Raw genomic sequence first — 121,896 nt, forward strand, 5'->3', positions numbered from 1 at the left:
CCCTAATACTGGTGCATTATTAACCACAGGAAAAGGAGCAGCCCAGTCAAGTCCTTTCAGCTACCAGGAAAGCAAAAGCTTAGAGGTAGCTTTACGTAAACCTTGGGAGTAGGAAGTAAGTGCCTCCCATAGATTTCTATCAATTCTGGAAGAAAAGGATATGAGAAAGAGTCTAATTAAAGTTTTTGAAGTTTTCTGCGATATGTTAATATATATATGTGCAAATATATGTAATAACCCTTCAAGCAATTTGTTATATTTTCAAATCATTTTGACAGGTACATCGGTGCATTGTCCTTTCTCCTCATGTTGAAAGTTAAAGGTCTGTTAAGTGCAACTACAAAGCAAATTTAACTTCTTCAACTCTTTCTCTTTTTTATTTTCTGTCACTTTGTAGCCAAAGTTTTAAGAAGGTAAGAGAGTAAAAGTTACTGTCCCAGTAGCATGACCCACTTTTGTAAAGTGTGTTTGTAGTGTGATTAAGTAACTTCAAAGTTAGTTTAAGACCCCCCCCCCCCCCCCCCCCCCGAATGATCTCAGCGTGCCGTGGGGCTGTACACAATCTGTGCTGGTTCAGCAGCGAGTGCGGGATAAGTCTTTCAATGCGATCGCCTTGCATGAACTCTCTTTTACAGATTCGTGTTAGCCCGGGTCCCATTGCTCCTATCTATATTCATATATCCATTCAGAATACAATAGGGGAAATTTGGCAGGAGAGGGAATGTGCCGAGACATGAACGTTAGCGTGAGCATTTGTTGGATTACATCAGTGGGGACAAGTTAAATCTCCGCACACTGCCACGGTCCGCGTGCTCCCTTCTCTCCGGCGCTCTCTGTGGACGGCAAGCGGGACGCTAAACTCTGAGTGACCCTTCTGTGCATGTCATTCCTCAAAAGCAGTTACAGTGGGGAATATTTCCCTTTGACCAAGCAGGCAGGTTACACACTTAAATATTACCAGCCACACATTACCACGCACATGCAAAGCACAGAGCTCTTCGGCTGCTCATCCTACTATCGACCCCCCTCCACACACACACACACACACACACACACACACACACACACACACACACACACACACACGCACACACACACACACACACACACACCTTCACTCAAGAGATGACCCCTCCCTGAGCGTGGTGAGAATGTGCCTTTCACACGGGCGGCCAGCCAAAGCAAATAAACCAGCGACAAACCAGCTAACGAGGGCATGAACGGGGTCACTGGGGGGGCTTGCTGGGAGGTGCCAGGAGTGACAGAGGGAGGGACATGGTCACGCAAAGAAAACAAGCCCAGCAAGAGCGAGCCAGCCTTCTCACGCAGGGGCCCAGACATGTGTCTTGTCATGCAACAGCCACCCCATCAACCCAAATTAGGGCTGACGGAGGTAATAAAGCGAGGGAGCAAAGAAGGAGAAAGAGAGGAGCAAAGGAGGCTTCTCCTCGGAGAGCGAAAGAGTGAGAGGGAGAATATATTGTTCACCTTTTAGAAGAGTCTTACAAAACAACTCCGGTGACCTGAGTGTACCTCGGAGTGGCAGGCTGCCTGCGTGGTAAAGCCTCGGCAGGCAGATCTGTTTTACTCACACACACTATGTCCTCAGTTAACACCAGGCTTTATGTCAACAGTTTTCCCAAATGTGAATAGGTGTAAGTGCCGTATAACCGCAGCAAAGCCCATTAGCTTGACCATACGCCAGCAGCCGTGACTTCATATCCAATGACTTTACATCTTTGATTTCTAAAGGAAACAAGCTCAGACTCCTCTGGATTCTTTTCCCAGTCTATAGGGACTTTTAAGAAATTCAAATCTACCCATGTGTTTTCTATACCCACGGGTGAGTGGGGCAATGAAACAAGGAATAACATTGTGGACAGGATGCGAGTACACAGCCCAGAATCCCTGGGAATTGTGGATGAGTCGGCACATTTACGTCCAATGCCAACATTAGGCGCCAGCGCAGGAAGTGCTGTGCCCTTTATGTAGAGAGGCGGAAAGTAAGGGTGTGGAGGTCGGGGATGGACGTGAAGCACATTTGACTTTAATGCAGGAGATCAGTTTGCATCCTGTCACAGAGCTCCAGTTCCCTTTCACCCTTATATTACTGGATCCAAAACGGTTCTCTAACACTAATCGAGAGTTTGAGTTCTATCCTTAACTATACATTAACTATACATGACTTGCCATAATCATCATGATTCCAACGTTAATCATACAGTAGTTAAAATGCCCAGACGTTATGGAAAGAAAGACTTTCACAAACTTTAACAGAAATGCACAATATCAACGTCCTTATTTGGCAATGAAGTTGCATTGCAAAAGTATCATTATATTATAACAATGTAGTTTGTATGACATGTTGTCAAACTACGTTGAGGAAAGACGGAGGAATTTGTTCCCATGTAGCCACATTAGAAGGTTGAGGACAATCATGCCCATGGTGTGAAATGCACCCACAAAAGGAAAGTTTGAGAGAGGAGTTCAAACCCTGCTCAGGTCTTAACTTTGGTATCGGAAAGTTTCAGGAAAACGTCGGCTGCAGTTTCAGACACTGTTTGACAATCCAAGAAGCCCTTCATGTCATCACACTATACACAACATGAGGAGACTCATTCACACAACCCAAGATATATGGATTTAAAACAACGTTTGGATGCAATGGAAAAAGAATTCCAAATCCTGTGTGATAATAGAAAATAAACTATGCTGGAAGCCACATCTAAATTATATTAAGGCTGAAATGTCAAAGTCAATTGTAAGAGTATATAAAGTTGAAGATGTTTTGCGATACACCTTATGCTTCTCCTTTAAATTTCCATATATAAGTAACTATTCAGAATGTGTGGAGAAATACATATAAAAGAAAGTGGTCCATTTTTTAAAGTTTTAAAGAGAATTTCTTTGTTGTTTGAGGAATTTAAAAATTTAATCAAAAAACAATCGGTCAAAATAGTGAACTTATGGAAACGCTATGGTGAGGAACAAAAGTTTAAAAATGATATACAAATGTGATAATGAATGATCAGAAACACAAGCATAAGGACAGGGTTGCAGGGTTGACTATTTACTTTTTTGTTGGTGCTACTTATAGACTGTAAATAGACGACACATCTCCACTTATTCGCACTACCCAGAAATGAAGCCAAAATATCTCGAAAATCATCTTTAACCGGTGACGTCATTTGGAGTCTGTGGAGTAGCTATCGCAGTATCAAAGTCTCGCTGATACAGGGACTCGACCAATCGCAAGTCAGTCTCGGCTGAGAAAACATTGTCAGATTTTTTTGTTTGATCCAGTGTGTTTGGTTCATAAACAAACACCAACATAAAAAAACAGATCAGTGATGAGTCTCCAGGCTCCGCCCACTGAGAGGCCGCTGCTGTGATGGTCTGAGGATGTCAGCTAGCATAGGTGGTCCGGGCCAGATGTGAGGTATAGGGTGCCTCTCGGCCTCTGAGGGAGCATATGGAATACATTGCGCATGAGGGACTCCTCCGAGACTGTTCTCTCTTAAGCTATTTAGGTTGTGAGGAAGCCTGTCAGCCTGCACCCCCACCCCTCACCCTCACCCTCACCCCTGCCGCTTCTCCCTGCAGAAAAACGGTGGGATTCAGAAATGTATCACCTTCAGTGGTGGGTGCATCAAGGAAGAGGGGGCAGCAGGCCACGCAGGGGGACACGGGTAAGAAGGTCAATCTTCACTCTTGTTTGTGTCTGAGTCTGCCTCCATGGGAAGCCTGCGGCCTGGAGAGCTCGTGTCTCGAATTAGAGCATCACACAGTTGTATGTATATGCTCGACGACATGTATGATGTGTTTGTATCTAATTTAGAATTAAAAGAGTTTTATTACACAAGAATAACGCGACTTCTTTCTCTGGCCATGCATCTCTGTTGTGTGGGTTTTATTAGTCCTCACATCTGCCTCGAGTGCAGCTCCCCCCTGAGGCTCCTATAATAATGTCAATGAATTACCGAAGCATATCGAATGGGCAGGAAAAAGGCATATCATCCCACATGAAGTACAGGGCCAACATTGGTCTTCATTGCACATGTCTGTGAAATTGTTCCCAAACAATGACAGAGCGCCGCTCCCGCTCCAGCTATGCCTGTGGGGCTCGTTTAAAAAAAAAAATATGATCAAAACAGACTTCTGTGTTTCCCACTGGTCTGTTCTGCAAATTAGGAGTCTGACAAACTCTTCAGACTGCTTCACGCTGTATATTGATCATTTCCCACTTCCTCCTGTAACTGGTGGGATTTGACGAAAAGGGCCGGACCATGAATATCTTTGGAGGCGATCTCTGTATATTCTGACAAAAAAGAGCCAAATAACAAAATACTCTGGTCAATTGTGTATGTAAGTTGAGCCCCTGCACAAATTGACCAACGGGAATACGTTAGCATGCTATATAATAACTTTGAACAAGCAGGTAAACTTTCAAACATAATAACACAGAGCTAAAATATGGACCTTTTTACGAATAAAATGTCCCGTACCTCTAACATGGAGAATAACAGCAAAGGGATGATTAAACAGAAACCTTCTCAAACATTCCATTTATTGACTAAGTAAATTTATCATTAATTTTCTCCATTGACGTTTCAGAAAATCCTTAAAAAAGAGTTCCTGGAACCATGAGCGAGCGAACCGGTCGAAACTGACATGTTTTTTGCGGTTGTGATAAACATTTCCATGGTAACATCGAGCTCCACCAATCACAGAAGTTGCTACTACACCTGAGGGATTGTGGGTAGTTTAGAACTTCTCCTTCACATCGCAAATAAAACACGTTTTCTTAAAAAGCAGTTGACATCATACAGACTTGTGGAATACTATGGCTGATAATTAAAATCTCTATTCAGAAAATCGGATCTTTACTTCCAGAACCACAATGTTGAGCTCTACAGAGGCAGAGACAGGTCAGGTAACCACTATTTACACAGATTTTGTCTAATTATAACATTGAATATTACAAACGTATATATTTTACATATTGCTGCTGTATAATTTGCATTGTTACACTTCCAAACTGTTCATTCCACTCAAGAGGTAGAACAAGTAAAATATGATCAATGTGTAAAATACAGATGAGGATGAGAAAAGTGTAAAAAAATGTTCTGGTATGACTTCATCACTCTGAATGATCGACTTCAGAGCATCTTTGCCCGTGTCAGTTTAGACTTTCTCTCCTCGATTAATAGGACCGCTAATGGCTATTAGTGTGCTAACAGTGTTTACATTCCCCCATAAATGACTGTAGCTCCGACAAGAACAGGCCTTATATAGACAAAATCCACTGAGTGTAGCATTTGAACTTGTCCCGTACGTAAACAGAGGAGATGGCTGAGATACAATCACTATAAATGTATTTTTTCTTTCCTCAAGCATAAGATTCCTGAGCCTGAGCCGACTGAACATTAGAGAAGGTACGATGATATAAGTGCTTCAAACACGCTGACAGGCCTTGCTGCTCACACACCATGTGTCTGGCATGTATATGGATGACGTGAAAGCATCCTCATGTCTGCTTGCACTGCATCTATACGGAGAGGTTTGCACGCCTGTAGAGCCAAACAGCTCAACAGGTCAGTGGCTGCGGGTGATTTCCACATGGGCTGCGGCTGCAGGGTGCGCTGCAGTCTGACAGACAGGATGAGGTGGACTCCGGTGCAGCTGCGGCTGGGTGAACACGTCAGAGTCAAATAAAACCCAGAAACTGAGCGGAGATCTGAATGAAACGATGCTACAGGATGCACGTGCTGCAGAAACTGGATTTGGAGTTCTTGGCGTTGTGTTTTCTATCTCAGACCTAAGTTTGACTCACTCCAAAACGTGAGTAGTCAAATGTCAGTCCTCATCTCTCTTCAAGAGCCAGACTGAATGGCTTAAAGCACGTCTGCACAGAGTCAATTCATCCATGCAGGGTTGTAGCTATGATGTCAACTCAAGCTTGAGTTTTCTTCTTGGTTGCATTTCTAATTTATACAAGGGTGTAGTATGACTGTGTTGCTCACGCAAACATACTAGAAACCCAAAAAACAAATAAATATCTGAGATCTTTTTTGTTTTAAAGATATATTTCTTCATCAAAATGTATAAAAAGTGTTCTATATATTTTGTTTACTTACGTTATCCAAAATATTGTTCAAACAGAGAGAAATCCCTAACTTTATTCAAGCTAACAGGACGTTTCATTTGAACTCATATCCTCTTTAGGGGCGCACACAGCCATCCGTCACCTAAAGCCAGGCTCTCACTTTTGAAGAGCATCAGAGGTCGAGACGCTGCTGCAGTTGTGTCTTCTCCAAAGGGTCACACTGTTATTTCATGTCAGCCGGCTGTAAGAAGTGCAATCAGTCTTTCTGCACTCATGAACTCAAGTATAAACACTTCTGGAGCGTGTTCAGTAGATCTCTGCTCCTCAAGCAGCAGCCAGGAGAGAACTGAGTGTCCTGTTCATAGGAGAGATTCAAGAGAGAGTTAGGTTGAGGACTCAAAGTGAACTGTGATAAAAGACAGGAGAGTTTCCCTCAATGAATCCAAACTAAACAAGACGGAGGAGACGGACGGAAGCAGGTGGGTCACAGAAGGTTTTTCGAGAAAATTGAAACATGACGAAAGTTAATTAAATTGACGTCACAGAAGTCATGAAGTGAAGTAACTTAAACTGACTTCTCTGGTCTCTGTTCAGCAGTAATTGCCTCAGACTTTATAATCCCAGATACACAGTGTTGTGGTGTGCAAATGAGGCTTGTGGTACATGATGCACACACACAAGACCAATATGAGGTCACACACACACACACACACACACACACACACACACACACACACACACACACACACACACACACACACACACACACACAAACAATTCTTTCACATTTTCCTCCACAACAGATCTATGTGGTAAAATTGAGCAGAAATAAATAAATTGATTTAAAGGGAGTTTTTTCCCTTCTTCTTTCTAATCACAAAAATATGAATATCTTCAGTTTTAACATGTTTTTTCTTTCCAGTTTGCACATATTCTTTTTAAATATGGATGAATTGAAATCACAAAAAAAGCAAAGTTTTCCACCTTTATATTGCAGAGAGACTAGAGCGAGGTGTCAGAGGGCCCAGGACAGCGAATGACCTCTGACCTCACAGGCCCCCGTCCCACTGCTGTGGCGATTCCATTGGCTCATCGGCAGATTTGCAGCAGGGAAGGGGGGGGTACCCGACCGTTCGCTGACCCGGCTTCATTTTCAGGATACTAAAACGCACCGAGCTGCTCAAGCAGAACATATGGACGTGCAAAAGAGAGGGAATCACGGAACATTATCCGCCCAATTACACAATGAGAAGAGCAACCCGCTGCTTGTATCCATACTGCACGTAATGCTCAGTATGCCTGTAGCCGAGCCACTGGCCCCCTCAGCACCGATCAGACCAGCTCAGCCTCCCCCACCTGCAGGCATCCCAGCCTGGGAGAGTCTGTCTCAAAGAGAGACGGAGACAAAACAGCTCATAAATATATGTGAGTCAGTAAAAAGTAATGAGAAGAAACAGGAACATCCTGTGTCACATCCAGAGGAGGAAAAACCTAATTCATGTAATATCACAGCAAACGGAGCAGATGCACTACAGATGATGTGAATCGTGTGGTATCAGGAGACGAGAGGCTTTCATTGTCACCGGTTTCCAAGTTTAATGGAGAAGGAGACGGGTCGTCAAAGTCAACATCTTGCACGACAAACTGGCATCTTTCTTAGTTGTCATGAGAGCAGAGAGTAATGCTCGTTCTCACTCAGCAGGACTCACGAGTTCCACGAGTTGAGTAAAGGTGACACAGTCTCTACCCTCAGTAACCTGAGGACACAGCTGGAGGCTGAGAAAGACTTGACTGCATTTCAGCATTAAATGACCTCTTTGTTCACTTTCTTATGGATATTTTAGATACGTATTGAGGTAAAGTATGTATGCATTAATATTAAGACATAATAAAATAAAAAGATCAAAATTCCCAGTGTTTGGTTTGGTTCTAATGACATTTTGCCTACAAATTTGAACTTAATGTGGGTTACATGAACAAACTATAGGACAGACTATACGTTCTATATTTAAACTTTTTGAACCAGGAAAAGTAAAATGTATTCTACATTATTGTAACTTTCAAGGGCAATTCTTGTGTCACAGAACAATCAATAAAACAACTTTACTCAGTTGTAATAGATATAATTAATGAAATCTCAAAAGAATCCCTTTATTCTTAAATTACAAGATAATCCTAAAAGCTATAAAGCTTTTTTGTTCGCCTGTGATGTCTGCTGGAATACAAAACAAGCCGGAGGTGCCATATGCCAGAAACTGAATCTGTGTCTCTGCAACTTCTTCCCCTGTGACATCGTGTGCATCTAATGTTCATATCCTGTATTTAATGTGTCTGTTCACACTATGGAGCATGAATATATTAGTGAAGTGACATATGGCAACACTGCATGAACATGAATCAATGCAAAGGCAAACAGGTCCAGCTCTGGAAAACCAGTTTGAGAAAAAAGATAAGGGACAATAAAATCAGTAGCTTCCAAATATGTATGTATGAAAATCTGGACACCTAGAAACTCTAACTTAAAATAGTTCCGATCTTAGAAGTGCTGTCCTTTTCTGTCTCTTTTAACATTATCTTCCGTATTTGAAGTGTGTGGTCCCGGTTTTGGGGACCTAAATCTGTTTAGTGACATCATGGGGACTTGTCTTCCTTATGGGGACAAAAAGCAAGTCTCCATAATGTAAATCGTTCTATTTTAAGGTGAAGACATGTTATAAAGTTATGTTAGGTAGGGTTAGGTTAAGGTTAAGGTCAAGGTTAAGGTTAAGGTTAGGTAAGGCAAGTAGTAACTATGGTCAGAGGAAATCTTCGGGAAATCAATGTAAGCCAACGTAATGTCATCTGAAATCATGGAGACACAACTGTGTGTGTGTGTGTGTGTGTGTGTGTGTGTGTGTGTGTGTGTGTGTGTGTTGCACTGACACGACACTGTCTCAGTCAAATCAATCTTACCAATCTTATCAAAATAAAAGCGGAGAGAACCCTCCTCACAGTCACTGGATCAGCTTCAGAAAACCTTGCAGACAAACTGTTGTCTCTCCAGCTTTCAACTGCGTAAGAAAGTTCCTCCATGTGCAAGTGATTTCTTTTTCAAGGTGAATTTCCTCTTTAATTTTCTTCTGAGTGGCCCGAAAGATGATTTCTGTATCACAGAGTCTGCGAGGAATTTAGAGAAAAGTCGAACTCTGACAGTTAATGATTCGCAGATTACAGTGACATAATTCAAGTGAAGCAGGTAAAAGATAAGTAACAGATGTTGCTGTAAAGTTTGTGTGAAAGGTTAATTGCCAGAAATTAGTTTATGAAATGCAGTAGTCTGCTGTGTCTCATAGGAAGATGGGAGTGATTATCCCAGCATTTAAACTGCTATGGATGTGGTTTGGTGCATATTAAAAACTGCAGTGACTCATCAGTAAAATACTAAGAAACTAAGTATATAAGTACTAAGAAAGTTAAAACTTCCACCACAAGGTTTTAGGCGTAACGCTGTGCATCATGGAGACCTAGGAGTTAGATTTACTAAACTCTTATTGGAAATGCCATCATCGTATATTTCTTCTATGTAAAGATTATAAGGGATACTGTATGTCATGGTTGATGGATGACAGGGCAATGGGCTTATAATCTTTTTACCAACTTTAACAGCATGTAGGCTGCGAAGTTACCTAAAAATCTAAACCCAAACTTTTGCACCAAAAAGGACAAGAATCGTCTTCTTATATTAAAATGTGACACAAAACCAGTTGCAGATCCAAGGGGGGGGGGGGGCCGGGGGGGCACCGGCCCCAGCTGAAATCTGATTAGCCCCTGAAGTGCCCCTGTCCTCTCAGTCACTCATGAACAACACTAATCATTTTAACAATAAATATGACAATTTGTTAAGGATTTTTCTTTTTTGAGCTTTTCTCTAGTACACAATGTACTCGAATGAGTAACCATTTTCAAAATACATCCAATGATGTGTGACTTTGCTCAAAGGGCTAACAGCAAACAAGGAATGACTTAAATGTGCATCTTACTGAATCAGGAATTGTGCATGGATATAAGACATATAATTGGTCCCTCAGTTTAAATTGTGGCACCTTTACGGCCCCTGATTTAGAAAAATCCTAGATCCGCCACTGTTCAAAACTGTATTTGATGAGGTCACCACAAACACACACAACACATGGAAACAGTGTTTCCATTTCTTGGTGGGAAAGCGAGAGTCCAACACTGAAGCTGCCACATTTTCAAAGGTATAATATTCTTTTCAACTTTTTTTTACTTGGATAAAAGCGACATTAAATCGAGAAAGTCATGATACAAAACCCCCAGAAAAAAGTGTTGCGTCAGCTTTAGTTGTGCTGCACTGTCGTGTTTAACATCGTCTCCTTTCATAAGGTTGCTGCAATTATTACATCTCTCTCTGGACTTAAGTTTGATGGCAACTTGTATCCAAATCCCCCCTTTTTTCCCGCTCTTTTCTCTCAGCCCAAATGTAACAGTGTCATCCAGTTTTTTTTCTTCTTCAGTATTAAATAATCTGCTCTTTCATCAGGCAGAAGGTGGGAAACACTTAGCAAACCGTTTCCTAGCGATGCCTCAGCCTTGTCTCTGGTGGGCTCGGGGAGCCGGGGTCATCTGGAAGCCATTTCTTCTTGTGCTTTCTCCCTCGTCTCATTTTAATCTCTCAGCACAGCCCCACACCTCCTCCCCGCCGCCCCCGCTCCCAGGGGAAGCCGAAGTTCAGTGACCGAGCTCCGCGCACGCCAGGCCGGCATGGCACGCAAGCTCATCCCCGCTCCGCTCCCCCCTTGCACGCAAAAAACTCTACGGGATTAGAAACAAATATCCCTATACTGTACATAATAGATGGCTCCTGTCCTGGGTGCCACATTAAGTGAAGATCTATCACGCAGCCTGCACACAGCGAGGAGGGAAAGTGTCCGGAGGGAAAAAAGAAATATGCTATTATCCTAATAGGTTACTTGATTAATAATAGGCTAGAATAATTTTGGGTTTGTCTGCAGTGGTTTGTTGAGCTGCATCTGCATTTTCTCAGTCACTTTATCTCTTACACTTTTGTTTTTACATCGATGCAGAAGTTTGGAAGTACATTTTTCAAGATGACCTCGGAAAGTGCACGCAAGGGCAAGTTTCGTGCCGTCCGGAAATCAGATGAAATTACTGTGTGGCACTTTGAAATAACATTTCGTAGTGAAATTGAATGTCTGGACGCCGGGTTATGTTTTTCCATTAAAACATCCCTTTTGATGAATTCTTAAGTACCCTGCGGTACTACAAGTGTAGTGTGGGTGGTCACTGGGTGGAATCAAAGCCCTAATCTGGACTGTGTTGCTGCTGCGTTGAACTACAGAACCACATGAGAGTGCAGTATGTGTAAGAAAATATTATGCTACTTCTAGAAATCATACGTTTGAAAAGGGCCTGAATGCATGTTTTTCATGGTTTGAGCGAGGACCTTAAATCATTCCAGGGGAGCCTCCTCCTGATGTGCTGCTCTCCCCTCTCATGTGGGCTGTTTGATATTGCCTGCAGCGACACAGCAGGTCTAACACAACAAAGGTTTGGACGATAAGCAGATTCCTTAGCGCGCTGTTTTCTTACTTTTTTATTCTGAATCAAAATGAACACGTGGGCATCGGAGCTGCTGTGATACCACAATTCACCCCGTCTTACATAAGACAGTCTGTGACTCTTTCGATGCGACAGCTTTTAAACAAGTGAAACCAGAGGGGGAGGTTTTGAGGAGTACACAAGCAGGGAATCGAATATACTCGATAGTTCAGTGCTGGTTTGTGCACCAGGAGTTCAATGTGCTGCGTGTGATGAAATGTATGTAACACAATACACACATAATGTTTGAATCCTTTTTTTTTAAGGACTTGTTTTTCCTTGTGATATTAAACAAGGATTTAGAACTTAATTCAGTCTGAGCGCGGATTTAGACATTTTCCAAAAGTATCGCTTGTACCCTCTGCACAATATTTTCCAAAACACATTGCACATAATGCTGGATAAAACAAAAAAGTGGATTTAAACATCTGGATTATCATCATATGAAGACATTTGTTATATTCCACAAGAGTGAGTTTAAAGGAAAATGAATAGTAAAGCTGCATTAATATATATTATTGACCACTTGGGGGCAGTGTAACAAGCTGTAAACATACAGAACTTTGATATTTGCGTTTTACAAAGTTGATAAGAGGAAAATGTGACTCTGAAAAAAGAAAATTGTTAACTAACTTAATACTTTTATTAGTAACACACAAATTAATTCAAATTTTTCAAAATAGATTTAACAAGTTACATGAACAAATTGGATATTTGTTTGAATTTCTTTTTTTTAATATAATTTGTGTGTTACCAATTTACTAGATTTGACAAAGGATTATATTTTGTAGTGTAGCTAGCAGAACATCGTATTTCGTTAAAGTTGTTGTGTCTATTATGACCTGAGGGAAATATCTGTCTCTTTAGCCGAATGCTCCAGCAGCCAGTTACATGCCCTCCTCTTGGTGCTTTTCAGCGTACATGAAGCTTCTGAGAGCGTTTCTGTTGAAAGCAGCTCTCAGCTGTGGCTAGAAATGAGTTTAGCGAGAGCAATGAAACTCAACCAGCTGAGTAACGTTTGAGGCTGACAAAACCAAAACAATGAGCTGAAAGACAATAAAATTCTCCATGGAGCTGAGGATAGTTGGGTGAAAATAAATTGTTGTGGGTTCATTAATGTGAGTGAAACCTTTCAATTAAAATAGTCATTTGGCCCAGTGTTAATATATACAGTATCGATTAGTGCAACTTTAAAAGTGATATCATTACTTTTTTACATTTTCAGTCTCAGCATTAAGACAAAAGAGTTCCACACAGTAAATGTGTTTCCTTCTCATATTGTAAGACGACGTCGAACATTTAAGGGCTGAACTCAATAATACGGGTTGAAATCGATCTCTCTGCTTATACAGCTTCAGCCACAAGTCCATTTAGTATCACCCCACAAAAGTGAGTTGTGTCTTTTCTCAGGCTCTTTAGAAACAAACAACAATCAGGTCAGACACTGAGGTTTTTTTTCCTTTCTTTACAAGTATCTCTCTTTCCCCATTATGCGGTCTGGCGAGCGAAAACGCTGTCATTTCAAACATCACCATCTCTAACTAGCAATGTCCGGTGGTGGTTACCTCCTGGCTGCCTGAGATGGCGCAGACCCAGAGGCCGTTTTTTTTTTTTGTTTTGTTGTTGGTTTGCTTACTGGTTTTGTCTGGGATGTTTTTGGCTTCAGCTTTTTTCGTTCTTGGCACACCTTTGTTCTCACGAGAAAAAAAAACGAAGCTAAAGCTTCACTCAAATTCCTTTATTCTCTGCACTTTCCATTCCTAAGTTCCATCAGCTCCCCAACTGCCTGTAGGACCCCTGGCTCCCACCCCCCCCTTCAAACACACACACACACACACACACACACATACACACACACACACACGCACACACAAACCCCCCTAACCCCCCGTCCCTCTTCCTTCCTCCCTGTCGGTGCTGTGCGTGACAGTAGCTCACTGAGAAGTGGAAATGAGACTAGTAAACAATGATTAGCTCCAGAGCCGGGGCAAGCCTGGCCTGCCATTGGTCCTGTCTCCCCACAGCAAGCGCCCACCCGCTTGCACATGACATGCACCAGCATATAGACCCCATCCCTGCCTGTGCCCTCCCACCACCACCAACCCTCACCCACCCGACTCCCCCCCTCTGACTACTTCCCCCTTTCGCCCCAGAGTCACCGCAGGGTCAGGGCCAACCTTTCACAGCCAGGTTACAAAGGGGTAATCACAGGCAAACACAGCAGCCACACGCAAGATGCACACACGCAAGACGCACACACGCAAGACGCACACACGACACCCCCTCCTCACCCATAACCCTGCACTCCCCCCTCCCTCCCTCAGCCACAAACCTGGCTCTAATTAGCGTGATGGGGATGCGAGTGGCCACATGTGTACGAAGGGGTAGACGCGAACCATGGAGGAGGAGGAGGAGGAGGAGGAGGAGGAGGAGGAGGAGGAGGAGGAGGAGGATGGTGTCAGTAGAGGTGGAGGTGGAGAGGGGGGAGATTCCCCCCTATAGGACTGGAGGAGGAACAGTCTTCCCCCAGTGCAGCCAGTGTACTGGAAGACATTGCTATGGTCCTGGTTAACCGAGGAATCGTTCTGGAGCCACACCACATTGCTCAAGACAAACAGCTCTCAGGCGCAGCTCCGCACCAGCAACACTCTCCCATATCTGTACGAGGCTGTTTAAGGACCGTTGTTGTGAAAGAACAAGAACACATAGCAGCAGTAATTACAACCGAAGCTGCCCGTGCTGTTGCCGTTTCTGTTTGTTGACGCAATGTTAGCATGCTGTGCCAATAGGACCTGTTACTTATGGCTTTATTCAATAAGAGCTCATTACAAGTTATTATTTTATGAGCATGTTTGCGACAGTCGTATAACTTAATAAAAAGAAGCCGGTTGTATCTTTAGAAGCAGTGAAATGCTTTGCAGATCCACTCACTTTATTTGAGGGTCGTAAAACATCCACCGAATGCTCATGGATTTCACCATGAGCATTCGGTGGATGTTCATTTTTTTTATTGACATATGTGTTCTGCATGTGATTTCGCCTCCACTGTGTATAAAGATAAATTCTCCTTCCTCCTCATGGTCGTCATTTGTTTGTAATCGGTCGAACATAAACCCGGAGAATAGCAGTTACTCTCTTGTCATGAAAACTGATGTGCACATCTAATATACGTTGTAAAACACATGTTTAAACAGTCATGTATCACTCTCAACGTCAGCCATCATCCTCCATTACTCACCCTCCTCCTCCTCCTCCTCCTCCTCCTCCTCTAACTCTGTTAATAATGACTGCCTGTGCTTGTGTGTGGCGTTTCTGTCCCTCTGACTTAGTGCCTTACTTCGGAAACGTTTTAGTGCCTTCAATTAGGGTCATTAACTCTGTGCAAAAATAAACTTCACAGTCGGCGGGAACACAAGAAACTAATTTTTGTCCTCTGCGCGGAGGAGGGAAATGTTTCACCCCCGGGAAATCATATTGCTTTAAACGGAAACTTCCTTAGAATCAAGAAATAGAAGATTTAGTTGATTAAAGTTGATAATGAATGCCAAGGATATCTATCTATCTATCTATCTATCTATCTATCTATCTATCAATCTATATCTTACTATTTTTATTTGTCCATCTGTCGTCAATTCATCTATCTATATCTACAAGAGTTTTGAGCACGCACTCTTGACTCATACCTATAAAATAATTGTGCAACTATATCAAAAACAGAGCGCATGATTTATTACATAACAAAAAGGACAATATAACTTCAATATAACTAAAACGAAGTTTGTTTTGCTTTGTGTGGCTTTTTCTTTCTTCTGCATTGCCCCATATTTGTGAGGACTGCTGCCTGAAAGGGGGCCACTTGAAGTTTTCTGTGCGATGACATAACCTGGAGTCTCATGCAAAAGAGTGCAGTTTATGTGTTGGCAAAAACAAGATGTTGCAAATTCAAGTATCAATATTTCATGGGGCGTCCACACTGAGTTACTGCATGTGTTAGTTTGTTGTGCGAGTTCACTCGCTGTATTTTGAAAGATAGACAGAAAGAAAGAAAGAGAGAGAGAAAGATGATTATAATATATTTACATTATGATCATGAGTTATGGTAATCATGAAGAGTGATATTTTCAAAAATACTATTATATCATAGACTGTATGGATTATATTCAGTGTCATGGTGTGATTAACTAATTAATTAATTAATTAATGTATCGATTTATTGATTTATTGATTTGTTGAATGAGATGAAAGATGTTCAGATATGATATTTTGTGTCATATCTAAGCACCAACTATAGCTTTATTTTAAGAGTTGTCTTTAAACATGTCTTTACTTTTTCGCTGCTGTAGTTCTTCATCCCTCTTCTGTGCTCCAACAAGTTTCAATGAGATGACTCTTTTTTTCCCCCTGATCAATTTATTTGCTGAAATTCAAACGATCATGTACAGATCAAATATCCACAAAGGCGGCTGCAGGGTCCTTCGAACACCTTTGGCACAAACTAACGACAAACTAACGAAGCGAAACTTTGTCAACCTGCGGGGTTTAAATGATGGATTTACAGTTGCTTCACACAGACGAGAACATGTGATTAAACGAGTCCCACCAGACTCGTCGCTGCGCACTGAGGAATCAAACTTTCCTAACAGATGATCCATGTAACCAGATGTGCGCAAACAAACTTTTACGCACATCGCTATACCGTCCAATTTACACATAAATAAAAACACGATGAACTGACAACAAAGACACGCTTATATACACCCCGTACAATTCGAACAAGCAGGTATAAACTCAGTCTGAAGTTGGACAAACCGTATCCAAACACTTCCACTGTGCCAAAGTGCGCACGCGGAGTCTCCTGCAGCCAGAGAATCAATCAGGTTAGAAGAGGACGCACAGTGAACCGTGCAGCCTCCGCCAGCTTCTCCAATTAGACGAACAAATTGGCTCGACACGTTTTCCCTACTGAAGCGGTCACCAGTTGCTGAGGACGGCGGCTGTCCACGCTGCACGCTCCCGGTGTCCCCGCTCGCAAGTGCGCGCCTCCAAGAGCGCACCGACAGCAGGGAGAGATAATGGGGTCTGCGGGGCTACCACAATGGGAGGAGTATGAAAGTTATCCCGAGCCCTGCCCACCAACTGCAAAACATATAAGACGCTGGAGTGAAGCAAAGAGCAGGCACTTAATCCTTAAATCTTCATGAAAAGGCTCACTAAAGACAACAAAACTTCTCCCTGACGCACTTCATTTATCAGACATTTGAGTTTTGTTGTTGTTATGACCTCACCTGCATTTGACTTGCACTCCTGAAATATCTTTTTCTCACCTCATATGGATGTACAAGAACTTTATTCGTTTTTTTTCCCAAGCATACAACCACTGAGCAGACTTTGTTGAGAAGTTTTTTTTTTTTTTTTTGGAGGAACAAGTGTGTGTGTCAGAATGGCTCTGGACTCTGAGTTTGGTGTGAAGGGCAGCAGCATCATTAGGGAATGGAGTGGACAGGTCCAGCCGGCTCTGGTCGCCTCCTTAGTTTTCCTCTTCTGTCTGGAAGCCTGTCTGTGGGTCAGGAACCTCAGGCACAAGAGACGACTGCCGGGACCCTTCGCCTGGCCCGTGGTGGGCAACGCCATGCAGCTGGGCCAGATGCCGCATATCACCTTCGCCAGGCTGGCCAAAAAATACGGCAACGTGTATCAGATACGACTCGGCTGCAGCGACATTGTGGTTCTAAATGGAGACAGGGCGATCCGTCAGGCTCTGATAGAGCACAGCACAGAGTTCGCAGGCAGACCCAACTTTGTCTCTTTCCAGATGGTCTCTGGAGGCAGGAGTGTAACATTCACTACTTACAGCAAACAGTGGAAAGCACACAGGAAAATTGCCGAGTCGAGCCTCAGAGCCTTTTCCTCTGCAAATAGTCAGACCAAGAAAGCTTTTGAACAGCATATTACATTTGAGGCCATGGAGCTGGTGCAGGTATTTTTGCGGCACAGCACTGACGCACAGTATTTTGACCCTGCTCATGAATTTACAGTATCTGCTGCCAATATCATGTGCGCGCTCTGCTTTGGGAAGCGATACGGACATGATGACTTAGAGTTCAGGACCCTGTTGAAAAAAGTTAACAAGTTTGGAGAGACAGTCGGGGCAGGAAGCCTGGTCGATGTCATGCCCTGGCTCCAGTCCTTCCCTAACCCGGTCCGCAGCGTCTATGAAAACTTCAAAAACCTCAACGAGGAGTTTTTCGCCTTTGTGAAAGATAAAGTGGTGCAGCACAGAGAGTCCTTCAGCCCTGATGTGACCCGGGACATGAGTGACGCCATCATCAACGTGATCGAGCATGGAAAAGACAGTGGACTGTCTAAAGAGTTCGTCGAAGCGACAGTAACAGATATCATTGGAGCAGGTCAAGACACAACATCAACTGTCATGCAGTGGATCGTGCTGCTCCTCGTCAAATACCCAGATATGCAAACCAAGCTCCACGAGCTCATAGACAAAGCGGTGGGCCCAGACAGACTGCCAACAATTGAGGACAGGAGCAGCCTGGCATACCTGGATGCCTTCATCTATGAGACCATGCGCTTCACCAGCTTCGTCCCCGTCACCATCCCACACTCCACAACCTCAGACGTCACGATTGAAGGTCTCCACATCCCGAAAGACACGGTTGTATTCATCAATCAGTGGTCCGTCAACCACGACCCCCTGAAGTGGAAGGACCCGCACATCTTTGACCCCATGCGTTTCCTTAACGAAAACGGGGCCCTCGACAAAGACATCACAAACGGCGTGATGATCTTTTCAACGGGTAAAAGACGCTGCATCGGCAACCAGATCGCCAAGGTGGAGGCGTTTCTATTAACAGCAGTGCTGCTGCACCAGTGCAGCCTTGAGAGCGACCCCTCTCAGCCCCTCTCTCTTGACTGCTCCTACGGGCTCACGCTGAAGCCCCTCCGATTCTGTGTCAGCGCCAAGCTCAGGGGGAAGCTGCTCGGCTTAGTTTCCCCAGCATGAACAGCGTGTCCCTGTATTGTGACTCAAGGCCAGCAAACACTTTTCCACCAATGACTTTTACAGTAACAGTGAGTATCAGTATACCTGCACTAAATCCTGTTGTAAGATTCACATATTTAATAATATTTAATGGATATTTTAACACAGTGTGCTTTTGTTTTGTTGTTGGTGCCGGACTGAGAGTAGGATTTCAAAGATGTGTCATTAGCTGCAGGGTGAAACCTTGTGGACAGTTGGAATCAGTGCAAATATTACACCTCTGCTCCACAAAAATATTCTATACTTGATCAGATCTTGTGCATAATTGTTTCATTCTGAGTTGTGTACTTGTTTTACATCCACTATTGTATATGTAAATGCACGGTGTGTGCTGGAATTAGCTCTCTGTCCTATAAATGTCAGTTTAAACTAATATAACTACATGAAAATGCTTGTGAATGTTACCAAGTCACCTGATGACTTATTGTTCTCTATTGTAATATGTAAGAAGATATTTAACCTATGCCATGTAACTCAGTTACAACATGTTTTTTCATAATTTCATATTTCAGGTATGATAATAAATGTAATGAAATGTAATGTATTTCACCATCTACTGTACTCAAAGCATATGAACACATTAAACTAAGAGTGATCAAAGTGGCGTTGGAGGGTGGGGGGTGGCATTTTTGTGAAGGAGGAAGACGTTCATTACTAAGGAAGCAAGCAACCACACTGTCGTGAGGATGAAGAGCAGACACTGCCGTGGACTGCAGACACTTCACACACTTGTCATGTATGTATTCAGGGTTTCAGTTTTACTGTACAAGCACTGCAGCCCCCCCCCCCCCCCCCCCCCCCCTCCTCCTGTGCCAAACCCAAGTCTCACCCGTTCAAACGAAACACATGTGCAGCAGCAAAAAAATAAATAAAAAATCACTCACGAGGCATTCTCAAAAACATGTTTGTTTACAGAACAACTATTTCAAAGCAACACGGACGTTCACCGCACCCTCTTTAAGCTTCTGCATTCAGGAACTATGGTGTTATAATGAAAGAGTGGGAGTGTTCCTTCTGTCCGTGTCAAGGCAACAAGTCGAACTCAGTGGGGCCTCGAATGTTAAAGCGTTCATCACAGAGGATATTTTGTTATCAGTGTGTCGGCTTCATATGATGGCAAAAATAAGCTATATCTGAATAAATGAATAAAGTGAATTGTCAACAATCAGTGTGATTATTTGACTGTCCTTTTACCCTCAAGAAAGAAGCTGAACAAAAAATATCACAATATTCCCGTAGGCCTGCTCAGCTATGTGCACATCACGTCTCTGGCTGTGATATGAAAGTAGTTTTCTCCGCCCCTGTTGGCACCGTCCAGATACTAGATGTGCCAGCTTTGTGACATTAGGAACCAACCATTGTTTAAATGTCTGTCATTACTCATTGTTCCAAAAATAGAAACTTCTAGAAGACTCTACTTGGCCAAATATCACTAAAACCAAATCGGATGCTTTTTAAAGTTCTTCCTTTAGTTGCACAATCACCAGCAAATAAGCAGATTTACAGCAAGGGCAAATGTATTTTTATGGAGCAGAATAAGTCGTGCTGTTTGTATCTGTTCAGTGTTTGACTCTTAAAACGCACAGCTTTCATGATGATATCCCAGAGCCCTGTTTCCTCTGTGTGGTTATAATTAACAGCTTGGCTGTAAATAACAGAAACCAAATCATGTTTTAAATGGTCACGGAAAGTCCATAGGAAACAGCAAAAAGCAAAAACATGTAAACCCAGAGGAAAAAACAATCAACTCCAGCTCATTGTCCATTATTAACACTTTATGCTCCCACTTTAAAATTCCATCCATTCCAACACAAGTTCCCCTTTACACATGTATTATTATTATTATTATTATTATTATTATTATTATTATTATTATTATTATTATTATTATTATTATTATGTGACAAAAACATGTAGGCCCCACATGACATGTAGGGTTGTTAGTCTTTAAAACTGTCTCTGTCATGTTCTTTGGCAACACAACTATAAATCCTTATTTTTTCTGGCAACAGGTTTCATTAAGTAGCTGCTCCCCTCCTCGTCCTAGATGGGACAGTGCTGGAGGGAGGCCTGGGAAGGAGTAGGACTAAGGTCTGCAGGCTGTGGTCAAAATGGGAGGGGAGAGATAATAAAAAACCTGAGTCGCTGACCCCTCCCACTATAGAGATACATATAAGCGAAGTGTTAAGGCTTGAATCTGCATTCTTCTGAGGTGGTCATCTGAAGACGTGCTGCACCACTGCTAACCAGCCGAGCTGATCGAGCCCTTCTCAACCCAGCTTCTGTGGAGGAGGGGGAGTGAGACAGCATGTGAGCGCTGCTTGGAGCCCCTTTCATTCGGTAGGGCTATTTTATCCATCTGAAAAAGTAAAGATTTGTATTTTAATCAATTTTGAACTGTTTCTTTGAATTGTTTCGCATTTGAAGTGACATTTTCCCTTTATTTGAAGCAGTGGATGACAAACTACAGCACAGCACAATGGCTCAAGTGGACTCTGAGTTTGGTGTGAAGGGCAGCAGCCTCATCAGGGAATGGAGTGGACAGGTCCAGCCGGCTCTGGTCGCCTCCTTCGTTTTCCTCTTCTGTCTGGAAGCCTGTCTGTGGGTCAGGAACCTCAGGCTCAAGAGACGACTGCCGGGACCTTTCGCCTGGCCCGTGGTGGGCAACGCCATGCAGCTGGGCCAGATGCCGCACATCACCTTCGCCAGGCTGGCCAAAAAGTACGGCAACGTGTACCAGATACGACTCGGCTGCAGCGACATTGTGGTTCTAAATGGAGACAGGGCGATCCGTCAGGCTCTGATAGAGCACAGCACAGAGTTCGCAGGCAGACCCAACTTTGTCTCATTTCAGTCTGTCTCAGGGGGGAAAAGTATAACTTTCACCAATTACAGCAAACAGTGGAAGATGCATAGGAAAATTGCTCAATCAACAATTAGAGCGTTCTCATCCGCCAACAGCCAGACCAAGAAAGCCTTTGAGCAGCAAATTGTGGCAGAGGCCACAGAGCTAGTTGAGATTTTCCTTAAACTCAGTGCTCAGGGCCAGTATTTCAACCCTGCTCATGAGCTGACAGTAGCTTCAGCTAATGTGATTTGTGCTTTGTGCTTTGGAAAACGATACGGACACGATGACGTTGAGTTTAGAGCCTTGTTAGAGCAGGTAGATCAGTTCGGACGGACGGTTGGGGCCGGCAGCCTTGTAGATGTGATGCCATGGCTTCAGTCTTTCCCTAATCCAGTCCGCAGTGTCTTTAAAAACTTCAAAATCCTGAACAAAGAGTTCTTCACGTTTATCCAGAGCAAAGTGAAGGAGCACAGAGAGACATTTGATCCAGAGGTGACGAGGGACATGAGCGATGCGTTTATCGGCATCATTGACAAATCTGACAGTGATAATGGGCTCACCAAAGGTCACGCTGAGGCGGCGGTGTCCGATCTGATCGGAGCAGGCCTGGACACTGTCTCCACGGCTCTTCACTGGATCGTCCTTCTTCTGGCTAAACACCCTGAAATCCAAACCAAACTCCATGAGCTCATAGACAAAGTGGTGGGCCCGGACAGACTGCCATCGATCGAGGACAGGAGCAGCCTCACGTACGTGGACGCCTTCATCTATGAGACTATGCGCTACACCAGCTTTGTCCCAGTCACCATCCCCCACTCCACGACCTCAGACGTTACCGTTGAGGGCCTTCACATCCCCAAGGACACGGTGGTCTTCGTCAATCAGTGGTCCGTCAATCACGACCCCCTAAATTGGAAGGACCCACAAGACTTTGACCCCTCGCGCTTCCTGGATGAAAGTGGCTCCCTGGACAAGGACCTCACAAACAATGTTATGATCTTCTCAGCAGGGAAGAGAAGGTGCATCGGGGACCAGATTGCCAAAGTCGAGATTTTTTTGTTCTTCGCGATTCTGCTCCACCAGTGCAGCTTTGAGAAATGCCCCGACGAGGACCTGTCTTTAAATTGCTCGTATGGTTTAACACTGAAGCCTTTAGATTACAAGATCGCTGCCAAACTCAGGGGAAGAACCACTTAAAGGCCAATAAAAAGCTGTGTGACTGTGGTTTCTGCGATTTAAGAAAAGCAGTGTGAGGTAAGTCTTCTGGAATAAATATGTATGCCTTGTATGACAGAGGATTTTTTTTATAGCTTTTGATTAACCCCCCCAAAAAATGCAAACGATAAGCTTGTTACTTCTGCTGACATTTGTGAAAGTTATTTCATTGGGAAACAAAGCATTGGTTAATGTATTAAAACTATGCATCCTTAGTAAGAATAAAAGTTATTTCTCAGCTCAAAGAAGATTTCACTCCTCAAAAACTGGGAGTCTAAGCAAATGAGAAAACCTGAAAATATACTGTGTCATGTAAGTGACAGAAAAAAATGACGTGAAAGCTTCGATGTGGTCGACCATAACCACAATTCATAATAAACTCTAACAATGTATTGTTATTTATATGAGGCTATTTAGTGGAATGTCTCCCGAAATGCAATATAAACTGGCTGGTGATGACTAAATGTCTTTTTCGGTGCTGATGGGGAGAAATGATGGAGCAGCTGTGTGGTCTATCCACCTAAACACTCATATGTACTGGAGTTTATTATATCTTTCAGCTCAATACATATTCAATGTGCATGTCATTACATTCATGTGCTCTGAAATCCTGCATAATACTGCTATATCCAACAACGTGTGTAAAAGCCACTAATCAAACTGCCTTAGCTCACATAACACTGTGCAATACGCTGTATGGTTACAGAAGCTAAACAATGTTTCATAATGACCCTGGGTGATACAGTCTGTACTCTGTCGTGACTAAAAGCTTGTACAATGAACGTTCCAATAAACAATTTTGTACTGATTCCTACCTGAATCTGTGGGATGTGTGTATCAGCCGAAGAGAATCACAAAGGCGAGAGAGGTCAAAGAGATAATAATAGATCATGATGTCTGGTCTCGGTGTTGTCGTTAAACTTTAATGTGGGTTACAGGCCCGGCATGCCCCTGTTCCCCCCCGCCTTACAAGCAGCCTGTGACTCGGTGCATCAGCACAGGCAGCGTTAAGCAGCCGCGAGCTGCACTCATCAATATTTAACACGGGCCGCGCTGTACTCTTGACTGCTGTGTCATTTTTTTTGTCCTGAACACAGACATCGTTCAGATTCACACACTCAGTGAGCAGCCCTGCATCTCCTAAACTGATGTCATGTCTAATAAAAGGTGTGAATTTCAAAAGGCTAAGAGTGAATGGCACTTCTTTAATACTTAGCACTTTAACTTTGGGCAGGGGGGGGGGTTACCCTATCAGACACTATTTACAGGGGAGGGAGGTGGGCTGGGGTGAGTCAAGTCAGGCTACATTTGAATAATCTACGCTTGTCAGCCCACTTTGCACTTTACGTGAGTATCACATCCCTTGAGTGGTTTCATTTGGTTTCTTCTGCCACTGTTTTTGTTGCAGATTGGGTTTGGCACATGTTGTTTGGCCCTGTAGGAGAAGTGGAATGTAAATAAGAGCATTTACTTGAGTGCTGTACCTAAGTGGATTTTTGTACAAGTTACATTTCAGGTTAAGGTTCTATAAAGATACATGAGAACTTTGTTACCTCTGCCAAGTAGCTTATGCTTTCATCCCTTCCCATTGGTTTGTTTGTTTGTTTGTAAGAACAATTATGCAAAAACTACTGGACAGATTTCAACAGAACCTGGTGGAAGGACGTCGGGTCGGGGAAGAACCCATTAAATGTTTGTTTTGTTTTTTTTCACTTCCTTTAACATTGTGAGATGCGTTTTTTAAACATTTTCCTTGATTTCTCAGAGAATAAGAAGAGAATGGATCTCGATGAAAAATCGATCAGGCATTTTTAGGGGACTGATATTTATGAGTGTGTGCAATTTGATGCAAATCCATTAAAAATGCAGATCTAGTACATTTAAAAGTGGTTTCATAAGGGGCACTCTACTGAGCCATTTTTGCCATTCTTGTTAAAGATCAAATAATTTGTCTCGAAACTATTTGGCCTGTGTCTCAATACAAAAAGGCAGCGTCTGGCTGAGTCCTTCAACGCATTTCAGATGTCGCCATCTTGTTTCATTTATTACAGTTTGAGGAGGACAAATTGTGCAGTATTTTACAAAAAAAAGTTGTTAAAAAGAGTGGAATTTAACGTGTGAAGTTTCTTCTTTTCTACACCAATATTCATCATGTGACCCCGACATTGGGAACCACTGGACTCAGCAGCCTAATGATATATAAAACAGTTAAATCGACAACAGCCAATATGCACTGATGCATCAGTATAGCATCTATAAAAATTAAGAAGTAGTAGTGTCAGATAAAATAGTCCTTGTGACTACTATATTACTGCATTTTACATTTTTTATATTTACCTATATACTTACTTAATTTGAGTCTTTGAGCGATGATTATTATTCATCTTTTCAAATGCTGCGTCGTTTCAACCTGACGTGACCCTCCTGTGTTTGCACTAATGTCTCTTTAATAATGACTCTCCCTTATTTTCTATCCCTTGTACAAAATATTTGCTGTCACGTCATGTGATTGGCATCTATTCCAACAAGTGCAGGCAACAAACCTCCTGAAATTCTTCCTGCCAAATAACTTTTTTCTATTTTGGGAAAACCAAAACCACTAGTTGCTCAACATTTATCCTGCTATAAGTATGCTCCATAAATGTTAGTTTAACTGAGGGTTAGCAGCTCATCATTTTCATCCCCCCGTCTTATTTTTATGTCCACTCTCTTCTCCCATGAGTTGCCTCAGTGAGTGGACGTGAGTCTCCCTGCAGGAGCAGGAGTGTGGATGGAAACTGAAGTTTTCCCTGGAGTTAATACAGAGGCGGCTGGAGACATTCTGTCCTGTTCACATACTCTCTCTCTCCCAAACTCTCTCTCTTTGCTCTGACACCACAGGCGGGGGAGGAACAGGCCACCTGAACTCCCCCGTTTGCATCGCTGCTTCCCGAAACATCCACGAAATGTGTCCAGCTGAAAGACTTCCTTTCACCCTGAGTCACCGGCTCCGCATCCCCTCTGCAGACCTGCTGAACTGTGGAGGCTGACGGTTTCTCTGAGGTCGTTCACATTCTGCACATGGTCAGAGTGACCTCCCACAATGTTCTCACCACCAGATACCAAACTGCCCCGCTGGAGCTTTGACATGCGAACTGCACTCACTGTTATAGGCGATGCACAGTGAGGTAGAATCACTTAAAAGTAGACAAACGCAGGCAAATTGTCCACAAAACCTCTTCCCCGTGTCCGCTGCCGTCATCTGCTGAAAACACAGCGTCACATTGTGTCTGGGAACAGCCGTGTGTGCTCAGTCAGCCAATCTTTCCGACAACGCCCCCCCCCCCATAGACCAACACACTGACCACAGCTACACTCCAAATCCTAAATGTTGCAGACAAACAATGTGATTGTAATTTTGCACGCTCTTCAATCTTAAACAAGAAAAGCACCAGACACCACAGTGAATCATTAATCATTGTATTACAGGGGAAAAAATGAAACAGGGAGAAAAGCATTTTTCTTTGATTATCAAGAACAAATTCAGGGGGAAAAAAAGAGGCTCATGCAAAATAAGTATGAATCAACTTTTTCCCACAGAACAAAGGTGACATTTAAAACAAGTCAAACAGCTATGAGCACACAGAGGTACACACACACTCACCTCTTTTTATTCACATGGTAAATGGACTGTATTTATATAGTGCTTTTCCAGTCTTATCAACCACATTTATCCATTCCTACAGAACTTCTATACGCTGTGTATTTTCTAGTACACACCTGTATGGCTGTCAGGGGCAGTTTGGGGTTCAGTATCTTGCTCAAGGACACTTCAGAATGTAGACAGGAGAAGAATTCCGTGGCCTTTTCTGTGTTCTCCCGCTTCCTCCCACAGTCCAAAGACATGAAGATTGAGGTTAGGTTGAATGGAGACTAGAGTGAATGGTTGTTTGTCTCTGTATGTTGGCCCCGTGATATGCTGGCGTGATATGTCCAGGGTGTAGCCCACCTGTCACCCAATGTCAGCTGGGATTGGCTCCAGCTCCTCTTGGACCCTATAAAGGATAAGCTGTATAGATGATGGATGAACACTGGATAATAAGAGGGAAAGGAAATGAGAGTTGACACTTCAATAATCCTGATCACTTTTTCAACATGATGCTCTGAGTATTAAAAGACCGCTGTCCTGCATCAGGCCTAAATGTGTCCAAACAAACTGGAAAGAGCTGTGATGCGCGTTGTGAATCGTCGTAATATATTCCAGAGTTTGTTTGATGTTCCACTTGTGAGTTCGAAAAATGTTTCCTCTCTCTTCAACGCCCCTGTGGAATTATGTCATGGACGTACACTGAACAGGACTTACAATAATGTTCCACTTAACATTATAATCAAAGTCGTGCCACCTTGAAGCTCAGCGTCCTGCATCAGACTCTGTCTTTTGACGCATTACTAACATACGGTCAAGACCTGCAATTAGTGACCTTCACTTCATGTTCTGGAAATACAACCTCGTCCCAAGGACACGTGAAGTGGCCCTTTTCAATAAACAATGACCCAACTCATTATTTCAGGGTGGGACGGCCAGCGCTTGTTGCTGTGTCCGAGCTGGGTTTGTGTTTTGGAGCGATGGCAGAAGAGGGACCTTTGCTATAAAATTACACCATTCATTTCCATTCGCCACATTTTCTTTCCATATAACAAACAGTTATTTTCATGAGGTGCAGGAGGAGGCGATCCGTGTTGGTCAGTGTGAGAACACAGCGAGCGTGTGGTTCCTGTGCATGGACGGGAGTTCACATCACGGCCGGTCACAGTCGAGTTCAAGCGGCTGATTTTGTTTGATATGGAAACTGTGCAGCAGTGTTTCCTGTGATTTATGTTAAATGACGTGATGCCGGTGGCGTTTAGTGAAACGAGAGGAAGGTGGAGGAGCATGCACCGTCTCTCCCCATGTGACCATCTGCCATCACTGAGACAGGCTGAGGCTGAGACTGTGCCGGGTTTTCCACCTTCTCCTAGTGATGGAGGAAGTACTCCAACATCTACGTAAAAGTACAAATAAATAGGCAAAAACTGACTCAAGTCTGTGGCTCAGAGGTGGCCTTTTCAGATATTTCTCCACCAGTGAGTGCTGCTGCTGCTGTGGATGAGGAGGCAGATTCCAAGGATGCATCTATACAGATACGCTAAATGGAGAAGTTTGGAATCGCTGCTGGCCGTGTTTTAGTTAGAAAACTGCAGGGTGTTTTAGTCCGGGACGGGCAGAATCGAAAATGTTTGGAATCGATGACGCAGACACCCACAGCCACTTTTCGCTCACAATGTGCTGATAATGAAAATGTAGTGGTATGGCTGAACCCTAATATTACCTGCTCTGATTGGATCAGTGGAACAAATCCCCCTCTCTCTATTGAAAGTAGTGATATTTGCTGGCATATGTAATAGAGGAAATGTGAAAAGTACGCTAAAGAAAATCCATTGAGTACTGTAATGGAGTAAATGTACTTTGTTCCATTCAACCACTGCTCCTGAGGTGACGTTCACATTCTTCAGTGTGTAAACATCTGTACTTCCTCACTATCTGTCAAGAACAGCAGACACATAACTCCCTCTTTGCTTGCCAAACCTAGAGAGCAAATTAGATTACCGCAGCGTGTCTCCTACATATAACCCATGATCTCATTCATCTCATGATAAATCAGCTCTGGTGGAGCTTCAGAGAAAGTATCTGGGACTTCCCCGTAGGTCCAGCACCTTCACAAGGCCATCAATCTTGTGCAGTGTCCAAGATAGTGCTGTCCGCTCAGATGATAATGAAACACTGGCACCACTGTTGTTGGTGCCAGTGCAACTCAGACTGGGACCTCTCACGGAGGAGCGTAGAGAAGGAATGAGAAGAGGATGGATTCGATTTGTATTTTAAAGGAGAGGAAATAAATCAGCTTATTGCATTATCCTGTATTTGTTCACGTAACATGAGAATGTTGGAAGAGCTCAACGTTGTGATATCCCACATATCACATGGAGGGACAGGGGAAGATTTGCAAGATATGTATTTGTACAGAACATGGAGAGAAAAATAATAACAATCATTAAATTAATAAACACATTCACTGTACTTAAGCCTGGTACACACGAGAGGATTTTTAACTCTAAACCGATTTTACGATTTCACAGAGGTGATTGCTGACACGTGATTCTTCTTCAGTTTTTTTTTTATGGTGGGTGTTAAAGAACATTTAGGGGCATTACCCCCACCTTTTGAATTGGTGTGGAAAACCTGTGTGGTTAAACGTGACTTCAGAAGAAAATCGAACATGGACGTTGTGTATTCTAAATTAAACCTGACAAATAGTGTACCGCTAAAATCAACAAATAAACCAGGAGAGATTAAATTACAATTAAATCATTTCTAAAATTACAGTGTGGAAATTTCCCTCTTAGAATGCCTGGGGGTTTTAGCCTGGACATGTCTCCAGTGTATCCCAGGACCAACATAATGAGACAAACAAGCATTCACACTAACATTCACACAGTTTAGAGTCTCCATTATATCTAACCCCACGGAGAGACCCACACAGACACGAGGAGAACATGCAAACTGTAAGTTGGAATTCGAACCATCAATGCCCTTGTTGTTGGTGCTAACCACATTTTTTTTTCAAGAAAGTTTAGAAATCCACTTAAATGGATATGTTACACTATATTTTATGAGCAAAAGCTTATGGACTCATACGTGATGGCACATCTCATCCCAAAGCCTCCTCTCTTTCTACAAGATTCTGGAACACGTCTGTGGAAACTTTCTCCAAGAGCATTTGGGACTGACCTTTAGTTGGTGTTCCACTATATTCCAAAGGGGTTAAGTTCACGTTCACAGGACCTCTGTCACACTGAAACAGGGAAAAGGTCTTTACCAAACTCAAGTTGGAGGCTTTTTTCCCCTCTAAACCAACATTATATGCTCCATAGCATTCATATTTCCCTTAATTTAAACTATGGGGCAGAAATAAAAAAATAGCACAAACATAGAGGAATAAAATTCAGTTAGAATATGTGTAAAAGTATATTTTGGGCTATATGTTATATAATGGACAATGACCAGTTACTCTCAGTCTGAACAGTCTGTGTCTATGGTCTAAAACAGTGGCAGATGTGCAGCCAGAGTAATCATCTGAATCCACAGTGAATATATAATATTGTCTAATCTTGAGAATGAGAGAGCAACATATTATCACCAGAGACACCAAGGTCAATCGAGATGTGGTCTCTGATATCCACTGTCTCAGATATATAACAGAGAAATTAGGTCATGACCCTGTATCCTGTAATAGCTTGCTGCAATTCTATAGAGTCTATATATGAAATTCCAGTCGATAAACTGAGGTATGTAATATCTTGTAACCATCTCCAAGAAACGAAAAACAATAGTCACAAGCTCCCGTGTCAAAAAAGCTACCCATAATTCAGCTCTCCGCTGTAGCAGAACCCTTCTCCTCCTTCCATCCCTCGCTTTCACGCCATTCCACTTCAAGCCCTCTTCTTGGCAACACTTTACCCCAGACCAAAACAATTTAGCAATAAGCTATTTGCGTTCGCGGGGATTCGTTTTCAGTTGTTTTTGCATTCCCCTTTTGTAGTGGGCCCTGATTGCCTGTCAGAATTTCCCCACTCACTGGGAGAAGAAGGGTTTAGACTCTCTCTACTGAAAATACCTCACTCTAACACTTGGAACTGTCCGCACTTGGAGCTCGTGTTTGTTGACAGTGGGAGATGTTATATTACGGTAGTGCAAGAACTGCACGTACAGTCTACGTGTTGGGCTTGTTTTGAAGTCATTCATGTTCACCATAAAAATAGAAAATGTATTTAGATTTTATAGGGATGTTCATTTGTGGTGAATATTCTCAGAACTCTGGTACTTTTTGGTTCACATCATCATCACAAATAGATGATGCAGCTGACGCTAGTTTAATTGCTCTCACATGGACACACATACTGTATATACATAGACAGGCGAAGACACTGTGCACCCTATGCTTTATTCAGCACTCATTAGCTTCATGGCAGCACACAGGGCACGGGGACACGAGCAGCTCACATGCACCTACAGAGGTCAATGTCTCGCTGACTGTTTCTCTGTTTCTCGGAGCTGTGGGTGGCAGCGTTGCCCTGCAGGAAGAAGGTTCCTGGTTCAAAACCTGGTTCTTTCTGTGTAGGGTGTTCATGTTCTCCCATGTTCTTCGTGTCATGCATCTTATACTCGACTCTAAATTGACCATAGTAAGCATGACTGGTTGTTTGTCTCATTATGTTAGTCCTGCAATACGTTAGTGACCTGCCAGCTCTCGCCAAATGTCACGTGAGACATCGGTGTCGATGTGCCAGAGATTACACAAACGTTTGACCCTGCAATAACTAACACTGGAAACGAAGCATGACATTTTGATCAGGGCCCAACAGAGTCCAATAATTTAATCGGACATCCGCAGCCTGTTTCTCCGAGACACGCACTAATATTAATTTAGATAGAAATACCATCTTTCCTAGAAATCAGATGTGTGCAGGATGTCCAACGTGTGGGCGTTTGTGTCTTGAGTTTTCATCACAGTGTCAGCTGGACTCTTTGTGAGGACGAATCCATGCAGTAAAGAGGCATCTGAGAGTGGGGGGCAGGGGGGCCGCTGAGGACAGAACCAGAGGTCCCGGAAGACGGCTTGAGCCGGAGCGGAGGTGCAGATCATAAAGAATAATACAGCGGGGATGAAGGGTGCTTATGGAAATGCTGGGGCTAAAACAAGGTTCCGGAGACACCGTTTACTCAGCCTGCCAGCATTAGAGCAGTTGGCCGCTGGTTCCTCTCTTCCTCCTCCTTCCTCCTCCTCCTCCTCCTCCTCCTCCCAGCGCGAGGTGCCGAGCTGCGTCCCACTGAGGGAAAAAGTGAGAGGACACAGAAGCCGGGCATGTTCTGACTGTTTATGCAGCGGCACCAAATCAACTTTAGTATTCCAGAGAGAAATTAATCTGAGGTGTCAAAGTCATGGGTAAGCAGTATTTTAGATTTGTTAAAACGGGGGTTTTCTGCATACCAGTGCATCACCTCTGACTCGCTTGACTTGATACTGGGAGAAAACTGTCAAGTTTACTGGAGTGTGAGGCCATGCAATGTGACTGGTGATAACTAATACGTGTTACAGCATTAAATCTTTGGTGTGGGATCATGGCATTATGTAAGACAGCAGGGCTTGTGCCAGACCCTAACAGAGTGCAGAGGAGATATTCAGGTGCATTCAGCTATGAGCACGCAGCTCTCCCCTCTGCCTGCCATACTTGGAAGTAGTTTGAGCCTGTTTACTCCAATAACAATCCTAAGCCAGGCTATTAAAAGATGGTGGGCAGTAAAATGTTTTTGGAATACTTTCATGTTTACAATAAAACATAATTATGAGCTCAAAAAGCTTGAATCACTGAACTATCCTGCGTGAGTACACTGGCACTAGGCGATTTCATAATTCAGTTTAGGCAAAGAAGGAGTTAACACATCTACAGTGAGCTACCTCAGTCTGAACCACCGTGCCGGCTGTGGGACGTTTCACATGGCGGCCGCAGCTCAGCTTTCAAATACAATTACACATTCGTGCAAATTATACGCATTGTGTCCAAACCCATACCCAGTAAGATCACTTAGAAAAATATTTGATCCTGACGTCCTTAAATGAAGATAAATGACTTGATTGGGAATCACAATAAGGTTTCGCTTTCCTCTCATTACTCTTGTGCATGGATGCAGAGTATGAAGTAGAGAAGGAACCGTTTTTGCTTAAATAAAGTTAAGTATCTGGAGACAGTGAGAAACGTCAGTACGTTTAGACAGGAGTCAGAGAGTGGAAATAATTGATCAGAAATATATGGTCGAAACTATTTTGTCAAGGGCTTGCTTCTAAATGTTCAATCAACATCGTGGTTGTGAACTTGGACACTTCCTCCCACTATCCAGAAATGAAGCCCAAATATCCCAGATACAAATGCCGCCATCTTGTGCATTTGGAGCCAGAGGCTGTATCCTAAATTACTCAATAATCACTAAATAGTCCACTATATATGAGTGAGCAATATCTACCATCATGCATTGCGCACGCGGTGGAGCTACGAGAGGAGAGAGGGCACAGAGAGAACTGCCCGACGTGTCGAACAAATGTAAAGACGAGCAGAGCATCACAGCACAAACTGAGACAAACAAGTTTGTTTCTACATTTAAAGATTGTCATTCAACATGTTATTACATAAAGGTATTGATACTAAATGTAAAATAAACATGTTAAATATATTTTGGTTGTAATCCTGCGACAATTATATCATTACCTGCGCGGAGAAAATGCGCTGAGTAGTGTCCGAAATCCTTTTTCTCTTTTCCCGATGAGCTATACAGTAAGGTAGGGGTTAGTGAATGCGACTGAGTTTTTGCAGCAGTGATCGGAGATGGAGCCGCAGTAGTGAAGTCACATGGATACGTGCCCGACCAATCACAAGTCAGTCTCAGCCATCAAGTCATCAAATAACTAATTAAAACCAAACTTATCAGAAACCGACACTCAGACACAGTGGGATATGAACTATGTAAAATGACAGCAACTATCTGTGGGGAAAATGTCTTTGATGTGTACTTTCATGTCCCATCCAGTAATATTGAGGATTCTGAATTTATGGTCTATACTATAGCGAGCCACCAGGGGGAAATTGAGAGGCTTTGGATTCACTTTTGGGGAGCCGTCATGTTGGCCATCTTGAGATACAGTCTATAATTGTATATCCCTTCCCAAGAAAACAGGGTGTGCTTTAGTAAATGTCTATCTGCACTTGAAGAGGAAATATGCTCTCATCAAGTTGCAAGTGCAGTTTCCATTTGGGAGGTGCATCGCTGAAATCAGTCAAGTGCCATTTGATGACTCAGAGGAAGAGGGAGCTCTGGTATGACTCAGATTGCTGCGCACGCACACAGGTGGCTTTGGTTTTGTCAGCCGGTGCCTTTCCTGGGATGAGGAGACACCAGCAATGAGAGGAGCATCCACAACCTCCTCGTCCCGCCCCACTAAACCCACCATCATGCACAAGCCAAGCTCCAGTAGGCAGTAGGCAGATCAGGGGAGTCAGGAGTCGGGGTGTCTGCTCCAATTCTCCAAAACTAGGATCACATAGCAGAGGAGAACCCATTAAGCAAGTCCTGGACTTTGGCTGACTCCCCAGCAGCATTGGCCCCCTCATCATACCCCCCTCCCCTCCGACAGCCACCATTCTCTCTTCCTTTTACTCCTCCCACGAGCACTCCCCCCCCCCCCCCCCCCCCCCCCCCCCCCCCCCCCCCCCAACGGCTTGGCTGCCAGGAACTAAGATGTATGGGCCTCTGCAGAGAACCGCCTCCAAGGTAGCACTTCTTTCCTCTGCCAGCAAAAATAAGACATTCTGCTCTCTCTCTCTTTCTCTCTCCCACCCCCCCCACATCCTTGTCTCAACAATACAACACGTCTCCCCACATCACAGTGGTCAGAGAGCTGCCATAAACAGCAGCCAACAGCTACACTCGACTTTGCCCCCTTTTTCCCCTCTGGTTCTGAGAAAAATATACTTTGCCCAAAGAAAATCCATGTAGATCCAGGTTGAGTGGCAACGTGTGTTCTTTGAAATAGGTTGCTATGTACACACTGGAGCAGACCACTTGTTACGTTTGTTGTTGTTATATGTCGGAGATTGGGAATTACATGGGCTACAGAGCATCGGGACTTGGCCACGTTTAAAAAAACAGACAGAAACAGTTCAAGATTGCACATTAAAAAGTCCGGCCAAGTATCTTTAGCACCGTGCAAAAATATGGGAAGAACAAAAACGAATATTGGCATGAGGATGAAGAGATGGACACACACACACAGACACACAGGTTTAAGCAGCTATCCTTATTAGGACTTTGCATTGACTTCTTTGAACAGCCTAAACAAAAGCTAACTCCTAACCTTACCCAGGACCTCAGAAATGCCTCATTACGCTTTGGTCCCCATGAGGTCTACTGGTCCTGACAAGGTCAGTGTTTATACTGTGATAGGTCTGAAACAGGTAACAAAAATGAGAACACACACACACACACACACACACACACACACACACACACACACACACACACACACACACACACACACACACACACACAAACAGACGTACATTTTTTCAACTTTGCTAACTACTGATATGGCAATTTTGGTTATAGTTATTGATTAGATTATTAATCAGAGTTCCACATTTGGAGTTAGTAATTTCATCTGACTGAATGGTGGGTTAGGGTTAGGTGAATTTCCTTGGTGTGTGGACAGTTTTATCTTATCTTATCTCTTACAGAAGTGTGATTGAATCTTGTGCTTATTTTCTTTTTTCTTTGATCATCACACAAATTTAAAAAGAAGAAAAACAACACAACGTCATTTTAGCCTACAGCAAGTGGAGAAATCCGGATGTCATGCGACTGAATCTTTTTGCCTTTAAATGATCTTAACGACCAGCTCTGACCTATAATTAGAATGGCATCAAGTCGTTTAATGTCTGCAAATGTTACAGACTTTTACATCCAGCGAGTACGTTTCTAATAAAAGATCAAAAGGCACTTATATATTTGACAACATCCATGCAGCACGGACAATCTATAAACCAAATTGGCGTATTGCGGTGTCTGACATCTGTCTTTGTACTTAAAGGTCAGCAATTGTGGGGCAGACCAACTTGAACGTATTGAAGTGTGAACGTCCGCTGACGTAATGGATACATCTGTATTTTCAGGGCCAGTGTGAACATGTGGACACTGGAGTGCAAAAAGCACAGCCGCCTGCGTCCTCCTGACTGGACCAGCTGAGAAAACACTCCTGGCAGCTCCACTCCACAACATAAAAACTGGATTCCTTCAGTCACATCCCATGGTACTCATTTGCTTTGGCCTGGATCTGACATCACACCTACTCCTCATTTCATAACATACAGCGAGGGAAGAGTTTAACGTGCAGTACGTCACGGGCTGATTTATGTTGAGTCGTAAAAGGTAGTACTGATCCTGATGTAGCATATAGGCTTTTGAGTGAGAAATACAAGGTCGTCAAGAGATTTTTGCAGGAGAAAAGTGTACTTTATTACTGCAGTTCAGTCATATCCAATTCCATCAAGTGAAATGATTGACTTGGGTAAATGCACTGCGGTGTGTTAGGGTACAGCCAAGACGGGTTTTATCAAAACTCAGCAACACATGACAGGAGAAAGTCAGGGATCTATTTCCCCCAAATAACTTAGTCTTCTTTTCTCAACCTGAGGATGGGGTTGCCTGGCAAACAAATTATTAAAGCTGTACAACTGAATAGTTTTACATCAACAAAGGGTCCAAGGATTGTAATCCGTAAGGGATCACTCACACAGATAATTGTCACCCATCTCTACGCTTCCCCTTAGCTTTAATGTATCGTTTTTGTTCCTTTAGACTTATTGATTTGGTTTTCACTCTCACTATTCTTCCAGTAGGAAGCTCAGATAAACTCAATGTAGGCTAACTGCCCCCGCACCAAATAACAGGCGCACATTTAGCAACCAGTCATTGTACATAGTAGAGCATTTAGCTGCTAACAACCCAGATATTTCCCTGAGGTGTTGGTGGAACAAAAAGACAACTGAGCTAAAAGGGCAGTAATTGTGTTGAGTCATGGGTAGTCCAGAATGAATGGAGGCCTATGGAGCTCTAGCTCTAAAACATAATGTTTATGGTGTAAAAAAGAAACAATGTTTTGTTTCTACCAGTTATATCGAAAACATTTAAATAGTGAAGTAGTGGCATTAGATTAGATTTGCACCTTTTTACTCTACTTTTCTTTTCTGTAAGAATTTAGTACGTCATTTACCACAAGATACTATACAACATCCGCCAACATCCGAGTGTGGACTATAGTTAATAACAGCACCGTGACAAGTGAGCAGCTGTTATAATAACCAGACTAACATTTGGCTATCACGCAAAGGATTCTCCTGGTGCTCGCTCAGAGGGTCGTGCAACTTCATTCACTTTCCTTAAACTTCTAGTGCCAACGAGGAAGAGTGTCCCTTCACAATCAGCCATAAATCCTCAACTGACCCATCAGCATGCTATGGGCAGATTGCCCTCCTTGTAAGAAGAACAAACGGACATTAGTGCTTTTTTTTTATATCAATCCTAATTTTGTATTTACCTCGTGACTGTGCTCTACGTGCATTGACGCCAATTTCAGTAAAATGGCATTAACAGCAGGCTCTGTTTGAAGAAAGTACAGCTGAGGCTCATGGGAATGTCATTATCATATATGAGTTTTCCAGATATTGGTCATAAACCGAAGTCTCTGACAAAAGGATATTTTAGATGAAAAGTTAAAGGATCACGACAAATTGTAAAATTTATTAGCTATGGGCCTTGAATATCACGGCAACCTATCATAAAAAGAATATAAAAACAAAAACGATTGGGAATGTGTGGAATATTCACTGGCGAAAACAACATCTTTTAGCAAAAGTGTAAATAAAATGTACATTAAAACTTTAAGTGCATTGGACGTGCAGTTGGACACAATTTATCACAAAGCTGCGGTCAAAGATGTTTTCAGAATTGCCACATATAAATTATTTCACCGCACATCAAGAGAGGACAAATGTCTGTAGCTGGAGAAAAGACTCGATAGAGCTGAAAAGAAGAGTTTGAATGAGCCCTGATGAAATTTGCTGTAGCTTCAGTAATTCTTTAACTATATCTACCTCTTGTCAAGGTTATACATTACGTAGGAATGGGATCACACTATTGAAACTGACATTATTCTTAGTAGCCATGAGTACTTGAGATCCATTACTATACAAAGGGGGAAGATACAGATTAATTTAACGCAGAAGCTAGGACACAAATCACTGAACTGAAACAACATATTGTAAGAGAACCACATATGTTAATCACTACTAATCTTGGTCCTTAGCTTTTATCCTCCATGCATCTGTTTTCTAACAGCTCTGGGAACTTGTTGATGGCCATGTCCCTGCTCATAGAGCTCGTGTGGTCACACAGTGGTTTAAATAGCATGACAAAAATGTTAACCATTATCCGGTGGCCTTATTAAAAAACATATGATATGATGATTTTTGAGCTTTTATGAAACACTCATCAAATCCTAGTCTGCCAATGAGAACAGGCTAATTAGCAACAAAGTTTGATCACTTTCTTTAAGGTCTCTCCAGACATTGTAAAAACATTGAACAAAAGTACTACAGACAATATAGCAAATGCAATTATTTAAAAAAAATAGCGGCACTATTGCCAAGGGACATATTTTCACAGATTGTTTATTCTTCTCACATTGCAATAATTAGGCTTGTGTCATTTCGGCCTATTCAGACCGGATTGGTGGATAGATGGGATTGATACAGCACAGAAGAGCTGGAGAAAGAGCAAAAGCACGAGTCGGGACTCACTGAATCCTCACGCTCTGTTCTGACAGAGGAGGTAACCAGGGCATGGAGCTTTTGTGCTCGGCCAACAAAAATGGCGATCAATAAGTCTAACAGATACATTTGAGGTTATGCTACTTTAAATGGTTTGAAGGTTTTTACGGTGCAATTACAAGGTGCTGAGCAGTCTGGCTTTCTTAATGTGGGACTCCTGAATTTGACATCTGACGTCTTCCACAGCTTGATCCAGCGGGTTTGGATGATGCAGTGCTTTGTGAGGTTGTTTCCATCTGGTGAATACACCTGAAAGGGATGATTTAATACAAATTTTAAAAAGCCAAATATAAGTATATTTCTTTTTAAATAATGAATAAAAAAAAAAGCAAACCTGGAAAAGAGAGGAGAAGGATACAGAAAGCCAACACGACTCTTGGTTCACCACATTTCCTGGAATCCCGCTTGTGCCAGAATTGGACAAGAAGGAAGACATTTGTTTAGCACAAGGAGCGCTAATTTGTTAGAGTGAAAATTAGACGTAAGTAGACCTTGTTGCTCGGCATGCCAACCACAACACACATGGGTAACGATGCACTCACAGTGAGGAAACGGCCCGAGCTGGACCGATGGAATTCCACAAAGGCCAAGGACATTTATCACTGGATGTAGAAACGGCTAAACATGAGAACGGTCTGATGCCAGAGCGAAGAGTGCGTGCATCCAAAAGTGTTGATTGAACGGGCGGGGATTTGAGGAACAGGACAAGGAAGTAACTCACTTGAAAAGGAAATAGAAAAAAATCTTGAGGCACATTTCACTTTGGCAGGTCCTCACCTTGGTAATACAAGAACGGAGAAGCAGCAGGGGAGGTTTTCAAGAATCTGGCAACGAGGCCAACGAGGCATTTGCTGACATTTTATTTGCATTTGGACTGAAATTCAAAATCCCTTGGATCGCACTCGTAGCCGCTACATGTCATCTAATGTGGTCAAACAACGCGTGATGAAAATATTGTGTGTGATTATCTGGCAGTCGCTCGTGTCTCGTAGGGTATTTAGAGGCGCAAGAAAACGGAGACATATCTTCACGTAGGTACTGCGTTTAGGTCTGATGTGGGAGAAGCAACTCCTGCCCAATTTTCCGGATAAACTTGGGACATCTCTTTCAGATAAGTGTTGGGAGAAAACAGATAAAAGCCTTCCATGTGGCATGTTCTTTTCTGGCTCATGCCTCTGCCTGGCTGCCAGAGACCTCTGCTTAATGGAGTGGTACAGAGCAGACAAGGGGGAGTAAATGGAGAAACTTTTTTTGGGGGGGGGGAAACGCTGAACATGCATGAAGGAAAACAGTCCTCCCAAATGACTGTGATGACTGGGGGACAGAATGTGTACTAATCTGGGTGAGCGGCCAAGCCAAACAGCCCGAGGGGGTAAAGGGGAAGCCGTAGCCAGGAAGAGGGGAGTTCAAATAACATATATATGGAGGGTGGACGGGACAAGGCGAGACAAATGCCATTACAGCGCAGAAACAAAATTGAGAAGCCTATAGAGAGTTGTATGAGTGTTTCCTCTGAGGAGGGGATCAGGGTCTATTTGCACAGCGATATGGAGCCACCTGTTTAATGGTGCTTAACGTGCACAAACTCAAACATGCTGCACACGCGAACTAGCCTGCCCTCATGTGAGTTGCGGTATCTCTACCTCTGCCTTTCCTCTTTTTCTCTCACACACACACACACATACACACTTGATGACCTCCTGGGTGCTGTGTTTTCTGCACAACGGTATGTGCTGCCAAGTCACACAGCTTGAGCTGCAGGGAGGTCCAGAAGCCCAGCGGGAGATGGTACGTGACAGAGAGCAGGCTCTGTCCGATTCTGTGTGTCGAGTTGGAGGAGCCGGAGTGGATATTCTCAAAAAAACGTCTGTGAGCTTGCATGAAGGTATACATTCTGATAAGTGGCAGCGTGGTTGGGCAATTACATACGTGCCCATGTTTGTTTCTGTGGAAGGAAAAAGGACGCGACATCTGATATCCACATGGCTAAAACCATTTTGACCACGTTTGCGGCTTCATGGGGCCTAAGTAGCGGGCCGGTAAAACAAAGAATACAACAAGAGACACACAACGTCAGCGGCGCTCTCTATGTTGGTTTGTGTGCGTGTGTGACCGGTTGCATGCACATGTGTATACAAACTGTGCCTGGCTCCACCACAGAGCAAGGGGGGAGGTGGGGGAGAAGAGAGAGGCGAGGGCATATGCGCGTCACGCTGCATCGATTGCCCGCTCCAAACTCTGAAAGTGATTTTCTCACCGTATCTTGGAGGAAATGATTCATTAGGCCGTGGCCCAGTTAGGATCGGGCTGACATGGAATAAGAAGCAGCCACTCACCCCGGGCTGGTGCATTTGGATCGAGCACCAAGACGAAGGGGAAGATGGGAAGCAGCCCATGAAGGCTGTGATGGGGGGGGGGGGGGGGGGGGGGGGGGGGGGGGGGGGGGTGTGGATGGATGCAGGGAGGCAGAGGAATGGGAGGCAGAGCGGGAGGAGATGGTTGGACGGAGAAGGGGGAAAGGGGAGCCTCTGTGGCTTTGATTCAACAGTACAACAGCTCCCAGACAAGATTGTCTTTCCTGGAACACCACAGGGCCACTCAGCACGAAAGAGAATAATGCAACATACTTATCTTTCAAAGGTCATCTTGAACACATCTTTGTCAATTGTTGCAGTATCCTGTCCCAGTGCTGCAGCCTTTGGGAAACTTTTGCCAACCCAACGCTGTTCAGACGACGAGTACATTGTGGTTGGATTCGTATTTAAATCAGAAAACTCAAACCAGAAATGCAGCCACTGACTGACACATCACTTTAGTAGCTTTTCTTCTCAGTTTTCTCCCTCGTTTGATCGCTTTAACACTAATCTATCAGGCTGATCAGCTGGTTTTACTTTAGACTCTGTGTGATGTGTGCGAGCTGGATTTTTGGTGCATTCACGATATCTAGGAATTCATATTTAAACATAAGAAAAATCCATGGCTCGGACTGTCAACATGACATTAGTAATTAGACTCCCTGTCATCATATTGCATTCCATTTAGCGTCGAACATCGGACGTTCCCTGTTGAGTTTTCTGACCTTGGACCTCTGTCATCCCCAGTGTGCGGGTGTAGGAGAAACACCCATGTGATGTTGAACAGCTGCAGTTTCTAACTAAGTTCACATCTAAATTTGATGAATAACCAACTTATGAGCGCACATACTTTTCATTATTAAACCACAAATGTAACCGGACAATGTGTTTCAAAAGCTTAAAACCACTGGTGTACAAAGAAATATCAGGATTAATGTGCTCGTGGAGGATTAAAATGTCTTTTGTTTTTTTAAATCAAACCAGAATATTTATTTTCCCCAGCGTTTTGCATCATTCAGTCTTGCAATGTAATTCCATGTATTATTATGTGTATGTGACAACCTGTCAATGACACTGTGGTTATTGATCAGACTCAGAATGATGTTTCAATGTCGTTTTCTATGGAGGGGGATGTCTGTCCCAGTTCTCTGAAGCACGGGGTCATTTTACAGCCAAATCAAGAAACCGGCCATAACTCCAGATGTCCCAACAGTGAACTCAGTTAAGATAAGATAAAATAAGGTAATCCTTTATTTGTCCCACAGTGGGGAAATGTGCTTATCAGTAAGTTATAGTAAATAAACATGCAATACTTCATAATTGTAGAGGAATGTAAAGGCCAGTAGCCCAGACTGGACAAACTAAACACCTTTTGAGTTTTTATGACAACTGAAGGTTACCACAGGTTCTCTTACATCTTTTGAAGGGGAGGGGGAGGTGAGGGGTATTCAGCTCCAACATGAAACTTCACCACTAGATGTCACTAAATTCTACGCACTGAACCTTTAAGATTTTTTTCTTTTAGCCCTAATACTAATAATGACTAGTTATTATTTGGCAAAAGCATCAAGCTTACAACTCCAAATTCTCATCAGGTGTGGATGAGGTCACGAGGGACGCGGCTTAAGGCCGACTTCCATCTGGGACGTGTCGACATCCTGGAGTGCCCCACAAACATTAGTGCTGATAGGAGATAGGAGGGTCTGATTAATGTGGAATGCAATGTGCTCTAAACTGAGGAGTGTTGAAGATAACCAAGGCTCCTCCAGAAGTGGTTAGAGCTGCAGGGGAAAGAGAAAAAGGATGTGGGTGAAAAACGAAGAGGAGAAGCAGCACAGATAAAAAAGGGAGGCCTGGATTACACGTTAAGCCTCATTACTCAAACTCCCACTCAGTTTAATAAAGTACGAGACAGGAGAAATGGAGTGAAAATGCAAACGTCAAAAGCACAGAGCGTGTAGTTGTGCATGTGTGTGTGTAGCAGTGTGGGTGTCCATGTTTCCCACACGACCTCCTGCTTCAGCTGAAGCTTGTAATAAAGCAGCAAATTATGAATTAGATAAGTGTCAGTGAGGCATTGGTCTGGGAACAGAGAAACCATCACGACCACACTACATCTAAGAATGTGACTTTCTGCCCCCAGATTCATCTATCATCTTGTAAAACCATAACGGCCCGTGTGTGAGCACATGTGTGTTTGTGTGTGCTCCCAAGAGTTTCCACTGAGTTACTGACGTTAGTTGGAGCAGTCTTCATGTACCTCAAAACCCCCAAAACGTGTTAAATGGTCAGATTCCGGATGCGTGATGGTAATTTACTAGTTATGTGTCGCAACAAGACAGTAAAATCACACGTAATTTATCGTCCTTCTGCGCTGAAGTGAAGCTTCGCAGTGTTTCTGGTGATGTATAACTTGTTTACTGATATGTCTGAGGTTTGTAGCGCTGCGTGCATGCGTGCGTCACCTACACTTCCAATCACTCGCCGTCAGGAAATCCATTCTGAAGCCTTGCGAGGGAACCCCGTCAGACATATGGCCCCGATCAGAGCGAGCTGTGCCATGACATCATTGTCACATAATCGACTCTCATCGTCCACTACTCTCTTCTCTGCTTTGTTGTCAGGACAAGTGAAGGCCACGGTTATTGAAGTCGCCCCCCTTTCACGTGATTATAGTGTTGAGTATTCTGTTCTTTTTAAAGCAGATGCGTGTCAGACAGTCGGACTCTTCATTTCAATTTATTAACGGAAAATGATGGGATGTAATGTCTGCTCCTGTAGCTGACAGTCCAACAGTCCTCATAAATCCAAAGCACTTCTGCCGTTCATGCGGTGAAACTTAGCATCCAATATTAAGTAACCATGGCAACAAATTATCAAATTAAGTCATCAGGAGAAGATGTTATTTTATTCTATTCATCATCACACACATCATGCTACAACAACCAGTGAAACTTGTGTGCTATCAGTGTGGCTGTTGCACTGCTGCTGCTGCTGCTGCTGCTGCTGTTGTTGTTGTTGTTGTTGTTGTTGTTGTTGTTGTTGTTGTTGTTATGCATTAAATAAAGTCAAGCTGTCCCTCCGCTGCTGCCAAACTCATTGTCATCTCATGGCTGTTTTTCTAGCAGCAACCATTCCTCGTGTAGTGAGGCTGCGGCGATACTCTGAGCGGATTACCTCTCCAGGACTCATTCACAAACAGCAACCACATGCGGCAACATACAGTATAATAAGAAACATGATAATAACCACAGGCCTGATGGGAACTGTGATGTGACTCAGTCCTGGCGGCGCACTTCCATGTTGTCATTGTTCTGTTCAGTTAACCATTCCATCTTAATGTGCTATTTCCTGTAGAGATGTGATAACGGTAAATTGAGTGAAGAGTGAATCATTATTTTTCATTGGATGCTACTTCATTCTTCTATTCTTCTACATTTCAGGGGCAGATGTACGTTTGTAATCGTGATGTAATTAATTTGACATTTATAGTCACTTTCCAGGATAAGATTTTATATAAGTTTACTGAGAATTGTTATTTGTCATTAGTGAGTCATCCTCAAACAGTTCTACAATATATTGTTATTTCTTTTGTTTGTGTGCTGGACATTGTGTGCAGAGCATTTTATAAACAGTCTATGGTTTATAAAGATAAAATAGTGAAGATAAAAAATGATGTGTTCATCCTACCTGGTTTATCTGCAGTGAAGATTTTATTATGTTTTTCATAAAATGAAACTAGATTTGCTTCATCACTGTTTGTGTGTGTCGCTAATACAGGAGTTTGGATGATTTACTGACCTGGAGTTGTTTTTCCATACATTGCATATATGAAATTATCTGTCAAACGTCTAATGTCAGGAACATACAGGTGTTTGGTTAGAAACCCAACCAATCTATCCATTAGCAGTCTGACTCACCAGATGTAGACTGCAGGTTTCAGCCCGGCCTTTGGATGCGCCTCTCACATGAACTTCTCCCCCTCTCTACGGAAAACATCAACAAACTGGTGACCTTCACATGGAGAATGGAGAGTTTTAACAAAGGTTGGAATCGTTCAAACACACAGTCCACATACGCCTTTTGATATTTTTTTGTTTCCTTCTCGGGGAATGAGACATTTTATTGAGAATAATGCTGCAAAACGTGGGAATAAACACTTTTATGATGTAGCAGAGAAAAGAAATATAGCTTAATGAATAAGCTGACAAGCGATGGTCAGGCTGGAGTCTGAAGAGAGATGGTTCAGATTTTTGAGAAGCCCGCCTAATTTCTCAAGAACTGAGAGTCCTTTCAGTTCTTCGAAAAACTTTAAATCACGAGGGGGAAAAAGCGGAAGTTGGGCTGAATAATTAATGTGTGAACAAAAACGTTTACACCGAGATGTGATCAATCATTCGGTGAGAAAGTGAATGCCGAGCGGGGCAGCAGATTTTTGTGTTGTAAGTTCATAGCGGCTGATTTGGTCATAAATAAACAGCTGTTCCTGGAACTTCTTCTGATGACTCCCAGATGAATATAACTTGAACAAAGAGGATAAATGGTCTGTCTCTCAAGCATCCGAGTCGGCTGCAGTATACCTTAGTAGTGATAATTAGTCCAAGCAAATGCACATTACTGTGGTCAGACTCACTGGGACACAACACAGGCAAACATCAACAACATCCCAGGATTTATAGCTGGATACGTTCAAGCTCTGTTCCTCTGTGTTCATTACGCATCGTGTTGTTTCCTGTTACTTACAGACTAATAAATCCCCAGAAATCAAGCTCTGATTCAAGGTGACGAGAGAGAAGACGCAGTGTGGGAGGACACATAGATCCATATTTCAGATGACATTATTCTTAATCACAGGAAGAGAGCGTCCACCAAAAAAACAAATCCCTCCAGTACATGCCCACAAACCACCGAAACCGCATCCTGGTGTTTCTCAACAAATGGTTAACCTGGTGACAGCGATGTGCACCGCCGCCATGATACGTTGTAAAATTCCGGCGGTATCATCTATCAGGGAGTGCGGCATGACAAAGTAGGAGGCGAGGGGTGAGGTGAGGTGAGGTGAGGAGAAGAGGCAAACACAGGAGGTGGTGGAAGAAGAGGAGGAGGAGGAGGAGGAGGAGGAGGAGAACTGAACCTTGCCGAAGCTGCTGGGTAATATCAGTGCAGCTCGGAGACACATTATGTAAGATGCTGGGTGTAATCTGGAAAACAGCAGAGGAAAGGAGGGCAGTGCTGTATCTTCTTGCTGGAGGGACTGAGTGAAGCTTGTCGTACCGCACAGGCAGACAGTCACACACACACACACACACACACACTGGGATAAATTCACAAGTTTGAAAGTCTCAACTATACCCTGATTCATCGCAATTAAGCAGATGTATATATATGAGGTGTAACCCTAACACCCAATCTATCCACGAGCTGCTTCTGGTCCCTGCTCTCCCACAGTTTAAATCCCCTGCAGAATATTGGAATATCACTCCGACATACACCTACAGTAAATCTTCATATAAACACACACACACACACTGACTGATGTATAAATCATTCCCCATTCAATCTCCACTCAGGGATCTAAGGTGATTGCTTTAGCAGTGCAGCTATCCCACCACAGGCCTTCACCCACACATATTCACAGCAGGTAAATCAGCCAGACGTATTTATCACAGGGAGCTCCATGTTGCGTGTGGGACGTCTGAGGCATCGGGAGCAGGACATGACTGGACACAGAGTTTATATTCTAGGAATTACTGTTTTTATGCAGAACACCACATGTTAAAGAGGTTGCCCTACATTCAATACAAGCAAATAATCGACTGTTTTTAATTTTTATTAGCAGAAATATAGATTTTTAAAGGATTGTGGGGGGGTTTTTTCACTGCTGAACTTGATGCCAAATAAATCCTGCAATTAAGTCCCTTTTACTAGCTCTGCAGAGAAGGTTATGTTTTCACCCATGTCTATTTGTTTGTTGATTTGTAAGCAAGATTACGTAAAAAGCTTCTGCACGGATCACCAATGCACACGAGTCTTTTATGATACTGCTTGATCATTTGACAAAAGCGCAGCAGCAACAGGGCGTCACACTTTGGCTGAGGATGCCAAGGCGAAGGCATCATCAAAAGATCCAACTGCTTCCTGCACAAGCGCCAGGGACGTGCTCCACTGTCACCACCAGGTCACAGAGGAGGTGACCCTGGACTCCAATAACCAGCAGCAGATGAGCCGACACAGGAAGACACTGCAGGAGCACAGAAACAGACCACAGAGGGAACTATGTTTGGAGAGAAATGTTTTTTCTGCGGCGAGGTGGGTGGGTGGGTGAGGGGTCGCTCTATGGTTTGTTTTGAGGGCCTCCGCAACAGCCCCGCTGCTTTTCCTGTTTTCTTTCCTGAAGGAGGTCTCAGGTTAACGGGGACAGATAAAACATGAGAGAAGAGACGCTTCTCTGGAAATCCCTTTCATTTGTCAAACCTCAAATGCTCTTTATGTCTCAGGATGCCAAAATATTAGTTTGTCAGTCAACGAGTGGCAGTTTTCCAAAGTCAACGCAGCAAGACAGATCTTATCGATTTAAATGTAAAATATTTCGAATCTGTGTTGGAGATGTGGTGCACAGATCAAAGAAATGCCACACAAGCTGGGGATGACATTGATCTTGGGAGCCAGTAGGTGGCAATCTTCTCAGCAATCCTCAGCAGGCACCTGCAGTGTCCCTCTGGATGTAGCGGAGGGGGCACATATTGCAGAATCACGGCCGACCCATCTGCCAGTAAACAAACAGTATCTATGTCATCTCATACTGCAGAGCTGTATCAAATGTAGCAGCATAACATCTACAGAAAAAACACAACCATTTTATTAGGGGAAAAATAGTTAGGATTGCGGTGAAGGGCATTTCTGAATGAGATCTGCTTTGCTCATACTCACGGCTGCCTACTATCATAACACGAAGCTGCCATCAGGCTTTTGAATTACCCTCCCCACCGAGCATGCCATGCAAAGACTCTAACTGAAGGGCCGCCGGGCTCCTTCTGGCATCGGTGCATGGGACATTATTTTCATATTGCTGATTTTTATCAGGGTCGCCGCCATTGTTGTTGGCCTTTGGTCTGTGCCTTTCATTTCCCGCCGTCATAAGGCTGATCCAAAAATGATTATTACTGCGGCAAGGAGGAAATTAATAAATGTCTGGGGAGGAAATTGGAGTTCCAGACAGTGTAGGTACAATGTGATACACCTACGTGCATGTATTGACTTTTATTTTAGCAATACATTTAATAAACAATTAATGAGTGTGAATTTGTGAAAACACGAGAAACTGAATGTGGTATTTTATTTATTTGTTTGTTATGTATTGTGTGTTTTATATTCATGAAGCACTTTGTAACTTTGTTTTGAGAAGTGCTATATCATTAAAGATACATATATATATATATATATATATATATATATATATATATATATATATATATATATATATATATATATATATATATATATATATTTATCATTACGATTATGATTATCTATTTCATTACTATTATTTTTACTATTATAATAATTATTAGTAGTAGTAGCAGTAGTAGTAGTATTGTTATTTTTAGTGTAATTGTTATTATTATCTTTATTATTATTATTGTTATTATTATTAACTTTCCTAGCCACAGAGTAATGTGGATTTACAAAGGACTTGTCCACTGAGGATTTATTATTCTGAAAAAAATTTAAATAAGAAAGACTTGGCTTATAAATGACACAGACTGAACTTCCAACATTTCCCATGTCAACAAACCACTGATCCCAGTTGTGCAACACGGTGCAGCGCAGCCTGTTGACAGATGCTGGGGAGGGGAGCGTGTGATTGGTCCGTCGCGGTGGGTGTTTCCGCATTCCGCGCAGAGCTGTCAGCAGAAGCTGCGAGTTCGAAGACGCGGGGGGAAGCGGACTATTCGCGTCTGTGGAGAAAGCTCCTCCGTCAGTCTCTCCCGGGGGATCCACGCTGCAGACACCAGAGGAGACGCGATGCCGCACATGCTGATCAGCACGCAGATCCGACTGGTGCGTAAACCCCGCGTCCGTGCCACGCTCTCCGGAGGAGGAGGACGCGCGCTCGGGGCCGGAGACTCTGGGATTTATTTATTGCTCCTACTAATAATCAGAGTGGATCACTGCAGATTGTAGATGTGCAATGTTCTGCAAAGTAGAAACAACAAACAGTTAAGGCTACACGCGGTGCAAGCTGCGTGCATATGGTTGTGCGAGTGTGTGTGTGTTTTTGCTATGGTGCCCTAAATCAAAAACACATGTTGCCCAGTTGTCGGCCTCTTGTTGCTGCATGCTCATTCTGCTGCCTGCACACCGAGCAGCCTAATTCTATAGCCTCTGAGTATTGGATCATCTATTTATAGTCCGTCCAGATAGTAGAGATTATGGTCTGCCACAGAGCTGCAGGTGTATACTCAGATAGATGCTGCACCAGTAACAGGAGACAAATTGTTTTAACACTGAGCTGTGTGGTTAATGCGTTTAATATCTGTCTTTCAGGAGACTGGCCCGACATGTGTGGGGGATGAGTTCTCCGATCCAGCTGTCATGAATTACCTGGGAGCCAGGAAAACAACCGTGCTGGGAAACAATTTGTGAGTATTGCCAGTCAGTAGTTGTAGTGGGTGTACATCAAGTAATTGGGCAGGTAGCTGCTCAAATGAGGGCAAATAGATATTAATATCTGTATATAAAGATGGACGACGCGTCTCCACTTCCCCCCCACTATCCAGAAATGAGGCCAAAACATCCTGAATGTGAACGCTGCCATCCAAACGTCATCTGGAAAGGTCACGATACACTTCCTCGGACATTTGTGAGTCAGTCACAGCAGTCGGTTAGAATGTGGCTATCAGAACCAATGGGACGGGCTGGGTTTGAGTAAAAAGTTTGAAATTATATCCTGGTTTGAATTGGTTTTGGTCATGTTGGCTTGGGTTAGGGTTAGATTTTTTTACGCTCCACATGCTTTTAATCTTGGAAACATTGAGCTCTGGTCAGGTTCTGATACAAAACACAGAATGCCTGAGAGGTTTGGTTAGTTTTGTCTCGGCCTTGGTCGGGTTCAGACAGATTATTGTGGCTCCAACTGCCCTTTACTGTCAATCATGACATTTCACCCAGTTTTTATAGCATCAAATAACTAATTAAAACTAAATTTACTGAACAAATTTCAGCTTGAACAAACATCAATGTGATAAGAAGTACCTAAAATGACAGAAACCATCTTTGATCAGAATTTATTCGACGTGTATTTTGACTTTTTGGGATGCAAAATGCTAGATTTATGAGCTATACTGCAGTCAGCCACCAGGGGGGTGATTGAGAGGCTTTGGCTTCACTTTTGGGGAGCTGTGATGTCGTCCATCTTTATATACAGTCTAATGATTTATATCCATCCTTCAGCTCAGAGTTTCATCCGCAAAATCATTTTAACTTAAATGTCTTTCAAACGATGAAAAGTTTCTGTCTTTCTATCTGATTAATTTTTGCAATAGTAAACCATAACGGCACTTTTCCAAAATGGACCTCCACACACAGAGAATCGACTCCCAGGTGCACTGTAAATGTGCTCTCACCGAGCCCCATTTCCATATTTAGGCACTTAATGCTGGTGATTCTCTCGTTTTTGGCAGAAAACGTGTACATATTGACGACAGCTGAGATCAAGTCACATGGCGCGAAGGGGGAAAAAAAACCTGGTTTGCAGGTTTAGCACAAACCACTCAAGCTGATAGAACACAGATCAGGGAAGTGTTGTCATTGGCAATCTGATTCAACTGTTGCTGGGAAATGAACCAAGGTGTGGGAGGAAGGGAACAAGCAGTAGAACAACTTACAGCATTCTACTCTCCGAGCAATGTTTACTGACAGACCCGAGAAATCCCACATCTGTGGAAAGAGGAGTTACTTTGTGTTTATGCTCATTTAGCTCCGAGTACCATGTGGACGACCCGCCACGTCTCGTGTTGGACAAGCTGGAGAAGATCGGCTTCCGCGTGCTGTCGATGACCGGGGTGGGACAGACGCTGGTGTGGTGCCTGCACAAGGAGGCCGAGTCCATTTGAATGGATGGATGACTTGTGTGGAAACAGCTTCTTTTTTTTTTTTTGTGTGTTAACTTTGGGTCTCTGCTCCATGTGTGCCCCACTGACAGGAACATACTGAGCCAAGTCAGACAAAAGATCTTAAATTTGAGGTTATCCCAGACGCAAGGTTTCAGATCACGTTGGATAGTTGACACGCCAGGGGAACACCCAACTACATTCCACAGATTGTATGAGACTATTTGTCCATGTTGTTTACTCATGATGACTGAGTTTAAGTTTACGGACTGAGGGGGCAGTATTAGAACTTTATTAAAAGGGTCATGAAAAGGCCTCACCCAGTTCTTTCTTTCTTATAAGTACATAAAAGACTAAAAGATAGGTTTGTACTTACACAACTGTGCAAGGGTGATTTTGTAAGTTTGTCATTTGCTTATGATTTAATGATATAATGATAGAGATTGCTTGTGTAATTATGAATTAAATCAAAAATAAATCAAAATTATGAATTAAATAATGAATCCTTCTAATATTCACAGATAACACTGTATATATTTATTCATCTTTGTTATTGTGAGCCCTTGCACCTGACAGGGATGTTGCATGGTCAGACATGAGGCCCTGCAGGCACACAGAGCGCAGGAGTCGGCCTCTGAGAGCCAACAATCGCTGGGTGGTTTGGTTACAGCCGCAGCTCTGCCAGCACATGTCTGGGGCCAACCCCGGATCACCAATCCACAAACCAGAAACCTTGCCAGCGAGCTAACTTGAGATCTGCAGCCTCACACATGACTTAGCTTCCACCTCCGCACTTAAGATCAAAAAGGCAGTGGTGCTTCCCAGCTCCGTGTCCACAGGGATTCCATGTATTCTTTGACTACACTGATATGGCTGCTTTGATAGGGACAATCTACGGAAATCGCGGAGGAGGAGGAGGATAATATGAAGTTTCTAGGAAACTCTGCTGCAGTTGTTGATAGGGCAGAGCATCCTGGTTCGCATGAAGCACAAGCCACTGTGGGCTCAGAGCAGGGTTGGTGGTAAATGTGTTTCCTGTAATTGTATTTCCTCTGTTGTCATTTGGACAGAGTTTGTGTGTTTCTGGGCTTTTCTTTTCACATTGCTGGGATATGAAAAAGGGCCACGCATAAACCAGTCCATGTGATGAGGGGATTTTGCAAGAGGAGAGGAGCAGATGTCTCCCACCACACCACTCCACAGCTGGACATTGTGTAACAGAGCCACGGCGAGGCAGAGGAAGGGGTGGTAGGGAGATGGATGGCTGGCTTGGATGTTGCAAAGCTGCCATGCATCTCCTAAATAACACAATGACAAGAGAGAGCGCTGCTACGCAAGCCCAAAAGACACAGACACACCATTACGCCATAGTCCCCCAAGGAAAAGGAAAATTAGACTTTGGATGAATAGATGTTCCACAGGCAGAGGACCTTGTTACAAAGCCCAGGGCAACCACAGCAGTCTGGCACTGTAACGTCTGACCTAATGTGGGTCACAGAGCGGTAGCTTGTCACTTCGGAGAGCATAAACAGGAATAAGGCAAATCTTCTAGGTATCGGTTACATAAGCTTATTGTGAAAGAGCTTGAAACAGTAACTAAGAGGTAATTTGTTGAGGTCAGTATCCTAGGACATAGGACAGATGGTTTTGAAGCAGGTGGCACGTTCTTCAGTTAAAGTAGAAACAATGAAATGTCTCAAAACAAGTTGAATCATTGGTGAAGAATCTAAACTTTATCAATACGTGCAATTAATGCAGGAGGGGAAATATTCTTGAGATAAATGTTATCACGAGGTATAAGCCATTCATTAATTATTAAAGGTCCCCTTCCAACAAGGTTTTTCCGGTAGTGATTGAAGCAGTAGTTCTTGATTTTGCATAGAAAAATGTCAATATTCTTTCTCAATGAGAGAAAAGATCGATAAGACTTGAAATGTCTGTCCATTCAATCTTAAGATGGAGCCACATGCAATTGTGAGGAGGAGGACGGTTGTGCCAGACTACTTCTTGGCTGAGAGCAGTGATTTTCCCCAGAGTCTCCGCCGGTTGCCTGGCAAACTCACGGTGACAACGAAACTCCAGAAAGTCATCTCGTCCCTGCCAATAAACAGTTCAGCGCCCAAACTGCTGTCAAATCTCAACTTTTTATAGGTTGGTTGTTAATCAGATTCAACAAACTAGATCAAATGTGCTAATTAATGGGCTTTAAAGATACTGGTGGGTGGATTTTATATCTTTGGGTTTCCAGTTTTAAAAAGTTACAAGCAACAAAACCTTGTTACCAATAAGGCCTTTTTCTCTGTCTAGATACAGCGCAGATGGTGTTCCTCAGGGGCTGTTTTGATCCTTTGTGGATTGTTTAAGTTGAAAGGTTTTTAGGGTCACAAAAGAAGTATCTCACAGAAAAAAAGCTAAGAAAATAAAAAATAACCTTGTGACCCCCCTGGGACCCCATTGGAAGGTCTTGATCCCCAGATGGGGAACCCCTGATGTTGCAGCCATGAAACTGTCCAGTCCAAAGGACTCTTCAGTCTGGAGCAGAGCTTCAGATGCACCGTGTACAAAGACCAGGGAACAATCCCCTAAACCACCAGATCTATAATGAGGGGGCCTCGTCTCCAGAGTATGTTCACGTTTCATCACATGGGACCACAAGAATTCCCATTAAAGTCGACCTGGTGCTCCAATTGAGGCCTGATTAACAGGTTAACATGGGGGGGGGGGGGGGGGGGTTGATTTCTGCAGCTTAGATTACTACAACCCCTCTAAATTTAAGTTGAAATAAAAATCCAGACAACGGAAAATAACTATTTTTACATTGCACTTGGTTGGCTGCAGTGATGAGGTAATGAGTTGTCACAGTTAACCAGGCGATGGCTGACAGATGCAGATTACATCATTATACCGCTTTGATGATGCGTAGGGTTGCAGGGCCAATCTCCTCTGGCTCTTTTACAACACAGTGAACAAAGAATAAACACTCACTGATGCCTTAAATCTCTGAAGGTCTTATTATCACATACTCACAAACTCATTACTAATCAGCAATACTGCAGTGGATGTAACCATGTTATATGTTGTATGATGCTGCATGGGCCATAAGGTATTACTTTACAGCTTCCTACTGAATTGTAATAAACGGAGTGAAGACACCACAGTGCATACTCTGAACTTTGAATTTGGCATGCATACAGAATATTGGTACAATATATGTCACAAAGTGTGTCGCAAAATACTGTGCAGTCCTGATTCAACCCTGCAAGCTGAGTGATGGAACCTGTAACTCTGGGACCAAACAGCTGAGCACTCATTCCTGACAGTGCTTTTCACCCAAACACAGACAGCATGGCCTCAGCAGAACAGTAGTTATCTTCAGTCTAACCCAATTATTAATGTCGTGCATTAACCAACGACTTCATTATACTAATGATTTACAAATGAAGCTTATAAACCTTGTCTTGTGTAACGTTGTATTTCATTTCAATGTGAATTACTTCCTGTGAACACTGACATCACCTTGACTTCATAACTGGAGCCTGAAAGCAAAGTGGTGATGTGCTGAGCGTCCTCGGCAGCGCAGCCATCTGTCAAGCTTTTGCAGAACCGATGAATTGGTCGATAAAAACCACAAAGTGGAAAATGTTTCTTTTTAGTAATTAAAAAATATTTATTTTGCCACAGTGTATACATACAAAAACTAATAACAGAACACATGGAGCAGCGTTATGAAACAGGTCTTTTCATTCAGGCTGGTACCAGGCTGGGTCGTGCTGTGCTACGACCTGACACCCTGGTCATCCTCGTCCTCTCTTTGCATTTGTTCTATGAGTTTCTGTCGCTCCGCGGCCTGCCTCATCCTCATCATCACCACACTCTCGTAGTCGCGCTCATTTGTCAGGGCGGCCTGCAGAGGAGACAAGGTAACACAGAGAGGCCATTAAAACATGTTAAAACCAATGCATGTGATTGAAAGCACATACATTCTTTGTGATATTTCTGAGAGAAAATTACGATATAACATAAATAATTGTGCTCAAGATTCCTAAGATTATAAAAAAACATCTTCAAAGTTTGATATGGATCATTTCAAGCTAAAATATTGAATGACTTTGAGTTTTGGACTGTTGGTCAGACACAACACCCAATTTTTGCATTTTTCCATTACATGTCCGTGTCTTTTAGACCGCACACCTTCACTTTGTAACGCAGACGGGCTTTCCATTAGTCTCCAAACCCAAGATGAGATAACCCTGAAGGCAGTGGAGTGGCCCTACATCAAACTTCAAGGAAAATGTCTAACGAGCTCTTGCACAAGCAGCGGGTCACAGAAAAGTTAAATGTCTGTGTTCATTATCATCACAGCGGTGACATGGAGCAAATGACACCACTGTCACCGTCCACCGTGTGTTTGTTTTCACGACGGAGCCTGTGACGCAGAGCGGAGGAGAGGGAGGCGAACTCGGACGGACGATCTCGTCTCGTTTACCATGGACGCGGCGGCAGGGGTGAACGTGCATGAGACAGCGGCCTGCAGAGCAACTGTGACAGGGTAATTCCACTGCCTGAGGTCATTAAACCCCAAAATGGGGGCTGGGATTAGGCCTGGCAGTCTCCCGGCTTCTAACTGTGTGTGTTTATATGTGTGCGTGTGTGATTTCTACGAGGGGCTTGAGCTTGCATGAGGATGGCGAGATATTTTCTTACAGTGTGTGTGTGTGTGGTGGTGGGGGGGGGGGGATTCGCAGAGGGAAGCCACTGGCTAATGGCTAATCAAGCAGGGTGGAACACAGGCCAGACGTCTCACACACACACACACATAAAAACCTCGATCTGTGCGGTCACGAATGCAACACACAGGCCAGGATTCACAACCACGCACAAGCAGAGGGATTCTCAAGAAGTGAGGAGACAATTTTTAAAACATGCAAGCAAACGAATGCTTACGTCTGAATACTGACACATATTAAAAACACACTAGCAGACACCATTGGGCCAATTTGAAGGGGGGGGCGGGGGGGGGGGGGGGGTTGTGTCCACAGAGTACGCCACTGTTTTATAGGATTATATCCAGGAAGTCTGCCGGGCCAAGGAAGTGTCTCTTTAATAAGACAGTGAGCTGCAGGAGAGACCGAGTGAGTGTGTGCATGACGGACTGAGAGGGAGGGAGAGAGGGCGATTTGAAGAGGAGAGGTGGGTTTTTGTCAGCGCACTCGCTGAGCTAAGGCATCTGGAAAACATCACGGGGACTCCAGCGTCCATGTGCTGAGAGAGAGAGGGTAAGCATGGAGGAAGAAGAGTGGAGAGGAGAGGGTCGGTGAAGGGGAAGTTACCCCCCAACTCACTCCCTCCCTCCCTCCCTCCCTCCCTCGACCCTGGATTGAGGAAAGCTGCTATTATCATTCCAGTAATGTGAGCTCAAGCCCTCGGCTAACGCATAACTATGGAATATCACGCGAGCGTCATTAGGTAAATAAATGATTCTCGCATCTTCGAATTAAACAAAACACAAGCAAGTACACAACTAAGCTGGTGAAAATGCCCCCGTCTCCTCAGAAAGTACCACATCTCCACGCTGCCCTGCCCTCTATTGGTCACTGCAGTGAAATGCACCTGAACACTCACTAATTGGTCTGACCTATTCTCCACCCGGTGTGGTCACGGGTGGACTGGCCAGTGATGTGGGGGAGCTCTGAGCATTAGCAGGTGCTTTATGGGCAGCGTGACGCTTTTTTTTTTCTCAGGATGAGGGATGTTTCCTTGCCCGGGGTGTTAACTTACAATGTACATGTTTAGCCAATGCATCACTCTGTAACTAAACACTCGCTGTGTGTATGCATGCGTGCGTGCGTGTTGCAGTAACACTGGGGCCCAGACTAAGTAGGAAACCGCAAAACACAAACAATTACAAAGTACAAAGCCAAGAGCGGAGGGTACAAGGCCACCGCAGAGGTGGGATAGTAGTAAAACACACACAGGCACGCACACACACACACAAACAAACTCAGGATTAGCTATGTGACATCAGCACATGGCTAGGCCTCTAAACAGCACATCCCAGTCTGACCCCAGGCCAGTAATGACATCATGAATACCAGCAGTGCTCTGAGTCAGTCAGTCAACAACGTACGTGTACACACACACACACACACACACACACACACACACACACACACACACACACACACACACACACACACACACACACACACACACACACACACACACACACACACACACACACACACACACACACACACACACACACACACACACACACACACACACACCTTCCTGGTATGAATTTTATAGATATCTGGTGCTCAGCCTGGGGGATGAACACCTTTCTTTCTGTTTATGATCATTTACACAATCATCAAACCTTCCAGTCTTCATCCCTGCATCTCCATTCATTACATTTGTAGATTGATCGCTGAACCTTCACTGGAAACAACCATTAATAAATGAAATAAAGCTAAAGTCCCATCTGCCTTTGCTCATTCAAAGCTCTTAGTTAACTGGGATCATACAAAGGTCACGATTACTCTGACTATCCCCAAAGGTCTGCTGGACTATTACACTGTTTTTGTTAGTGAAGAACAAAAACTACACTGAGATTAAGGCCCAAATCTACTTCCTGTATTTAACCCTTTACAAGCACGTGTCCTGCCAACATCTGGTTTCTGAATGGAGACTGGACGAGACCTCCTTTTTATTTGACAGCAAAATCCTTGAACAGGAAAAACTCTGCAGAAATAGTCTTGGTGAATACATTCACAGATCACTGATTGTGACGACCACAATTACACGGGTCGATGATTTTATATGGAAGCGGCAGAATTTAAAGTTATCCTTGAAACTACACCAGACAGGATGTTTAGTGCATTTAAAAATAAATCTATCATAAAAATATAAATCACAAATCCAGCTGCAAGAGAAAAAAGAGACACTGCATATTTCCCTATTTTCACAAACTGAATATCAATATTTCTGTGAAACAGTGACAACAACCTTGAGCTAAAACCCATGTCAACAAAACAAAACCCTGAAAGAAGACAATAGAATGTGTGTGGACTGCAGATTTAGCAAAGTAACCTATAAAGGTGAAGTGTAGGAGAAGAAAAGGGCAGCGAGTGAGTAGATGTGAGTCTATGTATGGAAGTGTATGCATGTGGTTGTACGTGGTCATGGTATTGGACGGAGAGGAAGCCTATTGGACAGGGATGGAGTGCCTTTGGAAACTTTTTAAGTAAAGGAAACAAACAGTGAAAAGAGAAATGGCAGCAAGGACCTGAACTCCTGGTGCCCTGGCATTTCTCGTTTTGACGGATGAGCTCTGGGATCCTGGAATAGGGGAGGTGTGGGAGTTCGGCCTCTTTAATATCCAATAATACGCCGTTGTAAAAGCAAAATTATGTCTTTCACGTCCGAGCCTTCCGGGAAAAGCCCTCTGATTGCAAAAGATTTCCCATTAGAACAAAAAGGGGCCACGGGACTGGTAAGAATGCAGCCTGAACCTTGGAGATGTCGAAAATAACTCAGGCATTATGAGGGGAAAGAAAAAAGAAAAAATGAAAATGAAATCAAGGTTCCAAACACAAAAAGGTCTGTTCTCTTTGAGTATATACATATGTGTTCCCATATTAACAGGCATCCGTATCGACAGCGTTTAATGTGCAGAACAAACAGCGAGTGAGACTGCTGCATATTGAGTACTTCAAACTAATTTGCATACATCACAGCCATGATCTAATAATAACTAATGATTCAGACAACATAGAAGTACATTCAGTTTTTACTGAGCGCTCAATTCTGCAGCATAGAGAGCAATAGTTCTAGTAAATTATATGTAATGTGTTTGACAAAGATATCAAAACAAGTTCAAGACTTCTCTGTACAACAGCACAAAACTGCTATTTTATCTGTCCCCATAAATTCTAAACAAGCAGAAATAGTTTCTTTCACAACCTTGCTGGCACGTCGCAGAATTCTTCTTCAAGAGAAGTCTGCACGGCCTCCCTCCATCTCTACCTGGCTTACAGATGTGCTTTCTCACGCTCGAGAAGAAGTACTTTCTAACGGGGTTTCGAATGATAAATTAGTTACAAAATGGCAGCCGTCTACATTGTTCAATTCCCTGCAGAGGCTCCCTTCGGATGACGAGCTGTAACCTGGGAGTGTTCCCTTCCCCCGACGATGTTGTTCAATCACTCACGTATTTACGTTACTTTATTTCTTCATCGCTACCTCATACCATCTGATTTGGGTTGTGCATTTGTGAATCATTACATGAGTGACGGTGTTGTAATATGTTTAACTGCGTGCTTATGGTTACAATGAGCGCTCACTTTATCACTACCTTTAGCATGGAATGGTCCTCATAATACTTGGGTCTTTTATCACTTTCGTATCATTTTCTTTATTATTATTTTTGTCACTATTTTCTTCATTCCCTTTCTTGTTACAGGTTGTGGGGGGGTATGGGGTGGGGTTGTTGTTGTTTGTAATGCCCTGTAATTATTGTAAAATCCCAATAAATAAATAAAAAAGCCATTATATAAGATTTATTTACCTTTATTGGACATATGGATGAAAATGACGAGAGGGGAAGAAAGTATAACTTCTTAGGTTTTACACCCGTAGCCCACCACAAACACTATGTGACATATTACATTATATTATACTTTAAGTACTAATTGTTAACAATAAAAAATGTGCTTGAAGGAAAAAAAGCAAGACATTTCAGTTACATCTCTCCATGAATTATCCTCCATACTGTGTTGGGCTTAATGTGACCTTTTCATTTTGATTAGAGGCTGCTGTGTCTTTCGTCATGTGTGGATGAGTCCGCACTTGGTTCCCGATAACATCACACCTGGACTTGGTGTCAGATCCCTGTCATGTGCCAGTCATGCAGCTGAGTGTCTACTCTTCCTCTTTACAGCCAGGCTGCCAAGTTTCGGTTGGAGCTTGTTCAAAAAGCCCAACACTGAGTCATAAGTTTGGAGACAACGGCTACGATGATGACAAACTACTAACTTGGATGTTCTCAGCAGAATTGATGGGAAGACATTACAAAGAGAAGCTACTGGAAGACAGATACAGATAAGAACAGTGGACTGAACACAATTAAATTGTCTGGTCTCATGCTTTTCATTCTCTTTCGAGGCAGAATCTGCTGAGTACAGTATGTCCTGTGTTTGTCGTCACTGAACAATGTTTTTCATATAAAAGAATGAGACAGTGTAAATCTAGTCTAAATGCTGGCTGTCTAAGGGCCTCGATAGAGCGGAAGCTGGAGAACACACAACAAAGAGACAGAAGAATATCCACCAAAGCCTCAGTTTGGGCTTCTAGCGCCAGTCAAAGCAATATCTGGAAACACTTTTTATCCTGCAATAACAAAAACATGCAGCATCCCAGATTTCAGGCCCAGCATAGCTGCATCAAACCACACTGCCCGCTATGGTCAGACCTTAGAAAAGAGGCTTACACAGAAATCCATCGAGGGCTAAATGCATCAGCTCGGAGGCTACATAGCATGACAACACAACTAACAGAGTAAGCCCAGCCTTGGTGAGACGGCAGGTCCTGTGAGGTCATTCCCAAATACCGCAGATAACATGAGCTCTTCACCCTAATTGTCTTCTAGCATGAAAGCCGTTTTGTGGTCGTAGGTGGGGGGGGGGTTTCTCCGAAGAGCGATGTTCAAAATGATCTGTTGCAGGATTGAGTAAATGTTATGATAATTTCATTTGCGTGAGTAATTGTGTCTGGTCCTGCAGACTGTTTTGGCACTAGAGTGCAGAGTGAGAGAACAGGAAAGGATCAGACGGCATATTCTGTTGTTTATTGGATCAATTTGAAAGGACTGGAGGAGCAGTGAAAGACATGATTTGTCCATTTCCTTCACACCCTCTATTTTCTAAGCCGAGCAAACAAGGGGAAGCATTGGGACTGTAGACAAAGGGAACCCCAGCCGTGTCCTCCTTTCTCCTGGAACACAGTGTTTATTGTGAGATATCCCAGTGCGACGGCATGTTGGTGATTTTAATATACTGTCTTTACATATACAGCGTTGTCGAAGATTGCATAAGCTGTGTGTCACTTCAGGGGCTGCATCCTTCAGAGGCTCCTTCAAATGCGCCCTTCCATCCCCGTGAAACGAAGGCTCCGACGGGTGGGTGCTTCTCAGGCCAACCAATCACAGGATCCCATTTTTCAAAGGGCTAATGGCGCCAACAAGCGATGAGACGTCCGATGCTTGAGTTTTTCGCTTCAACTCAACTGAACAGCTAACGGTACACATGGTGACACCGATCAAGGAAACCCTCACATGTGGAGCAGGCCGTCTCATTTAGGTTTGACCTTCACAGCTCCTGCAGTCCACAAAAACGGCCTCCTTCATGGGCTGTGTAGACCGCGTCCTCTGAAGGAGACAGACCCCCAATTGGAACACAGCTGCTTTTTAAAAAAGCATCTTTCTACATAATATCAATAAGGGCATTTTCAATGTAAGTGGCACTCACTTCCAGGGAAAGCACAACAAACTGCTCCAAACCTCTTATTTTAAACACAAACAAATTCCATAGACATGAAAAAACGTTTGCTGTTGTGAAACAATTTCCATTCCTGTATTACTATAGAATTCCAAAGGCAGAGACAGCACGCTGGAGGCATGCGAATTGGAAAATGCAACAAGTTATTTTTCTTGTGCAACCAGCGTTCCTGTCCATACATGTCTGTGTGGGATCGTGTGCTTTGGTTACATAGAGCAGCTATAGGCCTCCAGTCAGGCAGAAGGGCCTATGGAGTGGGGCGGACTCAGCGGCTTTAGACAAGCAGACAGTCGGCAGGAAACCAGGAAAGCAGCAGAGCAGAGGGACAATGACATGGAGATTAGAGATCAGTTAACCTCCTCCCCCTGGACGACCGTCCTGTTTGCTCGCTGACTATCACTTCCCTTTTTTTGTACACATCTACACCACACAGGCACGAACACAACCTGTTGTAAGTGCACTGACGCACCAGTCAGCTCTTGAGAAAAGCTGTGCACATTTCTGGTATCTCTTTCAAAGGAGTCCAATCAGCAGCTCATGTGCTTCCCACAGGTAATGGGTGCAGCCAGCAGGGATTGCATTATCCTTTGTGACTAAACGGCCAGCTCACACCGCAACTTTGATGATGTCATCTGACGGCAGGCAACCAGTCTGAAGTGGAGATGACAGCGAATTTAGACTGAGGAAATCTTGAGGAGAAAGAACTGAAGAAAAGCTTCCACCCGGGTGCCGTAATGCTCTTGTACTCTGACCCCACCTGCCTTATCTCTTAGGCAAAGAAGACTTTCGCCAAGCGACACACCTGGAGGGTTCTGCAATGCAAGCGGTAGTTTGACAAGAGGAAGGATTAGCAAAAAAGGATCAAGTGTCCAATGACACCCACCCAGGCAGCAGTAAGAACACAGGTAAGAAACAGCCTCTTTGCAGTTACAATGGAGTAAATCAAGTGTGGCAAGTTAATGTGAAAGACGACTCTGCCGTGTCCCTGAGGGAAAGGTCATTTTCAATAATGTTGTTTCTCTGTTTCAAGGCTGCACAACGAACGCTTCCATGTAACAGCTCAACAAGTCCCATCATGTCAAGGACGAGTTTGTCAGGGTGTACAGGTAGATGCAACCTAGTTTCCTGACAGAGACGTGTGTGAGTGAGTGGGATTCAAATATCCTGTATTTGCTCAGCAGGACAGGTAAGAATCAGCTCATCGTTCTTTATATATTCTCATCTTACTTGTCCTACTAGACAACTGCATTAACAGAAAACTGCTTCATCTCGTGACTAAAGTCTCCATCAGACAGATTCCTCATCTGTGTCAAAGATGGAACATTTATGGCAGCTTTGGGAAAGATAATTTAAAAGGTGTTTCTTGGCCAATTTATTTTAATGGACTTCTTTAATTTGTTACTTGGCCACGGAGCGTTTCCTGAGCGTGATACTCACGGCTCAAACCCAGAGACCCCTCCTTGGCCAAACTGACATGTTTGAAAAGGAATGCTGTTGTGTCCACGCTCTCCAATCACCCGCTGCTACTAAAGTGCCGATAAAACCTTTACAAGCTAACAAAGCCTGTTTGCTGTAGTGACTTACAAATTTACAGAGTGCATGTTTCAAGTCATGAACGCAGACCTAATGTGGGCCAAGCTGTTTGAGACCATAAAATCACAGACACTGAGCAGATTATCTAATCGGCATGCCAGCACTGATGAACTGAGTTCTGTTTTACTCAATAAAATGATTACAGGTCACGAAATGCAAAACGTTTTTTTTCCCCCCTTGTAATGAAGTTTGACTTGAATTTCGAATGTTATTGTATTGTTTCATTTTTACCACAGTCTTTTTGGCAGAAGTGAAATTCAATCCCCAAATTACGTTACAAACATGAGATTTTTTTTTAAACATAGTGGCTGTAGCGTGATAATATTCATGGATCAGGAATATTTCATTTTTCCTGACTTCCACATCCAGAGTCACTGCATAACTCTCACACCACAGCAAAGTAAACTCACTGCATCCCAGCTATTTGTACTTCTCAGAAAATCACAAACATGTGTTCATAAGTAAAGTTATCATCGTGATTTCTGACAGAAATAACAGTAAAGCCTCAACCTCCCAGAACTAAACACGAAGAGACACAATTACCATTTGCGAATCTGCAACTTTTGTTACTGGAAGTCTTAGGCAAGCTAATGGACTTCCTTTGCAGGATATGCGGCAGACCACACCTGCATTTATGGGAAAACTGTGAAAAGTAAATATTTAGAAAGGAAAGCTTCAAAGCATTGTTGGGACATCCATCCGCTGCCAAATAATGCTGAACTTCCATTAAACCAAAATCAAGTGGAGCAAGTGCAATCTCTAAACAATGGCTGCCGATTCACATCATAATGATACAGGCCAATGCTTACATCTGGTGCAGCATAACGTGACAAGCACAGACCTGCTGCAGATTCTAGCATGATATGAGGGGAAACCTGGATTATCAAAGCCTTATTTATACTCTAGCGTTATATTAATTACCCTCACAGAAAATTCATTTTCAGACTCACATATGTTCAATTATAATTTCTCCTCTTTGTGTTTTGTTCCAGATGGCAGTATGCTCTTAAGCTTCACAACTTCCTAAGGATTTATTGTTGATCAAAGGAGGAGATACAAAAGGATACAAAGACTTTTCGGGACATATAAAAACGGATAAATTCAATTATTTAAGTCTCTCTTAACCAGATCTCCCACAATGCCGCTGAGAACATCATTATACAGAAAGCAATCCTCTGCTCGTTGGCCCGGCAGGAACACCAAGCGCCGTGAGGTGCTGTCCGTCAACATGATTAGCCTACCGCTGGGGGATTTCCGCCATATCACACATATTGGCAACGATGCCCACACAGACAGCTTTGGGGACCTGTCCTTCCTAAAGATGGGCCACAACCTGCTTCTAAAAAGCTCCCAGAGCGAACAGAACCTCTTCATGGCCTGCTCTCCTCCGCCAAAACCCCCTCGTCTCAACCTGGACGGGACAGACGGTTCGGAGAGCCCTAACTGGTCTGCTGGTCACCACCTCAGCTCCTCCCAGAAGAGGAAGAAATGCAGCTCTATGCCGCTGCTGGACAGTGATGACCTGGAAGAAGACATAAAAGAGATGGATGGGTACCAAAGAGGGACTAATGTCGCTTACGGACCAGGTCGGGGTAGTGTTAGTTCCGACAAGGATGTAGACGCCACAGATATCTGTGAGAAAACTGCTGGAAAACAAAAGGACGAGGACAGTGGCTTTTCTTTCAGCCTCGACTTGGGCCCGTCAATCCTGGATGACGTTTTACAGGTGATGGACAAGCAGCACAATTAGACAACACTGTCACCAAGCATCAAAGGAGGGTTCAACTACATGAATGGAATATAAAGAGGAGATCCAACTCAACTTGTTCTGGGGTACACACCTCTGAATTTATGGACAATGCAATATCCTAAAGAGATGTTATTGTTCACATTCACTTGGAGATGTATCTCTGATTTCATTATACTGAGGAACGAAAAATAAGCTGTGGAGAGAACTGACAACATCAATGTTTCGATGGACGTAAACTAACACACTGGAAACACTGATGGACAGGATAAAGAATTCTGCATTCTTTCAGCATTTTATTAAAACATGTTAACTGTGGATAAGATCATCACAGCAAACTTAATATGAACACCTTTCTGTCAAAGGAACCAGATATGTGTGCATCCCCTGCGGTCCACGGGGTTTGTTCAAAAGTAAGCATCATTCGGAACAAAAGGTTAAACTAAAGAAAAGAATAAGTTAACGACACTAAGTTAATGTTCTCCTTAGTTTAACCTCTTGCAGAGTTAGACACAACAGTTAAGTTAATAATTGACCCCTGTCAGATGAAAATGTCCAACTCCAAGTTGGACATTTTGACTTTCTTTTACTTCACTCCTTCCTTTGACTTCGTGTAATCCCCTAAACCACACAGCACTGTGCTGAAAACGGCTGTTAAGACTTAAAGAGTGTTGTGTTTAAGAAAAGAAAAGCTGCGGCTACAATCCAAGGTCCTCGAGCTGTGATGTCTTGGCTCTTGGCGTGCTTGCCAATCTATTGTGTGCGGAGCGCAATTTCTCCTCCGCACGCATCCCAGAGGCCCCACTCAAAGGTAGACCAAGGTACCCCCCATCTCTCATTCCCAACAATGCAGTGAAAACAAACACTTAGCTCTGCTTACAATAAAAAGCCAGGCAGTGGTGGCAGGTTGGGCTGCAGACCAAGCCAGGCCACAGGTCCAAGACCTCAGAATAAAAAAAGCTGGGGCAAACTGTTTTCTTAGCTGCAAATCAGAGTCCTGTGCTCTGGTGAGTGGCACACGAGAAGGAAAGTGGTAAAGGGTTATGTGATACTTCCACATATGCAGGGGGTGTCGAGGGAGGAGGACCAGAGACATCCATTACTGCAGCACAAGTCCTGATGAGGGTTTAAACACTACCTTCTGACCAAACACACCCCTCACACGTGAAAAAGACATGCTTGCTTCTCACATAGACTGACACACGAGTAAAGAGCAGCGTGTAAGCGTTAAACATGTAAACGTGTACGAACGTGTGGTCAAGCTGGGATTTGTGCAGACAATCTCTGTCCATTTTCCTCCCGTCTGGACAGAAGAGAGTCTGTGTCTTGGTAGGAGGTTGCCAGGGAAAGCTGTGGGGCAAACCCAGAACCAGTCAAATTCCTAGGTGCCCAATGGATCGCGCCGCAAAATATATACGAACCACAGTTGTCCCGGTTCTAGCAATAGATTCAGAAATCTATCTCTGTCCCAACAGAGACAGCAATGTTTGTGGGTACATCTGCGCTGTATATCTGTTTTGGCATCTTCTATTTTGAAGTGGATATCATTGCCCCTGTTCCTTGTATATGTTGTGACAATAACACATTGTGAAATCTCCTTTTTTTTTTTGCGTAGAATTTTTTTTTACTGTTTTGTATTTTGGGAAAGTAAAGAAAAATATCTTTTAAATTGCAAGATTGGTGGTTTTGTGGATTGAAGTGCCCTGCGTTAACATTTTAAGAGCTCGTATGAGATTGTTTACACACCCTGGTGGACTGAATGTTTGGGGCTTTTTAACCGTCACAAGCCACTGTGGAAGAAATAAGCCTTGTCTGTCAATAATAACTAACAGTTTCTGGAGAAATTATAGCCTCCGACTACAAGCAACATAATATTATTTCAAAGTGAAGAAACACATAGGCCTAAATAAGACGGGCATGTTAAGCGGGATTTCATAGAGTCGCATTGGTACAGTAAACCAGACTTTGACACAACTGCAGGCATTTAGTGCACTGAAGCTCAAAGAAGTGACTCAATGGCTAACCAGGGTGTGTCTGCAATTTGTTAGGACCTTTCTGTACAGATAAGCATAAAGAGGTGTTCACAGACGTTATATAGCTCAGTTCCCCGCCAGCTACAATGGCCCTTAATGAACAAAGCCCCATTCATGCACAAGAAAAAAGGAACTAGAACGGCTCTCAGATAGCAAATACATCCGCTAAGGCTCAAGAGTCCCCTTATAAAAGCACATTATAATTCACAATTCATTTGGATCGGCGCCAAATTGCACACACTCATAAATATTAGTCCCTTAAATGTGCCAGATATAATTCATTAAGATTAATGAATTATTCTCTGAGCAATCAAGGAAATAATTGAAAAACACCTTCACAATGTTAAAAAGAGAAAAAAAATCCTGAATCTGCCCCCTGATCTGGAGCTGCATCAGAACTTTAATGGGTTCTTTCTTTGGTAATGTCCAACCCCTCCACAAGTTTTCCTGGAAAGTTGTGCAATCCTGCTAACAATCCAACAAACACAGATTAAAACATAACCTTACATAAGGGTAAAAAAAAGCCTTAAACTTTTAAAAACATATACGTTTGTGTTTTAAAGGTTTTGGTATTTTATCTACTTCAGACAGAATACATTAAGAAAACCTTTTATATAATACCCTCCACAATTGTACATTTAGTGCTTTTGCCTTTCTTCAGAGAAAGAGTCCTTGGCTGCCGTGAGATTGTCGTCGACACACGAGCCCTTGGTGTGAAGAATCTCATAGACTAAAGCTCAACAAGACTTCAGCTGCATGACTGATGTGAGAAGAAAGAGCCTGTAATTGAGAACAAATTATCTTGTCTCCACTACACAAACTGGTCGAGCTGTGAAGTATCCCAATCCCATCTGTTACCGCTTCGCTGTCTTCAAAAAGTCTAAACTTGCTGTCATAAAGAATACCAAGAAGCCCTGTCATCTCACTGAAGAGAAGCAAGTTATTTATTTTGTCAGGTACTGACTTAAAAACTCAAAATATTGTTTTGGTAAATAAGAGATGTGTCTTCGGCTGTAATTCAAATGGGTTCTCAAAAAAGGAGGTTTTTGATAAAACAATGTTTTTGCTCCCTGTATCATGTCAGAACAATTCATCACGCTGTAGATGGTGAGGGCAGAGCCGGTCCACAGCATCGACCACCCACACCAGACGCATGATGAACTGGGTTTATTTATGTCAAACAATTATTGTGGAATTTCAACCACACACTCATCACAGCAGGCATTTCATTCTGCATCTAATGAGAACGTGCAAAACACAAATCTGTATATGTCAAGCTATCTTCTACCAAGGAGTATGAGGGCCACTTAAAGAGAAACAAATATTGGAGATTACAGTTGTAATATTATGAAAAAAAAGTTGTGCATTTATAATAATGAAGTTGTAATTCTACAAAAATAAAGTTTGAATTCACATGACCACAATATTATTGTTATCATTATCATCAGGACTCTGAAAAGATTGTGTAAGCCACATTTTATTCTAAAATAAAAAAAACACACACACAGACTTGAAGGAAATTGATCTTTTGTGGAGGAGGAAATGTTTGGTAGTAATGGACTGTATATAATTGGTTACATCAACATGATATTCAATGGGGTTTCGTAGTTTAAGGTTTTGGATCCAGTGGGTGAGAAACTCCGGCGAACAAGGATTCTCCTAGCTGCTTATTTTTCTTGTATTCATTATCATAACGTTACGACTCTATTCTTGTAATATTAAAATTTTACTCTCGAAATCCTATTTTTCTGTTTTATAAATCCCATTATACAAGGACAATATATCACCAACAGCTCCAACCTCATATATTTTCCGTGCATCTCTCCCAATACACTATTCAATCCAACCTATCACACAATATTAATATTAGGTACATAACAATAACAATGAGGAAAATATTTCCTCCCTTTGCTTCTGGTCATAGTTAAATACCGAAGCTGGCTGGTCTCCTGTCTGGGGGTCAGGCCAGGGTTGAATATGGCAACAGCATGGCCACATACAGTGCATCTCTTCCAGAATCAGGGGCTATTTTAGGTGAGAGTGCACTTTTTCGAGCACCAGCAAACTGCCGGGCTGGAAAAACAATCCCAGAATAGCTGATCTGCAGCATCTGGTCTGTGTCGTGACAAGCTCACGATGACTCTTTGGCTCTGGATGGAGGAAGCAGACATAGAAAGCTCAAATTTTAATCCTTTATGATAGATTCACTTTAAATAATATAGGCTATGCTAAACTACGCAATAACCCATGAATCAAGACGCAGTGATTAATGATCAGATCTCCGGGTGGACGCAAACATAATGTCTGGCAAGAGAAAGCAGATGGTTTGATGGTTCCACGTCTGAGACAGTCTTGGAAGTGAGATATGAATTATTAGTCAGACTCTGTGGAATCCATACAGTTGGCCACATGTGAAATCCTATTTTGATGCAGCAACTTTTTAGAGTGCTAAGCAAAAACAGGGCACTAACATGTAGTATCAGAGCTACTGTTATAGCACAAGCCACAATAATCTTAAAAAAAAAAAATACGTGCACCGTGACTCATTCAGATTCACTGAGATTTGACAACGATTAAGAACTGTTTGCACTTCTTTAAAAAAGCCGGTCCATTTCCTGATCATCAGCCTGCAGATGAAACTCGATCATTTCCCAAAAAAGAGCAAGGGGAGCAATTCTGCACAGTGTGGAAGATGTGCACCCTAACCTATTTTGAAATGTTCAATATCCATGGTGAGACAAAACTAAGTGCACAACTAGACAAGCAGAATAAGAAGACAGCCAGCAGTGTTCCTCGGTGTCTCTGTGAGAGCAGTCGAAACCCATCATAGTGTAGTTAGTAACGCTCAAGGTCTATGGCCCCCGACATCTGGCCCTCGCTCCATTAGGCACCTCACATTGGCCCCAGATTCATTTATTAAGCTGGAACTGAAGCTGAGGCTGAAGTCACTCGTGTGCTTCTCTGAGCTCCCTCTAGTGAGACCCTGGCTCTCTGTTTGGATTGACAGGGTTAAAGAAGCAAGTTCTCGGCCAAGCTGTTCCTGTGTGAGTGCAGCTGGCTGATGTGGGGGAGTGATGGAGGGGTAGACAACAGGAGAGGGATTTGATTTTTATGTCCAGATAGACAGCGAGCACATGGACCTCCAAGGCTCTGGCTTCTCATTACCCCTATCTCGCTCTTTCTCTAAGGCTAATGTCTACACTGGTTCAGCCAATATGTCACGTGGGGCCAGTTTAGCGAGAAGTATTCTTGCTGAGGGCTAATGTGAAAATTACACAGTCGTAGTAATGTTTTCATTCTCAGGTGCAAGATGAAGCAATCAACTTTGGATATCTGCGAGGCAACCCGGGTTACCATAATAACATTTAAAGAGATTAGTGTGACAAGTCCCAGTGCGCGGGCCGACTCTCACATACTAACCCGGACAAGGGGATCTGAGGGGTGAAACCCAGTTCAGCAGCAGCTCTGGAGACACAGATAAGTAGTGGGAGGGATTCTGCTGATCGACAATCCCCCACACAGACAGATCACAATATTGGAGAAGTTCAAATGGACACGGTGGAAACAAAACATTCCCTCATACTAATCTAATGACAAGAAGAACTCTGCATATTTTCAGTGCACGTAGCTGAAATCAGACTAAATTGTGAGGATTGGAGTGATGGTTCTTTTTGTTGTTGCGTGTGTATATTGGGCACACAGAAAGTCAAGACTGCAATATGGACTATTGTGATTTCTAAATCACATGAGGCAACACATCAAAGGGGACGTTTTTAAAGTAGTTGTTCCTCAGCATTTCAAAGCTTTGTAGTTAAGTGCAGCAAACATTTGGTCTGCAGAAAGTAAATCCTTCAGATTTAAAAGGAGCAATCACATGTTCCACACTAGAGGGGCACTCAGAGAGAACATACCTCTGCCAAGATGGAAACAAATCTTTGATCCATCACTATGTTTGGATCTTCTTCATAATTCATCTTGATATACTGTATCTCTTTGGCCTTTAGAGATTATCAAAGCTGCTAGTACCTTAATTTGAAATCGCAAAGGTAAATAAATTGTTGCCAGTTCCTTACAGTGTTTGTTACAGTACAGTAACTACACAGAAATAACCCCCTTAAAAATACTTATTTTAATTTACAAAATCAAGATCCATTATACTGATCTGCACCACGTTCACATGTTAACAGATACAAGCACTGTACTTATGCCGGATTTCTTTCATAAAGATCTCTGCATTATTATATTATATAAAGGGCAATTTAATCCAATATCACAATGTGATTTTTTAAATCCTAAATCCACCCCCCTTAATTTAATCTGCTCCAAAAGTTATTGTATTCTTCCTTAGCCCGTAAACCACACTTCCACTAAGTTTAAATAAAATTGCTTCTGTAGTTTTTTTGTAAGATTGTTCACAGACAAATTGCACTGGAAACATAACCTACTCTGAGAGATGATAAATGATCAAAATGAAAAAAACTAATTTCTTCATTTTTCTATCATCATTGGCAGAATAACCACGCGGGCTAACTTGCCCCAGTGCAGAGATTTGAAGTATTCAGTCTCGTGCCAGGCTACCATTACTGCATTCTGTTTCTCCTGCGTTGCTATGTGAAGTGCAGCATTCCTGGCTTCCCCCAGGTCAGGCCCCGTTAATGAGCGGCCGACCAGAGGCTGTGGGCCAGTGCCGGGCCAGCGCCTCACCACTCCAAAGTAAATAAATTGAGGTCTATTCCACCAAACACATTGTTCTAGGATAGATGATGGGAGTGCAAGCGCCGGGGAAATATTTGCGCCAATGATGTGAAAATAAAACCTCAGAGAGTTTACATACCTCTCTTTGTGGGAGAGCGTTTTAGGCAATAGTATTTGTGTTGGAAATGGTGGACATTGTAAGATTTTATAACTTAGTGTCAACATGCTTTATGAGACAAGAATTACTCCAATGCATTTTCAGTGTAAACTGGTACCTGTGTTGACATGAAGTGTCCAGGTTGAGATACTGGAGCAATAACTTCAGGCTGTCCTTCAAGCCACGAAATCTTCAAGGGGTTTCCACTCAGGCCACTTTCATTTTTAACAGCCAGCTCCTAAGAAACACATAATAATCTGTCAGTTAAATTTGAAATGATTTATCTCATAATATTAGGCCAGAAAAAGTCATTCTCTTTCTCCTGATATGTGTGAAGGCTGCATTGTGCCCATCTTACATGTGGGTATTTGTACAGGGACAGTTGGTAAAGCATACATATGAAAAACACATGCAGACAGAGTTGAATTATAATTGGACCAACTCCCAGAGCAAAGCTAGAGCTTGGAGATGGGCAGGAGGAGACCGCAGACCCTGTACCCAGGTCTTGGTAGACTGGCAGACATGGTCCCTGGAGGGAAACCACATACTGTGGTGAGGAAACCACAACAAAAAAGTACACCATCAGGACAAAGGCCCTGAGGATCTAGACAGGGGTGAACAAGAGACAGCTCAAGTCCTTTCGTGCGATGGTTTCAATCAGCACGAAGTTCTCGAAACTACAGAACGACTTAAACATCGGTTAAAGTCTCAGAGTTTCTCCTGAGGCTGGGAAATCTCTGACAGGTGTCATTCTAAGGACGAATCAAACTCAGCAGGTGACCAGAGACTTCGAGGAAAGCGATCAGTCAGCAAATGTGTTTTTATGCAAAAATCTGGTTTGGATAAGATTTTCATTGTGGAGAAACAGAATAAAGACAGAGACTGAGGAAAAGTTTGGTACTTACGGCTGCTCTTATTGTTGCAAACTCAACCACAGCGCTTCCCGTCTTCTTACTCGAAAGAATCACGTTCAAAACATCTCCATACTGGAGGTAAGAAATTGGAGGATAAAAGAAACGTCAAATGGAGGAAGAGGAGACATGCAGAACATTCAAATTAGTATTTCCTTTCACAGCACAACCCATAACCATGAAAACACAAGGCATATGCAGACAAGAAAACTCAAAACACTGGTGAACACAAAAAAAACATTAGGATTCAATATGGGTTTGGTTATTACACCTAATCTCTAATTGGAGGGTTTGTATGTTTGGGACTGAGACAGTAAAGCTTCAAATAATACTCAAGTAACATCAGGCACAAAGCTGAGACCTCTTGAACTTTTTGAAAAGAGGCTATAGAGGCAACACTTTATCATCATTTTAACTACTCCTTGCACTTTTGAGGTTGGAAGTGGATGTGCCTCTCATCCAGCTCCCGGCCACAAATCAAAACAGGGAGGAAAGGTTGGCCAACAGGCCAATCAGAGCGCAAAGCATCTCAGCCATTCCCTGACCTCTGTTAAACTCCTAATGGATTCTGCCTCTGGCCCAAAGAGATGAGGATGAAGGCTAGAAACACGACTAAGCAGGAGAGGCAAAGAAATTGATCACTGTTGAGCACAGTCATTAGCAGAAAAAAGGGAGTTTTTTTTTATTTCCTTTGGTTGGGTTTCACCTTAACCACTGTCTTTTATCATTAACCTCTCTCCTCCCAAAGCAGAGGCTTGGGAAGAAAAAGTAGGATGTACGAGACCTTTGACAGTCTTGTTCTGTGAAACTGGAGCTTTCTGGGAAGTGGAAAGTCCAGGAAAGCTCATGCTTACTAAGGACACTCTGGAGCAAGCCAACAGTGACAAAGGAGACTCTCAAAAGGCCTGTGTTTCTTAAAATATAAATATCTTAACATATTTTTTTTCCCCCTGAAGCGAAGATGTATTATTTTGGACGGCCAAAATACACAAGTCTGCACACGTACGCATGCACAAGTGTACACATGCCATATTTGCTTTCCCACTCCCACACAGCACTGGCTTTTTAAACCATTAACTGTCACTCAGTGGAGCTTGACATCTTAAACTTCATTTTTTCCTAAAATTTGTTCCCTTTGCTTCGAGGAACAACAGTTTTCCAGTCTTCACTCCTGCCTGCACTGCATTGATTGAGTGCGTGCAGAGGAGAAATTAAAACGCCTATTTCTGGACAGCTTGACGTCAGTGACACTTGCCCTTATCCTCATGGCAGGCAAACCTATGCCCCACCAAAAGCCCTTTGTGCGGGGTTGTAGCATAAACTGGTCTTGGGTTGCATGAGAAGAGCACATTTCCTAATGCCTCCCTTGGCACCGCTTAATCACCTGGTTAAGAGGGGCACAAACACTGGCGTGCATGGCTTTAAAAGGGCACTACAACATTGCCCTCAGCACTTTCACTGCAACAAAACTTAATGGGCCTTGTTTAAAGGAACGAATAAAAAAATCTGCAGCGCTGACGTCATGCAGACCTCGAACGTGGCCGGACTCTGCAGGCAAGGTTTGTTACTGTGGAGCTCTGCTTTGGGACAGTGAGGATATAGAGGTATAGAATTCTAACATTACATTTTATATTAATCCTTTCCTGATGTAGTGGATTGAAAAGTGAAAGTTTAATTGAGATAGAATTCATAGATATAACCCAGAGGGTTATAGATTTTTTAGTTAATCCAGTAAATTAAAGGTAGGATTGATAAATTGTTTCTAAAGCACTTTTTATCTTATTAGTTGAAATCCTCTTCACATCCTGATATCCTTCAATAAATAATGTTCATTGAAATTTGATATTGTTACACATATAATATTTTCAATGCAAAATTACAGTAAATCCAAAATTCCTGTGAAGTGGTCCTGTTCATTAAACGACACAAAGTCCTGCAATGTCCTACTAATTCAGAGATATTAAAGGGATAGCTACCTCTACTAGTCTCAAGGTATATATATTAATAATGAAGCCTGAACCTAAATGATACCTTGATGAAAGTCTCTTGTGTGGAAAAAACAGAGTCCTGAAAGTAAAGGGTTTTGCCGTATAAAGATCAGTAAGACTTAAAGTAGTCTTCTTATTTGTACCTTCTGTAGAAGTCTCATAAGAATGTCTTGAGAATAGCCTCCATTTGTCTCGTCGTCTTTTTTACACTTCCACTTCAACTGGAAAGAGAGAGAAAAGGAGAGGGAGAGGAGAAGTTATTAGTCGTGACCACTCTCAATAGCTGAAGACACGCATGATGATACATTATTAGTGCACAACTGATCAAACTCAGCGGATGAGTCTGGAAAAACATGCCCAATAACACAAATTACACAAATTACCAAAACCATCAGGGCCGACTGGAGCTACAGGAGAGAGACGTTGTTAAGCTGTTGGAACATCACCCCGGCACCACCTGCGAGACCTGCAGTCAATTTCCATTCATACCGAGGAGGAGCTGCACAGCTAGAGAGGTTGAAACTTGACACATGGACTCCTGGACCGCGGTGACTCACCTGCTTAACCGTAGCACAACACCAGACACAATAATGGCCGAGTAATCCAAAGCAGGTCGGTGCCCAAGGTGCTCGGTGGTGGGCAAAAGAAGAGGCAGTCCTCCTGGGGAACGGGTTTAAATCTGAACTGTGTTTAACCTGTTTGCTTGTGTAACAGTGTCTCTGTGATTGTTGCCATATTGCACTATGTAAACGCTGTTGTAAAAAAATACAGTGCAACCTGTTTTTTTTTTTCTGCGTGCTTGGAGTCCTGTCACGAGTTCCCGTACTACTAAAAAAAAGGGAGGTTGTGCAAGTTCTCAAATCCATTTAAAAAGCCCAGCAGAGTCTCGCCAACATCACACTAACTGCTCAAAGTAAAATGATAAATGACAAGCAGTAAATGTGGATTCAGCTCCAGCATTCTGCTCACTGTCAGAGAAACTGGATTTCTGGGAATTTCCGTGTGTATGCAGCCCCCTTTACCAACAATTACACTTGAAAATGTACGTTCGTCTTCCAGCAGCAGTCTCCTCTACCCAGTGATAAAGATCCTACCCATTAATCTTTGAGGAAGATGTTATTTGCATGATGTGATGTCTATGGTTTGAGCCTGCAACACTGGCACATCGCTGTGTTCTCCTGCTACTTTAAATAAACATACAGGCAAAAAAGTCATTAGTGGACATAACCCAAACTGCTCTCTCTGCATTTGATAGTCACCTACGTAATAAAAATAAAATGTCAATGAGCCGTCTTGTGAAAAATTGACTGAAACTTGATTCAAGGAATGTTGGATTTCATGTTTTGAAGTTAATAATTTTGCTGAGGATTGTGTATCTAAAATTCCCAGAATTCTTAAGGAAATTTTTTAATTAAATTACTGGGATCACTTTTTAAACAAAAGCTAGAATTTGAAGCAGAGACCCAGCAGGGAAAACAAAAAGAAAAACGGTTTCATGAGGCTAGATAAACTAAAAGCAGTAACACGTTATCTCTCAAGAAAAATTGGATGTTGTTATTTGATGGAGGAATTTAGTTTCATATAGTTTGACATAGACATGACTTGTGATACTGTCAGTCTCACGGCTGCTGTTTGTTTTTATAAGTGAACACACAAACGTCACTGCTGCACTAGATGGCTATCAAATTTTAAAACCAGATTTGTCGAGAATGTCTAAACACATTAGCTAACATCCCCCAGTGTACGTTAATATGCGCAGGCTCTGCTATTTCCAGGAGTTAATGTAATAAGCCCTCCCCTGACATGGTTACAGGTCTCCTGACGACGTTGGGGCTACTCTGGAGGAATGGGCGTAAGATCACTCTGGTGAGAAAGCAGCGTATGTGGTCTCCAAATAATGAATTACAAATGTCTACGGTTCTATCAAAATCCCAGCAGAGGCTTTGCCTGCACTTTCACTCAGATGGAGCAGTTCCTGCTGAATAACCCCCACCACCGCCACCGCCAATCTTCCAGCATTAAACTGCAAGAACTGCAACCCTCATCCCAACCTCATCCACTGATTGACAACATCATAGCTGAAAGCCTTACCTTCAATTTGGGGGTTACACTGCTCGTGGAACATCTCTGCACTCCTGGGTCTGAGACGTTGAAGTGAAAAGACAAAGAATCAATTGTTTTGCATAAGAAAAGATATATGGCACTCATGGCAGCAGTCAGAGAGTCTCAGGCAGATGTACAGTAATATAAAACTAGCTGTCACGTGGTAAATGTATGGCTCCTGCTACAGTCTGATGATCCGCTGAGTGCCTCTCAGACAGAGCGCTGGCCCAGGGGAGGGCTGGGGAGGCCTGACTGCGTGCAAGTGGAAGAGACTCAAAAAAATGTGCTGACTATGCATGAGTAATTGTCAAGCCACAAAAAGGGATCAATCAAGGGCTAAGACTCAGTATTTCCCTTAAATACCCACACTCCCATAGCCCTATTTCATTTCAAGGATTTAATGCGAAAGTATTATCGAGAGGTTAAACGTTTGATGGACAGTACGTGTACGTGTACGTGTGCGTGTGCGTGTGCGCGTGGTGCTTGGCATTCCTATGTTACCTTGCCAAGTTTCTTTGGTGCCAAGACACTAAAATAGACCTCCTCAAAGTGTTTTAGAGAAAAACATAAATTCAAATATACAATCAGTCACTGTTATTGTTTTTTTTATGTGAATGATATTGGGTCAACCACAGGGTGCCTGGTGCCTGGTGACTGCTGCGGTCGTACGGTCACTGTAATGGTTGGGAAACATGGGGGTTCATGACGTTTCAGGGTCGTAAACTAGAAATACCTCACTGCGGTTGTATGCCTCCACCAACCAGTGCAGTTTCCATATTTCGTTTCCTGATTCATATCCATTCATCACCTTTGACCACTGACATCTAATCAGTTCATCTTTGAGTCCAAGTGACAACTGATCAAAAGTTGAAGAAATTCCCTCAAGGCAGTCTTATCACATTCAAGAGGCCAAAAACATGTATTGTGAGGCCACCGTGACCTTGTCCTTAGACCCTTGACCATTGAAATATTATCAGTGAATCTGTGACTCTCAGTGAACATGTGTGCCAAATTTGAAAGATTTCCATTGAGGCGTTTCTGAGATATTATATCCACAAGGCAAAAAATGTGTTTTGTGAGGTAACAGTGACCTTGACCTTTGACTATCAAAATCGAAGTCATCCTTGAGTTCATTGGAATATTTGTACCAAAGTTTAAGAAATTCCCTCACGGAGTTCTTGAGATATTGCGTTCACGTGAATGGGACGGATGGACAACTCGCGGGGCTGTGCTGAACTAGAACAGAATGAACAGGGCTAAATCTTGGAGGTGGGCATACTTCTCTGAGTGTATTCTCCCGTTTGCTGTGCTTCCTTTTCCCTCTGGATCTGCTCTCTGACGAGCCTCTGCTCCTCCTCAAGCTGTCTGGATCCCTCCTCCCTCAAACGGGCGATCTTGTGGAAAAAGAAAAACACCAAATAGTAATGTGCACCAACAGATATACAGGTTTTAAGTGACAAAAAAAATCTGCATCTTAATCTTCATCAGTGTCATTCGTCACATGCATGGTCAATGACACCCATCTGCTCTACCAGGAGAGTATGTGCAGACAACCTTATTTTATCAGGGAAGTCAATAACACCTGGAGATGAGACAGAAAATGGAATAGTGCCACCTACTGGTTACCCCCTCCTCCCAAGGCCCCATGCCACATTATTTACATGAATTTAGAACATTAAGCACATGCCATGACTCTCCAAGGAGGCACGCACACCATTTTTATTTATCATTGGCTTCCTGAACAAAGCACATCAAGTCATGCAATATCATCTAATGGGTTTACTGATAATTATGATATGGCAGTGAAAAAAAATGCCTTGCACGGACAGGGCCTTTGATCTCGACCCAAGTCTTTAGTAGATTTCTGCTCAAATCAGAAGAAAGTATTTGATGAAGAGCAGAATAAAAGCACCTGGGTGTGCTTCAGAATTTCCTGGATGCACTGGAATACCTTTCTCCCAGTGCACAGATAAGGCCGGTAGTAAAGTAAAACAATGATTTTGAATCTTCTCACTGGGAAAAGTGTGGCACAATATCATCTCTCATATGGTTTCTATAAATTCTCTTACCTCTTCTTCTAGTGTTCTCGTGATCTGCACCGTCTCGTAGGTCTGAGCTTCTGCTTTTCGCTCTCTGGCCTCCAAGTCTGTCATAACAGACACAAACACGCATGCACACACACACTGAATATCTTTTCCACTATCAGAAACAGACAAAAACAGCCTAAATAATTTGATTATTTTCTAACAGCTGCTTGTATTTTATTCCATTCTGGACGATCCCTGTCTGTCCCTATCATTACAAAAACCTCAGCCTTTGTTTTGTTAATCCTGGAATGCGTCTGACAAAAAAAAATCTAATTTAAATATAACCCATTACACTACAAATACAAAACCCACTTGCAATAAAATCAGTAAACCAAAAGCCAAGAGATGAGCTAAGATTTGGAAAGGGACTCACCAAGCTTTATTTTCTTTCTCTTATCATCTAGTTTGTTGTTTCTTTCTTCTGCTTGTTTCTTGGCAGCGCAGATCTTGTCATAGGCAGCCTGAAAACCGCATTAGACACCAGGATGAATTGTGGCCATGTGTGCACGTGTGTGTGTGAGTGTGTGCGTGTGTGAGTGTGTGAGTGCGTGAGTAAGAGTCTGAGTGTGTGTGTGTGTGTTAGCACTTTTATGAAAGATTGAGAGGTATCTGCGGTCTTACCTTGGCGGGAGCATCAGTTAGCACCTCGAGGGCCTGAGACAACTGGTGGAAGAGATCAGCTGGAACAAAGTTAGACGAGAAGAGTCATACGATTACAAAATAAACAATTCATCACAAATTAAAACAGAGGATTGTAGGTTTCTGTATACCGTAGACTTCTGGAGAGTATTAAATGTATAATATGAGCTTTAAAACAAGCTTTTAAAAAATATGGTTAAGAATTCAGAAATAAATGTATTATTCATTGTATTCAATATATATTTGTATAAGGATAAGTACATAGTATAAAAAAATGATGACATAGCACACCATTTATAGCTAATTGAGTCCAACAATTTAATGGCCGATGCCAATGTTGAAATTTCCAAGCAATATTTATGTATAAAAAAATTTGGCAATGATTCCTAAGATGTCGTTATATGTCTTTAGACTATATAAATAAAAGAGAAAAGACAAATATAAACAAATACATAGAACTTTAAATCCTTTTTAACACAAAATGTAAACATGAATGTGCATCTGTTCTATAAAAATTGGTTTGCTTCCAAGAGCTGCAATGAAATCATACTGTATGATTTGTAAATATGACACCCAAACAAAGTGAAAGGGAGGGTGATGTTAATGTGACGAGAGGAAAGAGTCAAAATAGTCAGCATGATGTCTTCATGGGACACAGGTCTGAGATGAACGTGGACATTTTACTCTTAGAAAGGTTCCACAAGTCTCACGAAACCGTTTTCCTCCAGTGACACAGCCACACATACACACACAAACCCCTCCACCTCTCCGTCTATCCCCCACATCAGAGCACCTCAAGGGGCCATCACCGCAATCACAACTATCACGCAAAGCTCCAACTCCCCAGTTGTCATCCAACACACACACACAAATGTACACATACGGGGCGACCACAATCCCACTCCCCATCATACAACCGCCTCACTACTGCATTATACTAGCCAGGCATAATCATTCACTTATGGGAGGCCTAACAAACCGATAGTGTTACTCCCTGGGGGGAGCGGAGGTGCACACTAACAGGAGGCTCTGGAGATCATGCTACCAGCAGAGGTGGTCACGTTACCTACATGCATATAATGGGCTGGAATGAAATCCAACTGGGGGAGACCTGCCATGCCCAATAGGCAGCTCAGAGTGTCACAATATAGAGGGTTGAGGAGAATGAGGGATATTGAGGGGGGTGTCTTCAGTCACTGAGGAATCATGACCCCCAAGTCACCTCTTACATGCATGCAACCTTCCCCTGAGGGGCATCAAGTCCCAAGTCTTGCACCGCTCTCGTGCGATGCAGACCGGGTCTGTACATGCGCGGGTTCAAGTGTTGAGGCCCTCCAAACCACTTCTTTTCCATTTCTGGGAAACCGCCGACCCCCTGCTTTTGTATTATCCCTCTCAACCCCTCAGCCCCACCAATTTCCCTGTTTTTTTTCCTGATATAATCAGGAATTGTCTGAACCATCCAGTAACCACATAAACCTCACTTGAAAACATGCCTCATGACCAGCCTTTTGTCCAAGGTGCCTTTTTTCCCTCTCCCAACAAAAAAGCTACATTGAGATTTCCTGGCCCAATTGTTGACATGCCGGCTGGCAACAGGCCATGGAAGGACTCCCAAAGCCAAGCAGATGGAAACCATGGTGGTGACGGTGGTGTTTGGCTGTTCCTGTCTTGCTAGAAAGCGACATGAGACTTGGTTAGACTCAAAGTGCTGTGTCTTTGCTCTCTGCAGGGTTGCTGAGAATGCTACGCTAGAGGATTCATTTAAGTTAGATAATTAACCCTAATTCTCCAGAAAATAACGCAGATTGCAAAAAACAAATCATAAATCTTCTTCCAGCTCTTCGGTGACTTCCAGACGTCTGTGGCTCGTAATGGAGAGACGGTGAAGAGACACGGGCATCAACTGTCTCACTCACCTGCTTTTGGGTTGTCTGGGTTCTTGTCTGGATGGCATGTCAGGGCTTTCTGTCGATAAGCTTTCTTGATCTAGGAGAGAGAAACAGAAGAGACCCTAAGGTTTTGTGGTGTGGAAAATGTTGATGAGAACAAATCATCCACTTTACATCCACACATATTTTGCTCATGTGAAAGTTAAATTCTTATTCTCAGTACCAATTATTTTTATCCCGTCTCCCTCGCCCAGAAAACCAAAATCTGAATAAAGTAATTGATGGTCACATTGAAATAATAGCTTGAGTCTGACATGAGGGAACTGGGGGCGAAATGTGGTCTGCATTTTTAGAGATTGTGTTGTTTGGATCGAATCAACACCTGAGCTGATCCTCTGCTTCGCGTCCGTTTGACGTGTTGTTAATGGAGCCTTAACCACAATGGCACACAATGTACTGTGAATTAAACCACACAAGAATCCAAAACCATTCTCAGGCCCATTGCCAGTTTGCAAGATAAATGTGGCCTGAGTTGCAGCTTCATGTTAGTCCATCTTTATTGTAACTTTAAAAAGAGTGCTACAGTAACATACACAAACAAACAGAGTGCCATTGTTTACAACAAACTGAGAAGGACACAATCAATATCTTAGGCTGGAGGCCAAAACATTTGGGGACAGTTCAAAGAACCAAAATGGAAAAACTAAACAATACTTTGGAGTATTGTAATGACATATGAGGTTGTAGTTATAGAGGTTGTTTTTTTTTTTACTCCAGGTCACTGCTTGGAATGTTAAACATTCATTTGTCCTTCTAGAGACCAGTTAATGACAAGATGGTTTTCATTAGATCTTCGCTCCTCAGGAGAAAGAGGGGAAGCAGGAAAACTTTCTTTGGAGACCAGAGGGGGGAGCAGAGTGCAGCGATGAAGCTTTCTGCACACAACCTCAAAAACACACACTTATGCATTGCATGCAAAGGATTTGGCACACACATCCCCCTATACATCCAAGGCTCAGACACAAACACACGCAGACACACTGACATATACACTTTCTCACCAGTCTTAATCAGACATGCCAACGTTCTGCATGTCTTTAAATACAACCCCCTTAGAGCAAATCAATCTCCTGCCAGCATGCAACAGGCGATAGACTTTGCGAGCTCCCTTCTTCAAGCCTGGAAAACATTTGCATTGGACGCCTTGTCCATGAGCGTTGTTTTGCACAATTTTATCCCACGACTGCACGCCAAAACAAACAGAGCTGACTTCACAGCGGAGACCTGCATGATGGTGTAATCCATCAGTGTCCAGGCCTTTTTGACAGCAACTCCAACAAGTCTCCATGACAGTCGAGACTTAGACCCATTAGGCTGGATGCCCATAGTCCAAGGTAAAGGAACTGAGCCTCCACATGATTATGTAAAAGCTGCAGTGAACCCCCTGGAGATTATCATGGCTCAGACAGCTCTTAAATGTCACAAGTCCTATTCTTCTATCTCTTCACCATCAGATCTTTCTGTCTCTTTATAGTTCCCACTGTAAAGAGAGAGGGCTTTGAGAGAATAGACATCATGAAAGGATATTTGGTCTTGCTGCTTGGCACACGAGAGTGGACACGCAGGGCTGAGGGCTGCCACTGAACACAAGCTTATACCTTTATTCTATTGCCCCTTATTTTAACCTTGCCCTCTACGTTTCGCTCATTATTCTGTGTGCTTGGCTCGCAATTATAGCTTTCTCCACAAAGACTTCTGCTATGGTCCAAAGAAATTAAAACTGAAGTTCAAGTTTACTGTCATTCATCCATAGACAGAACAGTGAAAAAAAGGCGAGCCAACTTAACTGGCAGGTGGTGGTAACAGCTGGAAAACTCCTGTCTTATACAACCCAGTCAGTGCTTTGACAGCACATCGAAAAAAGATGGTTTTAAGGACAGTGTGTTTGCAAAGTTAAGTTCTTAAACTAAAATCTTAGGTGCATTTTAACCATTGACATTAATGAAAATGGACGGAGACTTTTGGTTCGGAAAAGTGAAGCCAATGCAACAGTGCCTGAAAATGTTATTCTCTCTAATAACCAACAGAGGGCGACTCCACTGGTTGCAAAAAAGAAGTCTGTTTCTACAGAAGTCTACGAGAGTCTCAACCTCCGATTTCAAGTCTGCTTCAAAACTGATTTTACCGACTATTTCGGAATTGCATGTTACAGAGATTTAGATTTTTCCTTCCACTGCAAGCAGGTATTGGTTTTCATTTATTTCCATATGTTATGAATATCAATATGAATAAATCCATAAAACTTGAGTGCTGTAATCCGCCTTTGCATGGTAATGCAGTTTAAGTGCAGACTGGCTTTTTATTTTATTTTTTAAGTGTGCAGGCATTACCTCACAACAATAATGTAATTTGACAAAACCGTATGCACCTCAATGCTTACACGAGCACGATTCAGAAGTGTGTCAAATGTTTATACCATGCAGAAATGAATTTAAAGAAGTGGACTGGCTGAAGAGCAAAGCAGAGTATCGTGGTACACAGCTGTGAAGATAATCAGGTATAATTGGAAATAAAACCACTGCTATGGTCTTTTAGGAGGACGCACTGTCCTGAACTCACACTCACTTCACTTCTCACGTTCTTCATCACCTGCAGCCAGCTGACGAGATAAACATGTCATCACATCTGCTGTAAACACTGCAGATGTTTAACCTTGCCAGGACAAACGTCTGGCCAGCTGAGATGTTTGACAAGTGGGACCTGTCATCGTCGGAGCTGTAGCCATGTTGCACTTCATCATATTTGTCTCATTGGGTTCAGTCAAAGCTGAAGTTTGCACACATGCGGTCTTTATATTTCACTGAATTATCTTTCCTCCCTTTCTCTCTATCTGCTCCTCTTTGCCTTTTCACTCCCTCCAGCATCCTCCACGATATCTTGTCCCAACTGTGCTTCCAGTGCTGTTTTGTTAAATAATACATGATTACTCCCATCAATGCCGTAACACGCAAGCCTTAATTGATGCTGGAAGACCCTGAAGCCCTTTGGTCGTACAGACAAGACGCCAGAGCGGGCCAACTGTTGAAGAGGTTAGCACATGTGCGGATAAGAGTTCTAAGATCGAGTGGCATCTTTCTACAGGGCTCATCCAGGGAGGCAATTTGTGCAGTTCACCATGACCTTTCAGAATTGGCTCTCGATGAAGAGAGATGGAGAAAAACCATATGAAACTTGTGCTAAAAGAAGAGCCTACAATTCTGCTCTGTCTTATTTCTCTTGCACATCAAACCATTCTACATTGTCACGGGCCAATTTTTCTTTTCTCATATGCAAAGCAAACTGAATTGGAGAAATCTCAGTTATTTCCCACACTTTAGTTTGCAGGAGGAACCCAAAAATTAAGGAAAGACTATCATATTGCAGCAGCAGGCCAACAGTAGACTAATGATAAGTAACATGGCCAAAAACAGACTCTCTGTGTCGCCCTGATCACTGCCTGCCACAGTCTTAACTCCGCGCCTACATCTTGTCCTCATTAAACTACTCTTTGGTGCCAATTACAGTTGACAAACTGGTCCTGGTGCAGCCGCAGCACAGCCCAAATAGGGCCCCTAGTCTGTGTGGCTGATTAACTGCCTGATCTGCTATCGGCCCATCCTTCTTAATTACAACACTCTGCTATTTGCGGGACATTATCAGCTGGAGATAAAATAATAATAGGCACAACAGGGAGATGGTAGGAGATGAGCAAGGACAGAGGTAAAGAGGTAAAGAACATTTTGAGGGGGGGTGAACTAAAAGCAATAAAGAGAAGCAGAGAGACGCTGTGATTGACTTGAGCTTGGGAACCTGGGGAAACCAACAATATGAGCCTGTCAGACATATTGGTCCTGGCGTATATGTGTGCAGATATGAGTCAATATGAAAACATTGATTTTACAGAGCAAGCCATGCAGAAAAGATGTGCATTTATGTTTAGATCTTAGGTAAAAAAGTATGTTTATTTTCTAAATTCAAGCTCTATATATTTGTATTTGTGCTTTCTTTGAATATATAGTTACTACTATTACATTTTAAGTAGACATTTCTCTAATTAATTCAGTATTATCCTATATTTACTTTAAAACAATAATGTCAGGATGATGTGATCAAATTCATTGGACTACATTAAGGATCCAAAGTATCTTAAATTTAAGCGTCACACAATTTGTCTTTATAAGGTTTTTTTACATCATGGATCATATTTGCCTGATATAACTGTGGAGCACAGATCGGGGTATTCAACATAAACCACATGTGTCACGCCATCTGATGATTACAGACCTAAAACATCTGATGACCCCAGGTTGCATCACTGATGCTTTGCCCCAGTGCACCATGGGATGCAATGACAATCGTAGTCTAGAGGCCGTGGCACAGCCGACACTCACTGAAATAACTCATCAGTGAGAGACATGAGTTCACAATCCACTGTTAGAGTAGGAAGTAAATCATCCAGACATCGAGCTGCTGCGTAGACAGTAACACACCAGGTACACTACAATTTAAGGGGCTGAAGGAACCACAAGGAATGTTGTGTGGTCTTGGCTGTTGACAGTGTTTTACCAAGAATCTGTGGTAGGTAAAACACACTAGGCAATTATTACCCAAACCCTGCTGACATGCATGGGCACTTCTCTCTACATGGTGGCTAGCCTTCAATGAAAGTCTTCCTCAGCACTACAAAGACAAAGCAAATCCAGGTATTAAATCATAGGCCCAGACAAGCCAGTATTTCCCATTTATCAGACAAGAGGAAGGTCACCAGCAGTGATAATAAGAAGGAGATGATAAACAGAACCAGGAGGAGATTCAGAACGCAAATCATCTACGTCAAGGCAATGTTTTACAAGCTGCGGTATACAATCTCAGAGATGTTCTTCCCCTTGCTCGGAGATAAACAAGATGCTTGATAGCGGTGGTGGAGCAGCGGGCCAAACAACTGGGATAAGTAGCCCATCTGATGACAACCGTCTTCTCACACTTGATTGATTTTTTGAGCCCCAACCGCAGAGCTCAATCACTACAAACACACTCACACAAATAAAACCCTGCTATCTCTGTCGACCATCAACAGACCTCACAGAACCAGCCTCCTACATTTTGGTGCCTCGGTTCTGCCCAAGCCACAACCGCTAACTTCCTCCAGGATAATCCTCTGGGGAGGACAGGACTTTGAAATCCAATTAAGAAATTAACTTCCTCCCTCGTTTTTGGCAGCAAGTTTAATTTCCCTTCAGGGCTTTGGATTCTGCATGTTGGAAACTGTGAGTGGTGGTTGTAGGGAAAAAGATGGATTTTCAGGACATCATGAGGATCCGCTCTGGAGCTGGGAAGTGAAATGTAGAGGAAGATTCTCAGGAAGACTCCTGGACTCTCCTCTACATACATTTAAAATCTATGTAGGCACAAAATGTAATTCAGGCACTTGTGTCTCCAATTCTGTCAAAAATGCTCCGTCGGCCAGTACACAAATCTACCGATACACTGACACTTCTTTATATTAGATTAGATTCACCCAGATAACACTATAATTTTCTTTGCCACTCCAAAACTGCAAGAGTTCTGTCACTGGCAAGTACTGTTTTTGAGGGCAGCAAAGAAGAAAAGCTAGCTAAATATATCATCAAATTGACAATATTTCATGCCAAAAAGTCTTAAGTAAAACAGTGAAACGTATGCAAGACTTCAGCTTCGAGGGCTGGCAATATTTAAAAAGGTCTTTTATTATTATTATTAACTGTTTCTGCACTTTAACAGCTATCTAAAGGAAGTAATTGTCGTGTATTCCTAGATTTTGTTTTGTTATTATTCAGTTATGACAGTTAAACTAGATAGAAACTAGAAGTTCTTTGGCATTCATTCTTTGTATGTATTTGTTTTTCAAATGATTTAACCTTATTATAAACTATACAGTGAGGTGGTAGGCTCAATATTAATTTCATATAAATAATATTTGGAATTTATATTCATTACAAATTGCTGTGGGCATTAGAAATGATGCGAAGACATGTGCAGCATCAGTGCTGAAAATTGTATGCACAGACAAATATGTTGGCATGCACATTTCCTATGTAAACAGCTGATGTTAAAATATTACTTCTTAGAGCTCCACATTACATAGCAGACATGTGGTACAGCTATAGTAATGCAAACAGCTTCAGGTGGCATACTGTATATGATGCATTGAGAATTTTACTAAGTTCAAGCTGCATGTTTGTGGCCAGCAATGTAAACTGTATTGAGGAATTTTAAGTATAAATGTATGTGGTGATTAACTGACTGAAAAAAAGTTGATCACAAGGGCCTTAACTACTCATCTTGTTTTTGGAAACACTGGAACAAATCTCTGTTTAATCCCTGTACACTTAAGATAAGATATCAGTCAAAAACATAGACATCAGTAAAAGCAAAAAATAAGTTAAAATGCAATATAAACGCAAGTAAATATAAATATACAGAGAGACTATAAATAAAATATACAGTAAAAACAGAATATATACAGTGATTTCTATATTATTGTTCAGTATTTTGTCATATATTCTAGTTGTATCTTTATGCTGATATGGACCTTTGAGTTTGAAATAAAGCTAAAGTTAACATCCTTTTGTCAGAGACATTTCAGATCAGTGTTGATGCCAAGGACTTAACTGATGCAGTGACGCCGCTTAGTGGTGACTTGAGTGTATTACACTGTTTTAGCCGGTAGCCAGTTAGCCTGACTTATCCTGCGCTACCTGGATTCTCAGTACAACTCAACATTTCAGTTCCTGGTTTTTCTCACATTGCATTTCTGATAACTTAACAAAAAAGACGCATGCATCACGTCATTGTAGAACACACCATTCAAACACACACTCCTGGAGGCTCCGTGGTAGCAAGCTAGCATAGCCTCCTACCTGCAGAGACGAGATGTCCTCACACACAACTTCATTCAAACCTTTGACTCAGTGAACAACCTCGTGCAGGCTGCAGGGTCCACACTGACATCTGCGGCTAACTCCACACTAACTGTGCTTTCTTATCTGACTAGCTTCACGGCTAACCGGCTAACTTAGGTACCTCTTTCGTAGTAGCGGTGATGTCAATTCCGAGTAAACCATACAGGTCCATCTTCAGGAGGTCTTTGGCCTTCCCCGACATGACTGAAGCCAAACGCGTACAGTACTGACACGGGCAGGAGAATAACAGGTGTGAACGTGGTGTCAGCGTGTGGCTAATTCAACTGTTGTTGTGGTTTGCAGGACGCACGAGTTTGACGTCTTGAGCTGGCGCGTGCACTGCATCATGGGAAAGGTAGTCTTTGTTCGGCTGCTTCTCCTCAGGTTTGTTTTTCGAAATATACTAAAAACACAACATTTACATTTAAAACAGTGTTTTTATATAAGCCTGAACTATTTTTTGAACAATTTCAAACTCTAAATTCATCTCGTCATCCCTCGTTAGAGATTTTTCTACTAAATCATATGCCTTTGATTGTACAGTGTGTTTCCTGCCTGCCAGTTAGCATTTTTTCATTCAAATTATTATTTCATTTCAATAATTATTTTTCATTTGCATATCTCATAATCACAAATCACATTTTGCCTCATATGGCTTCAAGAGCAACTTGCAGGCTACAGATACCAGTTCATTATTGTGTGGGAACATGATGATGAAACTTGATTTTTAAAACCTTATATTTTTATTTGCATGACTTGCAGTGACTTCTGGAGTCGTTTTGCTGAGAGAATGTTTGCTTCTGCGTCTGAAACCGAGTGACCGGAAGTGATGTAGCATGAGGGAGTGTGGACAGATTAGAGAGCATTTAACATTGATAAATATAGATCTCAATCCCAGCTTGGAGAGCGAAGAGGTTGAAAACGGACAGGTGCGACATCATCTGTTCTTCACCCTCAACAAGAGGAACTACCGCACAGTGATGTCATGGTATTGTTTTCTTGTTTTTGTCTTGTTTTTTTTGTTGTTGTTGTTTGTACATATTGTTTTAGGAATATCTCAGCATTCCCCAAGAGTGGCCACTGGCCTTTATTATGTTTCCACAAAAACCATGCATACATACTGTACATTCGGAAGCTGTCAGAAGGTTGACTACACTCGCATGAGGCTTTACATTTTTCTGCATATCATGATAATGTGGTTAAGGCTCAAAATAGCTTATATAACATGTGGTTGATATACTTCAGAAAATAAATGTTCCAATACAAGGGATAATTTGGTTAATATATTTAAATCATCTTATTCATTTAACAGAAAACCATCTCTGACCCGAGGCACCAGTTACCTGTTAGTATATAACTTTTTTATTGTGTTAAATTGGTCACTTGATCTGAGGATCTGCAGAGCTGAATTTCTCAGTCATGTACTCAGTTTATCCCACCAGTGGCAAGTCAAGGATTAAATCAGGGGCCATAAAGGGGCCACAGTTCACAGAGAGGGGCCAATTATATGTCCAACATCCATGCATGGTTCCTGATTCACTCCTTCCTTGTTTACTGTTAGCTCTATAGCTTTGAGAAAAGCCACACATCATTGAATATACAGTATTTAGAAAAGTTTTCCTTGTTCAAGCACATTGTGTACTTCAAATAATGACAATTTGTTAACTTTTTACATTCTGTTAGTATTGTTAGTAAGTAATTCAAGACTTTGGAAGACTATATATATTGTATTATGAATATCTCAGTATTCCCAAGAGTGGCCACTTGCCTTCATTGTGTTTCCACAAAACCCATGCACATTATCAAATATGTTTACCAAGGCTCCCTCAAATCCACACATTAAAGTTTTGTGTCAGTTTGTATTTAAATAATGATCCAACAGCACAGTACAGAGAGTCCTCTTTTTTAAATGATTGTAACAGACACATTTCCTCTAAAATAATGATTCAAAATTGTATCTAATTCGTGCATTTCTGCCAGCATGAACACCTACACTCATACATGTGTGATTAGCCAACATCAGCAGTGGACATCCTGTGGTTTCATATTGCGCCGCAGGGCTCCATCTTTGTTTAAGCCTGACTCATGGTGCAGCTTTGTTGAGGACGTTGGTTCTACCTCATTAAACCGGCTAAACTTGTGCCAATGATGAAATTTAAACAGAGAGCTGTGTCCTAATCAGATCATCTTTTCCCTGTCACGGTTGTCACTATCACATTCAATAAAAAGAAATCAATCAAATGCTGCAGCACATCCTGAAGAAACCCAGTTACGCTGAACCAAGAACATGCCCTGACGTGTCTGCTGTCCTTTTCTAAAATCTAGTCACACTATTAAAGCTAACGACAACAGGTCCACGATATCTGCAAACTCTTTTGAAATGATACCTAAAGTTGTTGAAAAAGATTTGTCTCCCATCAGGGTCATCATCCCTGGGACCTGTGTGCACATAATGACAGATGTAATAATCTCTGTTTTCTATCAGGACTCCCATGACAAACACAGTAGGGCTAAATCCCGTGAACACTACACAACCCACACCCTACACACGCCTTGCAGCAGGTTTGGTGGATTAAGGGTCAATTTATGGCTAAAATCATGGCGGATAATCCCATGTTGCACGTGCATGTATGAACAGCAGAGCAATAAATGGAAATAGGAGAATGGTGTTTACTCTGACATTTAAGACTGGGGGTTTGATCCTAGTGAACGTGTTTGAAGATCCTGTTTGACACACCCAGCTAGAGCCTGGACTACTCATGATGAGTTCATAGTATTTGCTCAGTCTACGCTGCTCAGTTTAAACAATACAGTCTCATGTGTGGCCACTATTTTGAATGTGAAGCTCTGCTTATCTCTGCTGCCCCGCACATTCTTTGGAGCTGCAACATGAGGAGGCCAGGCTGCCGATTCTCACTGTTCTTCATTAGAAGCCCAGTTTTTCTTTAACTTGAGGAACAAAACCTTCTATGGGGATGCCCCAGGGGACCTAAAGCGGTTAAACAATACAAGGACCATGTAGTATACCTTTGTCTGAGGCACTGAAACTCTATAGCAAGCTAAACAGCCTCAAGTCACACGGTACCGCAGGTTCTTAACAAAATTTACATATTCAAACAAAAGTTTTCATATAAGTAAATTGACAATTTTAGCTCACATCAAACTTAGAATAAATCTACAGAGCAGGTTAAAGAAAAGGCAAACACAGTGGAGAGCCACAAGAACCACACTTTTCCTGTTGTTTTATAACAACTTGTTTATCTCCACAGCCCTTGAGGACAAATGCAAACAAACCGAATGAAGATAAGAAATTCTTGAACTTTGAATTTTTTAAGCATTGCTGGAATGTCTGCTTCACAAGGAAACATTTTGTCTCAAGTCCAAGATAATCGAGAAAAAACAAATGACTGTGTGCTCTGTTGGTGTGGTGTAGGAGAGAGGATTTCACATTCCCAGATCCTTGAAGCTATGAAAAACAGAACATTTGGTCTGTATCCCAGTGTCTCTAGGTTTTGTCTGGATTCTGAATTCTGAATTTGAATCATTCAAAGGACATTTATGGATTTAAAGTTCAAAGTTAATGTGTGGAAGTCCACTGAGAGGAGAAAGGAACACTGTTTTTTTTGTTCTCGGTTTGTACCCTGGTTGAATGCACTTATTGCAAGTCGCTTTGGATAAAAGCGTCAGCTAAATGAAATGTAATGTAATGTAATGGTTTAGTTAAGATTTGTTGTTAGAGAACTAAAATATAACATGATGCCTTAAAACGTATGTTAAAAGGCCCTAAAAGGCTACTCAGGGCAGTTTAGACTGTATGCTCACCCTTCAGTTATTGAACCTAATGAAGCCACGTTCACTTAAGAGTATAACAGGAATATATACTCTGTAACCGTGGGACATCTTGTAAATTCAGGAGTTGTCTACTGACTTCAGTCAGGAAACTTATTTCCCTCCAGCAGAGACGTTCATCCTGAGTTCAGATTCAGCTGATGGGATGGGGATGAGTGAGGAGGGCCCAACCTTTTTCTATACAGTCTGTGGGCCCAACCACTGGCTGCTTACGTTCAGCATCACAAACAGATTCAAGCTGCTCAACAGCAAGTACACCACGACCGGAAACCAGCCCTTCCTGCCTAAAAAATAAAAGACAATTTGAAACCCCTTTTTTAAAAATATTTTGTGTGATTTCATATGTTTAATAATCCCTTCTGTAATCGGCTCAGTGCTAATTTAGCCACACAGAGGCTAATGTGTTTGCCAGCTTCTATTTTCAGCTTTGTAGCTTAGCTGTTTTATTTATTGTGGACTGTTTTTTATGTTTACATTATAAAGTGCAGTGTGGTTATTGCTGTGGGAATTTGTGACAATATCATTTTTCTTTAGCTACTTAGCTGAATTCAGTTTTCTTCATATGACTTTGATCTAACTTGTAATGTTTTGGTACTGTGGAACAGTCAAATGCCATACTAGGGCTGGTCAATAAAGCTATACCAGTAATTATCTAACTATATTTTTTTATCAATAGAAATATAAGATTCAATATATGTCTATGTATTGCTTATGCATTGTGCAAATACAGGAGTATAACACATAATTGATCTACTGCAGATTTGTATAATGTTTTGCTGTTTCATTAAGTGTTTGTCATTCTCTCCATGAAGAAGAGTTTAAAACCACAACCTACACTAAGGAATAAAAATCCATCTTTAAACTTGAAGAAACGACAATGTGATATTTATGTTGATGTCATTTTTGGCCATATCTCCCAACCCAATGCTAATCCATTGAGAAAAACATTTAGCTTCCTTACTTTGTAAATGTATTTTTTTTTGTGTTTCCTTGTGTCTATATTGTATCTTTACTTATTTTGACTTATTCTGTTACATGTCTATTTCCACTCTGCCCTTTTGCTACTGAGGACGGAAAAAGAATAATCATAATTTTGCATCAAACGTGTTACGCAGAGGGTTTTATTCTGAAAAGCCCTGATCGGATGTCTGAGCTTGGTGACGCTGCCCTGTCAGTGTCGGTCTCTCCAAATGAGTGAAAAGCCCAGGGGCCGTGACAAATTTTTAAAGCGGAGCCATCCTCCCTGCAGCTCAGCCAGAGGTTCGACCCCCCGCACGGTCCATCCTCCGGAGGGTGAGGGGTTTGTGTGGATGACCGCGGAGCGCATCTCCCCCCGAAGCGCGGCAGAGGACGCGTGTGGATACATGGGATAAACTCAGGTAAGGGGTCGCACTCATCCTATGTGTGATCGATATCCGTGGGACAGTGTGTTGAGACGTGACATGTGTAGTGTAGCTGATCATCCGCGGTGTTGATTTCTTTATTTCTGCTGGTTTTTTTACGCGCCACTGCGATGTGACTGGTCCGGTTACGTCCTCCGGTGTGTGCAACCAAACAGTAATCGCAGCGCAAAATTGCGATGTTGCCCCGTTTATGTCGCCGTTGTGTTAGTGTTGTGTTGTTGCTGTCACATAATGCAGCCTGGCAAAGTGACAGCAGTGTTCCTGTGGCTCAGTCTGGTCCAACCTGGAGGTGGTAATCGACTGTCCCCTCACTGGAGACAGGATGAAGGGGAGACTGGGATGGAAATAAACTGTGCAGCAAAACATCACTTCTACTGATGATGGCAGTTTTTAATGCCATGTTTGGATCACATGCACCTATGTCACCTATGTTTTTGTCAGCGCGCGGACGTGCTGCGAACAGCTGGAGAAACCTCCATGGATTTAAGGAAATAACGGGAACTAACAGCACTCCATTAGATTCCTCCCCAAAATAAAATTTGCTTGTGGACTTTGGTCACTCCCTTACATAGCAGAGCGGGGAGGACGGGAGGTTTGGAGTCAAATGAGAACCAGATGTTTTAATTCCGCAAATACTGCATGGAGATTTATGGTGTGGACAAAGCTTGGGTAGCTGTCTATAATTACCCAGTCAAGAAAACAACACATGATCCAGATGTTCACACGTGTTTAAGGTGATAATTCTAGTGCTGAGAGGTTTATGGCTAATGTCACAGTAATAAATATCACCATCTCATCAAAATCAGTGGAAAACAAACAAATATATACTGCATGAGATTTAATAAACACTCAGTCTATTAGTTTATTTACTCATTTATAACATACACAGCACATCTGCAAAATGGGGAGAAAGAACTATTCCCTCTTTGCATATGTTTTGTATATGAGAGGGAAAAATCTGTGGAGATGTTTGTGCCTGTTCATAAGTGTTGATGCTGTACCGTGGGCCGCTGTGTGGGCGGGTGGACCAGAGGACAGATGAGTAGGCTCTGTTTGTGTGTGCAGTGAATCAGCCTGCTATTAGCGGTGCATGTGGGAGCACTGGCAGACACCGATGAGAGCAAGGCAAAGTTGTTCAAATTTGAGGCATGCACAAAAGAAAACGCAAATGGTCTTTGATGTTGCTCGGCATGCGAAGTCAAATCTTGTGGAATGAAATTTCCAAAGAGGATCACGAGCTGCCACGCCAGCGTGTTTGTCATGAGCCAAGTTTCCTGTCCCAGGAAACCACTTCCCTTTAACAAGTACACACAAACAAACACACACACACACACACACACACACTTCAATGAACTCCCAGAATCTTCTCAACAGTTTGATCATGTTGTGAAATTTCTCGAGATTACAATCGTCCACTCGCAGCTTTTTGCTCCCTGCTCACACTGGACATGACAACACAACGTGCTCCTGAACCACAGGGTGTCGGAACAATTGTCATGGCACAGCTCTCTCACCAGGCCGGAAGGGAGGCGCCCCCATCCCCATTTTGTGAACGCAGCTCTTTGAAGAGAACTGAGAAGGCCTATTGTAAAAAAAGAGAATGAAAAAGACAGCATTGTCTGTCTGCTTGCTGCCACGGTAACACACTCACACTGGGAGCAGGATTAAATGCAGCAGCCTGAGCTGACAAATGTCTTGCCAGAATATTTGAGGAACAGATAAGCTTCATTTTACATTTAGTTAGAATAGAAATCCACTCTGTCGGGGTTTTTACAAGTCGCCGCTTCTGTTCCTCGAGAATTAACATTTGAAAAGAGAGGGATGCTTTTTTGCAAACAGGTTGTAATGAAGCAGGGTGCTGAGCCGAGCCTTGGGATGATGGAAGTTATAAATCCTTCCAGTTTGTCTCTGGGACTGACCTTTCCTCAGAGCATCGTGTTTCCATGCACTCATCACTCGGTGCCTCATCTGTATAACTCATCCGTGCCAGGAGTGCAATGAACAACAGGAGACAGGAGAGGAACCAGTCACACTGTTCATCTCTGCAGGACCAACTAACATCACAGCCGCAGCACAGAGAGGCAGCATTCAGAGACTTTGAGAGAACGTTTTCTCCTTCTTTGATGGTTTTATTAGTCACACAATAAATGTGCTTACACTTGTTGGTTGAACACACTGCAGTGAATAGTTTTACAGGTTATTACAAGAGGGGACTATGTGCTCTGGGGAAATGCCAAAAAAAGAGCCCTTCTGGGAACAATGAGCGCATTCTTGTGAAACATCAGATATGTTTGTTATGATATTCTCTTTTCTCTTCAGTGGCTTCTACGTATGCGCCAGTGTTTATTTGTGCTTAAGTAATGACTTTGAAATACATTTATGTTTATTGGGAATTAGGATACACACTGTCCAGACAACACTGAGCTCAGCTTTGTGCCTTTTTGAACAGCAGACAGCGGTTCTCTTGTCTTTCAAACAGGATTAAGTAGGAATGTTTGGCAGCGCTGATGATGACTGGACCGCTGACACATAATTTAACTCATCTACAAACTGCAGAGCTATCATTTCCCATTCTGTTTTCCTGTCTGATAAGGCCTGGTTTTGGCCTGCTTCCTGTGCTCCGGATAACATTGACGACGTTGTATACTGGACAACATTTTTTTTATCAGTTATCAGTACAAACAGACGGCATCAGTGGAAAACAAAAAAAAAAAGGCATATTTTCATCTGCACCATAGATTTTATATGAAGATGCACGACCAGTCTCCATTTTCTCCCGTTGTACAAAATTGAAACCAAAATATCCCGGACACGGGGGCCACCATCTTGTGCTTTGACGTTGTTTGGAGCACGAGTCTGCACAGTAGTCACCATGGTCTGGGTATCAAGGTCCCGCCAGTACCCGAGTTTGACCAATCGCGAGCCAGTCTCAGCTGTTAATCACAACATTTCACCCCATTTCTATGGCATCAAATAACTAATTAAAAAAAAAAAAACTCATATTTGAACAAATATCAGTGTGATAAGAACTACCGAAAATGACAGAAACTTTGACTGAATCTTTTTATACATTATATAATCTACACCAGCAATTCCCAAATTTAAGAATGCCGCGGCCCACCCACACCTTTAATCACAACTATATGATCCACACACAGGACTAGAATCATACATATTATTAATTTTATAGCAAAAATAATTGTATATGAACGCAGGCATATGCAGTGCAAATCCAATAACATCCACATTTAAGCGTAACAATTTGCAAAGCAACCAATGTAAAAAAAAACATGAAGTGCAAATAGGGTATTGTTAAAAATATATTCTTGCTGTTTGTATAACAGAGCACAACAAGAATATCCGGGAGAAGAAAAACACATTTGAGGCGTAACCAAATATACTTAAGGCGTTTAAGCCCCCCCCCCCCCCCCCCCCCCCAAAAAAACACTCGCTATCACGTGTCCATAAACTGACATTAACACTGGATTTCCTCTGGTCTGACACCTCAAGCAGTTTATCTCGATATACTTGATATTGAATCACACATCGCGTGAAGTGACATCGTGTCACCTGTAACTCACCCGATGAGAGGGGTGATGTTGCCGCGTAGCTGGCTCCGATGCTCTCTCGGCGTATTTTTAAAAGATGCTCGAGGCTTGGATAAATATTGTCCATGTTTAGTTTCTAAATGTTGGCGGCGCACTTTACATGGTCCCAGGGTCTCGCTAGCTAAGATTCAGTTGGACTTTCTGATTCCCCTTCGTCATCAGCAGCTTCCCTCTGCTCCATCTTGCTCGACCCAGCTCACAACAAAGTTCTCCCTCACCTATGATTCCCCCGCTAAGGATGCGTTCAAGTGTTAAAGGGGACATATCGTGAAAATTCCACTTTGTTTGTGCTTCTACACATTAATTTGGGTATCTGGCATGTCTACCAACCCCAAAACTCTTTTGTGTCGTAACAAGGCACTGGAAGTCTCCCTACATGGCCTTGGCCCACCCCCCACCTCATCCCCCCTGCCCCCCCACACTCGTTACGCCGGGTTTACACCGGACGCGGAAGCGCCGCGGAAGCGCCGCGCCGCGCCGCGCCGTTCTCAAGCGCGCAGCCGCCTGGCTGTTCACACGGGACGCGCATTTCTCCGCGCTGGTCAGCCCGCGATTCTGCTTTCTCCGCTTGTTGTTGTACCCGTTGAATGTCGGGGTTCGGGGGTAAATGATGGTCTTCATAGCCCCCCCCCCACCCCTCTCTTTCTCTCTCTGTCTGTCTGCTTGTGTGCTTGTAGTGGATGGGCAGAGGGGGACATTTAATTATGTGATTGGGAAAATTAAAACTCCAGGACAACAGAAGGGGAATACAAAGTATGGGATGCATATTTGATAATTTATATCATATAAAATATGTAATTTATATCGTTTAAAATCATGGGGGGAGAGGGGGGAGGGGGGAGCTGGCTCACTAGCATTTAAAGGAACAGGCACTCAAAACAGGTCACTCTTTGGAGGGCTGTTTTAGACAGGGTAAAAAGGGTGCTGTTTTAAATGATCCTTGTGGTATTTTGACCAAAATATGTTACAGACATTTCATTAAGACCCCAAGGAACCATATCAACTTGTGGTAAAATGGGCATACAATGTCCCCTTTAATGTGACGGCCAGCAAATACAACGACACCTGCTATATAGGTCAGATAAAATGAGAACAACGTGGAATTTAAATCTCATGTCTTTGTTTCATTACCTGTGATGATAACTTTTTTTTAAATCAATCGTAAATGTTTGGTGGTAATCAACGCTTACTTACAAATCTGAAACTTTTTTATCTATTTATTTTCTGATGACCTCTCACGGCCCACCTGCAGTGGCTTCACGGCCCACCAGGGGGCCGCGGCCCACACTTTGGGAATGACTGATCTACACTAACAACATATTTTCTCCTCTTTCCTCCACAGTCCCACCAGCCACCATGTCAGGGAAGTTAGATGGAAAAAAGAATTGGGCGGCGGTCAGGGATCGCCTGGGCTCGTCGCAGGACTCCGACACCCAACAGGAGGCCAACCTGGAGAGCGCCGACCCAGAGCTGTGCATCAGGCTGCTGCAAGTTCCCACTGTGGTCAACTACTCGGGGCTGAAGCGTCGCCTGGAGGGCAGCGACCAGACATGGATGGTCCAGTTCTTGGAGCTCAGCGGACTGGATCTGCTCCTGGAAGCCCTGGACCGGCTCTCGGGGCGCGGATGCTCTCGCATCGCCGACGCCCTGCTGCAGCTCACCTGTGTCAACTGCGTGCGGGCGGTCATGAACTCCTCTACAGGGATCCACTTCATTATAGACAATGAGGGATACATTCGGAAGCTGTCACAAGGTTAACTACACTTGCATGAGGCTTTGAATTTTTCTGCATATCATGATAATGTGGTTTAGGTTCAGATTAGCTCATATAACATGTGGCAGAGATACTTCAGAAAATGAATTTTCCAGTACAAGAGATAATTTGGTCAAGATATTTAATTATGAATTCAACTTCATAATTATAGGGCAGGGTCACCAGTTACCTCTTACATAGTATTTAACTTTTGGATTATGATAAATTAGTCACTTGATTGGAGGATCTGCAGAGCTGAATTTCTCAGTCATGTATAGGCTGAGTACAAGACCGATCAAGGATTAAATCAGGGGCCATAAAGGGGCCACAGTTTACTCACAGGGGCCAATTATATGTCCAACATCCATGCATGATTCCTGTCTCAGTCCATCCTTGTTTACTGTTAGCTCTATAGCTCTTTGAGGGATTTTTCAAATTTCAGCTCGGGCCAGTGCCCCCCCTGGCCCTGCCCTTGGAGCCACCCCTGTCTCGCACAGAGATAATTGATTTTAAGGTTACTTCAGGACATCCTTAAAAAATGTATCGTCACAGTGTGTTGTGAATATTGGATTTCCCCCAAAACAGACACAGAAATGCATGTTTATCTACAGCACAACGCCGCAGAGGGCAAAGTTCAGGATGAGTTGCTGAAAGTCAGCACATCCTACTTGAGTCCAGACACAAGGAGGCAAGAGCAGGGAGAGAGGCTTGGTTTAGCCTGTATTGATGTGTGTGTGATCATGATTCTCCACAGCCCTGGATACCTCCAACACCATGGTGAAGAAGCAGGTGTTTGAGCTACTCGCAGCCCTCAGCATGTTCTCTGCAGACGGACACCGCCTGGCTCTGGATGCCCTGGACCATTACAAGGCAAGTGGACACACCCGTGAAAGAATGGTTTTATTTGAAAAGTGGGATTTACTGCCCTTGATCTGACACCCTGTTCAGACCTGTTTTTAAAATCCATCTTGAGTGATCCGATCAGTGTGAAGTACAGGTCTGAACGCAACCAACAATCGGAGTGGTCTGGGAAAACATGTGGTCACATTCATTTCACTGTGTGAACATGAACATGTCCTGAGCCACATACGGAGGATCGCCTACTCAGCCGACGTCATCGGACCTGCTACAGTTTCACAATGAATTGGACATAGTTTTACTGCCTGATGAGATTAGACTCGCCAACTCACTACCGATCTTTAAATCACTGCTCAAAACTTATGGTTACAGATAAAAAAGCATTTCTAACACGCGACTTGTAATTATTTTCATTACAACACTCAGTCTTATAGTGTTCAAGTGTGATGTTCCTGATCCATCCCCCCATCTCTCTCTTTTTTCTACTCCCTCTTTGTCACCCACCTCCTCTCTTCCCCAGTTTTCTCCCATCACCCCAACCGGTTGAGGCAGATGGCCGCCCACATTCAGTTTGGTCTGCCAGAGGTTTCTCCCAGTTAATGAGGGAGTTTTTTCTCTCCACAGTCCACAGTCACCAAAGCTTTTAAATTGGACTGAACAGAATATCTCTTATTACAATCGAATCTTAATTTTGCCATGGACTTTTGTGTGAAGTACTTTGTAACCTCGTCTAGATAAGTGTTATACAAATATAGTTATTATTATTATTATTATTATTATTATTATTACTCTTACTCTTCTCGCTCAAACACACACACACATGAACCGACACACACACACTTCTGACACATCTGTAAACTCAGACTGAATAAAAATGTTAATACCAGGTCTGAACAGGGCCTTGGATCATCAGTGTGTAAAATATCTGTTGGCAGGGTGTGTGCATAAACATTAAGATTCCTGCAGAATCACAGTCTCACCCAATGATGCTTAGACGATAACTCTCACCGGCCTTGAATTCCCTCCTCAGGGCGTGAAGACGCAGCAGTATCGCTTCAGTGTGATCATGAATGAGCTGCAGGCGACAGATAACGTCCCCTACATGGTCACACTCCTCAGTGTCATCAACGCCATCATCTTCGGCACAGACGACATCAGGCAGAGAGATAAGATGAGAAAGGAGTTTATCGGTGGGTGCTCTGTTTCACAATTAGTCATTAGTCTGGTGCGAGGTCACGCAGTGGTAAACTGTGGGAGCAACAGAAGTGTTTCCCCCTCGCTGTGCTGGAAGTGGAAAAGCAGAGGGGAAATCAGACGGAGCTCTATTACAAATATGTCTGCCTCTGGGTCCGTCTAAGAATAGGTCTAATGACCTCATTCTCACTCTGACAAAAAGCCAGAGAAGGAAACAAACCTCAAGTGTAGAGAGCATTGTGTGTTCACGCGTTTTACAACATCGCATGACATAACCATTCAACGCTTCAGTTTAGAGAAAACGCCATCCCTGTTAACACTGATTAAATCACTCTATCACCCTCCACATCTATCTGCTTTCCCCTTATCCCCTTATCCCCTGATTTCTTTGCTGCTTTACTGACAATTAAGTGAATATCTTTGGTTTGTGGACAACAACAATATTTTCTGACATGTTATGGACCAAACAACCAATCGATTAATCAAGAAAGTAATCGACTGATTAATCGATAATGAAAATAATTCTTAATCGCAGCCTTAGTGGAGGATCCCAGTATGTTCGGCACAAAAACCGGGATGAACTTCACAGTGATGGTGACGTCCAGACTTGAACACATGGTCTTTTTTGCTGTGAGGCCAAGATGTTAAGCTGCCTGGGAATTTACTGCCCTTGAGATATTTTGGCAAATCATTCATAAACCCTCTTACTTTCATAAAAACTTCTTCCACCACCTTGGACCAATCACCCGTCTGATTGGCCACTCCTCCACTGTGATTGCTCACCTGTGGAGAACTAACATTTGTCACTAGGTGGAGATGTGTGATGGTGTTTTTTAAAAGATTAATGTTCCTAAAAAGTGATAATTGAGTGAACTCAGAGCTGTGTTTTATCATTGTCTCACAGGGCTTCAGCTACTTGATATTCTGCCGAAGTTAAGGTGAGCCTCACTTCTGTTGTTCACATTTAGTTTTAAACCAGATTTTGTAGAATAAATTAAATGTGGCATTTGCATTTTAATAGTTTGAGCATGTAATCCCTGCTAGCAGAGTGGTGGTTTTAGGAAAACCTGTCTGCAATTTGTGTCCCATTAATTCTCAGTCATTTGAGCAAAGGTGCTCGTGGTTGCTTCTTGAAAATGGCTTTTAAATGTGTCGATCTGCGCGGTTAGTGAAGTGTGTGCTGTGCTGTGCAGGGAGCAGGACGATGAAGACTTGATTATTCAATGTGAGGCTTTTGAAGAAGCGATGGCTGAAGATGAGGAGGAGCTGCTGCGGGTGTACGGGGGCATCAACATGAGTGATCCCCTGGAAGTCTTCACTACGCTCTTCAACAAGGTGAGAACTGACTTCATCAACTCCCACAAGGGGCGAACTGTTCATTCTCATGCCCCTCTGAAGGTCCCATTTCCCGAGTTGAGAAGTCGTCGTTCCCACTTCCAATGTGTTCATGTGCTTGCAAGTTGGAATGAGGAAAGAACCTGGATGCTGTAAACATTGTGTGTGTGTGTGTGTGTGTGTGTGTGTGATTTAAAGCTGATTTTTAAAACTATCAGTTGGTTTATAAGTGATGTCTGAAACTGGGCAATTAGGGTTCCAAGATATTCTAAAACTGAGTTGTCCTGACATGAGGTGGCATTCATGTGAATTTTCTAATTAATGCCGTTTCTTGGACTGTTTTTATGCAACTGACCAACAATATTATAATAGGAATTACTAATATGTGTGTGTGTGTGTGCCCGTAGGTGAGCAGCTCTCCAGCCTCTCTCCAGCTGCTCTCCATCCTGCAGACACTGTTGGTGCTGGGGCCCGGCCGCTCCGATATCTGGCTGGCTCTGGAGGCTATTACCAACAGAGCTGTGCTGTTGGCCCAGGACTGTGAGTCAGCACTGAAACAACAAAACATTTACTATATGGGTCAATAATATTTGGAGAGGCTAATGGCCTCCTCTGGCAAATTAGATCATAGCGATGCGATACAGGCTGCTGTGCCAGGCTGGTGACACGATGGCTGAAAGCTTGTAATTTAGTAAAAGAAGTCTCTTCAGATGGGGTTTATTAGTGTGTGTGTGTGTGTGTGTTTTGTATTTGTGCTCCAGCTCAGATGGAGTCCTGTGAGAAGATCACACAGCGGCTCCTGTTCTCCAAAGGTAAGAGCAGAGTGGGTCATCACGAAGTGGACGGGCAGAAGGTCGGAGTGGACAAGGCTGTGCAGACGGGGCTGGACGAAGAGAAGCCAGTCATGATCGCTGTGTCCTCCCAGAAGCCACTCTGCACCGCCCCTCCGCCTCCCCCTCCTCCCCCACCACCTCCTCCTCCTCTTCCCTTTGGCATGACCGGGCCCCTGCTCCACCCTTCAAACCAGTGTCCACCCCCACCGCCTCCTCCACCACTGCCGCTACCTGGAGGGTTTGGTGGACCTCCACCACCTCCTCCCTTACCCGGCATGCCACCTCCACCAGGTGGCCCAGGCATACCTCCTCCTCCTCCACTACCAGGAATGGGCAGCGGACCACCACCACCACCTCCCTTACCTGGCATGCCACCTCCGCCTCCTCCCGCCCCAGGCATGATTGTTGCCCAGAGCGTCCAGTCCCTGGGGTGCACGGCGCCCGCCAAGATGTACCGATGTCCCACCCTCAGGATGAAAAAGCTCAACTGGCAGAAACTCCGTAGTGTTACTGGTGAGTTACATTCTTGTGAAAGCTAATATAATTTTTTTAATCAGGGCGTGCTCAAGCAGGCAGGTCAGTTAGTGACAGACGGGTACGCAAGCCAATCAGTTAATGTGGTTTGTGTTTATTACACGTGAGGGCCACGTGTACACTGTCTTTTTCCTATACAATTTTATTTATTGATGGCTACCTGAACATGAAGAGGATTTCAACAAATAAGATGGAAAGTGTTTCACGAACAAATTACCAGGTACAGTGTTTAGAATTTAGTGACATCTAGTGGTGAAGTTGCATGCAGCTGAATACCTCTCACCTCACCCTCCCCTTCCAAACATGAAAGAGAACCTGTGGTAAACTTCAGTTGTCATAAAAACTGAAGGTGTTTAGTTTGTCCAGTTTGCACTATTGTAAAAAAAAAAAAAAATTTAAAAAAACATGGCGGCTTCCGTAGAGAGGACCCACTCCCGATGTAAATATAATGGTCCGTTCTAGTTTTTAAAAAACAATTCGTACAATTTCAATTGAAACACACTAGTGAAAACATCACTAGGATTATTTTCATTATTAAATTTCTTCCAATAGATCCCTTTCCCCTAAATCTTACACACTGAACCTTTTTTAAAGCTTATCAGACCAGTATTTTCATAATCAGGTGTTATTTTATGATGCTGAGGGAACATCTCTTTCAAAATGAGATTGGCGGGTCGTTACAAAACGGCCACACAAGCTCGTCACAGGTTCACTGTCTCTCTCCACACACGCAGATGGTCCCTCCATGTGGGCCTCGGTTCAGAAGGAGCCTCCTCCGGAGCCGAACTACAGCAGTATCGAGCAGCTGTTCTGTCTCCCGGTGACCGAGCACAAAGACAAGGGGGCAGCTGCTCCTGTCAAGAAGGAGGCTAAAGAGGTGCGCTTGGTGAAACACTCGACAACGCCGCTCCTCAGAACAACAAGCACACCTGATTTATCAAAGCTGAATAATCAATATGTCTCTCTGCCTCGTGTCTATAGATTACATTCATTGATCCAAAGAAAAACATGAATTTGAACATATTCCTGAAGCAGTTCAGATGGTGAGATATCACATAATTTTCATGTTTTTTGTAAATATATTTGAATTTATTTTACAGCTCACTGTGTTTGATAATCACTCTGCAGTAAAAATGAGGACTTTGTGGCCATGATTCAGAATGGCGACCGGACTAAGTTTGATGTGGAGGTGCTAAAGCAGCTTATGAAGCTTCTACCAGAGAAGCACGAGGTGTGTTCTCGCAAGATTTCACCGATCCACCCTTGACAATGCCATTGCCTGTCTGAGTCACAGTCTTGTGCCTTTTTTTTCTTTTCAAAATCTAGATTGAAAACTTGAAGTCCTTCCAAGGAGAAAAGGACAAGTTGGCGAATGTTGACCGCTTCTACACCTGCCTCCTCACTGTGCCATGGTAACTGTCATTTCCCATCTTAGTTTGATAATTATGTAAGCGCTGTAAACGTGATGTTTCTCAGTCGAATGCCTTTCACCACACTTGGCTCCGTACTCACTTTGCTCTCTCGCTCTTGTCTCTGCAGTTATCAGTTGAGGATTGAGTGCATGTTGCTGTGCGAGGAGACTTCGTCGGTGCTGGACATGCTCAAACCTAAAGTCAAGCTGCTGGAGGAGGCCTGCCACTGTACGTAAAGCAAAGCTCTTCAGCTGTGTTTCACTCATAACTAACAGAGATCCACAGTGTGTTTCCAGATGTAAAAATCCTATAAAATGGACATCATCGGACAAAGCTCGTTTGTATACTATGATGGAAATATATAAATGCAAATGCTTTGCAATTTTGTACAGGACTACAAAAGACTTTGGAAATCATGCTAAATATGGCAGAAAATAAATTTGAATAGATTTTGAGTAATTTCAAAGAAGTTTTCACAACAGCAGTCATGGCCGGACAGTCGCACCACATGATATTTTGACAAAACAGAAACATTGAAATAACTAATGGTTTTTGGAAATTTAAAGTGTGTACATATACGGGAGAGCTACTGCTTATATATGGTATTTCTTTATGTATTTAAACCTTTTTTTTAAACAGAAGAAAATGCAGTCGGACAGAAAATATAGGCGTCACGTCAATGACCCATATGCTCCTGTAGTGGCCACAAATCTGTATATCAGCTGTGTTCCTATTATTTGAGAGAAGTACTACACTACCCACAATCCTCAGGTGGGATAGGTCCAAAGGGTTGAAAATCCCAAAACGATACATTGAAGAACAATTGGTGGAAGTTGTTGGAAAGGGTTCATCTGCAATGGTTTATGGGATGGGTGGTTCCTTCCCTCTTAAAATAATTATGAACACACTAAACCCTTTTATTTTTTTTTTAAATGAATGGGGAACTTACTTTTCAAACCAGAACTGTGCTTAAAGTGAGATGTCGCTCTTACGCTCTAGTATGCCTCCTCGCCGACATTGACAAGATGCCAGAGATATCGCAATAAAATCTTGATGTAAATTTGGTATTGGTATAAGAATTTGATGGTCAAAGATCACGGTGCAAAACCCTTTTATGCCTCATGAATGCGTCCCTTTCAAAGCCTCGTCCACTTCGACTCTCTGATTTAACAAATTTGGTCAACGGTAAAGGTCTGTGTCCTAATGAGTCTGGATTAAAATGTGTGTGGACTGAAACTGCACTGGCTGGAAGCACTTAACCACAGCACAGTACTTCTAGTTTAATTCATGAATTAGTCATTCACAGTAAATCTAAACAGATGTAACTATTTTCCCAGCTCTCAGAGCGAGCACGCTCATACCCAGCTTCTGCAGGCTCATCCTCGACGTGGGAAATTTTCTCAACTATGTAAGAGCCTCTTCTCTCCTCATTAATTTTTTAATCACGCTGACATTTACAGTGAGCTTGCTTTTTCTTTTTTTTTTTTAAATCATCTTTCTGCTTCCAGGGGAGTCACACAGGGAATGCAGAGGGGTTCAAGATCAGCTCCTTGCTCAAGCTCACAGAGACCAAGGCCAACAAGAGCCGCATCACGCTGCTTCATCACATCCTGGAGGTACATAATGACCCAGTTCAGACCTCGAGATAACATCTGACCTGAGTGATTCGATCTCAAGTGGTCAGGGCTGTGTTCAGGTCTGAACCTCCACCACCTCCAAACCACATTTTGTTTGTCATGTGGCTTCCTTCTTTTTGAAAATGCGTCCTGGGCCACATATGGACCTCCTACTCAGCTGATGTCCTCTGACCCGCTACAGTTTTACAATAAATAAAACATATTTTAATGCTTTTCAGTGACCATACGTTGATTTGTTTGTGGCCACAATATCAACACTGACCTCCACAAAATGATTGATACTTTCTTAAATTGGTAAAAATCTTTGTTCATAGCAGATCTGCGCGCAGCTCATTGATTCATTCAGCCCCTCCTGACTTCTCTCGCTCGTGACAATACACACGTAGTCATCGGACACATCTGTTAACTCAAGCTGTCTAAAATCAGCCTAATTTGATCTTCACAAACACACTTGCCATCGGATCTCTCAGGACGGATGTTGATACCAGGTTTGAACGGGGCCAAATTTGCTCACAGCTGCCACAACCTGTTTTTTTTCATTAGTCATGAATCTGTTTAATTACACTACTGTCTCGCTTCTTTTCCAAAGGAGGCAGAGGCAAACCATCCAGAGCTGTTGGCACTGCCAGACGATATAGAGATCTGTCAAAAGGCAGCAGGGTAATGATACCTTTCACTTTCCTTCCAGCTCATATTCTCAGTGATCCATAACAGACCCATGACAAACGCTTACACTTTGTCCTCAGAGTGAATCTGGACTCTGTTCAGTCGGAAGCCAGTGCCTTACTAAAACGACTGAACGAGGCGGTCAAGAAGGTCTCCGTCTCTATGGAGGAGGTGAAGGAGCAGTATGCAGAAGTTCTTGAAGTAAGATGACGGGTCTCTGGTTTTTCCCTACAAATTGAGCCAAAATGCATGACCCAATGATGTTTTTGGCAACTGGAGCTACATTCCAAACACCGCCTTCTTCTTCTCTGTTCCAGGAAAGTGTGGAGGCATGTAGCGCTTTAAACGAAAGGTTCACTGACATCGACAAGCAGAGGAGTGAGCTGGCCGTCTACTTATGTGAGGACGCTAATCAGCTGTCGCTCGAGGAACTCTTTGGAACCCTCAGGAGTTTTCGGGAATTTTTCATCAAAGCATTAAAGGTCAGGGAAGATGCTTTGTTGGCATCAGTCATTCTGATGATACATTTATTACAGCCATCCAGTCTTACTCTTCTGTACGGGGGTGTCTTTGGATCATAGGTATCATTATACTGAGAAACTGATAAGTGTTAATATTTCACTGTCCAAACGAAATGGTGACAAATTGCTAAGTACGTTTTGTACTCGGCAGTGAGTGACATCCTTTTTTTCGTGATGACAGGAAAACAAAGGCAGGAAAGAGCAGGCGGCCAAGGCTGAGAAGAGAAAGAAGCAGCTGGCAGAGGAAGACTCCAAGAGACAGAAGGGAGAGAACGGAAAAATCAGTAAGTTGCGAACAGCCTCCGTTTCTCTCACTTCTCCCACGACGATGTGATTTGAACTTTCACCTCTCTGTTTCCAGTCAAGAAAGGCTTCGTGCCACACGACGACGGCTGCATCATCGACCACCTCCTGGCGGATATCAGGAAAGGTTTCAGCCTCAGAAAGCCCAGGCCAAGGTGCGATTCGGAAAGCCTCCCTTCTAGTGAAAAGCGTAGGGATACCTGCCCACCTGGTAAGGACAAGAGAGTGTGGCCGCCATCTGCAGTTTCCAGCTCCGCTCCCGAGCCACTTAACTGCGAGCCACAACACTGCCTTGTCTTGCTTTTTATTTCTGCCCTTTTTTTGTTTGTTTCTACTTTAAAAACTGCTCTCATCTCGCTAAGCTAGCCTCATCGCTCTGCTGCTTTTGTGTAGCTATATTAGCTTTTGTTTATGCAGTGCCCTTTTTACTATTATGCATTCCATCCACTCTATTAATATCATCTCGTTTCCAAAATAATAGTTGTCTTAATGTACGTCAATGCTCCCTCCTTCTCCCGCTCCTCAGGATCAAGTGCCAAGCCTGCAGACGGAAAAGCCGCAGAAATAGCCACCAGTTCCACTCCCAGCAAATCTCGGACAGAGGGTCGCCAGGTCAGCACAGGCGAGGTGAACGGCTTCATCAGCCCGTCAGAAGAGACGCCACCTGCCCCGCAGAGGGCCGCATCAGACGGAGCAGCTCCACCTCCCAACACACCCCCAGTAGACCGAGCGGTGACCACGCAGGCCCCCCCAGAAAGACCTGCGTCGCTGCAGAAGGCCCAGCCCCCAGAGACGCCTTCGGTGCCTTCCCTAGCTACAACACAACCTCTGGCTCAGGTTGAAGGGGCACATCAACCAAGTCCCGCAACAAATGGCTTTTCATTGGATTCAACTGACACCAGCGTCCTCAGCCCGTCCTCCCTCTCAGACTCTGACCTGCTGGAGGCTGTGTTAGATGGCGCTTCCAGCCTGGCCCCTGAGAATCTGACACCCGAGCAACCAGCGGACATTGCTGTGAATATTCAGGTCAAGGAATCTCCTTTGCCTAGTACAGATGTCAATGTAACACAGAGCAGTGAAAGCAATACAAATGGAGAAGGGGAAACTAGTAATAAAACAAGCCATTTAACAGAGACTGTCGGGAAAGAGAACGGTGGGGAGGAGCAGGAGTCCATTGTCGTTATAACGTGCAGCCAAGACGAGGCTGTCGGTCGCAAGATCTCTGAACTTAAAAGCCATTTGGCCGCCCTCGATGAGCTCATTGAGGGGGGTGACGTCCCAGATGGAGTGGAAGTACAAGACCAGTCATCGGTGTCTGAAGCGGTGCCTCTATCCCTGAAGCCCGACGTAAAAAAACAGCCGAGCCTCTTTAAACGAAACAAAAAGAAGAGTAACCAAGGTAACTCCTCCATTAACTTCAATAAACATCACTTTTGGAATGCTAGTCTCTTGACGTGTCTTAAAAGGAAATCCATATTTGTTTTGTTTTTACTGCATTTTGCATTTTACATTTTATGCATGGGCTATTTTAGTATATGTTCTTAAGTGTTTTTTTGCATGATTTACATTCAGTTTTATACGAAAGAGTATGGATGCATTTTGTAGCAGACGTTCAGATTACATCAATACTGAATGGATTTCAATGTGTGGTCAGTTTTGTTTGAATGCTCTGCTCTCCGTTTTGATTCTCTGAAACACAAGGTAACAGTGGGAAAGGACACACTAAACATAAAAAGGGCTGTGTGTTGCAGTGAGGTAGGTCAAAATCGATGGGATGGCAAACTGTAAGCAGGACCATCATGCTAATGATCACTGTCGACGCTTTTGTCACAAATAACACGTCATTTTGTGGCTCTAACTGGAATCAAGATTTCATTTGTCTGTGTTGTCCAGCTTTTTAACACCTGCTCTTTCTCTCTAAAACCTTTCCAACGCAGTGGTTATCAAACCTAAAGCTTAAGGCCGGAGATTTACTTTCTATTTAGACACATATTCGCATAGATGACAACATGCGTCATGAGTGCAATTATTCCCATACTCGCTGTGTAGTATGCATGTTACTGGAGTGTCCACTAGAGGGCTCAGTACAAGACTCAGATCGTGTATATACACACCTTATGGATTTGGATTCTGCCAATAAAAAAACATGGTGACACCGGATGTCAAATACTGCCCCTACTGTTCATGTGTATACAACCAACACACCAAATGGATGCAGGATGCACAAGTCAGCCATGACACATGCACAGTTAAAAGCAAGTCTATCTCTGGCCTTGTTTGAGCCAATTCAGGTGTCTTCAGGTGATTCTTATGTCCATTAAACCTGGGGGGAAAATATTAACATTTTATATGTATATAACATTTTATCTCCTTTAATCAATGATGACGTGATCTTCTTACATCAGTGCTCTGGTCTCAAGCAGCCTCGCAGTTTGTGGCGTCTCGTGAAGTCATCGTGGACTTGAGTCGTTTCATGAAAGCCTTTCACTTCTTGTTTCTCATATTTTCTTGTCCATTTCCTAAAATAAGCAGCTGAAACTGTTTTTATTCTTTTAATCTTCTTACAAAATCGTGGGCTTCCTGTAAAGGGTTCGTAAATCTGACTGTGATGGAAGATACTGTTTATATATATGGGCTGTAAATACATTAAAAATGTTTTTATAACTTAAAAAAAATTTAAGGAAATAGTCATGTCTGCACACTAAAGAATTGTGACCAAATTTCTTGGCCTTTGAGCCAACAGTTTTATGTATAGGTCTGAATATGGCTTTAAAGAGATTAAAATATTTTACTTTGGTATATTTTTGATTCCATTTATTCATTTTAGCCTTTGTCTCCCCAGGTGACTCCAGAAAAAGGAAATCGAGAGGAAAAAGAAAATGTTAATTTCTCAGTGGAGTTCTGAACTGGAAATCGAAGATATATATATTTTATTTAGTGAGAGACTACGTGAATATTGACTGCCTTAGAGAGGATGCAGAGGTCTTTCTTTTGTGATGATTTGTCTTTCCAGACCATGAAGAGTAAACCCATCTACAGCTCAGTTCTTCCCAGCGTGGATTTAATAATATCACTTTATGTAAATGAATTGTAATTTTCTTTCTTGTGAATGTGGGTGATTTTGATTCAGAGCTATTCAAAAAAATATGAAAATTCTTTGTATGTTTTGTAAAGTTGTTGTAATATGCATGTTTTGTTATCTATCATGAGCTCCAATTATGTTTCAGAATCTTGAGAGAGAAAGATGCAGTGTTTGGTGCCAGATATTAACTGTAACTCGTAAAAAATATCATTTCTTTGTATATATATTGTTCAGATGAACTCTTAACAGTAATGCTGAGGACATCATATGATGCATTGTAACTTTTAATGTGAAGTATATTTTAATAAATTGAATTACTATTGAGTTGTGTGTTTTTATCAGCCTGGTCACACAGATGGCAGTAGTGAGGATACAAATGCAGTTTAATAAGACCTAATATGTATGCTCCATAAATAAAGTCGCAATAACATTCTAGAAAAACTACCATATTTAGAGAAATACATTAAGATGTTTACGTCTCCATTGGGCCCCTGGCAGTGGCTGTCATTAAATAATTCAAATTGCATATATGTGACCCTTATACCTTATAAAGGTGTTTTCAAACTAAATTATCAACATACCTTGTGTTTTCTAAATATTTTATGAAATTTCACAGAGATTTATGCAATGTATTTCTTTTATTGACAATAGCTTCCAACTGTTACTCTGAAGTCTTTCAATCAATTACTTTCAACTCTTTGAATTAATTGTATCCACAACTGAGCAGTTGTGATAAAAAGCTAATATATCTTACAACCCTTGATGAATTTCATTGAAATGAACATTAATTTCATATATTTAATCAAAATGGACGATGAATTCATAAACAAGCAGGGTTGAATGTCCAAAATCTGGCCCAGGGACCGAGTACATAAATGGTCATTTTTATATAATAAAAATATGAATATATGTGTATGTAAATATGTATTATATAATAAAAAGAATACTTTTTCAATGTTCCAAGAAAATTAGATTACATATTTATATTTATTTATAGTAAGACTGATATTGACAAACAACACATGAAATTATTGATTGTTATTATCTTTATATATAATATGACTGATATATCGTAACTAATTAAGATAATTTTCCTATGCTCCTTTTGGTAGCAAGTAAGTGTGACCAATATTTTTTAATAAAAAGAAGAACTACATTGCAGCTTTTTTTTTCTGCCAGGGACACAAACATTAGTCGGTGAAACTTCTCCACTTTACATCCCGTTAAGTCTGTTTTCCCCGGTGACTCCGCAGCCTTGGAGACGATCTGCCCAGAGATCTGTGCGTCTGGCTCTGACATCATCGGCTCTGAGGTTACAGATATGGCAAAGCCCCCCTCTTGGAGACTCGTTAGTCTTCTTGCGGCGGACAGACCACAGCCAGCACCGTCATGTCTCACACCTGGTCGACGAAAGACCACAAGAACACCGGCCAGCCCGCCGCCACCGGGCCGCAGAAGCGAGCGCGTAACGACGCGGGGAACAAGGTGACGGTGGTGCTCGGCGCGCAGTGGGGAGACGAGGGCAAAGGGAAGGTCGTCGACTTGTTGGCGACCGAGGCGGACGTTGTCTGCAGATGTCAGGTAAACGTTTCGGATCAGTGGCTTCAGCTCCGGGGTTCTTGTCTTTGTATTATCGCTGCTGCATGCCATTTTCTTTTTGTCTGAATGGAACCTGTCAACGACTGGCTGGTGGAGCGCAACAGGTGCTCAGTGAAAACACTTGTTCAGAACTGAGTAACCTTTCAGACTACTACAATAAGACACGTTGAGTTGGCCATGTAGGCTACTCATGGACATAGAAGGTGGAATAGGTGCCAAATTTAGCCAAATAGGTGCCAAATTGTGCCAAGTTGTGCAAAATGTTGCTATCGTGTCGTTATCTTTCCAGTATTAATGCACAAGTGCAACATTCAAGCCTGAATCCTCTGTTAATTATTGTACCCATCTCTAAACCAGCCTGATCACAAAGAGATTACATGAAGCAAGATTTGATTTGTGTGGCATTAAATTCCCAAATTCACAGACAGGTCAGGTTCTGTCTCCTTACAGTGAGAAACATAAGCCCCCGGTCAGAAATCGTAGGTCACTGCAGCACCAGGACACACGGTGAGCCCTGCCAACAGTTGCTGTGTTGTTACTTGCTCCACTGACAGGACCAGCACCCTGTGTTCTGAAGGCTTGAAAGCCCCACCCACCATACTGGAGCGAGGTCACATTCTCAGGCTGGCTGGATATGTGAGAAGGCCAGGCCTTAGGAGGGCGGGGGGGACACAGAGTGGAGGACCCACCGGCGACCAGCCAAGTCTGTTAAAATAGCAGTGAATTGGGGGAGAAGAGGGTGGCTTATCAGCACCTCATGGAAAAAGGACGAGACAGGTCTTAATGTCATCTGTCCTGTGGTGGTAGTAACATCATGCTGTATTTCATTGAACTGTCATCAGAGCACTGACTCTACCACATGCTGCTTTGATTTATAGGGAGGCAACAATGCAGGACACACAGTGGTGGTGGATGGCAAGGAGTACGACTTCCACCTCCTCCCAAGTGGAATCATCAACCCCAAAAGCACATCACTCATTGGTAAAGGCTTCAATCTTCAGTCCTTATATACGAGACAGCATCGCTAGAGGTTTTACTCTAAGTCAACTCTTCCTTTTACTCTTATAGGTAATGGAGTGGTCATACATCTACCCGGCCTGTTTGAGGAAGGTGATAAAAATGACAAGAAAGGTATGTTCAGAAAGAAAAACACTCTAATGCACTCATGTAGATTGAGATGATTGTCGCCTCACATAAATGTGATTTCTCTTCTCTGACCAGGTCTGAAAGGCTGGGATAAGAGACTTATTGTCTCAGACAGAGCTCACCTCGGTATGTACTGTTTAGCCTGTATAAACAACATATCTTATTTAAATGTGTGTTTGTGTGTGTTTTATTGACTTGTGTGTTATCTCTCGCAGTGTTTGATTTCCACCAGGTGGTCGATGGCTTACAGGAAAATGAACGACAAGCACAAGAAGGAAAGAAGTGAGGATATAGAAAAAAAGTGATGCATTGATTTAGAGATTGACGAAAGTTTGGCCAAAAGATAAGTGTTGCACAAATATGTCTTCACAAATCTGCAATTATTCTCCTGTCACAACGACAGCATTGGAACAACCAAGAAGGGCATTGGACCTGCATATTCCAGCAAAGCTTCTCGCACTGGCCTACGTGTGTGTGACCTCCTGGGAGACTATAAGGACTTCTCCACCAGGTCGGCATGACAGGACAAATGGTGATAAAGATTCCTTCGCAATGCACGGCTGTGCCATGATCCACAATTTCCATTTCCTTCCAGATTCAAGAACCTTGTCCGACAGTATCAGTCCATGTATCCTTCCTTGGAAGTTGACATTGAGGACCAACTGAAAAAACTCAAAGTGAGCATCAACGAAACATGAATGAAACAACGAATTGATGATTTATCGACTCCGCCTCTAACTTACACAACAAAACATTCTGCTATTTGTGTTTCGTGCAGGAGTACGCTGAGAGATTGCGGCCGATGGTGAGAGACGGGGTCTATTATATGTACGAAGCTCTTCATGGACATCCAAAAAAAATTCTGGTTGAAGGGGCCAATGCCGCTCTGCTTGACATCGACTTTGGTAGAGTCAGCAACGATAAAATTGATTTTATTTCATCAGTGAAATGTGTATCTGCTTTTGTGGATCTGGGAATGATCTGCATAACATATTGAATTATTCTTTTTAGGTACTTATCCTTTTGTGACATCATCAAACTGCACCGTGGGCGGGGCGTGCACTGGTCTTGGGATCCCTCCTCTGAATATTGGCGATGTGTACGGCGTAGCAAAGGCCTACACCACCAGAGTGGGAATCGGAGCGTTCCCCACAGAACAACTCAACGTAAGGGCCGGATGTATAGTACTGATATTATTAAGACATTACATTACATTACATTTCATTTAGCTGACGCTTTTATCCAAAGCGACTTACAATAAGTGCATTCAACCATGAGGGTACAAACCCAGAACAACAAGAATCAAGAAAGTACAATTTATCCCACACGCTGTCAAATGACATATTCTTTTCACTGGCCCTCTTATTGTATGAAGGAGGAACACATGACATGTTATGTAACTCATTGACTGTGATCATTGGACTGACACACGGACAGCAGGGCCGGTTGGACGGGAGGGATCCGTGTGTGCCGGGCTGAGTGCAGCTGTCAAATTTTGTGCGAGATGGGCTCAAACACTCTTTACCTCTCATGCAGGTCACATGTTCACAGGGGATAAATTTAGGGCGAGAGTCTGGGTTCAAGATATATTTACTGTGTGTGCTGGGGTTGTGTTACTTGTCACACACATGGGTCAAGATGTCAAACCTGAAAACTATCTCTTCAGCACGTCTTGTTTTATTGTACTCAACTGTTTATAGAACCCCAGATCATGTGTATTTTTAGGCTCCTGTAGGAAATTATTCAAGTGCATGAATGATAAAGTTAAGAGGTGTTTTTTCCGGTTTACTGTAGGCGATAGGAGAGCTGCTGCAGACCAGGGGTCACGAGGTGGGTGTAACCACAGGAAGGAAGCGCCGTTGCGGCTGGTTGGATCTAATCATCGTCAGATACGCTCATATGATTAATGGCTTCACAGCGTGAGTGACTTTAAGAGAATCATATGGACTTTTGTCTGTTTTTTTTTATATGGAAGCACATTTATGCTACAGGGATTTTTTTTTTCCTGCACCATCATAAAATGAGAGAAACACTTGTTCACACCTGTTTACCAATGACATGTTACTTTCCCTGCAGCATTGCCTTGACAAAACTTGACATTCTGGACGTGCTGGATGAAATCAAAGTTGGAGTTGCCTACAAACTAAATGGAAAAAGAATTCCCCATTTTCCAGGTGATTTAACAGAAGGAACTGTGTGTAAAAATAGAAGAAGAGCATATACCTCTGCCAAGGCCCAACAGTCTCCATATGAAACCACATTTAGAGTCACTATATCTGGATTTTTTATTTTTGATCTGCACCAAATTGCACACATAAATGGCAGTCCCCTAAACATGCCTGATTTTTTTTGTCAAAATCAATGAATAAATCTCTGAGAAATAAATGAAATGTTGAATCACAGCCCTATTTCACAATGACCCCTGATCCGGATCCCCACAAACATTTTATGGGCTCTTTCCTGACGAATACCACATCCTTCCACCAAGTTTTGTGGTAGTCTGTTTAGTAGTTTTTGCATAATCCTGCTAAATATCAGACAAACAGACGAAAATGTAACCTTCTTAGTGGAAGTAATAATAAAACTCACACACCCATCTGCCTTATTTGATGACATATGAGAAGGAGTAGGTGTCAAGACCCAGCATTGATTTAAAGATTGTTAATAATCGTTTTATTTTTTAATAATAGCCAACATGGACGTTTTGCACAAAGTGGAAGTCGAGTATGAGACCTTCCCTGGTTGGAAGACGGACACGTCTGCAGCCAGGAAGTGGAACGACCTCCCCCCCAAGGCACAAAACTACATCCGCTTCATCGAGAACCACATCGGAGTTCCCAGTGAGTTTCACACAAAATAAGCATCAAACACCAATGAATTTGAAAAGAATGCTGTAAAATATTTGTATTTTCCTTGAAAGCCTACAAACTAAGATAAAAACTAAAATGATAAAACTAGATGATATCCATTAGGCGCTAATGTTTCAAATACCAGAAATAGCCTTTTACATTTTTTCTCACTTTTCTAATCTTTCTCTCTTTCTTTCTCTCTCATCAGTTAAGTGGGTTGGTGTTGGAAAGTCCAGAGAGTGCATGATCCAGATGTTCTAGAGGGAAACCTTCACCTCCACTTGATGGAAGAACAGATCGTGTGACATCTTTTCATCACCTTAAAATGATTTTCTCTTTATTCGTTAATAAACAAATCATCTATTTAGCCTTTAAGCAGTGTTTATTTTGTTGCAGCCAAAAATCTCTTGTTCTTTTACTATTACTATTAGAGGATGTAAGTAAACCACAAGTGTCAATAAAGAGCCATGTCACCAATTTAACTGGCACCAATATTTTCAAATAAAAGTGATTAGATCCATGGTTATCTGTAGATCATTCATCATAGTGTGTGTGTGTGTGTGTGTGTGTGTGTGTGTGTGTGTGTGTGTGTGTAAACATGGTCAGTCAATGCAAATGCCACTGGTTTGTCTAAACTGGGACTGTTTTGATTATTTTTGGTAATTCAATCATAAGTTTGAAAAAATTAACGCATTTAATTTACTAATTTAAATAAATATGTCCGAAAAAATTAGCACCTTTCCTCCATGTCTACCACTAATCTCCTGTTATTGTTTTTTTTTTATTGAACAACAAAAACTCCCCACAGCCCGTGAACGCAGCATAATGCGAGAGAACTTTTATATTGAGCCAGATATCACGTGACGGCAAAGCAGCAATTCGATTGGCTCATATCTTCCACGTGACAATTAAGAAGGCGTGTGATTGGCTCCTCGCCGCATCCATTCCATTTTTTCCCGCAACAAACAAGTGTTGAAGTGTGACGGACTTTATTTTAGCTGCGAAAATGACGAAAAGAGCCTGTCCGTTCCCCGAAACCTTCTCCTCTCAGTACAAAGTACACATAAGGCAACAGGAGCTCAACAACCTCGGCGTGTTTGGGAACCAATACAGGCAGGAAACCTACGGTGAGTACAAGCTAGCGCCGTGAAATGTTTGTCAGCGTCGCGGGATTTGGTTCATCTTCCAAAATGTCCTCCATTTGTTGACAGCGATTGGTTTTAATGTGTTTGCTCGTGCTCACCAAACGTTTACTCGTCACACAACACGCGTCGTGTCGTTAGTTTGACAAGGTTTTTGCACGGCTAACGGCCTCTGAGCTAACACAATGAGAATATATGAGAATATAGTCTGCGGTGAGTCACGTGTGCTTGTCTCTTTCTTTCACCAGAGAAGACAAAGAACCTGCTCTTTATGGGAGCCAAAGCTGTGATGGGCAGACTCTGGACCGGAGAGGAGAAGTCCACGGACCCGCAGTCAGCAGGACCAGCGGAGACACCTTCATGTAACCAGACCCTGCTGCGAGGACAGACACTGATCGGACACGATGGGAGACTGACGCGAGTCAACGCTGCAGCAGGTGAGCGTGAGACAGGTGGGAAGGGTTTACACAGTCTGATCAAGACTCATCTGGACACGGCAACACTGGACAGCAGCATGAGAGAAAAGTTCTGATGAGTGAAACCAGAACTTTGTCATAGTCCCAATTCCAGGGGCCTCCTCCTTTCAGGCACAGCTAGAGAAAAGCTTCAGTGGGATTTACACAATAAGAAATATAATAGACTGGCACTCAGTGATGTGCATACCTCCAACAAGGCCCCACAGTCCCCTCGTTGTTTTTTTATTTGGATCTGCAAAAAATATCACGCTCATGGATCTAAGTCTCCTAAATAGACGGCTCGCAGTCTTGCAATTACTTTTAAGAAAGTGAAATGAAGTCCTGGACCTGGCCTTTTGATAAAGATCCATGGCAAATTGTATTGGGCTCTTTCTTGGCACATGTCACATCCTTCCACTAAACATTTGTTGAATCCGTTTCATAGTTTTGCGTTATCCTGCTGACAATTAGACAAACCAGCAGACGGGTGAAAACATAGCCTCCTCGCTGGAGGTCACCTACAGAGTCTAAAGACGTGAGAGCAGTGAAGGCACAGTAGTGAAGTGACTGATCTTAGAATCCAGGTGATTCATCTCAAAAGAAGTATTGGGAGTCGCATAGAATGGAAGTAGATTCTTTGGAGTAACTGGGTCACACTCTCCTAGCAAGACCTAGAGTAAGAGTGTATCCAGCAGTCCTCAGGGAGCAAATGGTGCCTCTTTCATACCCACTCCTCATCGCAAACTCCCGTTTTTGCTCTATGTAACTCTGGTGAGACAATCTCCTGTGAGAAGTGTGTGACTGACTGACAGTCGCAGTTTTAATTGTCAGAATCAGGTCGGCAAGTTCAAGAGTAATGCTGAACTGTGGATCAGTTAAAAAGACTTAAGTCATTGAAAACCAGTGTTTATCTCCAATATTCACTGAGGAAACTTTTTAAATATCAAGAAATCTGAATAAAGTCCGGTGTAATTGGTACAGCAGCAGCTCTTCTGGTTCAGGAAGCCGGGGATCATGGGTAATCTTTACTGTTCAGTTGTTTTTCAGATAAGTGAGTGGGACATCTCAGTCAGAGCTCCAGTGAAGAGATTGATACACTTTGTTTTTCTCTACATGAAAAGCATTAAATCACCCAGACACTGAGCCCAACAGAATTAGTTGCCGTTTGTCTGCAGAGGGCGCTGTTACTCAGCAAGTTCTTTATATTGTGACAAGCCAGTGTTCTCCATACCCAAAAACAAAATGTGTGTATTAGTTTTTGCTTTTTCCAGCAGATGTCAGCATTGGCACAGGATGGTAAGTTTGGGCTTTAAACTGGGGCGCTTTGCTAAATGCTAATCCATTGTGCCATGTGGCTGTGTACCTTGTGTCTAGGTGCACCAGCGGCCCCTGCAGGCTGCTGTGTTTGTCAGAAGAGCCAAGGCTCCAGGACTCCGTGCTCCCAATGTGACCGTCCAGTGTGTTCCTCCTGTACCCGACAGTGCTCGAGCTGCTCCAGCCTCTGCTGCTCTGTCTGCACCATCATAGAGTAAGTCACTTGTGATTGCCTTGTCACCCCATTTCCCAAAGCACCTCAACATTGTTGAATTTAAAAAAAAATGTTATCTACATCAATATAACTGCCAACTTTCAGTTGACAAGAAAACGACAGGACACACCAAATTTCTCCTTTTTATTAGTAGGATTTTCCTAATCATCTAATCCAGGCAGGATAATATTGTCCTTTTAAACATCAGGTCACCAGCGAGAATCCAGCTGCAGGGTTTTTTTCCTAGACGCCAAAGCATCAGCAGAGGCCTTTAACCTGAGAGACGGTGCAGGGGGACTGAGGTTAATTAGGTGTCAGTTGGAAACAACTTGCTTTGACAAAGCCCAACGTGTTTAAACAACACATGCTGTTTTTTATCTGTTCTGTGAAATAATTTATCTTCAGCTTGAAAACCATAATTTAACCTTTAACAATGTTATATTTTAAAAGATTATGTATTATCCATTGTGTAAAATCATCATCTTAAAAGTAAATAGTATTTCATGCTGTAAAGTAAACATTGTAGAGTAGAAAGTACAATATTTCCTGGTAGAAGTACCGTAAAAGTGTACTGAAACACACGATTTGATTGAATATACTTTGTTGTTTTCACCACTTGTTCCCTTGGAAGATCTGTTCATGACGTCAAAGTTTAGATCAACTTACAGTTTTTATGTGTCATATTTTTCACCTTTTGAGATCCAGTGTGTAGGATTCAGGGTTAAGGTTATGGGCAAGAATTTGAATATAATATTAATAATTTCATTAGTATATTATCTCCTGAAACCAAGAATCATGTTTTTGTTATCTTGGAATAAACCCTTTAGATCTGTATTGCGTGCCCAGAAAGGACAAATCAATTACTGGCTCTAGCGAGTGCTAGTATTACGTGAGTGTTACGTTACCTGAAGGCCTCTCCTCCATGCTTGGGAGAGGAGTGAAGGGGGTTTTCAGTTTAACCACTAGATGCCACTGAATCCTAAACACTGGCCCTTAAAGACTGAGACACTGAAACCCTATAACTGGGTGAATGTGAAGTCGTTTTGAACAGTGTAATGGTCCGACTTCTCTAAAACATTTTCTGTCTGTTAATGAACAATGATGATATTCAATAATAAATGTAATATTTTTTATCCCCACAGTTACAGCGGACAATATGAAGAGGTACTGTGCTGCAGCTGCTCAACATAAACGACTGATCAGGAGTTTGTGTGACTATGTATCTAATGTATATGTAGTTAACTCACATGAGATATTACTAAAACTGCATTTTATACCTGTGATGTTTTTTTTTAACGATATGATCCAGATCTTTATTGTATATGTGTATATGTATTCCCTTTCAAAGGTAACTGAAATAAACTTGAACCATTTTGTACACAGTTAAATGTCATTTCTTTTGAGTTATGTCATCAATTCATGAGTTTATATAATCTGAATGCTTAAAGATGCACAAAAACTTAATTTCGTAAATATTACAAAACTACTAAAACCCCTGAAAGACGACCATGTCGCCTTTGTCTGTGTGGATGCATCAGCAGATGGCAGCACACTCCCTCTCTGACTGCACCCCGGTCAGGCTAATTCACAGAACCCTGCTTTGTGTGTGGATGGACAAATTAATCTCTCTATGCTAAGGAGGTACTTTTTCAACCTTTTACTTAAAGTGTGAAAGTTTTGTCTCGGCTTGGCAATGATAATGAAATTCCAATCCAGCCCGTCTTGCGCTGACCTTGAGAATCTGCTATCAAATTTTATTTATTAAAACAAGATGACCCAGAGGTTGAGCAGGACCGCAGCATTTGCAGCAGACAATTTGGCTACAATTATCCTCGCTGGACACGACCTTGAGGGTGTAGTCATCACTTTGTCTTGGCTGTGGCTCGTCACTGATGATGACTGCTTTCAGGGTCAGGTATTGTACACTGTGAGTAATTGTTCTTGGTGGCACATGTCCTCAGCGGTCTGCTTCTGCGTCTCATGA

The 121,896-nt window shown here is 42.7% G+C and overlaps 8 protein-coding genes across 15 annotated transcripts; 7 read left to right on the forward strand and 1 right to left on the reverse strand.

Annotated features, from left to right (window-relative positions):
- Positions 1-16,885: 16,885 nt before the first annotated feature.
- LOC117755992 (cytochrome P450 1B1-like) lies at positions 16,886-19,950 on the forward strand. The gene has a single exon (XM_034576253.1). The coding sequence runs from the start codon at positions 17,166-17,168 to the stop codon at positions 18,741-18,743; it is 1,578 nt and encodes a 525-aa protein (XP_034432144.1). The 5' UTR covers positions 16,886-17,165; the 3' UTR covers positions 18,744-19,950.
- Positions 19,951-20,981: 1,031 nt separating this feature from the next.
- Positions 20,982-23,654, forward strand: LOC117755993 (cytochrome P450 1B1-like). 2 transcript variants are annotated; one of them, XM_034576255.1, is made up of 2 exons: positions 20,982-21,122; positions 21,236-23,654. In XM_034576255.1, exon 2 carries the CDS (start codon positions 21,262-21,264, stop codon positions 22,825-22,827), a length of 1,566 nt encoding a protein of 521 aa, XP_034432146.1. In that variant the 5' UTR covers positions 20,982-21,122; positions 21,236-21,261; the 3' UTR covers positions 22,828-23,654. The 2 variants fall into 2 exon arrangements, with proteins under 2 accessions (XP_034432146.1, XP_034432145.1); XM_034576254.1 differs by having other exon boundaries at positions 20,988-21,122; positions 21,233-23,654.
- A 24,943-nt stretch (positions 23,655-48,597) lies between these two features.
- Positions 48,598-51,282, forward strand: gchfr (GTP cyclohydrolase I feedback regulator). Its single transcript, XM_034576950.1, has 3 exons — positions 48,598-48,773; positions 49,260-49,354; positions 50,692-51,282. Exons 1-3 carry the CDS (start codon positions 48,738-48,740, stop codon positions 50,825-50,827), a joined length of 267 nt encoding a protein of 88 aa, XP_034432841.1. The 5' UTR covers positions 48,598-48,737; the 3' UTR covers positions 50,828-51,282.
- A 3,184-nt stretch (positions 51,283-54,466) lies between these two features.
- Positions 54,467-88,527, reverse strand: dnajc17 (DnaJ (Hsp40) homolog, subfamily C, member 17). Its single transcript, XM_034576482.1, has 11 exons — positions 88,327-88,527; positions 81,253-81,322; positions 79,316-79,374; positions 79,068-79,155; positions 78,677-78,753; positions 77,887-78,001; positions 76,596-76,645; positions 74,648-74,725; positions 72,511-72,591; positions 71,724-71,843; positions 54,467-54,728 (listed from the first exon to the last, which is right to left on the reverse strand). Exons 1-11 carry the CDS (start codon positions 88,405-88,407, stop codon positions 54,600-54,602), a joined length of 948 nt encoding a protein of 315 aa, XP_034432373.1. The 5' UTR covers positions 88,408-88,527; the 3' UTR covers positions 54,467-54,599.
- On the forward strand, positions 61,729-64,889 carry LOC117756135 (cdc42 effector protein 3). Its single transcript, XM_034576483.1, has 3 exons — positions 61,729-62,285; positions 62,411-62,566; positions 63,966-64,889. The coding sequence occupies exon 3, from the start codon at positions 64,112-64,114 to the stop codon at positions 64,721-64,723; it is 612 nt and encodes a 203-aa protein (XP_034432374.1). The 5' UTR covers positions 61,729-62,285; positions 62,411-62,566; positions 63,966-64,111; the 3' UTR covers positions 64,724-64,889.
- Positions 88,528-93,217: 4,690 nt separating the features above from the next.
- Positions 93,218-111,517, forward strand: inf2 (inverted formin 2). Of its 6 annotated transcripts, XM_034575603.1 has the most exons (23): positions 93,224-93,433; positions 98,408-98,818; positions 99,573-99,688; positions 100,707-100,866; positions 101,775-101,808; positions 102,064-102,205; positions 102,613-102,745; positions 102,967-103,551; positions 104,307-104,449; positions 104,554-104,615; positions 104,701-104,803; positions 104,899-104,984; positions 105,112-105,212; positions 106,322-106,392; positions 106,493-106,600; positions 107,211-107,281; positions 107,368-107,488; positions 107,605-107,769; positions 107,990-108,092; positions 108,170-108,322; positions 108,638-109,510; positions 109,813-109,866; positions 110,954-111,517. In XM_034575603.1, exons 2-22 carry the CDS (start codon positions 98,422-98,424, stop codon positions 109,863-109,865), a joined length of 3,780 nt encoding a protein of 1,259 aa, XP_034431494.1. In that variant the 5' UTR covers positions 93,224-93,433; positions 98,408-98,421; the 3' UTR covers position 109,866; positions 110,954-111,517. The 6 variants fall into 6 exon arrangements, with proteins under 6 accessions (XP_034431498.1, XP_034431497.1, XP_034431494.1 ...); XM_034575604.1 differs by lacking the exon at positions 109,813-109,866; XM_034575602.1 differs by lacking the exon at positions 110,954-111,517 and having other exon boundaries at positions 108,638-110,262.
- Positions 111,518-112,496: 979 nt separating this feature from the next.
- Positions 112,497-117,162, forward strand: adss1 (adenylosuccinate synthase 1). 2 transcript variants are annotated; one of them, XM_034575608.1, is made up of 13 exons: positions 112,510-112,774; positions 113,671-113,773; positions 113,861-113,923; positions 114,014-114,064; positions 114,154-114,220; positions 114,342-114,449; positions 114,534-114,615; positions 114,717-114,843; positions 114,950-115,104; positions 115,733-115,857; positions 116,015-116,112; positions 116,629-116,778; positions 116,996-117,162. In XM_034575608.1, exons 1-13 carry the CDS (start codon positions 112,583-112,585, stop codon positions 117,046-117,048), a joined length of 1,374 nt encoding a protein of 457 aa, XP_034431499.1. In that variant the 5' UTR covers positions 112,510-112,582; the 3' UTR covers positions 117,049-117,162. The 2 variants fall into 2 exon arrangements, with proteins under 2 accessions (XP_034431500.1, XP_034431499.1); XM_034575609.1 differs by lacking the exons at positions 115,733-115,857; positions 116,015-116,112; positions 116,629-116,778; positions 116,996-117,162 and adding an exon at positions 115,254-115,669 and having other exon boundaries at positions 112,497-112,774; positions 114,950-115,141.
- Positions 117,163-117,725: 563 nt separating this feature from the next.
- Positions 117,726-121,290, forward strand: siva1 (SIVA1, apoptosis-inducing factor). The gene is made up of 4 exons (XM_034575610.1): positions 117,726-117,914; positions 118,178-118,366; positions 119,759-119,912; positions 121,055-121,290. The coding sequence occupies exons 1-4, from the start codon at positions 117,794-117,796 to the stop codon at positions 121,101-121,103; spliced, it is 513 nt and encodes a 170-aa protein (XP_034431501.1). The 5' UTR covers positions 117,726-117,793; the 3' UTR covers positions 121,104-121,290.
- Positions 121,291-121,896: the final 606 nt, after the last annotated feature.

This window comes from Hippoglossus hippoglossus, chromosome 22, assembly GCF_009819705.1.
Source record: "Hippoglossus hippoglossus isolate fHipHip1 chromosome 22, fHipHip1.pri, whole genome shotgun sequence".
NCBI lineage: Eukaryota > Metazoa > Chordata > Actinopteri > Pleuronectiformes > Pleuronectidae > Hippoglossus > Hippoglossus hippoglossus.

Excerpts from the sequence above, each read along its gene's own strand:
- LOC117755992 (XM_034576253.1), top strand. The coding sequence starts at position 17,166 with ATGGCTCTGGACTCTGAGTTTGGTGTGAAGGGCAGCAGCATCATTAGG.
- LOC117755993 (XM_034576255.1), top strand. The coding sequence starts at position 21,262 with ATGGCTCAAGTGGACTCTGAGTTTGGTGTGAAGGGCAGCAGCCTCATC.
- gchfr (XM_034576950.1), top strand. The coding sequence starts at position 48,738 with ATGCCGCACATGCTGATCAGCACGCAGATCCGACTG. Across the intron at positions 48,774-49,259 it reads TCAGCACGCAGATCCGACTG|GAGACTGGCCCGACATGTGT; the intron begins GTGCGTAAACCC and ends TCTGTCTTTCAG. Across the intron at positions 49,355-50,691 it reads ACCGTGCTGGGAAACAATTT|CTCCGAGTACCATGTGGACG; the intron begins GTGAGTATTGCC and ends ATGCTCATTTAG.
- LOC117756135 (XM_034576483.1), top strand. The coding sequence starts at position 64,112 with ATGCCGCTGAGAACATCATTATACAGAAAGCAATCCTCTGCTCGTTGG.
- dnajc17 (XM_034576482.1), bottom strand. The coding sequence starts at position 88,407 with ATGTCGGGGAAGGCCAAAGACCTCCTGAAGATGGACCTGTATGGTTTA. Across the intron at positions 79,156-79,315 it reads TAACTGATGCTCCCGCCAAG|GCTGCCTATGACAAGATCTG; the intron begins GTAAGACCGCAG and ends TGCGGTTTTCAG. Across the intron at positions 76,646-77,886 it reads GGGAGAATACACTCAGAGAA|ACCCAGGAGTGCAGAGATGT; the intron begins GTATGCCCACCT and ends TCAACGTCTCAG.
- inf2 (XM_034575602.1), top strand. The coding sequence starts at position 98,422 with ATGTCAGGGAAGTTAGATGGAAAAAAGAATTGGGCGGCGGTCAGGGAT. Across the intron at positions 104,450-104,553 it reads TCAAGAAGGAGGCTAAAGAG|ATTACATTCATTGATCCAAA; the intron begins GTGCGCTTGGTG and ends TCGTGTCTATAG. Across the intron at positions 104,616-104,700 it reads TTCCTGAAGCAGTTCAGATG|TAAAAATGAGGACTTTGTGG; the intron begins GTGAGATATCAC and ends ATCACTCTGCAG.
- adss1 (XM_034575608.1), top strand. The coding sequence starts at position 112,583 with ATGTCTCACACCTGGTCGACGAAAGACCACAAGAACACCGGCCAGCCC. Across the intron at positions 114,221-114,341 it reads CAAGCACAAGAAGGAAAGAA|CATTGGAACAACCAAGAAGG; the intron begins GTGAGGATATAG and ends TCACAACGACAG. Across the intron at positions 114,844-114,949 it reads TCTGCTTGACATCGACTTTG|GTACTTATCCTTTTGTGACA; the intron begins GTAGAGTCAGCA and ends TATTCTTTTTAG.
- siva1 (XM_034575610.1), top strand. The coding sequence starts at position 117,794 with ATGACGAAAAGAGCCTGTCCGTTCCCCGAAACCTTCTCCTCTCAGTAC. Across the intron at positions 117,915-118,177 it reads ATACAGGCAGGAAACCTACG|AGAAGACAAAGAACCTGCTC; the intron begins GTGAGTACAAGC and ends TTCTTTCACCAG. Across the intron at positions 118,367-119,758 it reads GCGAGTCAACGCTGCAGCAG|GTGCACCAGCGGCCCCTGCA; the intron begins GTGAGCGTGAGA and ends CCTTGTGTCTAG.